Below are 133,992 nucleotides of genomic sequence, written 5' to 3' on the forward strand. Positions count from 1 at the left end.
CCTTCTAGGAATGGGAGATTAGGAGGGAAAGGGCATTTTCGGCATTTTTTTAAAAAATAAAAGGGGCTCAGGGACCGAGAATTAAACTTGGTGGAGATCACTGTCTGTTGATCCGACCTGTACCGGTCGGTTCAGCCCGTACCAGACCGGTACCGACTAGCACCGGTCCGGTACGGGGGTGGAAATCGGTTCCGACCCAATCTGAGTCAGAACCGGTCGATTTTTGGCATGTACCAGTGCGAACTGAGCACCGGTACATGCTCATACCGGTGCGAATCGCTCGATTCAGTTCGCATCGATAGGGGGTGTGGGGGACAGCGCGTGGCCATAGCCACGCGCTAAGTGCTCGTGCTGTGGCACTTTGAAAGTGCCACAGCGCCAAAGAGAGGCACTTTCAAAAGTGCCACAGCGCTGGCCGAAAGTAAAGGGCAGGGCCGACAAGCACTGTGGCACATACGGTGGTGCCACAGTGTCCAGCGTGGTTGTCTTTGCATTTACTTGACTATAAAAGCCGAACGATTAATCAGCCAAAGCCAGAAATAAGGTGAAAGGAAAAGCAAAGACGAAGAAGGAGGAGAAAAAGAAGAGAAAGGCAAAGATAAAGGCGTGAAAAAAATTTAGAAGGGTCAGAGAGCGTCGTTTTTCTCCAAGAAAAATCCAGCAAAAACTAAATAAGGTAAAATTTCTTTCCCCTATATTCTTTTTTAAATATTTCATTTAAATTGCTTAAAAAAATAAATCAAAGATTGCCAAAAAATAGGAAATGATTAAATGATTCCATGTCGTCTTGAATTTTTTATATGTTGTCGATATATGGATGATGTTAATGGTGATATTAACTTTTGTTTTTACAAAATTTATATAATTTATAATTTAATAAAAAAATTTAAAAATTAATTTTTAATTTAAAAAAATTGAAATTTAAAAATCACGTGCGGGCCTACGCCCACCTACATGGCTGTACTTCACCACACCGCCGTGTCATGTCTCCATAACCGGCCAACAGCAGTCAGACGGCACCTTGACTACTCTGGCAGTATCCTGCTGTGACTATTAACGCCCTACTGTTCTTAAGAACGGGTTGTACCACACGTCCCCAGCCTACTTGAGCTGCATGCCATCCGGCTCAAGAGCCATACCCCCTCATGATGGGGACTGACAGCACCTTCGTCACCTGAGCCACTCTACCGAGGCTATAAATAGCTCGGTCAGGTAATTCCTAAGGGACCTTTGGCTGGACTAAATTTATCCACTCTAACTTGATCGTCGGAGGGCCCTAACCGAGAACACCGGTGAGGCTTTTTGCAGGACCACGGCCGTCGCACAGGAGGTGGCTCTCGTCTTCTCTTTTCAAGCACCAGCAGCTCCCTTGGCTCCACTGGCGTGGTCACCTTCGGGCCAGATTTGAACCACAACAAAACGTTAAAACACCCAGCGGATAGTTTAGCATGGAAAGTATTTGATGATAGACATCACGAATTTGCTTCTGATGTTCGTAGTATTAGGCTGGGTTTGGCTATTGATGGATTTAATCCATTTCGATCAATGAGTTCTACATACGGCACTTGGTCAGCTATTTTGGTCCCATATAATTTGCCACCATGGATGTTTATGAACAGTCTTCACTCATTCTGTCGATGGTTATTCCAGGTGATAAAGGCCCAAGTAACGATATAGATATTTTTCTGTAGCTTTTAATAGATGAATTGAAAAAGTTATGGGAGGGTATTGATGCATTTGATGCTTTCACTGGCCGAACATTCAAATTGCGTGCAGCTCTTATCTGGACAATCAATGATTTTTCTGCATATGCTAATTTACCTGGTTGGAGCACTAAGGGCGTATTACATGCCCTTCTTGTGGAGATTCAACCCATTCATATTGGTTAAAACATGGAGGAAAGTTCTGTTATATGGGTTATCATCGATGGTTAGAAGCAAACCATCCATTTCGACATCAGAATAATCAGTTTGATGGTACCATAGAGTTGCGATCTGCCCTTATTCCACCAACTAGAACTGAAGTCCTTAAACAAACTCATGGCACTAACTACATAACCGGTAAGGTCTCCAACAGTTCAAAGAAGCGGGAAAGGGGGGATGTTGGCAGCTCAAATGACATAGGTTTTTGAGGACGCTAACAACTTCGAGAATGATAACAACATTTACGGGCAGGAAAATGATGATGGCACAATCTCGGTATCTACACAGAAGCAGTTATGGAAAAAAAATGATCATTTTTTTTATTTACCTTATTGGGAGTATAATCTTCTTCGATATAATCTTGATGTCATGCATATAGAAAAGAATGTTTGTGATAACTTGATTGGAACATTGTTAAATCTTGAAGAAAAGACTAAAGACAACTTGAAAGCGCATCTTGATTTAAAATATTTTATACCTCCTGCATGTTATACAATGTCTACTCAAGAGAAAGATTTTTTTTCTAACGGTTCTGAAAAATATGAAAGTTCCTGATGGGTATGCATCATACATTTCAAGATGGGTTAACCTTAAAGAGCGAAAACTTTCAAATCTTAAAAGTCACAATGGTCACATTTTGATGCAAGATACTTTCCATTGGCTTTAAGATCATCAGCTCAAAAACAAGTTCTTGCAATTGTGTCTCAGTTATTATCCATTTTTAAGGTATTATATTCCAAAGTTCTTGATCCTAAGGAGCTTGATCAATTGGAGTTTAATGTTGCACTTACACTATGCCATATGGAGAAGATCTTTCCTACTGAATTTTTTATAATTATGGTTCATCTACTCATTCACTTGATTGTGGAAGCTAAACTTGGTGGACCGGTTCACTACCGATGGATGTATCCTATTGAGAGGTGATTTTTCTAAACTCGAAAGTCTATATTTATTATTAATATGGATGTATCCTATTATCTTTTTGATGTTGATATTGAGAATTAAAATTAAATCTTGAAGGTATTTTGTGCGTTTAAAGGAATATGTATGCAATCGAGCATATCCCGAGAGATCGATTGCTGAAGGATATATTGCTGATGAGTGTTTGACATTTTGCTCAAGATATTTTGAAGGTGTTGAAATTGCTTTTAATCAACCATAATGGAATTATGATATTGTACAGAATGCAACTTTGCCAATTAAACTAGCTGCAATCAGATATCTTATTGTGATGTGGGATTTGCACCCCGTCACCAGCACAGCCCGCACGCCAGCCGAGCAGGGAAAGCGACCGCGTCCTCACCGAGGTATTGTCCGCTTTGGGGATCGGGGATCGTGACCGCTCCCGGGGGTCCGCGCTTTGACGGCACCCCGGGTGGAACCACCTATTCCACCCCTCATGGGTTTGCCCTTCAAAAGGCGCCTCGGTGAGAAGAGGTTATTGAGCCCCCCATTTAAGGCACAGACATTTTCGCTGATTAGCCGATGTGGGACTAAATTCGGGGAACCCCCCTGTAACACAGCCCCCCCAGCAGGAAGGTCCTGTGCCCGGGTCGGCTCCTTGCTAGATAGGCGGAGGGCCAGGCCCTCCTTCTAGCGCCATCTGATGCGGGATTTGCACCCCGTCACCAGCACAGCCCACACACCAGCCGAGCAGGGAAAGCGACCGCGTCCTCACCGAGGTATTGTCCGCTTTGGGGATCGGGGATCGTGACCGCTCCCGGGGGTCCGCACTTTGACGGCGCCCCGGGTGGAACCACCCATTTCACCCCTCATGGGTTTGCCCTTCAAAAGGCGCATCGGTGAGAAGAGGTTATTGAGCCCCCCATTTAAGGTACAGACATTTCCGCTGATTAGCCGATGTGGGACTAAATTCGGAAAACCCCCCGTAACATATTGCATCAGCTAGATTAGATTAGCGGACGTGTGCTTACAATCTAGTAGAATGATGGCTGCTCCAAGTGCTCTCCTTCCCTAGAAAAGTGAAATTTCAACCAACGCAGACAAGAGGATGGTCCCTAATTTTGTTACACCAATCAAACTAGCAGAAAAGAGAAGGCACAAGAAGAGAGAAGAATGCAGTGCTAAAACTTGCAATATCCGTTAATTTCAGGCATCATATAAAAATGAAATCAACTAAAATCAATTTAGATTTTCACCTTTGGCAAAGTAGAATGGAGAAGCCACTCGAAAGGCGGCAGTTCGACAAATTTTCACTTTTGGATATAACTTGGGTGGCTAAACCACCCTTTATCACAATTTTTCTTTTTTTTTTTAAAAAAAAAAAAGCACGAGTCCGGCCAAGCTAATGAATTCTAGTTTGAGGTGTCATGGTTGTGACTTGTGAGAGGATTGGGTAATTTTGTCCGATGAGTAATTTTCTGGAGGCACCGTAGCATTGCTCTTTTATACTTTTCCGCGGGATCGTGGATTCCGTGCGCCATTGCATGCTTGGATCCAGACTTCTCTGGGGTTTCTTTTTTTTTTTTTAATAAATCGGATGAACTAATGTATTCGAGTATAAGTTTATTCATGAGAATAAAACAACAAAATACTTAAAAAACTTCTTCGAGCCTTTCTCTAAGACCAACCATCGGTGCTCATTTATATATCAATCGATCTTTCTCCCGGCATGAAAGCATGGTCATCGATCTGTGGAACCACGCCATATGCAACTCAAATTGAGGTGCCACAATTATCCACCAGCAATGCAATGTTATTCCTAGAAGTAAGCTACTCATGCCATGTGGAGGGCTGTGACTTACTTTCCATGTGTATGTATAGATGTTTTTTTAGAAGTAGGTTTTTTCTTTCCTCATCTATTATTGGTTGCAGAAAAGTCAAATTTAACCATATTTACATCTAGCACCCTATATGATGTCAACATTATAGAAAGATAAAATTATATTTAATTGCATAATCAGAACATATTTTGGTTTCAGATTTAGTGATTTTAAAGTCTAATTTACAAGAGTGATATCATTCAGAGAAATTGCTTAAAATTTTTATTATTTATTTCATTTTATAAATAAATTTAAAACTATATATATATATATGTGTGTGTGTGTGTGTGTATAATTTTTCTGAAGAAGCATGGTAGGTTTTTTTTTTCCTTGAATTGCTGCCAGCACCTATTATTGGTTGCAGAAAAGTCAAATTTAACCATATTTACATCTAGCACCCTATATGACATTATAAAAGTACGTGATACGACCACGCCAAGCCCGATTCCAGCTTGGGCTTTCCTTGATGCTGGATTTAGGATTAAGCCTAAAATGCTAAAATTATAGCCTAGAGGCCTATGGTTTTTTTTATAGTTGAGCCCCCACGCCACTCGGGCTGGCCGGGTCCATTAACATCCCTTAGCACCTAATCCAACTGATCCTCTCATCCATCGCCTCTTGCTGCTAAGGCTGCAAGTGGGTCGGGTCGATCCGAGACCCGACCCGGCCCGACCCGCATAGATCCGATCCGACCTAAATTTTAGAATCCGTGGATCCGGATCGAGTTTTAAAATTAGATTCGAATCATTTTCTGGATTGGGTCTGGATTTACTGAGCGGATCCGATCCGATCCGAATGGATCCGAAGAGAAAGAAAGAGAGGGAGAAAAGCAAAAGAAAGTTTTTTTTTTTTTTTTTCAGGCCGTGTAGTCCGTCAAGATTCTCTCTCCATCTATTACACTGTTGATACCTCTGGTGTCTCGGTAGCTGGGTTTTTTTTTTTTTTTTTTTTCCCTTCTGTTTTTTGGTTTCTGTTTTTTTTAGCTTTTGCAGGGAGGAAGTGAACACTGAACTGAATATGGGCCATGTGCCAGTTTTCTGCAATTGAATTGGATTTTGGAAGAAGGTCTAGGATTTTTTTTTTGTCCTCGTGAAAGGGGAGCTGGGAGACCCCAAGTTCCGTCCAATCAGTCACATAGGGTGTGATATGAAGTTTGGCTTGCAGACCGACTTAGTTAAAGTCATGCGTCATCTGTTCTGACTGGAGGTCAACTGCAAGTCTTTCAAGTCATGGGTCGCCCAGCACCTTATAATTACGATATGACCAAATTAGATTTACCCAAATCCTTCCCCAAAAGTGGAGAAGTACAGAAATATGGATCCGATTGGGATCCGGACCCGATCCGAACCCGACTCGGAACCGACCCGACCCAACCTTCAACCGAATCGGATCTGGATCCAAAATTAGAACCCGAACAAAAAACCGGATCGGATCGGGGTCATCCAGAATCCGACCCGATTCGACCCATTTGTACCCCTACTTGCTGCTAATAGCCAAAAAGCATTGTTCCCTTTTTTTTACTTGGATTTCTTATATGGTATAGGAGAGAGAAGGAAGATGTTTCTATAGTTTTGGCTTTGCCTTTGCATATTTCTTGCTATGGCTACAATAAAAAGCTTTGATCCACCGGTGAAATTTTTAGCTTTTTTTAATTGATGAATTTTCTTAGTAAGTTAAATTATTTCATTTCAACCTGAGATTTTCTTCTTTTTTTTTGCGGGGTGGGGGTGAGTAAAAATCTGTGCAAAAGATAAACAAAATTTACATTGCACAACCAAATTTGCCGGCGGTGCCCCAAAAAGCCGACTCCAGTCAAATAATTAAGCAAAGTACGAACAAACTCAGAAGGAAGAAGATCATCTTGATCATGAGCAGCCCTATTTATGAGCAAATTATGTAGATAAACAGTCCCACTGAAGTGCCCTCTTGGATAGCCAATCAGCAGCCCTATTTTTTTCATGAAATACATGAGATGCCACTTATGCTGGGAACAACTGTTTTCAGCCAAGTTATCCTTGAACAAAGGGAGTTCAACCCTAGATTAATGGTTTGATGAAACTCTTTGTTCCGAATCCATGTACAGATGGATGGATATCGATTCGTTCTTTATAGGATGAAGTAATTGCAAATAAAAAAAAAATACCCCAAAAGAGCACATTAATCATATGGGGAGCTCCTTGTACAAAAACCTACATAGGCATAGGGGTGCAAATAGATTGGATCGGGTCGGATCCTGGGTGATCCCGATCCAACCCAGTTTTTTATTCGGATCCTAATTTTGGATCCAGATCCGACCCGGTTGAAGATCGGGTCGGATCCGGGTCCGAGTCGGGTCGGGTTCGGATCTGAATCGAGTCCAATTTTTTTATGCTTTTAGGAAAGAATTTGGGCAAATCTAATTTGGTCATATCATAATTATGAGGTGCTGGGTGACCCATGAATCGAAAGACTTGCAATTAACATCCAGTCAGAACAGATAACCCCTGACTTACTAACTATGTCGGTCAACAAGCCAAATTTCATATCACACTATTGTTTGTCCATATGACTCATTGGACGGAACTTGGTGTCTCCCACCTCCCCTCTCACGAGGACAAAAAAAATCCCAGACCTTCTTCCAAAATCCAATTCCATTGCAGAAAACTGGCACATGACCCATATTCAGTTCAGCGTTTCCTTACTTCCTCTCTGCAAAAGTTAAAAAAAAAACAGAAACCAAAAAACAGAAAGGAAAAAAAAAAAAAAAAAGCCAGCTACCGAGACGCCAGAGGTATCAACAGTGCAATAGATCGAGAGAGGATCCTGATGGACTAATAGTGCCACGACCCACACAAAAAAAAAACTCTCTTTTGCTTTTTCCCCTCTCTCTTTCTCTCTTCGGGTCCATTCGGGTCAGGTCGGGTCCATTCGGTAAATCCAGACCCGACCCAGAAAATGATTCGGATCCAATTTTAGGACCCAACCCGGATCCGCGAGTCCTAAAATTCGGATCGGGTCGGGTCTACACGGGTCAGGCCGGGTCGGGTCTTGGGTCGACCCGACCCATTTGCAGCCTTACATAGACAGAGTCTCAGTTTGCTGTTATTCATGCATGTTGTTCAACCATCTCGCCTACTAAAATTCCACCTTCACAGGAAATCCCATGATTTTGTAATGCATGCTTACACGAGCAAAGTTGCTAGTTTAATTGGTAAAGGAATCATGTGAAGGCATTCAAGCTAGTTTTGAAGAAAAATTGGCTTAAATGGAATTTGAATTCATGACTAACCACCTTAACATCCAACATCTTGTTAGGCTCCATCCTCCCCTTCTGGTTTTGGAAAAAAAAAGAGGAAAAATCCAACAACATCTCTGATGTCCAAACCATTTAAAACTTTATCCTAAAAGATTCCTTGTATCGAAATCTATTGTGATGATGATATATGGTTATCATATATTTTAGTCTAGGCGTGAATTCAGCAACATTGATATTTATAGAAAATTTGAAGTTTAATTGCTATCTGATACACTTAAATTTAAGTGCTTTGATTGGATTAAAAGCATCCTCGAACCCACCTAAGGAGATGGAAGAAAAAGCAAAAAATCTCCTCTTGAATAATTTGCACCTAGAACGGACAGGATGATGGAGGAACATCATCTTATCAAGATGGAATTATCCAAATCTCAAGCCGACACAAAGGAAGAAATGCCAATCCTTCACTGAATATCCAAATGCCATGCAAACATGTATAAGAGTCAGTTGATCAACCTACTTATAATTTAATTGGGAAAGTCTCTACAGTAAAAACCTCAGCTGGCAGGCTTTCGCCGACGCTTCTAAAGCGTCGGTAAGACAGGCTTTCGCGGACGCTTTAAAAGCGTCGGTAAGACAGGCTTTCGCCGATGTGTTTTTGCGTCGACAAAACGGACATACGCCGATACTTTGATAAGCGTCGGTAAATGCTTGGTTTTGCCGACGCTTTCTTTTAGCGTCTGCAAAAAGTTTTTCCACTCGCATACCGCCGACGCTTTTGCAACGCTTTCTCTAGCGTCGGCTGGAATTTTACCGACGCTAATAAGCGTCCGTAAAGGCTATAAAAAATGCTAGTAAAAGTTAATATTTCTGTAGTGATGGTCTAGGTGTACTAGAAGATACTGCAACATAAATTTGTAGAGGCTGACCATAGATAGATTGTCTTGCTTGTGATTAGATTTTAAATGAATTTTGGTTCTGGGTTGGTGTCTCCACTGGTTCGAGAAAAAACTAGAAGATAACATTAGTACATAACATGTAAGCAGAGAACTTGGAAGGCAAACTGGACTATAGGCAACTATAGTCCTTCGGTTGCATATTGATATGATTTATTTAACATAGGGCAAACAAAGCCAGATAGTGACTTTGGAATTTATTATAGTTGCATAACATAGGCTTCTAATTCGAGATCATCTCTCATCATGCATCGGACCAAGTAATCTGAGAGTCCCCAATCTTCGAATCAGGGATCCCGAGAGCCTTCCACACTGCCCTTGATGCATCCACTATATTGTTCGGACATGGCGGCTGGAAATCGTGCTGGGCGTCGCAACTTTTACAGAATCACACTCATCAACAACTTTAGCCAGAACAGAGTTACCATTTGCGTTGATCCTGATGTTTTTGCCGCATCGGCTACCCTGATTGTACCATCCAGTTGAGAGGGCCACAACCCTCTCATTGTCGCTGTGGTATTGACCGTCGCACTCCGAAGGTCCACCACCGTCCCCACCTTTTTTGAAGCTGTTGATGGTCATCCTTGCACTGGTGGCTCCGGTCACCGGCGGCGAGCAAAGGTACTGATCGTACTTCTGTCCAGCCTTACAACACTCGGAGTCGTTCTCGGTGTTGCAGTGGCCAGCCTTGCCTACAAGTTGGCCACTCGGACTGCATGCTTCTGCAAGGGAGGTGAAGGGAAAGCAGCTGCCAAGACCAGAACTTGCTAGCAGCAGTGCTAGAAGAAAAGATGGTATATAGCTCATCACCATCTCTCAACTAAAACGCACAATGGTCTACTATGGTTCTCCCACAATGAGAGAAGTGGATGATGTCCTCAAGGATGTGTGGTGGTTGCTTATATAGATAAAATGCCAGAAGACTAGTGGAACAACTCGAGGCCTAGTAACTTCTGAGTTTGCAGGTACTTACCTGCGTGAAAGAAAGCTATACGAGTAGAAGTCATGACGCGTCCGTGGGGATGGGTTGGAAGATTGCTGTGGTAGGACCTGCGCACGCCAAAAACGACCAAACCCAGGTCACTGTGGCTAAAAGGCAAGTCATCGCACCATTGACGTTGCCGTACGTTCTAATGCTTCTAGAAGCAAGTCTGAACCAGATTTTCTTCGTCGTGATTCTCCTTCTCGCGTTCCCCATCGGTACCTTCATGCGTGATTTCCGCATCCCAGCCTAAACAGACTGGCGCTGACTTCAAAGACTGGCTAGTGGCGAGGGGGAAAACTCGGATATTCACGCCACCAAGCTTGCATGGGCTAGACCTAGATACATACATAAGTGTGACATTAGTGTTGGACTAGTTAAAAAAATGTAGGTCGAAAAAAAAAAAATTAGAAATAGTGCTTGAGATACCATGGTTTTCAAGAACTTTCGCCACCCTCATGCTGTTTGAAGGAGATGGAAATGGATAGAGATGTAGTGTTGAGCTAGAATAGAAAAGTGAGATATTGGACTACGGTAAAGGTATAACATTGGACTATGGTAAGGATGTAGCGCCAAACTACTATAAATAATCTTAGTTACGTCTACTCCTAAAATAAAAGATTTAAAATAAAGATAAAGATAAAAGGTAGTTTGATTGGATTGATTGTCGAAGGGTCTTAATATAAAATACAATTCTAATATTTATACTAGTATATAGTAACTGCCCTCCAACACAATAGTTCCACTCTGGCGATTGCTTTTTCCCCTTCCAATCTCTACTCCTGATGGTTCTGATAACTGCTGTCAATCGTCTTGCTACTATGTACGTACACAAGCACAATCATTCTACAAATATCGGGTCGATAATTATGTCTTATCGGCTTTTAACTTATCCATAGGCTGTATTGGCTCCCTCTTCACTCATTCGGTCTCTAATATAATTCTCTATTCTTGGAAATTTAAGACTGGTGTGATTATGTTGGTTTTCTACCGGCCAACGGTCAAGACTCGATCTTTTGGCCAGCTTATTCACATCATAGCCAAATTCTATCTGTTCGGTTTGAATTTCTGTCCTCAGTATGATTTCACACCAGAATTCTATTCAATCTTAACAAAAGTCATATGATTCTTACCTGCCTGAATTCTATCAAAACATAATCGACATGGTGCTTATTCATGGTCACCAGCTAGATTATTGAGATGAGATGTAAATATTCACCAAAGTTGACCAAGGGAATATGAGTAATATAGCTTTAACAGATGATGCAACACCCAAGAGCATTATTTTGCACTGCAGAAAATAATATATGGCCCTGGACTGTTGCCATGTTATCCGATCACCGAGATGGATGGATATCAAATAGAGTGCAGTATACAGCATGCAAAATGCGCTGTATGGTATCCAACGTTTGGTCTATTTGATAGCCGTCTGTCTCTGTGATTAGATAATGTCACAGTCACTATGATTGCACCAATTTTTGTGGTGCAAATCATGCACCACTTTTTGTGGTGCAAATCATGCACCGTTGGAGCATCCGAACTCAATGGAGGTGGCCATTTTGGAAGTGGTGACAGTTTCCACACATAGTGATAAAGAGATGGCCGTCGGACTACACTCAAGGATGGCAATCAGACAGCATATGCTGGTATTTGCCTGAAGAAGGCTGCGGATCGGTGCCAGTGGCATCACGGCAAGTCCATGCCACCGTCCTGGAAAAACTTTTGTCCTGTTAATGTCAGCGACTTTGACTGGGACTCGCAAGCTCCTGTCCCAGCAACGCCATGGTCGCCTTAGTTTCCTGCCGTGGACGGCGTTGGGGTTCCCAAAGTCAAGGATCGGTGACAATTGTAGTAGACTATGTTCTCAAAAATAAGAAAGAAGAAGATATTAGGCCATGTTAATTGGTGCTTAATTTGTGAGGAACACAGAATATGTGTCGAGCCACAAGTAGATTTATCACACCCTTTGGTAATTACCAAAAAGGTAGATCAATTTGTTATGGATGATGAGCATGTGGCTTGATTTATCGTCGCTCTCATCATCATAAGATTCTAGTATATATATATATATATATATATATATATTGTTAGAGTTTTAATTAAAAAATAATAATTTTTTTCTTATTTTCTAAATTTTAGTTGTTTTAAATGCTTTAAAATATATTTTTTTGTTGTAGTTTTTTTCAAAAAAGTTGCGGCTTTTTGGAAGAAAATGTTGGTTTTCGAAAAAATACGATGTTTTCGAAAAATAATGTATCTTCAGAAACTATCGCGTCTCTTTAGTTATCCAGACAGAGCCTATAAATGGGCTTTGAGTTTAGCATCTTGAAAAACTCAATCCACTCTCTGCTCTCTTCTCTGTTTCCTTTGCATGATGAGAGAGATTGAGAGAGAAAATCTTTTTCTTCTTCTTTTTTGATTTTTTTTCCTATTCTTTTTTCACCATCTGAATGAATCGGTCAAGTCAAGCATCTCCAGCAATCGGACTTGTTAGAGAAAGATCGAGTTACGACGGGTTATTAAAAATTCGTACTTTTCTAATCCTTTATCCTTGGTTTATTCACAAACCTAATAGCACCAAGGTAAGCAAGAATAGATTTAAATCCAAGTCATGGTTGTCTGGATTTTTTTTTTGAAAAAAAAAGGGGCCAAATAGAATGGTAATTTGTCTCATGAACAACCGTGACAGATGGGGTTGACGGATGGTTGTCTGGATTCTTTTTTTCCTATTCTTTTTTCACCATCTGAATGAATCGGTCAAGTCAAGCATCTCCAGCAATCGGACTTGTTAGAGAAAGATCGAGTTACGACGGGTTATTAAAAATTCGTACTTTTCTAATCCTTTATCCTTGGTTTATTCACAAACCTAATAGCACCAAGGTAAGCAAGAATAGATTTAAATCCAAGTCATGGTTGTCTGGATTTTTTTTTTGAAAAAAAAAGGGGCCAAATAGAATGGTAATTTGTCTCATGAACAACCGTGACAGATGGGGTTGACGGATGGTTGTCTGGATTCTTTTCTTGGTGGTGCATATTTAAGGCTTCTTGAATAATTCTGCCCCAGGATCTAAATATAACATGGATGACATACATAAATTTAAAATATCCAATATGTATTTACTATGCCCCCAATACATAAATTTTAAATAACTAGCATGTATTCATTTAAAATACATCATACTTACATATATAGGGCCTAAGTTGTCGAGGATCCTTAAAATGCGCAACACTGCACCAAAAAAAAAAACATAAATCAACTTTGTCCTACAAAATCAATAATTAGATAATTTTTTCCGCAAAATTCATGAATTTTGCAGCATGATTGATAGTAGACTTTGTTTGACTATTGACTAAGTAATTTTTGAGTAATCTGCCACCATCATCCTATGGGATTCAAAGGATTATTTAACATTCTCATAGGGAAATATAATAAAACAATTAAATTTGAGCAACCAATGGTCTAAAGGGGTATTAAACCTATCCATTAAGGAAAATAATTTAATAATTTTGAGTAATTTATTTTTCCTGTCCAAGAGAAATAAAATAATTGTTTTGAGCAAAATTAAATAAAAAAATTAAACAATTTTGCGTAATTTTTACATAAAATGGATTAAATAAAACATTAGGATATTATATGTTGAGAGTGGGATTTGAACCCACGCCCTTTCGGACCAGAACCTTAATCTGGCGCCTTAGACCAACTCGGCCATCTCAACGTTTGCGGACATGGTAACGTTTACACGTATTATGTTAGACCTTTAATTATCTATTTCCTCCTCAAGCCAACTATAAAGTTTCCAGGTACAAGCTCTACCTAGATATGTTATAGGCCATTTATGTTAGGAAAATGCTACCAATCTTTGTTTGATTATATTGTTAGCTTTATATATTGATGTGGTACTAGTGATGTAAGGGTATAGTTTGGATCAGGCTCAACTTGAACCCATCTTGCTCGAACTATTTATTGGGTAGGGTTGGGCTGAAGTTTTACAAATTTAGGTTGGGCTTGGATCAAGAAATTCCAAATTGATCTCAAGTAAGGTTGGATAAAGATTGACTTTGAACTCGATCCTAACCCAGCCCTTACCCAACTTGATCTAACCCAGCTAACTAAATAACTTATATAGATAAAATACTTATCTATCTTTAGTCTTATCACATCATGTTAGTTTATCATCAAAATTGATAAATGGTTGTGGCCTCGATCCACCAAAAATACTCCAAAATGCCCCAAATTTTTCTCTATCCTAAAAAATTTATTTTTTTTCTGAAGGAATCTTAAAAATTTTATTTAATCCAATATAATTTAATTAACATGGTACAACTTAATATGACCAACTCAGCTTGATGTAACTTACCGAAGTTGTAGCCTTATAGTGAGGTACATCATCATCGAACTACAAGTGTTAATATAATCCGGTGATTCAAAAAGATCACCAGATTCAATGTGGAACACTTTAGCTACTATGGTAGGACAAGATAAATTCGGAGCAAGAACTACCACATCAAAAAGTCAAATCATATATCAAACTTTCGGAGGCCATAACTTGATTATAGGATTCTCGATTGATATAATCTTTTTTTTAAAATTGGATAACTTTTTGAGATCTACAATGAAACACCCCATCCTAAAGAAGGAGGCACATCTAGTAATCATGACTAAATTTCATCATTGGATTCTGAAATAGGATGGTCAAACCAATCTTTTTTTAAAAAAAATTAATCGAGCATATATTTCAATCCAGAAAGAATTAGGTCAAGCGATAGAAGACAAACTTTATGTAGAATGTTAGCTTTTTGATGTTTATTTTTATTAGTCATATCTATTTTAGAAAAATTAGGCCCTGTTTGGGGGAGCTGTTAGTAGTAGAGCTTTTAGAAGTAGAACTGTTTGAAGCAGAGCGTTTATAAAAAGCTGTTTGCTGTTTGGTAACTACATTTCTAAAGTATTGTGGCACTTTAACATATGTTTGGTAAACAAACTAAGAAAGTACTTTTATGTGACAAAATGACCATAAAGGATATTACTAGTATTATATAACAGAGCATAAAAAGATATAATATGTATTAATACATAAATATATGATATAGTATAATATTAATGTAATATAATATAATATTATTATAATATAGTAATATAACATTATGTATTATAGAATAATAATTTAATATAATATTAAATTATTTAAATAACATATCAATGTATTATGATATAATGTAATATAATATTATATTTATAGTATAATGCAATAATAAATATATAAAATATTATAATTATTAGTGTAAATTAATTTTTTATCCTTCTAATGACCATTTACCTCGCTAACAAATAGAGAGAAAGGAAGAAGAAGATTGAGAGGGAAAGGGAGAAAAGAAAAGGCAGGATAAGGGTTTTGGAGAAAAAAGTGTGATTTAAATGGAGGTATTTTGATCCCAAAAACAGCTTCCCGACAAAGCTGAAAACAACATTTTCGGAAAGCTCCAAATTGGAGCTTCTCCCCAAAAGCTGTTTCAGCTTTCTAAAATTTAACCAAACACTATTTTTTATCTAAAAGTACTTTTGGAGGGCCAGAAAGTACTTTTTGGCCCTCCGAAAGCGCCCCCAAATAGAGCCTTAGTCCTATTCGAAGTAGAAGAGAAATCCAACCTGAATTATGCAAAGCCAGGTCTCACTATTATAAATATAGGCTATGCATCTTAGTTTATTAACCAATAATGAAAGAAAGAGAGATCCAAACTGTACTTTTGTTAATTTCTCTTTTTTATTTTTTTGTGATATTTCAGTGATCAGGTTGAGAAAATTCTTCCTTCTTTCCGATTAGATCATCTGCACACCTATGCCAACTTGAACCCACAAGCTTATGGGCCAAATGTGGGTCCAATATAAACCTATGCAAGTTTTTGCATCCAAACTTTGGTTTACTATAAGTTCATTTGACATGAACTCAACCAATTAATTGAGCATATGTCATTTTCGGATATAGATTTAATTTTTATGAACCCAATCCAACCTATTACAAGACCTAATTTGGAACTAATATTTTCACCTCCTATTACTTTTATCTTTATATTTGTAATATTATTGTAAAAAAATAGTTATACTTTTAGGGCTATGTAATTAATTAATGGTTATACTAAAGAGATTGGGCTTTCCAAATAACAGTACCTTAATTAAATCTTAGAGTTCGTTATGATCTGTCCAAACTATTTGGACCTAGATATTATCCTTACCTAGTCTAACCTAGAGACCACCCTTAGACCCTAACTCGATCCAATTCTTTCATAGGTAGGATTTAAGTTAATTGTATATTTGCACCCAACGTTGGATCCAACTCTGGTTGAGATGTACTTGAATTCAAGAATCAATGTAAATCACTCGAAAATGCTTTAAGTCAAATCAGTTATATTGGATACATTTGCTAAGTTTGGATCCTTTTGCGGTGCATGTTTTGTACCATAGACAATACATCCCTCAGTTGTCATCCCATTGCAGAGATGAATGACTATCAAATATGGTGTGTCATGCAAAAGATTATAGGGTTTTTGACAGACCACAGCCTTCACGACAGAATAATGTGGTGGCAATCAAGAGCTATATGGCCTTTTGTGGTGCAAAATTGCATTGCTAAGGAATCCTAACTTTGTCTTTGCTAACTGTTCCAGCTTAAAGGGAGATCCTCTATGGTGCATCTTTTGTACTGTAAAGGGTTCTACATGCATTGATTGCTACCATGTCACCCATCTACAAAATAGAGAGTTCTTGGACAATCTCTCAATCAAGCACATTTGGCTAACTATCCACATATTTGGCATCCTGACTTGATGAAGTCAACCACCAAAATGAGTGTGAGCCTTCTATTTCTAAGATGGATGACATGGCAATCCATGCATGCACAGCTCTCTGTGGTGTAAAAAATGCACGGTAGTGGATCCAAACTCATGTTGGCTTTTATCTAGCGAACCGGTATATGTTCTATGAAGGAATTTTCTCTTAGAACCATCATTCTGAGCCGGTTGAGTTGGCTCAAAATATGATTTCTCTACCTTATGTCCTCTACCTCTTCTTTGCCATTGTTTTCTTCTGCCCTTTCCTCTTCTTCCATGGAAGCGGAGAGTCATTCCATTCTTGAGTCTAATCGATGTCATATAGTACAATATCATCATGTGTCTTCTCTCCTATGCCCTGGCTCTAAAACTCATCTAAAAGACGACTCTATTGTCGTTGGCCTCAATGTACTTTGTGCGTTAATAGCCATGGTCAAATGGTGTCGTTGGCCTCATCACATACTTAACAATGGTGTTAGATCTGTAGGTCACAATAGACGTCTATCTTCTTGTTAGGGTTGTGCATGGAGAGGGCGAGTTCGAGAATCCTTTGAGAGGAGTGGTAGGGGGGTAGAGAGGTTGAAAACAAAGGTGAGGTGGAGGAGATGACAAAGGCATAGGGAGGCCATGGCAGAGGTGATAAGAGTGGCAAAGGTGAGGAGGTGAAGCACCGTCTGATCTAGACTGGTTGGGTAGCAAGACTAGTTGCCAATCCACAGAACAGGGATGGATGGGGGAGAAACAAGCATGGAGAACAAGAGTTGGAGGAGCTGAAACTGTGTTCCGACCTAGTTCAACTATCGAGAGAGAAGAAATCATAGAGGATCCAAACTCGAGGCACCCCTGCTATGTATCTTAAACGGAAGGCAAGGAGAGAAAAGAAAAGCAATTTCTAATTGAAGGTGACAAGTCTATTTGTTTTTTTGCCAGAGTTGCAAACTTGCAAGCTTATTTACCTTCTCTCCCTTCTGAAAAAGAAGCAACATATTTGTTATTGCGTATTGGCTTTTCATTTTCATTCGCTTACAAAAAAATCATCTAGTTTTTTTAGAAAGAATGAAGATATATACCATTCAATCACAAGATTTAGTAAGGCCGAAATAACACAAGATACATGCCGCTCAGTCTCGCTGCTTCAACTGTGAAACAAATAGGATCCAAACTAACAGGGAGATGCAGTGCTTCAAGATTATAGACACGCTGATTATGAAGTTCGAAATTGCTACAATGCTTCTTTATAAATTTTTTTATCAAAAATAGAGATTAATCCTGGCCATTGATTGTTAGACCCGGATCGGCCATGAGAGCAGGAAGGAGACCGAGTTGGCCAAGTTGGACTTGTAGAGCGAATGGTCGAGGGAGAGTGCTCATGGAACTCATAGATAAGGAGGTGGTCGATGCTGGAGATGTAGTATCCAAGGATGCGGGTGAGGTGGGTGCGGCCGAGGCGGCCGAGGGTCTCCTTCTCGGCAAGGAACATGCGGAAGCCATGGAAGGTCTTGCAGAGAAAAGCTGCCGTCGGGGATGATGCCGTCAGCAGCGAAGCCCTTCGTAGCAGCGGCGAGCTCTTTGAGGGAGATGCGGTCGAGGGAGGACTCGGAGGCATCCCCGTCGGTGATGGTGGTGAGCTCTTTGAGGGAGATGTGGTCGAGGGAGGGGTCGAAGTAGGTGCTCTCGTCGGCAGCGACGGAGGCAGACAGGGGAGAGTGAAGGGAGAGGGACGGCGCACATGGAGCCAAGGATCGGAGGCGGGATTTGGGGGTGCAGGGCAGAGGAGGAGGAGGATGAGGAAGAAGAAGAGGGAGATGACGAAGAAGGCGGCTGATTGAGGGAGGGGTCGAACGAGGTGCTCTCGTCGGCGGAGATGGAATCGGACGGGACCTGGCGAGGAGGGAGGGGTGGCACAGGCGGAGCCAAGGATCGGAGGCTGGACTTGGGGGCACAGGGGGCAGAAGAGAAGGATGAAGGCCAAGAGGGAAACTTGGAAGGAGGTGGCCAATAATGACCCCTGAAAGCTACGCAAAGTTTATTTATATTCTATTAAACTATATTATTTATTTATAACTATAATAAATAAATAAAAATTTATATTATAAAAAAGAATATATATATATATATATATATAAAGATATAAGATTATATAAACGAATATAAAATAAAGATATATAAAATATTATAATGTTTATTTATATAACATATATATATATATATTATGATATAACTTGTAAGTTATTTTATTATAAATTTATAAATATAAATAAAAAGAACAATATATAATATATATAGTATAAAAATATAAAAATATATATAAGCATTTTTAAAAAAATGATCAAAAAATTAATTTAAATAATGATTCGAAATGGATATTCCAATAATAAAATACCCTACTTCTTTTATTTAGTACGAAAGATTTATTCTCCCAAGCCGGGCCAGGCCCGTATTTATATAGATAAAAATTATCCATGCAATTCTTGAACATTAACTAGTAAATTTTGTCTAAATTACGGTATTACCATCTATACTTAGACTCGCAATTTGTTATAGCCGGTTATCTTTAAACAAATAATCAGATCGTTTGTAATCAATCAAATGATAAATAATATTTTTGAAAGTACCTTAGAAAATTTTGAGCAAGCTATCATGATAACTTGGTTCAAGTAAATAATTTTATAAAGTCTCGTGCCAGCTCAAGAATTAATCGGGTCTAAGGTCTAATTCTGATAAAGACTATAAATGAAGAAATTATATCTTAGATCATATGCATCATACATCGGTACACCATATCAATCATATATGCTCGTCTATATAGGCTTCATCCATGAAGTATTCATCTTGGTAACTGCTATATAAAAATTAGCATATGATTGGCATGGTGCACGACCACACACGATGTAAATATAATTTTTCGGCAGCAGCCAGCTGAGCTCATTGCCTTCCGCGGTATTTAGTAAAAGCCATGGAGCAAATCATATGTTAGTACTCTGACAAACAGGGGGTTGCCCATTAAAATTAAACAGGAAAAAGAGCCACATTAAACCGAGTTGGATTCCAACTCATGGACTACGAAAATTTAATCAGGTCCCGATTGAGATCTCAACAGTATCAGACTTGGATTATATACCTTCTCTCCTAGTCGTGGGAGTCGACACCACGGCAGTGGAAGGCCCGGCAGGGGCGACCTGAGAACACACGGGCACCGTCCGATTGCAGCAATCGAGGGACGAGATTGCGATGAAGGACCCGAGCTCATGTGGTCGCAGGTCGTTCCTGTTGGAACTTCCCCCCAATCTCGTTATCCTCCCTTGCCTTTCTTTCATTTCGCTTTGGATGAATTGGTGTATTACTTGCTTCTATTTATACACTCCAATTCTATTGGGTCCTTTGTACTTTCAGGTCTCCACTTGTACTGAAAGAAAACCGCTAAATAAGAGGGAGTACAGCTTATAGTACCGGTCATTGTTAGCCACTGTACTACTTCTACTACCACCTCTTTGCATGTCAAATAAGAAGGCTATTTTTATTTTGCCATTCACCTCCAGATTGAGAATTTGATGGTGCAGATTGGCTGTGAAAGCAATATCTTACTGGTCCAGATCTATCCACAAGATTCTGTGGCTGTGATTAAGATGCTAGGAGAGAACATGTAGTTGTAGGACTCCCGGTTGACTGTGTTTGATGTTCTCAAAATATAAACTAGCCGTAAATGGTACAACCTACTTTTAGGAATTAAAGAAAAAATACTTACTCTAGGATTGGATTTCTTGCCAACTATGTTTCCGGAGCCCAATAAAAACAAGAAAAATGTTTCGTACCTTGCCTATTATAACTTATCTGATAAAATAAGAAAGTTTCAATAAATTTCGATGAGCTAAATATGATTAGAAAGAGGAGCAACATTTTGAGAGCCAAATTTTACCTTGGTCTGTTTTATGGTATATTTGATTGTGGAATAATTTTAGAAAGAGATAAATGGAATTTATTTACATATTGTTGAAGAGCTAGTACTTATTCCAGGAGATAGAAGGTTTTATTTGTTTGAGGAATGAGTGCATAGGATACCATTCTAAGGATCGTTTGTTTGGACGTAATCTAGCATGGAAAATGAGTTTTATATCAGATTATTATTTTTAGCATGGAAAAAAAAAATGAAATAAATGATAGGTCTTAACATTTATTTTACTGAGAGAGAGAGAGTAAAATAAATATCATTAAAGAGGCAGTATTTTTTTCTACGCTAAATTATGGAGTGAAGGTAGTCTGAATTTATCATTGTTTGATTGAAATGCCCCCATTTTTTATTGAAACTCACAAATGCCCTTTTTTTTTTAATTTAGCCAATCATACTAAGTTCCAACTCAACAAAAAACATAAGCTGAACATTTTAGATAAATCTCTTTTATTAGACAGACCAAGTACTCATATAAATATAGTTCAATATTTGAAATGACCCGACAACCTTCATTTAAGTGGGCCATAAATGCCTAATAAATGGGATGAACAAAAAAAATCATTACTTGAATTATTTATCCAAAAATATTATTGAAAATTATGTAGGATTACTTAGGAATCTTTTCCGGTACCACTTTTTCAAATATTTTTTTCACCAACTAAATGTGTTTAAATTTTTTTTCTCTGCCATTATTTTTCTAGGTAAATAATTCTCAAGAATTGTCTGCTTATCCTATAATTTGACATACCCCTAGCCCAACCAAGTGAACTCAAATTCTTTATCATAAGGATAAAGCTATTCTTACAGTCCAATATACATTTACAGAAAAGATACGGGCACAAAAAGTAATTAGATATGATAATTTTTTCTTATCATGTGATATGAATATTTTTCGACCAACATAGTAATAAATTTATGACGTAGAATGCCCTCTTATCCCCTTAAAATAAGCCTATTCTTGGCGCCGATTTTTAATGTCTTGAAAGATATTCCTTTTTTTTTTTTTTGCTAAAATTGAAAGATATTCCTTCAAGGATTTGTTTGGATATTACTGCAAGAATATGCCATGTTGACCTATCCAATTCCTAATTAAATGTCACCATGGGCTTGTTGGTCTACAAGAAGCAAAAAAATTCCATCTTTTGTTTCTTCCCACAAAATTTGAACTGGGAGCCCAATCCAATTCAATAGAAAATTCAGTCCGATCCCATTGCTCAAAATCCTTATAGAGGGGGACTTGTCCCCAACTCTTCATCATCTTCGAATTGAATAGCTGATAGCCTAACAGCGGCCACCCAATGATGGGCAGATGCTGGCTCAAGTTCTCAGGCACAGAGTTCTCCATGACTTTGTAAACCAACCAAAGGCTACCCACAGTTGTCAACCAAAAAAAAAAAAATGTGGCTTTCTTTTTTTCATTTTTTTGGTCAGGCATATAGGATGATTTCAATGATAGAATTTCCCAAAAAATTGATGAATATATTCAAGTTGACTTATCCATCCTCTTCAAAAACAACAAAATCATCAGATATCACCTATTTCTTTTCTCATGTAAATGATGATAATGCTAATGCAAATCAAATCCATGATCCTTCTAAAATGAGTTTTCATCATGTAGTTTGTGTGAATTCAAAATCAATGGAAGAATAAAGATGAGAGAGATTAAAAAAAGAAAACGGGGTCAAAAACCTGAAAATGTAGCTTTTGATGATCTAGACTTTTTGGGCGGCATTTCGCCTCCCTTACCATCAAAAAAGATGATCTAGAGCTGCCTTAAAGAAACCAAAAGCTATATGCAAAGTAGTTCCTGTAAGTTAGAAGTAGCTCCAAACCCTCCTACATCTAAACCTCAAGGGTCAGCTCCTTGATCTAATTTTCTGAAGCTTATTCCTTCTCAGGCCTCATTGGTTTTAAATAAGACCAATCAATACGAGAATTACTTGATTAAGACATCATAATAAAACTAAAAATGTGTCACCAAATAATATACTAACTGATCCTCTGATATAAACACACTGACCAATTGGAAGTCTAAACAAAAATCATCAATTTCAGTTGCTCATAGTTCATAAAGGAAGGTTACAATGCTGGTCACTCAATGCACCGTGAACAATTGAACATTATGATGTTTAGAAACCTTTGGTACAAGGATTTCCTGTTACCTTGCAAGACCCATTAAGAACTAATAACATCCAACCTCAAACAATTCTACGCTAAAGAATAAACTGATGCAAACATGAAAATTGGCTATGCATAACTCTTGTTCCTAATTTGATCTACTATTGGACTAACAAAATATGCCCACCACAGTCATCTTGGTTTACCGACAGGTTAAGCATGAAACAAAACAGAGGCGGTAGAGGGAAATATATTTGAATGATGGTTAAGAGTACCTAACAAGATACTAACGGAACATCATAAATCAACAGCACTATAAGAGCTAATAACAGTGCAATAAGACCTAAAAACAAGAATTAGTTAATAAAATTTTCTAGAAGCAGGTGTACCTTGAATTACATGGTTAGTCCCATACACATTGACGTGAATGGAAAGTCCCAGTCGAGAGCAGCTGTGTGATGAAGCGTGCAAGCCTCATGGCTCCAGGACCTGGGCTCAAAACATCTGCGCTACCCCAGATCATGCATGGGTCACCATGGCCTTTACCCAGACACCAGCCTCCTGGAACTATCTTGCCGGGATCACGATTCAAGACCTCCTGATCGATGTGGTTAAGAATATGATCATCTTTGGCGAACCTCCTACCAAAGGCTGCACCACTCTGAGTCATATTCTCCAAGTCATTCAGAGTCAGTGCACGGGGTTCCTCTTTTGGGGGCATGTCCCATTTTACATAGCGTAGATTGTGGTTAACAATAGTCCTATTAAATTCAGGGGAGTTGCAGAGGACAGTCTGGAAGTAGTTTGTGTGCGATGAAGGCATGTTTGCATAGTACATAAGAAGAGCACGCGGTAAATTCTCAGTACCCAAGATGCAGTACTCCACAAATTTCCGACTTAAGATTACAGAAGCAGAACCTGCACCAACAGTATGCTGCTTAGCATCTTAGCATCTCCGCTCCATCAGTTTGACAACTAATCAGTATATCACATTCACCAACTTAACACCACCATCCCCCCGCCAACCCACTGGAAAGGAAAAGAATTATACAGTTGACACAAATGAAATGACATAATATTGTATAATACTCCCTTGTAATATAAAACCATAACCATAATCATTTATTCTTATTTTTACTATTTCTTTGCCCACCATTGTTCGAAGGGCTAACTCTGGTGCTAGTATAAGTTTCTTTCAGATCATTTTATAACTCCCATCTGTGTTAGATTAGGCATGCGCAAGCCAGACTGTCATGTCCAGCTTCAAGAATTTATGTCAAATATGTTACATCAGATAATTGACAAATACTTTAATGCTTTACAGATTCTTGGTGCAGCTTTTAGAGAATGCTGGAAAGTTGACCTGTCCCAATAATGAGTTTGCCCCATGATAATGACAGTAGAAGTAAATATTTGTCCTCTTTAAGAATCGGTTTATTATCATTTTTTGTGTATCATAATTAAGAAGTTTCATTGAGCAAATACAAATAATACATTCTAATGTTTTATTTCATATAATATGTTAGAAATAAATGTACAGTTAAAACTATTTTCCCTTCGTGTCAACATACCTCTTTGTCTCATGTTGTCAAGAAAGATGCTTACATACATAGATACGTACATACATATAATTAATATATATATATATATATATATATACACATATCAAGGTCCGCCGTACCGGTCCGGATCGGCGTACCGGTGGCCGGCCGGACCGGTACCGTACCGGCCGTTACCGCGAGCCAGACTTTTTTTTTTTTTAATGTTGTCTCTATTGGATCTTAAATTAAGTGAAAATTGATGTTTTTTTATTACTTTTTTCATGATTTTTGATATTTTCATATTTAAATTTAGGGTTGAAATTTGAAACATATATGATGCATGATTGCATGTTATGTTTTCCTCCCGTTCCAAATGATAAAATCATACACATAAAATATCTTCAAATTAAGATACAATCATTTACATACATTTAAAGTACTCTAGGATATCTAAAATCGGGACGAGTGCCGATGGCTCTCGTAGATATCTGGATCATAAGTATAATCAGGAGGAGGCAAATCAACCCAATCAGAAGGAACGCGCGCCAGGTTATAAGAACTGTCGGATCTCTCGCTCACGCTCTGGCTCTGAGAGGTGTCCTCTGATTGTGTAGGGGCCCATCCAAATATAGCGGAAGCAAAATCCATTGCACCATATTCATATTCGTCAGGCTGAGGCTGTGGATAATAGAATCCGTATCCATATGTTGTCGGATCTGCAGTCGTATCCTGTCTTCCTGAACGACCTCGAGGAGCCCGTCTTCTATATCCAATAATATCCTCACGAAATCTATCAGGTGGTCGACCGTGGTCCGTATCCTGTGTAGCACCCATAAATTGGGACTCACCGGTGAAATAAAGACCACCCTCCGGCTGTGTCTCATGAGTACCATACTGTCCTCCGCTCCCTCCATGGCTAGAAGATCCATCACCACCAGAACCTTCATCGCTGCTAGTCCAAGTCTCTTCCTCGACACTCTCCATTGGGATTCTTTGTTTTTCTTTCCTGGCCCTCTCTGTCTGGCTCCCCTGTGCCTGCGGCTGATCAGCTCTGGGAGTGCGTGGAATATTGCGCTCAGCCCATTGCTCTGGATCGACCCCAGCTTCGGTGGCTATGAAGGTAGCTGGTCGTGGAGGCGATCCTGGCTCGTCAAGCTCGGGCTCCTGCTGCTGGCCTACAAGCCAGCCGAGTAGTGGATCATCGTCATCAGCGGTGAAAGACCCGTAAATCGGATCTGTATACTTGAGCTCCACTTCCTCCTGGATGCACTTTAGCCTCAACCGCAAATTGTAATGCACATAAACAAGGTCGTTGAGGCGCTTTTGCGTCAAACGGTTTCTTTGTTTGCTGTGGATAAGGGCAAAGGTGGACCAATTGCGCTCACATCCACTAGAGGAGACTGTTTGGGAGAGGATCCGGATAGCTATCCGCTTTAGATTTCTCGCGGATCCGCCAAAATGCACCCACCATTCAGCTGCAAAAATATTTATGAAAATTACATATATGATAGTTCCATAATAGTAACTAAGTAACACCAGGTGAATGTTTTCCTGATGTGTCACGTACCTGGATTCATATTGTGTTTGCTGACGACAGCCGCTCGTTGGCCAAAACTGTAGCTGCCCTCTCTAAATAATTTGCTCTGTGAAAAATAAGCATAAGAAAACCATGTTAATAATTGAAGATGCTGATATACTTACACATGCTGGTAATTACTAAATCATAATTACCTCTTCAAGACATAGGGCCGCTTTTTCTGGATCTGCCTCCATCTTGTAAATCACATTACGCAAAGCATCCAGAAGTGTTTCATCCATACCAATTCCATCTATGCTGTACTGAAACCGGGGGTTTAGGTAGTATGCTGCACATATACGAGACTATCTTAGCATAATTATATAATTATATCCATCACTATAATTGTCACTATAATTATATCTTAGTTTACCTGCTAAATGTAATTTCGTACCCATTTGCGCTCCCCACCGTTGCTCAATGATGTTGATGTATGACCGGCCATGTGCTGGATCTGCCTCCATAATCTGATCCTTTGCCTTGACCATCATGTGATACAAAAACCCCATCTGGGGGTAGATCTCGCTATCTACGGCCCGCAGCACTTCATATAATGGTTTGATAGCCTTGACTATTGTAGTAGCCCACTGCCAGAATGGCTGTCTCGTCACCAAGTCTTCTATCTTGCCCCCTTCAGTGACGGCATAAGAATATCTACTATCATACCACTCGGGACTGGCAAACATCTGACGTAGGGCTCCTCTCTTCTCGAGTATGCTATCAAGTGCGATGAAGTTGGTAGCAAACCGTGTGACTCCTGGTCTCAGAATCTCTCCCCCTGCATACTTTCTCATCAATGAAAGAACCCAGTTATGGTTATAAATATACCTCGTAATGCGTTGGGCTGTCTCCACCGTTTATTGCACCCTACGAATCTTTCCAATGTCCATCAACATAAGATCGATACAATGTGCAGCACATGGGGTCCAGAAAATATGTGGCCGCCGCTCCATCAAGACCTGCCCGGCAGCCTTATATTGCGGCCCATTATCAGTGACGACCTGCACGACATTCTCCTCTCCTACCAGATCAATCACATCCTCCATAAGTTTTAGCATGTACGAGGTGTTGTGCACATAAGCCGAAGCATCAATCGACTTGTGGAAGAAGGTCTTAGCATCACAGTATGTCAGGAAGTTGATGATGCTCCGCCTGGTCGGACCGGTCCAACCATCGCACATGATGGTTAGTCCATATATGGGCCACTTGCTCTTGTAGGAGTCAATCCAATTCTCCAGCTCCTCCTTATTGTTGTCAAGAAGCTCACCGTATATATCCTTCGGGCCTGGAGGAGCTACACCGGGACCGGCAGCTTGTATGGCGGCAATGGCAGACCTGTAGTATGTATTGTCTGCCACATTCGCTGGGATGTGGCTGAAGTGAAACCAGGATCCAATAGCTCGCCACATAGTTTTTTTCTTATCCTTCATCCACATTGTGTCTACCCTCTGCTGCCTTGAATCTCTACTGGGGAGAGCATGCGGATCTACATCATGAATTGTCGCTCCTTCTGGAATTCCTCTAGATGACTTCTTTCGGCTACCAAAACTACCCAGCATAGATGCAATCCGGCCACGTTCTTTGCCGACGCCCTTCCTTACTGAAGTTGTCCTCAAAAACTCTGGATCTTGTCTAGTGCTTCGAGAACCGCCGCCCGACTCGTATGCAGAGGGCCCAAATCGAGCCCTATGCCTGGCCACCTCCTCCTGCTGCCACTGATCATCCAGGCTTGCATGCATGGCCGCCTGAATATCTGCCTCCTCCTCATCTAGATCCTCGACCTCCTCTGGCTCCCTAGAGTGATAGGAAGGTGGCTCTGCCGCTTGGCGATCGACCTCCGCCCTCTTCTTGGAAGCCATCTCCTTCGCTTCTTTGGCCTCAGCGAGATTCTGCCTCATCAGCACACGAATCTCGTTAGGACAATTTCGGCACGTAGCAACCTCACCGAAATTTTCGGCTAAGTGTTGCTTCAACCTGGTTACCCCTCCTCCCTTGAAAACCTTGTCGCAAAACTTGCATTGAAACTGGTGTCGTTGCCCCTCACTTCCAAGTCTTCGCCCATAAGACCAGCCAATATCACGCTTTGCAGGGTTCGTTTTTCTTGATGGCTCCATTTCTATCATAAAAGGACAACTTATCAAAAAATTAAGCTAATAAAGTAAATTTTTGCATTATCTTATTATTTAAGTAATTTATAAACTATTTTTTTTAAGTAAATTATTAACAAAATTAATGAAATAATATAGGATAAAAAAACCGCACCTTAAATAGTCTCCGCTGGATTTTTTGGGCAGGACCTCCTCCTCAATTTGTGGGCTATCTCTCAAATCTTTCCGTCTCTGATTACTCTTTAGAGACTCACTCCTGGATTTTAGAACCTCAATTTGTTTGGAGTCTGGACAGAGCCTCGTTCGGTTTTTATAACCGAACGAGAGGCTTAAGAAGTGGCCGAGACTCTCGGCCACTTCGTGCTGTTAATCCAAGATTAACAGAAAAGAAGTGGCCTTTCGGCCACTTCTTTCGTTGATTTGATGGGAAAGAAGTGGCCGGAGGCCACTTCCTTTGTTTTTTTATGGGAAGGAGTGGCCGGAGGCCACTTCCTTTCCCATTAAAAAAAAAAAAAAGCTGTGGCCTGTCGGCCACAGCATCTTTTTTTTTTTTTTGAAAGAAGTGGCCCGTTGGCCACTTCCTTCTTAAAACCACGCGCGGCGCGTGTTTATTGAAACCACGCGCCACGCGGTGGTTTTAGGAACCACAGCGTGAGGCGCTGGGGTTCCCAAAAAAAAAAAAAAAAACATTTTTTTTTGGAAAGAAGTGGCCCGTGGGCCACTTCTCCCTTAAAACCACGCGCGGCGGTTTTAAAAGCCACAGCGCTTCGCGCTGTGGTTTCTTAAAAAAAAAAAACCGTACCGGTGCGAACCGGCCGGTACGGGGTCCGAACCGGCCGGTACGAGGTCCGTACCGGCCGGTTCGCACCGGTTTTCATCTGTTTTCGGTACCGGTCAAGGATCGGACCGGTTTGTACCGGCCCGTACCGGCCGTTTCGGGCCGGTACGGCATTCCTTGATACATATATATATATGTATGTATGTATGTATGTATGTATGTATGTATGCATATGAATATACGCATGTGTGTGTATGTATGTATTTATGTATATAATCTGAGCCTTTCTATCTTGCCAAAAAATTATCACAAATTCAAGCACCCCTTCTAATTAGGATCTTCTTAGATCTTCAACATATATGCCAATATGACCTTAATCAAGGTATAAAAAATCGATGTTTGTTTCGATTTCGGCTGGCTCCATGACGTTTCAATTTCAGCAGTTTCAGAAGTTTCCCTCGAAGTTTTAGAATTTTGGTCAAGAAAATAAAATTCAAAAAATTAAAAGAATTAAAGAAAAATCAAAGAAACTAAGAAAAGTTATACACAATAATCTAGAGTATGTTATATAGTTCTTTGAAGTTTTGACACTTTTAGGCTAACATTGATATTGCACATTGGTGAATATAGTCAATGTCATGCATATCGGTATTTCATACTATGCATATTATATATATTATTTATTTCTTGAATGTTGTTATTTAAAAATTCATTGTATTTAGCAATTATGAAACTTTTTAATGCCCAGTGCATTCAAATATTTTTCCTTCATTTTCTAGTAGAAATCACAAACAAATTTAATTCTGGCATTGTTTTATCATTGTTTAGAACTAATTGGCTATGTAATCAAATACATGTAGTTATAGAATGTTAAATGTAGGTAATTATGTTAAGTTTATTATGTAATACAATTTGTGTATGCACGCCCAATAAAAATAGGGGAACTCTATTCCATTTCATTGTTCAAGAACAACTGAAAATGAACGTTAGACAAGTATGGCATCTACTAAAATACTGAATATAGTAATGCCACCGATTGTACCAACTTACATATGTCTCTCCTTAACAATTTGTATTAGTGAAAGAAATTCAAATTTCCGTACTTGTCTGATGATAAATGCAAAACAAAAATAAAAAAAGAAATAAGGATCCCCATTGAGGATTAGATCTTGCTACCTGTCCCCCCTTTCACAGAAAGTTTTATATGAAAAAAGATATTATTCCTATAAAATGTCTCATAGTTGTTCAAGTAAGTCCTTATAAAGTGTAAGGCTCATTTTGCAGTTCTTGGCTCATTAAACATCATGTTTATAATCTACTCTTACTTCTACTCAAGAAAAAGAAATCAAATCCATCAAAAATTAATATTATATGCAAACAGATAAAAAAATGATAGTAAATACTAAGAAACATAAAAGAGCATTTATGATTAGTTTCAGTCAGTTTGTCCGAAACCATTGAAACAGGACTAAAATCGAAATTTGCAGAAACCCGAAACTGGGATTCAATTTCGATTTGGTCTTGGCTGAAATCAATTAGTTATGGCTGAAACATATCGGCTTTGGCCGAAACTTAAAACCATGACCTTAACTAGCTCTCTATCATTGTGTCCTCGACTATTGCAACCCCCACAACTCTTTTCATATATATGAAGACTTCACCTTTAAATCTATTTTCTCTCCAGCAATATGCTTACAAACCTTCTTGAAACCTAGGATATTCGAACAGTAAACAAATCTTTTTCAAGCATATCTAACTCAAATCCATGATCAGAACCACTAGTTGCAACTCGGATTATCCTATCCAATCACCTTAATTTCCAAACTTCCTGGTTGATCCTAGTGTCAAATTTTTCCTATTTCCAGAAATGAATTATACAAGATTTTGAACTCCAAATAACCACCTAACATTAAATGTTCCACTTTAGTAGTCAACATGGATACTGTAGAAATATCCAGGTGCATTGCCCACCTTGCACTCAGCCATTACTAGTGGTATATAACATTAAATGAAGTGTACTGGCACTTTTACTAAAGTGTAAACAACTGTCTTTTCTTTTACTTTGATATCAAGGGAGATGAAATATTTCCTTTCCAATCATAAGCAATGCTAAAGGTCAACTTAATCTAGAGACCAACATCCTAAAATACTAATATTCATTTATATATTTATAATTTTTTGGCGGTATAGGAAAGTCTTTGTTTTAGGTTCTTAAAAATGTCAGACATTTTCATGTATTCAGACAAATGGGACACATTGCCTTAGTCATCAAACAAAAAATTATAAAACCAGTCAGTATAACAAGTAGGATCTACAAGACTGGTCAAGCAGATGAAAATAAATATTAGAAAAGTCAAAGCTAAGCTTAAGAAACCAAAGTGCCTTTGCTGAGAGAATAACGAAAAACTAGTTGCTTTCTTGTTAATTTGGAAGAGAATATATGCTCATGCTAGCCTTTTGCCCCCTAGTTATTAACTATTTCACTCTGATGCTCATCAACCTGCAACTGTCAACCACATTCTTCCACAATAGTTACCTTCTATCAGATTCAACATAAGAGAAAGGAAGAAATATCTACATTCAAGCATATAAACCCTATAAAAAGAAGCTTAATTAGATAGAATAAAAGACCCTACCATACTTAATGGCACTGGCTTCAGATCATACAGGGATCTAACCTATATACAGTTGTTATGATAAGAAAGGAGCTCAGAAATAATGTAACAAATAATCTATATTGGCATTGAAACTCTTTTGCTTCAGTCAAGGGGTTACTCTTCAAGTTTCTTCTAGACCTTAAATAATTTCTATTATTCGATGATCCCATCTTCCCTCTTCCTATTACTTTGGTGATGTTGATTTTTATTATACAATGGAAAACATAAGGTTTATTTGCAAGACTGAGGGTGGATAGAAAAAACTCTTCTACTTCATCAGTATAGCAGCTTTGTCTTCTATGAGGGAAACCTTGTTGAATTGTTGAACTCTATTCCTTATTCTTACTACTCTATTCTCTTCGACTGGTTTCTTGCCTCTCCATTTCTTCTGTAGGCATGGACTTTCATAAAGGCCAAGGATTACAATAGTTATGGTGTTTCACTTGCATATCATTTCTTTTGTTGCCTTGTATATCATTTCTTTTGTTGCCCCTCCACATCAATTTAATATGGTCTTTGTTTTCACAACCCTCTTCTGTCTAATTTACTGCTAGCCTTTGCCAATTCAAAGTTCATGGAAATCAATCTATTGGAGAAAACAGCCACAACATTCAAGCAAATACTTTAAAATTGTCATTCTTAACCCATACTACAATGGACAACTATTTTGCTATCAGAAATGCATGATATCATCAGGTAAAACATAATCAGTACAAATGTTAGAAACATTGCATAATTTTCTTGGCAGAACTCGAATTAAATGTTTATAACTGTCAGAAGAAAATTCAAGAGTTTTAAATTACATATCTATTTGCACCAATATTTTTAATATGAAAACTGAGCACTTTGAAAATTTTTGATCTTAGCTAACTTAAAATAAATTGGAAAACCAATTTTTCAAATGGTCTGCCATGGAGGAAAACATACTCATTGCTGACTGTTAGAGTTTTCTTTTAAAAAAACTTTGTGAAACTACAACATATTGACTACAGACTGCTAACAAAATACTTTATAGCGGTTAGAATGTATCGAGCTAATTAAATCTCTCTTTTTTCACAAATAATTCATCGCCTTCATATTATTAATATGAAAAAAGTGGTGCATATCTAATATCTTAGTTCTATTTGTGTAAACTGAAATTTATCCACATCACTATGACATGAATTCTGCCAATAAATTTTAAAGTGATAGAGTCACGTACAATTGCAAAGATTAGGCATCGGATGCTTCCAGATAAAATTGCATGCTTAACAAAAAAAATATAGTTAACATATCAAGTGTAATAAACCAATAACAACCTGTGAATAACCTGTAGGCATTTGGCAAATCACGCTTCTGTGTAGCATAAAACACATCAGTTCTGGCTGAGAGATAAAGACCAGGATCAACAATAATTGGTTTTATTCGTCGCAACCTATTATACGAAGCACTTGTTAAGCTAATGATAACAAATTAAAATCATGCAGAATGCTTGATATTGGAAGAGAGGGGAAAAGGACAAAGTAAGATTCAAATGACCATACTCTTTCCAACCAATATAACTCGAATGCTGAACAAAGCTGAGATCCTTGGGTAAGAAAGAGAAAACATGAAGAAGATCTGCAAAATAATAAACACCGGGTCAAATATTTTAAAAAAAAATCTGGTCAAATAGCCCAACCGCCTGAGTGGCAGATATACGTGTTTAGAGATACTTTAGATATTGCAGGTTATGAACTTAGTAGATCTTCCTTCTAAACAAACAATTCTTTAAAAAAGTTGGCTAACTGACTAATTACAAACCATATGTCACCATATGGCAAGTGCAAGTGACATAGCTGTTTCAACATTAAGGGCCTGTTTGTAATCCTGCAGCAATGGGCCTGTTGGCCCACCCTGCCTAAAATCTTTTAGAGGCCCGTTGAAGTCCCAGCCTGTGGGCTTGTTAGCCTGCAAGAAGAAAAAATAACCCATGGAGGTCCTTTTTACCTTTTCCATGCTCAAACGGGCTTCCCAGTCGGCAAATCCAGCAGGAAATTCAGCCCAAATCCTGTTGGATTATCCAAACAGGTGCTAAGAAGTTTTTCCTGTCTTTGAATGCCCTACTGCCTTTCCACAAGGCAAAGTAGGAGGGATTGGAGAGGCCATTGATCCTGCCATCCCAAAATTTCCAAAATTCAAAAAATACTATCTATAGATTTGTATGTGGCATAAACTTGTGTGGTTCAAATTTCAATTACACAAGCATACAGATAATCCCCCAATGTACCATTGCAAGTGTATTTTCCTCCACATTCACGATATCCATATCAGAGACACCATAGATGGACATCCCTAATGGGTCATTGTATCACCAATCTAAAAGATGAAGAAGATTTAAAAGAAGAAGAGAAATAATCGCAAAATAAAATCAGCATCAACATAACTTCTTGCTCAAAAGAGAAACAATTAACATTGGTGCATAGAGCTTCTTTCAGCGATCCGTTTTTTCCCCTCCTCAAGTCCAACAAAAGGTAGTATTATTCAAAGGTAAAGAACCGGAAACTTTAACAGACACAACCATTATCACATTTCCATTTCACCAAAAGAAAATTGTACCAATGGAGTTGTTTCAGTGACCTAGCACTCCACCCAAGAATTGAACTCTCAGTCCACAAACTCCCCATCAAAATATGATCTTGATTTGAAAAATTCGATCGTTTTGCAGCTAAAAAACAACTCCAATTCTATGGAAGGAAGCATAGGTAGACGGATGTTACCATCCTGAGTGACGAGAGGGTAATCGGAGGCATCGAGATTGATGAACCAGTCCCAATTAGGTGCGAGGCGGAGCAGAATGGCGGCGCCGTGGAGGATGGCGGCGAGAGCGGAGGAGCCGCGGGTATTGGCGAAGTCGGCCTTGCCGATGACGTGAACGTTGCGGGTGGATCGGAAGGCCGGGGCGGCCCGGACAGCGCGGGCAAGGCGGTCGCGCTGGGCCTGGGGGGCAGCGCCGTCGAGGTGGAGCAGGTAGAGGTTCCTGGGGTGGTAGGCGGCGCGGAGGAGGCGGAGGAGGCGGTCGGAGTCGCCGGCGGTGCCGGAGAGGAGGTAGGCGAGGGAGGGAGGAGGCGAGGAGGAGGATAGGAGCGCGGCGGAGGATCGGAGCTGGGGGGCGGGGGAGGAGGAGGAGTAGGTGAGGACGAGGAGGAGGGCGAGGAGGGCGATGACGAGAACACAAAAGCGGTGACGGGACTCCTTGGGGGCCGGCGGAGGAGCCGACTGCATTTTTTTTTCCCTTCCCTCTTTTATCTCCGCTCCTTTCGGCAGGAAGTGTTCAAGTGCACTTACGGTGGCTTCTTTTTCTGTGCGTTCGTCGCTCGTCTAGCAAGTGAAGCTAGCATTCGAAATGGGTGGTAGTCGTGATTGGCAAATTGCAGCCGTCCATCCTTTTTGTTTGATTGTTTCCGGTAGGAGATTGAGGAGATTAAAATCCAAGTAGTTGGGAGCGTGTCTTATGTGGGTGTAAATGTCGGTGCCTTTATGTCTCTGTGTTTTTTTAAAAATATATATATCGGAATTGGTAACTTACTCTTTATTATCGTAGATTATCAATCTACCTATTTTTTATTGGACAAAAAATACCCTTACTTTTTATAACTCTTAAGAATATTTTATGTTTTTTTATAACCTCACATTAACTCATCCTCTTAACCCCCCAATTAATGTTTCATCCTCTTTCTCTCTCTCATACACACACACACATATATATATATATATATATATATACACATGCATATAGATGTATCTATATGTATATACATACATATAGATATATGTATATATAGATAGATATATGTATGTATATATACGTACGTATATGCATGTATATATATATATGTATATGTATACATACATACAGACATACACACACATATAAATATATACCCGATAGAGAAAGAAAGAGAGAGAGAGAGTATTATTTGGGGGGTTGAGAGGGTGAGTTAATGTGGAATTGTAAAAAAACATAAAATACCCTTAAGAATTATAAAAAGTAAGGCCATTTTTTGTCCAATGAAAAATGGGTAGATTGATAACCTTAAGAGAGTAGGTTATCAATCTCCATGGTAGGTTATCAATCTACCCATTTTTCATTGGACAAAAAATGGCCTTATTTTTTATAACTCTTAAAGGTATTTTATGTCTTTTTACCATATTAACTCACCCTCTCAACCCCCTAATTAATGGTCTCTCTCTCATATACATACATATAGATGTATATGTATGTATATACATATTTAGATGTATATATATGTACATATACATATACATATACATATAGATGTATGTATATATATAGATAGGGTTTTTTTTGTCTAAGAAAAAATAGGTAGATTGATAACCTACTGTTGCTGGTGGTCCAAACCGAGAACGATTGGCACAGCGATGTGAACGGGGTTCCCTTTGAGTTGCTTTGGTTGCGCTCCGCCCTCCGCCGTGAAACCTGCAAGCAAGCCTCGCACCACCACCGGGGTAGTGGGGGCCCTCCGACGATCAAGTCAGAGGAGATCGAAGGAGAAGGAGAAGGAGAAGGTAGCAGGTGAGATGATACTCTGGAAGATATATCTTACCCTCCCCCTTCCCCCCCAGCCTCATATATATCAGGCTGGGGGGTTTTTCCGGGGATTCGTCATCGTGTGGCACGATGGGGCTGCCACTGACATGGCCGTTACAGGGCGTCGTGGGGCAGCGCTGGCTACAGCCATGGCAGGGCATAGTGGAGCTCCGCTTTGTACGGCTGTTACAGGGGATCGTGGGGCAGCGCCGGATACGGCCGTTGCAGGGAGTAGTGGAGCAGGGGGCCGCGGCGTGCCTCAGAGGAACAGTCTGTTGTTGTCGAGAGATTGCCGACTCGGGGTCGGATTGCTGGATCAAGGGGCAGCCGACTCGGGGTCGGGCTGCGGAGCCGAAGATATCCGACCCGAGGTCGGATTGCTGGATCAAGGGGCAGCCGACTCGGGGTCGGGCTGCGGAGCCGAAGATATCCGACCCGAGGTCGGATTGCTGGATCAAGGGGCAGCCGTAGTCTTCCTGGGCGCGCGTGCCGGTCACGTGAGGCATGGTGGCTAAGTTCCCCCGTAACAGTAGCCCCCCACTCCCGAGCCTGGAACCAGGAGGAGAACGGGTGAAGGGAGTGATGCTTCGAGATTGCCGCCATCCCTCGGAAAGGCGCGCGCGCTCCGAGCTTCCCGCCTTCTTTATGGCGTATGGCAGTTGTCGGTGATCTGGCGGTCTGCGGATTTCGGCGGACATCCTTCCTTAATGGCGTCGATTCGCCTTTGGGGCGCGAACAAACTTTCGGCAGCCAGGCGTCCTCTGGCGTCACCGAGGCGTCACCCGCCTCTCCGCCTATTTAACCGGGGGCCCTCCCCCGTCCGCCTTTCTCTTCACAGGCATCTTCAAGTTTCTCCCTTGTGCCGCTGCCGTTGCCGCCGAACTGTTCGTTCGCTCCTCCTTTGACGCTCTCGGAGCCGTTCTTCCTTCCTTTCCGGTGAGTTGCCCCACTCTTCAATTTAGGGCTCTCCGTACTTTCTCCTTTCGTGTTAGTGTACTCCAGTCGTTCCGGTGCCTTCCCCCTCTTGACCCCGTCCTGACCGTAGGTTCACTGGCCATTAGGGATGGACGAAGTAAGGGCGGACCGCATTCAGTCGGAGCTGGTCCCTGAAGACCTAGATAGGTTCGTGGCCCGGTACCACCTTCCCGAAGCCTGCAACATTACGCTCCCGGGGCCTGAGGAGAGGATGTCCCATCCTCCTCCAGGGAAGGTCGCCATCAATGAGGACATCCTTCGGGCTGGGTTCCGCTTTCCCCCCTCGGACTTAGTCGTGCAGGTGCTTCGGGGTTTAAGAGTGGCGCCGACGCAACTGGTGCCGAACTCATGGCGCACCCTGACAGCCTTCCAGGTTCTCTGCTGCATGCATGAGGTTTCCGCCACCCTGAATGTCTTTTGGGAATGCTACGGCCTGAACGGCCACCCCCGGGACAGAGGGTGGTGGTGCTTCGCGGCGCGGCGAGGGTGCGGCCTCGTCAAGGATGCTCCTTCCTCCATTCACGGCTGGAAGGAGCGTTTCTTTTTCATTGACGTAGATCCCTCTTGGGGAATCGGGACAACCTGGGAGACGCCGATGAAGTCCCCGATCGGCTTATCGAGGTTGTCGAGGGAGGAGTCCGATGGCGTTGCCGTCTTGAGGGGGCTGGTTGCCGAGGGCCGGCTTCCCCCGGTGGCCCGCCTTATTTCCGAGGATGCCTTGGTGAACGTCGGTCTGAGCTCGGTCCCCGCCGACCGTGAGCCCGCCACCACTTCTTTTTTAGCTCTTTTCTCCTCTTTCGTTTCTTCTTTCCATCAGTTTCTCAGTCTCCGACCATCTCGTCCTTTTTGCAGAAATCGACGACGTCATGCGGTCGGACAAGGCGATGGCTGTCAGTAGGGCGTCCCTACTGGAAGCGGTCCGGAGGAAGAAACGGACTCCTCCGAGCGGGGTCCCACCGGCGAAGAAGTCCCGCCAGCAGGCGACTCCGACGCCGACAGACGGGTCCGGTCCCACCGATCAGGGGGACGCCGCGGGCTCGGACCGACAGTTGACGCCGTATCAGCCCTCCGGTGATGAGACTACCGCTTTTCCGGAGGCGTCACCCGGGCGCGCCCGAGACGGCCGGGTCGGACGCGATCGGTCCCCAGCCCGGCCTTCGACTCGGTCGGCTTCGGATGATACGAGAAGGAGCGCGCCGAGGCCCCGGCCGAGCGGGACCCTGTCGATTTCTGGAGCGGCCCCCGCCCCGAGCACGGTCAGCATGACTCTCCCCCAAGCAATGGGTAAGGGTAAGGCCGCAGAACCACCGTCCGGCTCCGGGGCGAAGTCGGGGTCAGCCTTCACTTTCGCCGGCGCCCGAAACCTCATCGAGACGGTGCTGCTGGAGAGTGACCGTAGGCGGGTCCGGCAGATGGGGATCCCTGACGTCGGAGCTGCCAGCTGCGTCTGTCTCATGTCGGTGAGTGTTCTTCTGGCCGCTTTTGTCATTTATAGGCTCTATTGATCCCCGCCTGACGCCCTCATTTTTCCTATCTCTTAGCTCGCCCAGTACATGATCCGTCTGGAGGAGAGCCACGAGGAACAGGCGAGGCTTCTGGCGAGGGCCGAGAGCCGACTGAAAGCTGTAGAGGAGGGAGGCCAGGCTGCGGCGGGGAGGACGACCAGGGACCTCGAGACGAGGCTCCAGGTGACCGAAGAGCGGGTACTCGGCTTCGCCGCCCTCGAAAGGCAACTGTTGGAGACTCAGGAGCAACTCAAGGTTGCCTCGGGTCTCGAAGGCGAGATCAGGAAGGCGGAGGAGCGGGCCGAAGAGCAGTCCCGGAAGGCTGCCGACTTCCGGGAGAGGTGGGAGAAGGCCCAGCAGTCAGCCGACAACGCCCGCAACCGAGCCCGATCTCTTGAAGCCAAGCTGGCCGAATTGGAATCGGCCTTGGAGGAGTCCCGCGCGAGCAACCAGGAGCTTCATTCGCGCCTGGAGGAGGCTGAGGCTGCTCGCGTTGCTGCCGAGGCGAAGCACATGGAGGCTCGGGCCGATCTGCTGAGGGTCTCCTCCGAGGCGGACGACCGGATTGTGGCGAAGGTGATGGAGGCGAAAGCTCAGATTACGGAGCGAGCGGAGGCGGCGCTGGCCGAGAAGAGCGCAGAAATCGGGCGTCAGGCGGTACAGGCCTATCGTCAGTCCGCCGAGTTCATCCGTGACATGTCGGACGCGGGGTCCGACTCCTTTGTCTTAGGCTTCGATGAAGGCCTGGCGAGGGTGTCCGCTAGATACCCCGAAATTGACCTGAGTGGGGTCTCCCTCCTCGACTCCCCTTCGATGCCATTGCCTGCTGATTCTCCAACTGTCTCCCTACCCCTTGCGGGTGTGCTCGCCGTTCCCGACCCAGGGGTTCCTCCAAGCTGACCCTCTGTACTTTTCTTTGTTCTTTTCTTTGTATGTTGGCGTTTTGCCATGTTGTATGGGTCTCGGCCCTGGTGCAACGAAAGTTAATGCGAACAGAGTGTTTCCTCATTTCACTTTCATCCTTCCTCTTTTTAACTCTCGGTAGCGCCTCGCCGACTCCTGACTCTTGAAGTTTCTCCGGCGCTAGGCCAGGCATCCGAGGGTTAGGCCTCAGGAAATTCATCCGGCGTTAGGCCAGGCATCCGAGGGTTAGGCCTCAGGAAATTCTTCCGGCGCTAGGCCAGGCATCCGAGGGTTAGGCCTCAGGAAATTCATCCGGCGCTAGGCCAGGCATCCGAGGGTTAGGCCTCAGGAAATTCTTCCGGCGCTAGGCCAGGCATCCGAGGGTTAGGCCTCAGAAAATTCATCCGGCACTAGGCCAGGCATCCGAGGGTTAGGCCTCAGGAAATTCTTCCGGCACTAGGCCAGGCATCCGAGGATTAGGCCTCAGGAAATTCTTCCGGCACTAGGCCAGGCATCCGAGGGTTAGGCCTCAGGAAATTTTTCCGGCGCTAGGCCAGGCATCCGAGGGTTAGGCCTCAGGAAATTCATCCGGCGCTAGGCCAGGCATCCGAGGGTTAGGCCTCAGGAAATTCTTCCGGCGCTAGGCCAGGCATCCGAGGGTTAGGCCTCAGGAAATTCATCCGGCACTAGGCCAGGCATCCGAGGGTTAGGCCTCAGAAAATTCTTCCGGCACTAGGCCAGGCATCCGAGGGTTAGGCCTCAGGAAATTCCGCTCGTTGGTCGGCCAAGGCTGGCGCAAGCCGAGGCGACCGGTCGGGGCTTCAGGCTAGTCTGCTCCCGGGATGATCATCGGGTTAGCCTGGCATCCGAGGGCCGAGCCTCGGGGAATTCCGCTCATTGGTCGGCCAAGGCTGGCGCAAGCCGAGGCGACCGGTCGGGGCTTCAGGCTAGTCTGCTCCCGGGATGATCATCGGGTTAGCCTGGCATCCGAGGGCCGAGCCTCGAGAAATTCCGCTCGTTGGTCGGCCAAGACTGGCGCAAGCCGAGGCGACCGGTCGGGGCTTCAGGCTAGTCTGCTCCCGGGATGATCATCGAGTTAGCCGGGCATCCGAGGGCCGAGCCTCGGGAAATTCCGCTCGTTGGTCGGCCAAGGCTGGCGCAAGCCGAGGCGACCGGTCGGGGCTTCAGGCTAGTCTGCTCCCGGGATGATCATCGGGTTAGCCCGGCATCCGAGGGCCGAGCCTCGGGAAATTCCGCTCGTTGGTCGGCCAAGGCTGGCGCAAGCCGAGGCGACCGGTCGGGGCTTCAGGCTAGTCTGCTCCCGGGATGATCATCGGGTTAGCCTGGCATCCGAGGGCCGAGCCTCGGAAAATTCCGCTCGTTGGTCGGCCAAGGCTGGCGCAAGCCGAGGCGACCGGTCGGGGCTTCAGGCTAGTCTGTTCCCGAGATGATCATCGGGTTAGCCTGGCATCCGAGGGCCGAGCCTCGGGGAATTCCGCTCGTTGGTCGGCCAAGGCTGGCGCAAGCCGAGGCGACCGGTCGGGGCTTCAGGCTAGTCTGCTCCCGGGATGATCATCGAGTTAGCCTGGCATCCGAGGACCGAGCCTCGGAGAATTCCGCTCGTTGGTCGGCCAAGGCTGGCGCAAGCCGAGGCGACCGGTCGGGGCTTCAGACTAGTTTGCTCCCGGGATGATCATCGGGTTAGCCTGGCATCCGAGGACCGAGCCTCGGGGAATTCCGCTCGTTGGTCGGCCAAGGCTGGCGCAAGCCGAGGCGACCGGTCGGGGCTTCAGGCTAGTCTGCTCCCGGGATGATCATCGGGTTAGCCTGGCATCCGAGGACCGAGCCTCGGAGAATTCCGCTCGTTGGTCGGCCAAGGCTGGCGCAAGCCGAGGCAATCGGTCGGGGCTTCAGGCTAGTCTGCTCCCGGGATGATCATCGGGTTAGCCTGGCATCCGAGGACTGAGCCTCGGGGAATTCCGCTCGTTGGTCGCGCGCCTATCACTTGCCGCTCGACGGGGTTTCTCCGTGGCCAGCTGCGATCGTATTTCTCCTCCTCTCGACGCGTCGCCTGGGGAACACCAGAAGGCTATTAAATGCTAATTGAGGCGTTACCTGGGAAATCGGATCGGCCAGTTGCTACTTGCGAGGAGTGCCAGTTAAGCGGCCGCGATACGCGCGTTCTTCGAGGCGGATGCGGCCTGGGCGCGTGCGGAGATGCGTGTGCCGTGGGATACACGCCGTCCGGAGTGTCCTGCATAAAGAATGCAATTAAGGAGAACGACGCTTAGGAGATCGTGGGAGGATATGCCTCGAGAGCTGGAACGGCTCCGGATTCGATGCGCCCGCATTTATTGGAGCCACCCGCATCGGAACGACCGGGGGGCCACAGTTTGGCTATAAATATAAGCGCAGGTGCGGTGGAGCCTGCCAAGCCGGAGCTGTTCAGGTTGCCATGGATCGTGGACCTCCTCTCCGGTGCGTGGCTGGGAAGCCCCTGCCGGAAGAACGGGAGGTGCGCCCCTCGCGACTTCCGCCAACTAGCCGTTTCATCTGGGATCAACGGGGAGATTCTCCCCGGTGGAACTCCGCCCTAGGCGTTTCATCCGGGATCACATCCCCCCTCTTTTCCGTCCCACCTCCCGATTGAGCTTTGTGCCAGACGCTTCATCCGGGATCGCGCCTCCTCGCGCTCTTCTCCCTTGTATTCCTTCCCTCCCCTTCTCTTGGGGAGGGCCGGAATATCCTTTGGAGGTGGCGTTCCTCTAGGAGCAGTATGAACTCCTTCTTCGTCCACTTCTTCTTCGTCCGCGCCGGCTCTTCGTCTTTTGCGTGAGGCGTCGATGGCGCCTCCGGGGAGAAGCACCCACGCCCGGTGGGATTGCAGCTGCTTCGGGTGGAGGGTTCGGGATCCCGGATCTTCAACTCTACGGAGTCTCCATCTCTTCCTTGTTTTCTTTACTCCCCAATTCCCCTCTGGAAATTCTTTGTAATCACACGAGCACACCGTTGTAACCAGGAATTATTGAAATGAAAAGAATTGTACATTTTTCGAACTGTCTTCCTGGCTTTGTCGTTCTACTGGTAATACGCCCGCAGGTTAGCGGAATTCCAGCTCCTCGGAATTTCTCGACCATCTAGGGCCTCCAACTGGTAGGAGCCAGGTCGGTTTACCCAACGAACCCTATACGGGCCTTCCCAATTTGGCGCCAGCTTCCCACCTTCCGCGGGTTGAGATGCTTTGGCTCGCCTTAGCACCAGATCTCCGATTCTGAAAAGTTTCGGTCGGACCTTGGAGTTATAATGTCGGGCCACCCTCCGCTGATACATCGCCATCCGAACCTGCGCCATTTCTCTTGCTTCTTCCAAGAGGTCCAGGTTCCCTCGGAGTTGCTCCGAATTTATTTGTAACAACCCAGGACCTCACCCAAAATGGCTAGCCAGAAGTTATTATTTGGGTTCCTTGATCCTGTATAAGTACCCAAGATCTACCCAGCGAATAACCGATGTGGGACTAAACACACGCCCGCACGGATCCTCACATACTCCCCCCGTTCAAGCCCTGACGTCCTCGTCAGGCTAAGGGTTCATATCTATTCAAATCTAATCACAGACACCACGATTGGCCCGTGGTCAGCCCCAATAGATCCGTGCTGCAGTGTCCCCTAGTCCACATAGGTTATGAGCCGGGTCCGCTCTGATACCATTTGTAACAACCCAGGACCTCACCCAAAATGGCTAGCCAGAAGTTATTATTTGGGTTCCTTGATCCTGTATAAGTACCCAAGATCTACCCAGCGAATAACCGATGTGGGACTAAACACACGCCCGCACGGATCCTCACATATCTGTCACGCCCCGAGCCCGAGGCGCGGCAGACGCCGCACGCCCGCACGGCGGGCCGCACAGGCGTGCAAGGCAGCAGATCATATCAAAGCAGATACAGATGTTCAAAACTGGCATAATTATTTAAATTGTTCAAAAGCAGACTTACAAAATTTCAAAATAGCATATGCCAACATAATTCAAATGTCCAAACTAAACTAACTAAAATGTCAATAACTGAAGGAATCGTCGGAAAATCTAACGCACTCCCCAATCCCGTGTGATCAAGCCTCTGGATCTGAAAAATGAAGAAAACAGAATAATGAGCTACACTAGCCCAGTAAACAACAAAATACCCCAGAGTGGGGTCAGAGCATATCAGATCAAAATACAGGATAATGTCTGGAATAAATCATAAATAACATCATTTGTTGTTTTCAAAACTTATTATCATTTTTCCAAAAACTCTTATACCAGAATCTCAACATAATAGGCTACGGCCACGTAACCCAGTGGCATGGGTTGCACAAGGTGCCAAACACCACTATTATTATGCACCGGTGGTACGGTGTCCAAATACCACTATTCTAATCACCGGTGGTACGGTGTCCAAATACCACTATTCTAATCACCGGTGGTACGGTGTCGAAACCGGTTCCTCACAGATTACAAGTCGACAGGGCCAACGTATAATCCCCATTGGCGGGGCCAGAACAGAACAGAACAGATCATAGCCATGCTGAGAATACATATATATAAAAACAGATTTCATAAATTTTTCAATCATAGTTTACGGATTTCAAAGCATAACTTTCAGAAATTTAACATGCCAGACCCATTTTACTAAATACAAAACACATTTCAGAATTTAATCTATTAATCAAATAATTTAGAAATCACACTCGAAGTATTAAGTTACTTACCTCTTCTCGCTTAATTCCTAATTCAGGCAGGCGGATCAGGTTCACCTGTTAACATTTAATTAATTTCATTATTAATTTCGGAGCTAAGCAAAACTAAAAATAATATTATTGGACACGGCCTAACAGGGCCCAGAGTTGGCCCATAATGGGCATGGCCCAATAGGGCCCACATCGAACACGGGCCAATGGGCCCGCATACCCCGACCCAATAAGGCCCCCAAGGTTGGAATCTAATTGGTTCATTTATGCAATAAAAATTCATTGTAGAGACTAATACTTAATTACGGGGTACTATTCTATAATAAAACTTGAGTGAAGGGACTAAATAATATATTTTAGGACCTTTACGCAATAAATCTTTCTTATAGGGATCAAACATAAATTACAGAATACTCTTTTTTGAAATAATATACTGTCAAGGGCTTATCTGCAAAATTTCATTTATTGGCTAAACGGGTTCGGGTTTCGGGTCTGAACTGGATTTCGGATTTCGGGTCTAGACTGGGTTTCATCCTTTTTCTTTTTCTTTTTTTTTTTTCAACCGGGCCCAAGTTGGGCCCACAGTGAACCGGGCCCAGGTCGGGCCCACAGGGCCCATGCTTGGCCCTGTTCGGCCCGTAGGGCCTTCTTCCTCCCCAACCCCCCCCACGGCAGGGAAAGACCGAGAGGGAGAGCGGAAGAGGAAGGGGGCGGCGGGATGGCCGGAGGCCACCCCTCGGTCGACGGCCAGCCGGCTGCGGGGACGGTCAGTGGCCGCTGCGGCAGCTAACGGGGAAGAAAAAGACCGAGAGAGATCTCGGTTTGGGGTCGAAACAGAGAGGGAAGTGGGGCTGTTCGGCATGGAATCAAGGGCAAAAGAGGAGGGAGGCTCACCGGCGGTCGACGGAGAGGCAGATCCCGGCCACGGCTGCTCGATCCGGTGGACAAGCGGCGGCGGTAGCAGTGCTTGGAACCGAGATGGATCTCGGAACAGAGGCAGGCCACGAGGGAGTCCGGGCGGCGCACGATCGGGAAGAGGATCCGGTAACCAAGGAGAGGAGGAGGAGGGAAGAGAGGAAGAGGAGGTGGAGTTTGGAGGTGCCCTAGGAAGGAGGGCTTGGGGGGTTTTATAACCCCATTTCAACAGCTCTCCGCCGCGAAAATCGCGGCGGTGGGGCGAAATCAACGGCCGCTCGTGCGGCCGTGGGGTGGCCGCGGAATGACCGCGGGGCTGCCGCGTAACGCCCGCGGCGCCCCGCCCTCGCTGCGCCCGAAGAAGCCGGAGGGGATCGCGTCTGCGATCCCCTGCTCTGGCTCCTTCCAAAAAAAGGAAAACGGGGCTGAAGTCGGCTGGGGCTGCCGACTTCAGCCCGTATCTCACATTCTCTCCCCCTTAAAAAAATTTCGTCCTCGAAATTTAAGAGATCTAGGCCTTTCAGATGCTCAGCCCATTGAGTAATATAAATCCAAGATCTCATTCTCCTCGATCAAAATCAGTGTGATAGATAGCTTTGGATCAACTATCAAAAATTCATAAGACTCGCAAGATTAACACTAGATAAGTGATTGACTAAAATCTCATATTGAAATTATCATCTTGATGCATGTTCACTCGAGATTGGATCAGGATCGATTCACAACAGGATTGATTAAAATTAGTTGTGTTTGGGATAGAACTTGAAATGAAATAGATCTCATACACTTATCATGGTAGTGTGCTGATCCCTCAAAGGATAATGACCATCCTTAGAGTCAAATCATTAGATAGCTAAGAATGTAATTCACAAAATGAACATGTACTGATGATCATTAGATAGCAACAGTCTATCTCAAAAATAATTTGCATCAAATCACAAGAGCAGGTCTGAGAAGGCAAAGTATTGATACCATGATTCAAAATGCCACAAAGCTTTTAACTTAAACTTATAAATCATAAGATGAGAGCAGATAATGCATGGTTTATTCAGATACTTAACAAATTAGACCATATTTGGTCAACAATCAACTAACCCGAGTCATGATACGCTCAATTATTATTATTATTATTTTCTTAGCATATCCAAAAATAGCAAATTCTATCCAAGAGATAACATAATCATATCATGATTGACCTGAGAATCAATAGTATACACCTTCCCTTATTAACAAAATCTTTCATTATTGAACAATATAGTCTTTCATAATAATATGTTACCAAAACATAGTCAATATTTTTGACCAGTTTAAATTGACTCAGTCCATCATACTTTCGCTGCGCAACTCTGATTAATATTCTCCAAAATTTCTTAATGATCCCAGATCATCAACAATTTTTTTTTTTTTTTTAATATCCAAGCAAAATTTTATCCTTGCTTTCCAAGTACACTAGGTCATGATTAACCCTTGCGATAGTTGTCGTATTTGTACCATCATATAATCAAGTAATCATATTCTAGATCCAAATTTGAACTAAGCCAATTCTAGTTTTTCTTGACAATTCCATTATACAAGTTAATATTTATTCTAAGCTTTGATAATTAAAAGATTCTAGATTAACTTACTTAGGAGCTTACTCAATCATCCCGAATCTTTTCTTTTAGGCTAAACTTATTTGGGCCTCTCATGAAATCCCACTTGCATTTCTCATATGGTGAGACAAAATCCATAATCAACTCATGGCCTTGATTTATAAATATTTAATTCATAAGAATCTAATAATCTAGTTCAAAGATTTACAAAAAATTTCCACCAAGATATAAGCTCTATGATTTTACATTAAGATCAACTCCTCAAATAAGTAAAATATTTTTATTTTCAGTACTGCAAACATTTGGGGATCTTGTAAATCTACTAGACTTAGAGAATCTACTAATAACACAATGATATCCATATCGATCAAAATCAAAAAAAACTATACTTTCCAATGATCTTTTTTTTTTATATTTTTTTTTAACAAGGAAAAGCATCAAGAACTTTTCCAAATCAAACAAGTCCTATTTTCGACCAACCCAAAAACATTTTAATCCACCAATATTCTCAAGATTTATTAATTGACTTTCCATCAAAATATCAATCTTAATTGTTTCAAGTCTCAAGTAGAGCCAAATAAGAACTCTTAAGTCTCATCCCCAAGTATATTTTCCTTCTATATACGAGCTCCATGCATGATCCACATACAGATTTCAATGAATATTTTCTAGTCCGAGCTTTAAACATTTTTTTTATAGATGAATCTTAATTTGCCACCAAAATAATTAACTTCAACTAGAAGCAATATCCACAGTGCCTGATATCAAGTTAAACTTCCAAAATAATTACATTGCACGATAATATCTCATGATTAATATTCCTTCACTTAATTTAGTCAAAATCTAATTAATCATAACTTGAAATACAAATTGCTCTACCAAGAAAACTATCAGAATAACTTATTCACACTTTGGTTACAACCATAATTAGGTTGCATTCTAATTTTAGCATTTCAAAATTCTGATAAAATAATATAAATTTATCAATAGCAAAAGCAAATAAATATCTTCGTCTAATGGCCTAATGTCCACCCATCTCTCAAACTTTCCGACGAATCCTAAAGATCCTAAACTTAAGCTCCGTCTGACTATTTCAAACACAATCCCTAGGAATCTGAAACCTGAGCTCTGATACCACCAAATCTGTCATACCACCAAATCTGTCACGCCCCGAGCCCGAGGCGCGGCAGACGCCGCACGCCCGCACGGCGGACCGCACAGGCGTGCAAGGCAGCAGATCATGTCAAAGCAGATACAGCTATTCAAAGATGACATAATTATTTAAATTGTTCAAAAGCGGACTTACAAAATTTCAAAATAGCATATGCCAACATGATTCAAATGTTCAGACTAATCTAAAATGCTAATAACTGAAGGAATAATAGCGTAAATCTAACGCACTCCCCAATCCCGTGCGATCAAGCCTCTGGATCTGAAAAATGAAGAAAACAGAATAATGAGCTACACTAGCCCAGTAAGCAACAAAATACCCCAAAGTGGGGTCAGAGCATATCAGATCAAAATACAGGATAATGTCTGGAATAAATCATAAATAACATCGTTTTGTTGTTTTCAAAACTTATTATCATTTTTCTAAAAATATGATATCAGAATCTCAACATGATAGGCTACGGCCACGTAACCCAGTGGCATGGGTTGCACAAAGTGCCAAATCCACTATTTTTATCCACCGATGGCGGCCGGTGTTGCACAAAAGTGCCAAATCCACTATATTTACCCACCGATGGCAGCCGGTGTCCAGAAACCACTATTCTAATCACCGGTGGCGCGGTGTCGAAACCGGTTCCTCACAGATTACAAGTCGACAGGTCCAACGTATAATCCCCATTGGCGGGGCCAGAACAGAACAGAACAGATCATAGCCATGCTGAGAATACATATATATAAAAACAGATTTCATAAATTTTCCAGTCATAGTTTCGGGTCGGTGCGCGGCCACCCGGGGCGAGGGGAGTTCGAGCTCCACGGGAACAACCGCTTCCGTGCCATAGGTTAGGCTGAAAGGTGTCTCCCCGGTAGGGGTCCGATGCGTGGTCCGATACGCCCAAAGGACATTCTCGAGTTCTTCGACCCAAGCTTGCCCCGTCCGACCGATTCGCGCCTTAATTCCTTGGAGGATTGTCCGATTTGTGACCTCGGCCTCACCGTTGGTTTGGGGATGCGACACAGATGTGAACCGATGCTCGATCCCGAACTCCTCGCAGAAGTCACGGAAATGCTTGTTGTCGAACTGTCGACCATTATCCGAGATGAGGACTCGGGGTACCCCAAATCGGACAATGATGTTTTTCTTCACGAACTTCCGGACTTGCGCCTCCGTGATAGTGGCCAGCGGCTCTGCCTCCACCCACTTGGTGAAGTAGTCGATTGCAACAATCAAGAATTTCCGCTTGGCTGAAGCGACGGGGAATGGTCCGAGGATATCCATTCCCCACTGTGCGAAGGGCCAGGGTGCGATAATTGGTGCCAAGGGGACAGAAGGGACTCTCTGGACGTTGGCGTGGCGCTGGCAGGCGTCGCATTTCCGTACATGATCCTTTGAGTCCTCCAACAAGGTAGGCCAATAATAGCCTTGCCTCATGATCTTGTGCGCCAAGGACCTAGCCCCCAAGTGCGATCCGCAAACGCCCTCGTGGACTTCGCCGAGGACGTAGGCCGCCTCCGAGGGGCGGAGGCACCTTAAGAGGGGGGCGGTAAACGAGGTCCGATACAGCCTCCCTTCATAGAGTACGTAGTGGGCGGACTTCTTGACAAGTCGCCGAGCTTGATCTTCGTCTTCAGGGAGGATCCCTTCGGCGAGGTAGGCGACGAGCGGGTCCATCCAAGACGGCTCCGGATCAATCGCCATCACCGCTCCAGCCTCGCCGATGCTCGGGGCCTCCAGGGTCTCCAGGTAGATTGCCCTCGACAAGTTGTGCGCCTCTGCGCTCACCAAGCGGGACAACCTGTCGGCCCTAGCATTTTCGCTTCTGGGGACCTGCTGGATGTCGACACTGCCGAGATCGGGAATGAGTGCTTGCACCTTCCGGACGTAGTTCTGCATGGTCGGGCTCCGGGCCTCGAACTCCCCACGGACCTGCCCGACCACCAGCTGGGAGTCGGTGAAGACCTTCAAATGCCGGATGCCGAGCTCCCTGGTGAGTTTGAGTCCCGTGACTAGGGCCTCGTACTCCGCCTCGTTGTTGGTCACTGGAAATCCAAATCTCAAGGCATACTCGGCTATCACTCCATCAGGACTGGTAAGGACCAGCCCGTCTCCTCCACCCTCGGGGTTCGACGACCCATCGATGTGAAGCGTCCAGGTCGGGAGGTCGAGGCTGGGCGTTTCCGGCGGTCTAGGTTCCGCTCCTGCACCGTGCACTCAGCGAGGAAGTCCGCGAGCACCTGGGCCTTGATGGCGGGTCGAGGCTGGTAGCGGATGTCGAACTCACCGAGTTCTACTGCCCACTTCACCAGTCGTCCCGCATTCTCGGGGTTGCTGAGGATCTGCCGTAGTGGTTGATCGGTTAAGAGGGTGACCGAATGAGCCTGGAAATAGGGGCGAAGCCTCCTGGTCGCGGTCAGCAGCGCGAAGGCAATCTTTTCAGCCTTCGTGTACCGCGTCTCGGCATCCCGTAGGACCCGGCTGATGTAGTACACAGGCTTCTGGAGCTTTGCCTCTTCCCGAACCAGCACCGCACTGACCGCGGTTGGGGAGACCGCCAGATAGAGGTAGAGCATCTCCCCTTCTTGCGGCTTGGACAGTAGGGGAGGAGACGCCAGGTATTCCTTGAGCTGGTCGAATGCTGCTTGACATTCGGCCGTCCAGAGGAAGTCTTTCGGACGTTTTAACACCTTGAAGAATGGTTGGCAGCGTTCGGCCGATTTTGCCACAAATCGTCCAAGCGCGGTGACCCTTCCAGCGAGCTCCTGAACCTCCTTTACTTTGGTCGGAGGGGACATACCTTGGATGGCCTTGATTTTGTCCGGGTTGGCTTCGATACCCCGCTGGTTGACAATGAAACCGAGGAACCTCCCGGCCGAAGCGCCAAAGGCGCACTTCGCTGGGTTCAGCTTCATGCGAAACTTCCACAAGGTGGTGAAAGTCTCCTCCAAATCCGCGATGTGCTGGTCTGCATGGCGGCTCTTCACCAGCATATCGTCCACGTACACCTCCATGTTCCGGCCGATTTGCTCTTTGAAGATTTTGTTGACGAGGCGCTGGTAAGTGGCGCCAGTATTCTTCAGACCGAAGGGCATTACCTTGTAGCAGTACAGCCCCCGGTCTGTTATAAAGGCAGTTTTCTCCTCGTCCTGTGGGGCCATCATTATCTGGTTGTAACCGGAGAAGGCGTCCATGAAAGACAGCAGCTGATATCCGGAAGTCGCGTCGACCAGTTGGTCTATTCGCGGAAGCGGAAAGCTATCCTTAGGGCACGCCTTGTTCAGGTCGGTATAGTCGACGCACATCCTCCACTTCCCGCTCGCCTTCCGGACAAGTACAATATTTGCCAGCCACTCGGGGTAGCTTACCTCCCTTATGAATCCTGCCTCCAAGAGCTTGTCTACCTCCTGGTCGACCACCCGGATCCGATCCGGGGCACAGTGTCTCTTCTTCTGCTTTATTGCTCGGTGGGTCGGGTCGACGTTGAGGGCGTGAGAAATGACCTCCGGGTCGATCCCAGGTACATCGGCCGCCGACCAGGCAAATACATCGGCATTGGCTCGGAGGAATTCCACTAACCGGGCCCGAGCTCTCGGGTCGAGATTGGCGCCGACCCGGACCGCCCGGTCGGGGCGGCCTTCCTCAAGGGGGACTTCGACCACACCCTCGGCCGGCTCCCCCTGCCGCAAGGCCACCTCGTCTCTGGCATCAAGGGACTCGACGCTTAGGGCTTCCACGGGCTTCTTCCCTTTGAGGGTTGCTAGAAAACATTGCCGTGCGGTCGGTTGGTCACCTCGGACCTCTCCGATCCCGACCGCCGTGGGGAACCGCATGAGCAAGTGGTACGTGGAGACCACCGCGCGAAGGGCGTTCAGCCCGGGTCGCCCGAGGATAGCGTTGTAGGCCGAGGGAACACGGACGACCAAGAACCCGAGTCGCACCGTGGCTTCTGCGGGTGCGACGCCCGCAGTCACAGGCAGCTCAACGACACCTTCCGCCGGGACAGCGTCACTGGTGAATCCTACGAGGGGGGTGGACATTTTGTGCAACAACTGTCTGGACAAGCTCATCTTTTGGAAGGCCTCGTAAAACAAAATATCAGCTGAGCTTCCACTATCCACAAGAACACGCCTTACATCATAGTTTGCCATAGTGAGGGAGATCACCATGGCGTCATCGTGGGGAGTCTGAACCCCCTTTACATCCTCATCAGAAAAGGTGATTACATTGCCGACCCTCTGCCTCTTTACGACGGCCGTCCCTGACGCTTCCGTCGAGCCCCCTGCGTTCCTCACGGGCCGAGAGCAGCCCCCAGTGATAGTGTGGATCACGCCCGCAACGGGTCGATTCTGCTCCCGAGGCTCCGGAGGAGCCGGGTCGGCCGGACGCGGGTCTGCGGGGGGACGTCGGTCGCTCACATATCGACCGAGACGCCCCCGACGGATAAGAGCCTCGATCTCGTCCCGAAGTTGGAAGCAGTCCTCTGTGTCGTGGCCGTGGTCTCGGTGGTACTCACAGTACGCCCGGGAGGGCCTCTTTCCAGGGATCCTTCGTATCTGTCTCGGGGCCGGGAGGTCCTCCCGCCCCTTGATCTCCATAAGGATCTGGGCCCGGGGAGTCAGGAGAGGGGTGTACCGGTTGAAACGTCGGGGCGGAGAACGAGGGCGTGGGGCGCCGTGGTTCTTCGCCGGCGACGGGCTTCTGCGCCGACGCTGGGGCGTCGGGCTCCTCCTCTGGCGTGCCTCTTTCCGCCTTTTCTTCCCAAGCTTTTGTGGGATCTCGGCGGCCTCCTTGCTCCGGTGGGCGGCCGCCTCCTCGGCGTCCGCATACTGGTTCGCCCGGGACAACAGCTCTGGGAAGCTCCGCGGCAGGCGTTTGTCCAGGGAGAAGGTGAGTCTGCCCTTCCGGAAACCACGCTTCAGGGATGAAAGAGCTACCTCCTGACTCAGGTTCCGGACCTCCAGCGTAGCCCTGTTGAAGCGGGTAAGATAATCCCGCAGGCTTTCTCCCTCGTTTTGCCGGACATCAAAGAGGGAGTCGGAGACCAGTCGCCGCCGGCTACTGACGGCGAAATGAGTGATGAAGAGGCGAGTGAACTGGTCGAAGGACCGGATTGAGTCAGCCTCCAGCCCGGCGAACCATGCCCTCGCCGGGCCACGGAGGGTTGCCGGGAAAGCCTTGCAGAGAAGGGGATCTGATGCTCCGTGGAGGAGCATAAGGGTCCTGAAACTCTCGACGTGATCCCGCGGGTCCACCGCCCCGTCATAGGGCTCGATCGCCGGCATTTTGAACCCCGGCGGATTCGGGGTCCGCAGGATCCTCGAGGCGAGCGCCGGCTGGGAGGAGATCTCTAAGTCGGCGAAGGGATCTTTGGAATGGCCCTTCAGGACCTGGAGTTGTCGGTGGAGATCGTCCACCCGCCGGTCCAGGGAACGCGACCGGTGGGTGGGAGACAAGGAGCGGCGAGAGGGGGACCGATTGGAGCGCGGGTTCCTCGAGGACTGGGGGGTCTGGGAACGCGCCCGGGCCCGCCTCTCGTACCCCGCGCAGCTCCGGTGGGAAGGTCCCGGCAGAATGGAGCGTGCTCGAGAATCCTCCTCGCGCCGGCGCACCTCCCCATGGGAGAGGAAGGAACGCGGGTTGAGGAGGACAGGCGAACGCTCAGGCAGCGGCGGCTCCTGAGCCTGCTGCGGCGCCCGGGACATCGCACCCTGCAGATTCTGCACCGCCTCCGCGAGGGTGCGAACCTGCTGGGTTAGCTGGTCGAACTGGGCGGCTTCGACCATCTGAATGGGCGGTGGGGCGGTGGAGTGTTGCTGAGAGCGTGTTGGGGATGCAGCGGCCTCCCGGCCAGTGGCGCGAGAGGCCCCGCGACCGGAAGCATTGGAAGCTCCACGACCACCTCGCCGTGCCATTACGATCGCTCTGAGATCCGGGCCCTTCCTCTAGCGCCAACTGTTGCTGGTGGTCCAAACCGAGAACGATTGGCACAGCGGTGTGAACGGGGTTCCCTTTGAGTTGCTTTGGTTGCGCTCCGCCCTCCGCCGTGAAACCTGCAAGCAAGCCTCGCACCACCACCGGGGTAGTGGGGGCCCTCCGACGATCAAGTCAGAGGAGATCGAAGGAGAAGGAGAAGGAGAAGGTAGCAGGTGAGATGATACTCTGGAAGATATATCTTACCCTCCCCCTTCCCCCCCAGCCTCATATATATCAGGCTGGGGGGTTTTTCCGGGGATTCGTCATCGTGTGGCACGATGGGGCTGCCACTGACATGGCCGTTACAGGGCGTCGTGGGGCAGCGCTGGGTACAGCCATGGCAGGGCATAGTGGAGCTCCGCTTTGTACGACTGTTACAGGGGATCGTGGGGCAGCGCCGGATACGGCCGTTGCAGGGAGTAGTGGAGCAGGGGGCCGCGGCGTGCCTCAGAGGAACAGTCTGTTGTTGTCGAGAGATTGCCGACTCGGGGTCGGATTGCTGGATCAAGGGGCAGCCGACTCGGGGTCGGGCTGCGGAGCCGAAGATATCCGACCCGAGGTCGGATTGCTGGATCAAGGGGCAGCCGACTCGGGGTCGGGCTGCGGAGCCGAAGATATCCGACCCGAGGTCGGATTGCTGGATCAAGGGGCAGCCGTAGTCTTCCTGGGCGCGCGTGCCGGTCACGTGGGGCATGGTGGCTAAGTTCCCCCGTAACACCTACCATAACAGAAAGTAGGTTAATTCCATGTATATATCTTTTGTGCGTAGAAAGATACCCGGCACACTCTGTTTGATTTTTTTGAATATATTTGTATCTGACATATATGATACATCCGCTTCAGTAAAAAAAAAAATAATCTTACAACGAGTCCGCCGTTGAATTATGCGATCGTCAATTTAGAATATATACAAACAACTGAAAGAATATAAAATGCTTTGAAACCTATGCAAGATATTATTCAATAATGGTAAAACAATCTATCATTCTTTCAAATATAAGATATAACCTGAATCTGCTACCGTCTCTTCATTAAATGGTGTTTTTTTTAAAATATTTCTCACATATATTGTTATAAACATGAGATATTGCATATTTATATCTCAAAAATCACTATACATCTCATCCATTTTTGCGAAGACATCCTTCTTCTTAGATTTTATTAGACTTGCATCATCATTTCTGAAAATTTATGCAAAATATAACTCTTTATAACATCAATCAATATCGAAAATTTTCAAGTTGTTAACACAAAAGTTAGTAGAATCATTTTATACATAAAATGGATACTTTTAAACATCTTCAACCAAAAATCCAATGGAAGAGATAATGTTGCAAAAATAAAATTAGTTAAAGAATATATGTGCAAATAATAATTTCAGAAGAATAAATATGCAAAATCCAAGTTTGTAGGGTTATATATACAGTCTCTCTTTCTTATTCATTCTCTAAGACTATCAAGTTCCCATATGTACATGGAAAGTCTTCTTAACCAACGACCATAAGGCACAATTAATTCGCGCAACTCCAAAAATTAGTATTATATATCAAGGATGGCTGAACGTTGGGCTACCATGTTAACTTTAGCCGTCCAAAGAACCTTTCATGTGGATGAAACTGATGTTCCAAAGAATTTTATATATTGTTTATTATTTGTGCCACAATCTTTAATAATCTTAAATCTCAAACTCTGATGCCACTTATGTCATAATTTTTAGTGGTCCTTAAGCTCTAATACCATTCTCACCTAAGCATACTTAACTGCAAAGTTTTGATGAGATCCGGTGCATTAGAGTTTGTTTTAGAAAATATGCGGCCGTATCATGTAGCCGATCTGGGTTCGAAGCATGACAATTTGAGTGGATTTTCTTTTGGTTTAGAAAACTTTGCTGGAAATCATACTAATGGAGTTAATTATTGTGATCCTTGGAGGATTGGAACGTTGGTGCCGTGACTCTGATAATCATATTATAATTTAGTTTTCTTCAAAAAATTGTTTGAATATCGGCATAGAAGGTTTAATTTACTCCGGAGTATAGTGCCAAGGCCAACATTAACAAAGCTCAACCATGTAATAAGATATGATAGATTATAATAATCGTATAATCCTTTTTATGCTTTGCCGACTAGCCCTAACTCAGCTTGTTGGCATCTCTCCATTTAAAACTTGGAAGAGGTGCAAGATTCAAACTCTGGCATCTTGTTCACCTCAGTAAATGGGCTATGCAAATTTTGAAAGGATTTATCATGCTCTATCAAAGAACTAACGCTTATAATGATGCCTTTTACCTTAGAACTTATCTCACATAGCTAAAAGTTCTCACTAGCTTTGTCCATCCTATTTAATGATTTGCCTCGAAGGGACTGATCATTTATTTGGTGAATTGTCTTGTACACAGGCCAACGAACACTGCATTCGGCTTCTCGAACGCTTGAAGCAGTGGTCGAGTGCTGAATAGGTAGCAATAGAAACAACCAGTTCTTGTGCACTTGTATAGCAAATTGAATGCATTTCTAGGGTTTCACATGTCATGGCCTCGTTGCTTAGTGTTGTTTCACATGATTAATTCCACCAGCCATGGATGCTCCAATGTGGTCCATTACCATTCGCTCTCTTCTTAGGGGTTGTGACTTGTGGGTCATACTCATGGCATCCATGCGATGCCCGATTTTTCTACTAATGTTATGTTTATTACCTCCATCGTACGTACTTCATTTAGCACTCATAAATGTACGGTTCGAGTCCTTCTCCTTGATCCATTATCATTGCGATGCATAATCTAGATGATGATTGATTTTTTTAAAAAAATATGGGAGATGAATTTCTCACTTGCAATGGTTGATGGAATTTATGTAAGGGGAACTTAATTTGAATGATGGCTAATACAGATCACAGCAAAATTATCAAACAATCGCTCATGAATAAAAATTCATATAGTATAATTCCTTAACCACTTATTCTCTTCATTTGTCTTGTTAAATGTTGTACTGCATTTTGTCTGTCTATTGTTGTATGGAGCTACAGTGTGTTAGCAGTCTACAAAAACAACTTATTTTTGATTAATTTAGTTGTTATTCTTGAAAGGAAAAAAGAAAGATCATGTGCAAGCATGATGCACCTTGTTACGATATTTGCAAAAAAAAAAAAAAAAAAAAAAAGAGAAAAAAAATTAATTTTATTTCTCTATTCCCTCACATTCGGTATAACTTAAGAGTTACAAATATTCGTATACAGACTCCATATAATTAAAATAATATAGGCTGATATAAGATCTTGCTATACTTGCCGATACAAGTTATTATGTGATCCCTAAAATTACTCTAACAAGATCAAACTAAAAAAATATGAATTGATACAAGTTATTACATGACCTTTTAAATTATTTTAATATACATATATTGTTGTGATGCACATAGAAATACGCATTAAAGGCCGGTCTTTGTTTCCTATTATTGTTACTCTATTAGCAAAAACTTGATTTTTGTGTCACTTCCAAGTTCCATCATGTCTCCATAAAGTTTATAAGCCAAACTTTTGTGAATCCCTCCATTTCATTCACTAATTATCAAAGCATAAAATCTGATGTGATTTGTTAACACAAAGATAGAAGTCTGCCCCAAATATACAGAGGATTTGATGCCAGCATAATGATCTTTTTCTGTCATAAAATATGTTATCATATACTTCTTTCATTCTTAATGTGGAATACTTAGGCACTAACGTGGTTTGGCAACAGGGATTTGTCATTGCTGTATTCTCCAACATTCTCCACATTTTTCACCTTGCTGTAACATGATAAGTGTTCTGAAATCTTCTCTGGGCTGTTTCAGAGTGCTTTTGACCATCCAGGGTATCAATTATTTGAACATGGCTCAGTTGTCCAACCAAGAGGAGATTCCAAATATGCATGCAGTTACTGAGAGAAATGACATATGAAACAGTAAATTCCTTGTATTTTAACCGTTTCTGAGAAATGTACTGATTTTTCAGCAAAAGGAAAAAGAAGTACTGACCGAAGAATTCAAGATTTCTCTCCATGACGTAGTTTTCAGATTGATTGGGAGGGGTGCAATACAGTGTCAATACATACAAGCTTCTATGCATAAATAGTCTCTTGTACCCAAAAAACATTAATAGTCCTGTTGGACAGCAAAGAAAAGGGTGATTCCAAAATGTCATTTGTCAGGCTTGCATCAGGGAGTACTTGTTCGGTAGGTTAGCCAACACAGTCACATAATGGCCTACGTTTGGCCCAAATTTAATTAACAGTAGGTCTTCATGTGGCCAACTTTAGCTTTGAAGCATGAAGGGGATGGAAGCGGGTCGGAGGGTTGGATCAGACTGTACAGCTTGGATGCAACATATATCAAAAATTTATTGGTTCGAACCCAACCTTCTAACCAAATGGATCAAAAATTTAGATTTAAATTTGACCTTTAATTAAAAAAATAATCTAAACAGATCTATAATAGATTGGATCCAATTAAACGAACTAGTAAAGATTTGATTGCCGTCATGAGATATAGGAAGGTTAAGGGAGATAGGTCTAGGGCCTGATTTTTTTTGAGCTTCGAGCTGGACTTAAGCTCGAAAATTTTTGGATGATGAAGGTCCGAACCCAAATTATCCGTGTGGGGCTAAAATAGGTCCAGCCCAAATTCGGTTGAAGTTTAATATTTTATAATATTGCTTCACAAGTAAATGAATTAGTTAAAAATTGGACTCTCTTCTGTAACACAAGTAAATGATACATGATACATTATTTTTAACTAAATTCTTTTCAATTTGCCTTTTACTTCCTCATTATTCTCTCTAAATAACGTACAAAAACAAATTGATTTGGGCATGTATTCGGGCTACGTTTTGGACCTTGTTCGGGCTTGGGGTCGAGTCGGGACAATAACATATCCGACTCTGCCCTGAAAAATAAATGGACTCTATATTTAAGCCCAAACCCGGCATTAACTCTTTCAGGCCTAGCTCGAAGCCCAGCCCGATGGGACTCGGGCCGGCCCGAGCCTATTTCCAACCCTAGATAGATCAAGTATAGACTTAAAATTTTAAATTATATTACATCAAAAATTAAACAAAGAATACTAGAATTGTCATCTCTCTTTTCTTTTTCTTTTTTTCCTTTTTTTTTTTTTGGGTACAAAAGGGCGACCGCCCTAGGACAAGCTAGAAAGAAAGAAAGAAGATGAATTGATAATTGTAGACGAAATAACCGGAATCCGGTAATATCAGCCATAACCAGGTTTTTGATATGACCAGGAAGATTCGAAAAGGACTGAAAGACAACATTGGCAGCCATTCTTGCTAAGACATCAGCTGGCTGATTGCATTCCCAATAAGCATAAAAAACGATTAAGAATTCCAGAGATGCAGAGCACTGAACAATATCAGCAAGAATGCAATGAAGTCTTTTAAGAACCATGCTGAAAAAACTCTCTTGGCATGACAAATCCAATTGATAATGGTTAAAGAATCACCTTCAAATCACTCCTCAACTCAACGATGGGATGCCTATTTTTAAGGTCAAGTATCCAAAATCACCTCATGGCAATGATCTTTGGCTGAAACTTGCATACAAAAATACCTCTTAATCCAACAGAAAAAATTTGCATATCAATGTACCATTAATATATTATATCGATAATATATTATATACTACATTATATTAATATTATATATTATATTTCTGATATATATTATATTATAATATATTATTAATTATATTATTGTCATATTGTTATTCAATGATAATTTTAAATTATAGTTGAAATAGATATTTATATAATGAAATCATTTAATATATTACTTCTATTTATCTTATTTTTTAATCAAAATAAATATTAGTATTAAAAATAATATATTTTAAAATAAATAAAAATATTAATTTTATAATAATAATTAATATATCTTTATAGGATTAATAATTTATAAGACTAATAAAAATATTTCATAAAATATATCAATATATTAATATTTTATTCTAATGTATGTTATATGATTAATAAAAATAGTTTTATAGAATATATCAGAAATAATTTTGGTATAAAATGCTCAATAATTTTATATTTTTATGGAATGCCAAACATATTACTCGTAGATAGTCGAAAATATTTAATCACCGAAACATAGCACACTAAACATGATGATCTTAAATCATTGGAATCAAATTACTTCGGGATAAGAATTACCAGTGATCTAAAATCAACTTGGTGATCCCATTTGGATCGCCAAACACCACCTAAGAGTAATATTTGACAACAAATATGTCCTACCGAGGTGAGCTTAGTTTAAACTACCTTCAAAAAGGAAATACATGCATCACACGCATCTTTATGCGAGCTAACAGCCGATGTTATCTCTTGGAATGTAAAACCTAACATATGCGTTGCATTCAATGCATACCTAATAATACAACCGCCATGCAAGACCGGAAGGTAGCCTAATTAAAATGATGCATGCTCTCCCTCTCTCAAGTAAATGCCATTTCTTTGGTCAACAGAGACCAAGTCCGACTCAAACATAGCCCAAAGCCTATCCAAATTAAGCTTGGTGGACAGAATGGAGCCAATTGGGGGACATTATTCCCTGCACTACATGCACCACGTGGATGCGCGCATCCCCAATCTCAATCACTTGTTTTTATAGACCCTATTCATCAATCACGATGTATTGGTATAGCAACAAGCGGTTGTGATTGACGGTGTGCACGACCATATGGTGCATATAGTGCACGAAATAATTTCTCGCAAATTGGTACGCACGAACATGCCAGAATCCATGCTTATGTCTGCAATTGGATCTGGTCTCCTTACTCAAATCCATACTGCCGTCCACGCGTGCACATTGGTTGATATTTATATCCTCAATCATGCTAGCTTATTATAGAAAACTAAATATAAAATCTCAGAAAATTAAAATAACAATCACTTGGCCCACATAACGAAAACAATCCAAACTAAGACGAAAAAGAAGACAACGGGCATGTTTCAAATATTTGAAAAACTATGAGTAACGTTTCCCTTCCCCATAAGGCACCATCCCATGTATGTATGACCATTCCATTCATCCCTCACCCTAGTCAACAGCGGGACCTTAAAAAAAAGAGTACAATTTCTTTTTTCCACAAAACAAAAGTGACAAGAAGAAGCTGGGTGGTAGGATAACAAGGAAAACCTAGCACCAACGGTTCTGATCACCCTATCACCTGAACGCACTCTTTTGACTCCTTCCCTCGTTGCCATCATCCCAACCCCTCTCCAACGGTGCTAATATTCTCTGTTTTTTTTTTAATCGTATAAGAAATAAATGAACAAATAAACACCATTTAAGCTAACCCTTTTATTCTCCCTCAAATTTAGAAAAAAGCCTACTAATAAAGGACAAAAAGAAGCGAGTTTTCGAAAATAAGGAAATATGGATTAAAAAAGAGGCCATTTCCCAAGGGTTTTCCGGGTTGGGTTACAACGCCGGCCGAGAAACGGGAGTTGCCGGACGGGGCCGGCCGCGGGTGAGGTTTTGGCAGCGCATCTCCATGATGCGTCGGTGGGAGTTGGAGTGGATGGCGGCGGAGAAGGTCGGGCTGGCGGCCGGTCGGTACTCTGGTACCAGCCTCCCGGACTTGTACCGCACCCCGCACGCGTTGCACAGCGTTTTCGGTCCCTCCGGCCCCGCCCTCCACTGCGGCGTATCCTCCGCCTCGCAGTGCCGGCACCGCCGCCTGTCCTTCGCCTCCCTCGCCACCGGCGCCGGCGACACCCTGGCCAGGACCCTCCGTCGCCGCCCCTTGCTCCTCGGCCGCCCCGGCACCCTGAACGGCGCCGCCGCGGCCAGGACCGATACTGGGCTCGTTCTCCCCGCAACAGCCCCGGAGGAGGCGCCGCCGCTGCTCCCGGTCCCGCCGCTGCCGCTGCTCCGCAAGTGGGTGGGGATTTCAAAAGACGTCTCCAGCGCCGGAAACGCGTCCTTGTTTAACAGCCACTCCAGCTCCTCCTCCTCTTGACCTCCTCCTCCTCCTCCTCCCTCCGCCGCCAGGCCCTATAGAACCCCCAGAAAAGGAAATAAAAATCAAACCTTTACCGTACAAAGCAGAAAAAAATCGGATTTTGGCATGCTTAACCGGAAGGCCGTCGACGGCGGGGATGTCCGCGGAATCTTCGAGGATATCAAGGAGGGACTGGTCCTGAAGCCCTCCGGCGGTGGACGGGGGCATGGGGCTAGGGTTCCGGCGGTGTGGGGGAGGGTTGAGCTCGATGTCGGAGGGGAAGTCAAGGAGAAGGAGGTCGGCGGCGGCGAGGCCACCCTCCGGCGCCTCTTCGAGGGGATCCACCATCACTATCTCCAAGACAACCCAGTGCCCTCTCTCGTCTCCTACTCCGCTTGCTACTAACCTCACCGTGGGAGAAACGAGAGGATAAAGGTGCAAAGAAGAGTTTTTCTTGTTTTCTTTTTCTATTTTTTAACAAACCTTCTTCCCTTTGTTATTTTTCCCTTTCCTGTTTCCTTCTTTCTCCTCTCTGCTTCTAGTTTTTTAACTCCAAACTTCTAGCGTTCCCCGAAGAAATGGCGTTGGGGTTTTTACCGGGCTGACGAGGGTTCTTAGTTTGTGGGAGGGGACCGAACCCTCTGTTGGTTAAATTACCAAAAAGTCTATATAGTAACATAGAATTGTGTGGATCCCGTGCATTCTGGTGGTTCGGAAAATGCTACATTACTTTGAAGGATTTTTATGTCTTTTCAGATGTGATCGATCTTTAACCATGCCATTCAACTTGGTTGTAGTCATCTGGCCCACCATCTCTGTATTTCGAAGGATTTTGACTCTGGTTCAATCCACATGAAGAAATATTGATGATAAATATATACGGCTGGAAGAAAGATTTTTTTTTTTTGGTTAAGAAGCTCACCCATGAAAGTTGTAGGGCGTTCATCTGTTTTTTTTTTTTTTTTTTTTTTTTTTTCAATTCTGAAAGTTGTAGAACAAACTTGTTTTTTTCTTTTCTTTTTGGTGTAACTCCATCAACCTCTTTGATTAGAGTAGATAAGAAGGAAGCAGCAGACTTATTTTTTGATTTTTTTTGTATATTTGTACCCGACATGCATGAGACATTTGCTAAAAGCAGCAGCAGCGGAAAAAAAAAGAATAAAAGAAGAAGGAAGCAACATATATTAATAGGCTAGGTTCTTCGAGTTCAGTGGAAAAGTGGGGATGGAGGGGGGAGTATTCAACTGAATGGTCAATTTTTACTGTTGCCAGAGGCATGTTTATTTATGTCGCATCCACTGTGATCTAGTGCTAACCGAGGAGGAAAAGAAGAAAACAATTTTCTACCATCCTCATATTTATCAGATGTAAAAATGAAACGCAAAAAATTTCAGTTTATTGGAGCGCAAAGAAGGAAACATTGAAATGCTATCAATGTGGAAGAACAAGGTTTTATCCATTGATGGTAGATTGGTACTTGTCTTGGATTAATTCCAGTTTATTTGATGTCATCGATCCTCATACCAGCTTTAGTCATTAAAAAATAGAGAAAACGTCGAGAATTTTTCTTTTGGAGAGGGAGCAAAACCTGCCAAGGGTGCCACTACCTTGTCTTCTGCCCAAGCAGGTGGGAGGATTGGGAATTATTAATCTCAAAACATGTAATAAGTGCCTTCTAGTCAAGCGTTCGTAGAGATATGTGAAGATCTGTATGAGCATGTATTTAGTTTCACATCGGTTATTTACTGGGCAGATCATGAATACTTATATAGAATTAAGAAATCCAAATAATATATTCTCATTAGTCTTTTTAGGTAAGGTTCTGGATTGTTACAAATGATATCGAAGCGAATCCAACTCATAGCCTATGTGGGATAGGGGATACTGCAGCACGGATCTATTGGGATTGACCACGAGCTGATTATGGTATTTGTGATTAAATTTAAATGAATTTAAAGAACATGTTAAAACTTGAAGAAAGCCGGTAAAGACAGTATACTACACGGAAGAGACTCCCTAATCGGACAACATCCAAAAGTACAATATTTGCACCAACCACCACTTGGAGGAGTGTGAAGAAGGTTAGAAGGCTTTTCGCCGAATGCTCATGGATCAAAGTTGGAAATGGCAACCAAACTGCCTTCTAGCAGGATGCGTGGGCAGATCAAACACCACTCAAAGATCTATTTCATCACAGTACAGAGTGCTGCTTTCGGATTGGCAGATATAGGACAAATCTTCTACATGCCCCTTGACTCAAAGAGGTGAAGAATCCCTTCAGAAAATGCTTCATCTAATCAGCACAGCGAGCCTTGCTTCCTCAACGAACATGCCGGTTAGGAGATGGTCAGCAGACCGAAACTTTTTCCGGCCGGCAACTGTTACAGCTTCCTCTGCCATGGGGGCATTGAATCTGCATTCGAAAAGATTAATGGGAAGCTTCAAATGCCTGCTGAACGTGTGAAGCTTTTCAATTGGCTTGTAAACCAAAACAAAATCCTAACTGCAGCCAACCTACGGAAAAGAAACATCCACTATGCATCTCCGAAGAAGAGATACTCTGCAAGTGCTCTTTAAGGCAAAAATATTCAGACGCTCAGTATTCCGCACGTCCCAAACTCCGTGGAGAGCTTGTGGAGGGTATGGAGGAAAGATATACCCAAAAAAATCATGAAACCTGCATGGGACTGCATGGCTATGGCACTGAGTTAGAGCCTATGGAAGGAACGAAATGGAAGAAGATTTCGCTTCCAGAGTATCGATGCAAAACATCTTCCTGTTGGAATCTTGGTACCACGCCTCGAGCCCAGAGCGCAACAAACGGTGCGTTCCTGCAGGGTGGACTGCGCAAGCATGTAAGACTACATATCAAGTTATAATAATCACAAAGCAATGGTAATAAAAATTCTTCGATTTTCGATAATTGATTTAATCAAGATCTAAACAAAATCATTCTCATAATCAATTATTCGAAAGTAACATAAACCAAAACTAATCAAAATCAAATAAATTGTTTTAACTAAAGTAGTCTCAACTAGAAGTCTAATAATTACGAATATCTACAAAAGATCTAGCGCACTGCCTCAAGTCCCAAATAATCATGATTCAGAATTTGAAAAATAGAAAAAAAAAATAATGAGATACATTAGCTTAGTAAGCAACATAATACCCAAAATTAAGGTCTAAGCATGCTAAATAAATAAATAGCAAATAAATTAATTTTTGAATAATACATATATCTCTTTTGAAATTAACTAATATTTTCATAAACTGATACTAGAAATCCAGCATCAAGCTATGGCCACATAACCCAATAGCATGGATCAGATACAGAATGCACAAAGTGCCAAATATCACTATTCTAATAGCAGGTGGTTCGATGTCCAAATACCGCTACTCTAATCACCGGTGGTTTGGTGTTGAAACTAATTTCTCAGATACAAATCAACAAGGCCAACAAACAATTTCTATTGGCGGGGTTAGATTATAGCCGTGATGAGAATACACACACACACATATATATATAACAAATTTTATAATTTGTCCACTTATATTTTTTAAATTTTATAGCATAACACATAACATAACATCTTTTAAAATAATTATTATTGTAACAATAATATGCCTGACCTATTTAACCAAGTATAAAATAAATATCATAATCAAATTTAATAAGCTAATTATCATTTTACCAAAAATTTGAAAACATACTTTGAAGTATTTTGTTACTTACCTCATATCACTTCAAATTCCACTCCAGTTAAACGGGTTAGGTTCGCCTGCTTTAATATCATTAAAATATAATTAATTTTTATTAATATCTTAAAAGCCAAGCAAAGTCAAAAACTAAAATATTATTAGAGATACGACCTCATACCCAAATCTGAACGAAAGAAAAGCAAGATCGATCATGGGATAATACCCGACTACCTAGGTAGGTCTGAGCAAGGTGAACTGGATTGGTTAAGATGAGCTATAATTTAAGTGGCTCAATAAAGATTAAGGGTAATCAAGTTTTAGGGGGTACCTGACAAAGCTGAGGTTATGCTGCCCGGGTACTGGGCTAGTGCAGGGCGTCCACCTCGGGGGTCCACTTGGATATAAGTGAAGGGAGTTAAGGCTTTTGAACTTAGATCCCTGGGTCTGCCTAGAGAGAGAAAGGAGAAGAGAGAGAGCGATCTCAGTCCAAGTTTTGGTCTAATCCTGATCACGAGCTCGGTCCGAGTGGTTCGGGTCGACCATTAGGGGAAAGGTCTAAATCTAGTCGAAATATGGGCTTGATCTAGAGAGATAAGATCACATCAGGATATATATACATATATAGATAGAAGAAGAAGACGGAAAGAAAGAGAGGCCAGGGAAGAGAGGCGGTGGTTGATGGCCAGCCGACGACACCATCAGTGGTCAGCAGCAGCTGCGAGGGCCGGCGAAAAGGGAGAAGCCGAGGACGTTTTCGATTGCCCGAAATAGAGGAGATAACTCAAGAAAGAATAGAGGAGGGAGGTGAAACTTACTGGTGTGTGGCGGAGATGGTGGATCTTGGCCAAGGGCAGCTTGATCCGATTGTCAAGCGGCGGCTTGCGATGGGCAAAGTGGATCTCAGAATAGGGAAAAAATAGAGTAACCAAGATCCAAAGAAAAGGAAGTGAATTTGGAGGTGGCGGAGCTCGGTTGTGGTGATACATCGGCTGCTAGAGGGAGGGAAGAAGAAGAGGAAGCTCAATGGAGATCAATTGCGATGAATGAAGGGAGATATAAAGAAAACTTTGGAAAGGAATAGGCTCGATGTCATTTCCCCCGTCTGTGATTCTGGTGGCGGTTGTGTACGACCAACGGCCGGCGGCCATTCGAACGGCCACGCGGAAAATCCCAGCAACCATGATTATGGTGGCTTAGCAGGTCAACTGATGGGGAGAAGCAGAGAATCACGATCACGATCCTTTGTTTCGATCGCACTTTGGATCAAAGGCTAAAGTCCGTTGGCCTACCGACTTTAGTCCAAGATAGACTTAATTGGGCTGGGTCTCACACTTGGACTCCTGTCCACTAATGCAACCGATCACAGAGGTCATAGAAAAGATTAGAAGGGTAGTCACAAGTTCGGATGGTGCCCAGAGACGCCGGCAAACTAGGAACGAAGAATAGCTTGCCGAGTGATAGGGTCATGAACTTCTGGACGTAACCTCAAAGGCTCTCCAAATGCATCTGTAACTTTTTGCCTCCCCACGTAGGTTGGTTAAGCGGACGACTGCTTTATCTCAAAGCAAGTAAAATATTATAAAAGGATCGACCATAATTTCTAAATTTCTTCCCGGTTTTCTAAAATGTTGTCCTTCCCTAGATCCTTAGATCAGTTTACTAAAATATTACACATTTTGTCCGCTTATTCGCATTGTTTAAACATGCACCTACTTTTTGCAAACCCGAAATTCTGTTCTTTTCTAGATTGCATTTCAGTCATCACCATAACAATCCTAGCTTCATGCAAGAATTTTTGGGGATAATAAATTGTGATAGAGAACAATGTTTTTCGTTTGGCTTAAGAGAAGTTTATCATATAAAAGATAAGGAAGAAAACATATAACAAAGTATTTTTACATCCTCATGGCCATCCTGCCTATTCGCATCGAATATTTTCTGATGGAAGAAAGCCCAATGGAAAGAAAGTACTACTAAATTTACGGGCTGTTGGCATGCTGCAAGTCGATCGTGTCATAAATCTAGTTACGGGGCAGGCCAACCCTACTATTTGGATAGCTACAATTGGACCTACGGTTGATCCATGGTGCCCCCTCGGCAAGCCAGGCATATTTTGCTGCAGGCTGTTTGAATGAATCTAAAATTCTCAATAATAATAATAAAATTATTAATCTATCAAAAATATTTTAATATGAGTTGAATAATTTTTTGAGGGGATGTGAAGAAAAAATTCTTTATTGTTATATAAAGTTTCGTCTCTTGTAACGGCTATCGGTAAGAGTACCATACTACGTTTCAAGGCATGTATGGCACCGCTCTAACACTCGTAGCAATAGTTTCTTGCCTCAAACATTTGTAAGAACAATTTCGACTTGCCTCTATTAAATTATATTATAGAAATATACCTAAACACACAGAAACTGCTTTTTTTCCGAAAATAAATTAGCAATACTAGAAAAACCCTTTTGAATATATATATATATATATACAGAAAAAATACATTCAAATACTAGTAACAAAATTGCCCGAGCTCAAGGACCCGTGCAACTGTGCTAGCATATGTTTAGTTCTACATTTATTATGCATTGAAGAGATATTGGTACTTATACAGAAAAAAACTCAACTAATATACAGCATTTTAGATGAGGTTTGGAGCAAATCTAATTCATATTCTATGGAGACTAGGAGGCATAGACTATGGTACAATCATAGTATTTGTAATTCATTTTAGTTGGATTTCGTTTTTCAGCCTAGCAAAAATGCCATTCAAGGAGCGTGGAAGGACTCATGTGGGCATATTTAGTCACATAGATTATGGACTATGAATATCATAGATATTTTTACAGAATTAAAGAATCAAAATAATATCTTCCAACTATACTAGCATCATATAAAATGTGACTCAATCCAAACTCTATCGATGATACAAGAAGACTAATAGCAGCAGAAAGTAGAGAAAGTAATGCAGTATACCTTAGAATCTTTTAGATCTTTTGCATATATATATATATATATATATATATATATATATATATATATATATATATATATATATATATATATATATATATATATATATATATATATATATATATATATATATATATATATATATATATATATATGTATGTATGTATGTGTATGTACATATATACATATACATATACATACATATATACATACATACATACATATATATATATATATATATATATATATATATATATATATATATATATATATATATATATATATATATACACGCGCGCGCGCACACATATATATATATATATATATATATACACACACACATATATATATATACCCACCTCAATATACAAAATTACATGAATACCCTTATAATTTTAGGTGATATACAATTAAGTTATCATATATATATATATATATATATATATATATATATATATATATATATATATATATATATATATATATATATATATATATATATATATATATATATATATATCATATTAAAGTGATGACCCATATCAGACTATCAGTTCAACACCTTTCATCAAAAATCCTAAGGAAGAAGAAAATCCATGAAGATTTTTTTTTTTTCCTTTCTTACCGCAAGCCAGGCTCATAGATGAGATTTAGACTAAAATTAGGACACACCTTTAGAACACTATGGGCTGGACAAACCAATAGAACCAATTTCTACAGAAAATCCAGCTTAATCCTGCCGGATTTCCTAAATAATTTTTTTTAAAAAAAATTCATAAAGCTTGATTTCTAAAATTAACTTGTCAAAGTTAAAATTGTTTTATAAAGTTTGTCATTTAGTTGGGAAAACTTTAGAAATAGTCAAAAAAACAAAAGAACAAGGAACCCAAAAGAAGATTTTCAATGGCCACGATTTTATTGCTCAAAAAAATAAAAGAAAAAAGAACCAAACGAAGTGAAGGAAAATGAGAAGGCAGGTGAAGAGCTGGGCTTGGAGGGAGAAGGGTTTGCAGATGAGGAAGAATGAAGCCGATGAAGGAGATGAGACGACGAATTGGAGATGAAATGGCACGGAGAGGAGATAAGGTGAAAGTTGAACCCGAAAGTTAAAGAGGAATGCAGATTTGATTTCTAAAAATATAGTAATTGAGATCATTAGAGAAAAAGAATTAAAAAAATGAGAAAGGCATGCATGAATGTTCCATAAAACTCAATTTTGGATTTTATTGGATTGTTGTCCCAGTAAAACTCTGTTTGAGTACTTTATTTCACACATAAATCAATAAAGACTGACAAAATCAGATTTATAAAGTCCTTTCTCTTCCCCTAAAATCCAGCAAACAACATAATTCCCTAGTTACAAAGACAAAAGTACCTGATAGGATTTGGCGTACATAGCATTACACAAAATAATATCTAAATAGCAAACCTACCTTAAATTCAATGTGCAAAATCATGGGAAAAGATTTCATCGACTCCTATGAAAAATAATCAGAGCATATAACCAATAATAACGTAATCTTCAAACCGTGGCCTGGGTATAAGCTCCACTTGAAATTTAGTTAGTCAATCTGTTGCTGAAATTTAGAAACTGAAATACGTACAGAATTGTCAAACATTTCTATCTTTACTCATTAAAGATATTACTGGAAAAATAAGTCTTGTACAACAGTTCTGTTTATTTCCACAATAACTAATTTTAATATGTTAAGCATGTTGGCTCTATCCTTGAACTTTTGATTTTCAAAATAGATTCTGAAGTAAATCTAAACTTTGCGGTTAAAAAAATAAATAAAGATTCTCTGCTTAGAAGAGAGAATTGCAGAGGTAAAATCAAAGTTAATCAAGATAAAGAGTGGGAAGCATTTCTTAACTAGTTAATGTAATGAGTTCCATATGTCAAACAAACCCACTTGCACAAATTACATTCTGATATTCTTAATGTCAGAACACACCACTTTCACGGAAACAACTCATCATGCGCTCTCTCCTGAAAACCAACCTCCTACAGCCCATCAGTGAATCCTCGCAGAATCCACCAGATTCACAACTTGATTATTTATTTGTTCTAACGAAGGTCTATTTTTCAAAATTAGTTTGTGGGCTCGGTTCAGCTGATTTACTAGCTGCTCACCTCACAAACTACTTACCTAGAGCTCAACAGTGTGAGATAAGTTCTGGGAAGATGTATAATCTGCTACCATGAGGTGATGAGGGGCAACACCTTAATTTTCTGCTCCCCTTTCCCATAGAGCTGAATTGCAATACCAATATTAGAATTATATAATCCAGAAACAAAAACTAGTAGATGATACATAATTTCATGTACGAGTGCATAAAGATCCAGAATCAAATTGCCAAGGCCAATTACTAGGTATATGCATATAGTAAGAATCATTTGAACAGAAGAAACCATAACTTTTGAAATTATAAAGAATTCAAATGCAGGAAAGACAAGGGGCACTCCAACTTCTGAAAAATCCGTTGAATTTTTCCATTCGTATTTTAATTTAAACAAATCCAGCTATTACAAGAACAAGAAAGTGCATAAAATGAAGAAACCAATAATCTGACTCTAATTTCTCTTTTGCAGTGGAATGACATGGCCCACGATATAATACGACAACAAGATGACACAGAATGATACAAGAGGCACTGATGTTAGAATTTGTTTTGCGAAGGCATAAAATGACAGTTTATGGGTGCCTACAGGAAAAGAAAGAGAATCAGGTACAGCCAAAACATCTCCTTACAGGGCCAAGAATGGGATCGATGAAACCTGATGTTGGTGGAGTTTGAGGCGGCAATTCTTGAGGAAGATGTTTAAAAAATGCTCTCACTGCTCCAGTCACGCCATCCTCTGATTCCATGGCCTTCGCCAGTTCAACAGCCCGTTCCTTCACCTGAAAATTTATAAAAAGAAAAATACATTCACTCAGTCTGTTTACTTCTTTCTGTTAAAGCAATCCCACCTGAAAGTGAAAGATGAAAAAGACAACTCAGGCTTTCGATTCTCACATAACTTGCTTATATTTGTTTTTTTTGTTTTTTTTTTTTTTTTTGTTGGGGAGGGGGGGGGGGGATCATTGATTCCATTGGGAAGAGATAAATGCTATCACAACCACTTTTACATCTACTCCCTAAATATATTGCAATTCTATCATTTCCAAAAGCAGTTTCTGCTAACATAACATTAGCCACCCTCCATACAGAATGAAGATCTTGCTATGTTTGTAAAGTGACATCATTATTTGATGTTCCATAAAGACTTCACTGACCTCTTCTATAATATGAATCGACTACCCTATATATCTCTGTCCAGGACATTTATTGTGATAATGGCCTGTATTCCAAGGGAAGTCTTCATATTTATTGTTTTCTTTTCTTTTCAGAGATTTCAGTATCACATCAATATTGCTTCCTTGCATATATGCACCGGTATACGTACACACAAGGTCTGCCGAACCGGTACCAAGTCACGTACCGGTCAACGGTCGATTCAGTACGGTATTGGTTTGGTACCATACCGACACGCGGTACGCAATGGCATGCTAGTTCCGAACCGCCATGCCATTTTTTTTCAATGTTCTTAAGTTTGAATTAATGGTAATCAATTTTTTTTTCAATTTTTTCAATGATTTAAGTATAATTTGAAGTTTCTTCCTCCTCGTCATCAATTTCTTTTATTTTTTTAATAATTTGAAGTATAATTTGATGTTTTCTCCTCCTCTTCCTTCGAGCCGAACAGGCCCGAACCGATACACAAATATATAGAGTAGAGCTAACATATACGCGTCCACATAATAACCCAAATAAGGTCAGTCAATCCTAATTGGACGATTAGGAGCCCAACACCGAAGATCTGAGTTGTGTGATAAATACTATCTCCAGACTAGTTATTTTCAAAAATCATATAATTTGGAGAACCCTAGCCTATGCATTTTTTGCACATCCGTTGGTAAAAAATAGCCAATTTAAATGGCACAACCAATGCAATTTTTTTGACCGGTGGATGTATAAGATTGGGATCTCTAAACCACAATTTTTTAATGATAAAAAGTTAATAGATAACATATTACATCCAATGGCGTGGATCATCGATGTCGGCCCCACAGTTTTCTAGCTAGAACCAACCTTTCTTAGGCTGTTGCATGGGCACCCACATATTAGCACTACTATTCTAACATATATATTCTTGCAATAATAACATCTCACCTTTAGTTCATACTTAACCTGCATTGGGATCTTTTCTCAAAAATATTTGCAAATAGATCAATCTCTCTTCTTTTCACTCTGAAAGATCTGATCAGTTTGAAACCAAACATGAAAACAAAATTTTGATTGATGAAATGTGAACATTCCAGATAAAAAGAAAATCATGTGGACAAATGCACAAGAAGCATGCCTAAGCACGAGCACATGCATTTACGCACAGCCACAATGATTGGATTTTGAAGGCTTCATTTTCCTTTTCCTCTCTAAATCATTAATCAACTAGCAACAACATTTCTTCTAATACTTTTCATTGCAAAAATAATATCTCACCATCAATTCATCCTTAACCTTGATCTGAGAACTCTTTCTTCTTCAGTCTTCAGACCTAACCTGTTCTAAAACTAGCTAGGGTTTATCAAGAGTTGTCTTACTCTCACAAGATTGCAATAACATGATGCATGTAGGATGGTCAAACACAGGTGAGAAGTAGGAGAGTATTATAAAAATTTTGTATCAATACTTGAAAGTTGACTCACAAGTCACAACTTTGTAAACATGTTAAGGTGATCCAGTAATCCAGTAGATCATCTCTTCCCACCCACCATGCCTTCTCCTCCTCCTACTGTTAAAAAACATAACTTCTAAACAAAATAAATCCTCTAAGCAAGTGCATTCATTAGTTAATGACATCATTGGCCAAAGAATTTTCAAATTTGTTCACCACTTTTAGCACCAGATTTTCTTGGTCACCAACAAGTTTGGATTATCTCCAGTTCGTGCTTGCACTGGACAGGTACAGCACACTGGACCTGTTCAGTGACTGGAGAAGATCTGATCTCATCACCACTGATAGCCACTCTGGTCTCCTGTAACTTTAAGACCTAGTCGCAGCAACAGAACATTTATTATCGTAAGATTAACCAAAACTCTTCTCCCTATCACATTTCCATATCTTGAACTTGATGCTAATAGCATCATAAGAAATTTAGAATCAATCCTAGAACCTAAGTTTTATGCCAGATACTAAACTGACAAAATACTCTTAAATCAAAGATCTAAGAATTGAAAAACTTATATCAAAAAGGTAATAACATGCAGGATGACAACCAGCCTTTATCTCAGCTGGTTGGCATTCCTCTCCCCACAGGATGGTCCACGGTTCAAACAATGATGGTGGCAACTCCACCACATTTCTAAAAAAAAGGAAAAAGCAGGACCTATAGGGTTTGGCAACATTATTTAACCTTCGTAAGGGAGAATTAGAGAGTTTTCCACATATTTGGGAAAAAATAGAAGTTTGAAGATTAAGGGCTTTCCTTATGGTCTCAGCTCACTCCATTACAAACCAACCCCCAACCACCACTACCAACCCACATGCCAAACAACACGATGCAATAGCATAACAGTATCTCTTATTGTGCACCAAGGGAGAATGTAATAGCTCAAAATCAGCTTACGAGGTGTTCGGATCAAGTTTTTACATGATGGGGGGCTTCGAGTGATTAATCGAGAGAAAGAGTTTCAGGCATGGTATGCCATACCGGCCTGAACCGAACAGTACGGTAGAGCGCACTGTACCGTACCGGTGGCGTACCGATTCTCGGTATACCAAAAAATTCCGTACCATACCGCACCGTACTAACACTGTGCTACTGTGGCACTGGTACGGAATCCGGTACCGAGACGATGGACTTTCGTTTCAGACTTTTAGAATTATATCATTCATGGTCGGCGAAACCGTCCCGAACCGCCTAGTTCGGAGCGTCTCGAGCCAGCGGCTTACCGAGACGGTTCCGGCAACCAAACCGAGACGCCGTCATCAGGTGAAGGCTAGGGAGAGCGGAAGCGGGGCTCCACCTCTGGTCTCTTATTTCGCTCGAAACAAGGGCCCAAAAGGAGCCCTTTTTATTTTTTGCAGATTTTAAGTTGAAGTCGGCAAACTCATTGCCAACTTCACTTAATTGTTTTTAATTTTTTTTTAATTTCGTGATATTTAAGTAAAGTCGGCAAACGATTTGCCAACTTCACTTAAAAATCGCAAAATTTTTTAGCGGTCCGACCCCTGTTTCGAACGAAACAGGGACTGATCGAGGCCGCCGCCTCCTGCCCGCGTACTAGCCTCCGCCGGCCTCCTCTCTTTTTCTCTCTTCCGATCGCTCTCTCCCCTGCCTCCTCTACTGTGTCGGTATAGGCCTGGCACAACGCGGGCCCGTACCGACTCGTGCCGCCGAGCAACCGTTACGGTGCCAGGTACCGGCACAGCAGACCGTGATATCATTCGTTCCAGCGAATCAAGAAGAACTGCAACCAATAGTGCATTTCATTGTCATTTGTTGATGTTGGGTCCTAGTATGTCTCGAGGTAGATTAGCAGTCAATAAAAGATTTTTTTTTACTTTGCTTTATGCAGCCCTTTCCTCTATTTTTAGATTACTTGTTACTTGATGGCATAGAGAACTAAAACAGTAAAAGGGCTGTTATTGCTCACACATTGCTGTACCATGAACACTAATGCCACAATGATGGGCTTAGCTACGAGTCCTATAATTATTTAATTAATTGGCCAGCTGGCTACGTATGACATGATACATATTTCTTCTCTTTTACTGCACTTATCACAACTTCTTCTTTATAAGTATCCATATTGGACCAATCGATAAGTTTCAGCCAGACAGCATTGGCCTATCATAAAGGCTTGTGCAGTCCTGCATTTGGTCCTGGATGTTTAAGCCTTATTTGCCTTTGCATGTCACATGCAAAACCATCTCTCTATCAGGCTTACATGATACAGAAAATGGTATGCCCCAACCTTCTTGAAATATAAGGTCATATAGAAAAAGGTCAAGGCAACTTAAACAAGCTTTTCTTCCCCTCTTCATCATCCTCCCCAATTGTGTGGTTGCATAGCAACAAGCAAAACAGCTGCTGCTTGCTGCCCCGCCCTCCAACCACCACATAACATGTCTTCTCGGCTTCCAACTGATGCATCTGCGGAGCCCTTGCCAGAAACATTGGCTACCAAGTTCATGCCAGATTTTGATGAAGCCTAGATCAAAAAAATGATTTGCGTAAGAAAGAAAGGAATCATGGATAATTGTTGCTTCACAAGATTCCATGGCAGGCCTGGCACCAGCAGGTCCAATGATCTAATACTGAGCCATTAGATCGATAAGAATCAAGACCAAGCAATCATCCCAACACTTCCTATATCATTTTGTTTCATTTTAATTTCCAGATCTGAGAGAGGGGATTTGATGGTCACAAGGATCGAATCAAGTTGTTCTTGGCTTTGATGCCAATGACAGCAAATGTCAGCGATCAGGCACTCCAAAAACACAAACCACATAGGCAGCAGAGGATCCACGTGGAGCACTAGCATGATCCCAGGCAACAACAAGACAAAGCCAAGGGTACTTCGTCTGTGGTTGGCACCTTTTTACATGAGAAGCAAGGTATACAAATTTACCGCTAAGACCCCTTTGTACGACAATGGCACTAGCAGGGAGTAGCAATAGAGAATGTGAGCTATATACCTGCCTCCATCCATCTGGCCCATACATACAGATACATTTATGTTCAACAAGAGTCATATCACAATAGGGGTTCCAATCCAAGTCAAGAAAGATACCCGTTAAGATCTAGATCCTGATCTCCTAATAGATGATCAAAGTAACTCACCTATTATGGGCATATGCAGCCTATTTGAGCAAAGGCTTTCATATTCGGCCGAGATACTGGTCTGTACCAATATTGGGCATCCACTGATTTGCTATATTAAAAAGTGTCAACACATTTATACTGAGTTATATCTTGATATAATGGCCAATATAAAATATTGGCCAACATATCTTAATCATATTAAATTGTATTAAGAATTATCTTTTAGGCTTCAGTTCTCCATCAGACGATTGGTGGGGGCTGGAGAGACGATATGAGGTGCTCACTACGACTCATTATAGATATCATGGACAAGTTGGATCTCATTGGGCTAGATAGAGATGTCTATGGCTTGCAAAAGTTCAGTGGTTGACGTACTTGAAGAGATCACAGGGTACGCATTCACTCATCCTTGGAGGGTGGCAACGACAAAGTTGTAGAAGCCAAGGTCATTTTTTTTAATTCCGGGCATCTTTCAAATTAAACGCTAAAAGAATAGCTTCAAATAGAAAAGTAATTTTGCTCAACAAAACTGATTTTCACAGAATAGCTACTGTACCACTGACACCATCTGCTCCTAGAGACCTAGTCTCCCATCAATGTTCCAGGACATAGAATATAAGTTTGTTAGGGAGATGGGTAGAAATAGAAAGATGGTGAGGAAAGGGAAGTGGATTGTTAATCACAATTTTCTACATATAGGTTGATTCTTAATCATGTTTTGCTAAATCAGCTGATATTCGGAAATCTTGTTGCCCTGGATAAATTGATATCACCTTTCAATATTGGCCACTCACAATCATCGAGATAACTGTGATATCGAACATTAAAAAGCTAGCTCAAACAATTAATCCTTGAGTCATTCATAAATTCATAACAACTTTCTTGCTGTCCTGTTCTGAGATTTAGGCAGCAATCGTCCAATTTCATTGGAACCCTAATCTAGTCTATCCAAAGGGCTCTCGTGCATTTCAGGCCATCACTAAATAGTCCTTATTAACGTGCATGTATGTGATTCTGTTTTGAATATATTAATGCATAAATAGATACATATAGACATATCTAGGTATATATGTTACACTAGATAGGTAACTTTGTCCGCCTAAATGACTTCATAGACTCCTAAGATTTTAACTTTCAAGATGTTGTGGTCCCTTTTTTAGCATTTCATGTTGAGTGGAAAGAACTAGAGTACTAGATTTTATGATCTACAACTTCAAGAGGAATGATTTGCAAAAGAGGAGGGCAAAAAGTTTTTTTTTTACTATTGTTTTTTCCTTGAAGTTTTTGTGTTTCTTTCTCATTTTTGGATGCTAAGGGTGGGGGGATAAAATCAGCCTAGAGATTGCCACAAAAGATCTAAGAACTGAGAAGGCTTAGATAGAGGTCCAGGCAAGATCCGCCGAACCAGTACCGAGATCCGTACCAGCCGGCGCCCGGTACAGTTCAATACCATACTGAACTGGTATAGATAAGGCATGCCGGTTCACAAACCAACATGCCCAATTTTTTTTTAGAGTTTTCAAAAAAATTTATCTGGTAATCACTCTTTTTGAACTTTTTCAATGAGTTTAAGTCTCATTTGATATTTTTTTGATTTTTTTTGATAATTTTTGATGTTTCGATGATCCCGATGTAACTTAAACGATGCATCTTATTGTTTTAAAATGATACAAACCATAAAATGAACAGAAAATATCTCCAAATCAAGTAGTAACATGAAAATTAAAAAATAATACAATCAATTACATACATTTAAAGTCCAACATACATACTAATATCCAAAATCAGGTCGAGTGACGATACCTCTCGTAGAAATCCAGATCATCAGCGTAGTCAGAAGGCACATCAACCCACCTCCTTAACCAAGCGGTTTTTATACGTTCATCCCATTAGGAACGCGCACCGGGTTATAAGTAATCTCAGATCTCTCACTGAAGCTCTGGCACTGAGATGTCCTCTGGCTGATAATGCGGCTGTGGAGAGGTTTATCTAAATATGTCGGCAGCAAAATCCAATTCGTAAGATGCTCCGGACTGCGTAGAGTAGTAGCCACCGGAAGATGCCTCAGGCGCACCATATCCATATTGGTATCCATATGGGTCATAGGCTGCCTATGGCTGCGGATAATAGATCCGGTATACGACTCAGAATCTGATACATCTATGGATCCTACTCCACGTGCGAAGTCATCTGCAGCTGCATCGTATCCTCCTAAATGGCCTTGAGGAGCTCGTCTTCTATATGCAATCGTATCCTTGCAGACTGTAGCAGATTGTGCACTGTGGTCCCTATCTTGTGCAGTATGCGTAAACTAAGATTCACCAGTAAATCGAAGACCACCCCGCGACTATGTCTCATAAACAATGGTCTTATGTACTCCACTCCCTCCTGGTCGGCAGATCCACATCGCTGCTGCTTCGGCCTTTCCAACAGGTGACATGATGCTTTTAAAAAGCATCAAGCGAAGTGCTACAATGCTACATGCCAGAATGTTTGAAACCGGATTGACTCGATGCGAATTGGCCGGTTCGCACCGAGTCTGCACCGAACCGACTGGTTCGAGCACTTGCTAGCCGGTTCCGATCGGTTCTATATGGGTTTCAGCCAATTCTATATGGGTTTTGGTCGGTACGGAGCCAGAACCAAATGTAACAGGCGAACCGACCTGGTGTCGCACCAGGTAGGTTCAACACGCCCAAACCCGACAGTTCAGGCTAGTTCGACATTCCTTGGGTTCGGATATATGGCCCTATACGAGATTCGCATAAATTGCCGATATACTAGAATATTCTAATGGTTACTACTTTAATCGACTAACAAGAATATCAATCAGTATTGGAAATGAAGGATGACCAAAGATCTAATTATATTTAAGGCAAAATATCTGCACCAACAGTATAATGGTATCTCACAAAATCTTTTTACATTACTAAAAATGATGAAGAACAGAACTAAATATCTGAGTTGGTCAACAGCCTACGGAAAAATTACCAGGTGAAATGGATATACGATATGAGTTAGCACCCTAGGTTATTTCTACTGCTTGTGCATGTGCTTTCACCATTCTACCACAATATCTCAAATGAATATAAACAATATATGCTGCACCCCCAACAACACCGGTGCGCGCCCGCGGACCCCCTCCCCTCCCCCACCCACCCCACCCGTGCGGCGCCTTCCAAAGAAAAAAAATCTTAAGAGAAGGCAAAAAACACTATAAGATCCAGAATGAACTAAAATAAAAGAGCAATAAGATAGCAGCAATATTTACCTCTTGATCCAACATGAATTTTATTGCGTCAACCAACTTTGGCAGTGTGAATTGATCCACAGGAATAGGTGGGGGGCCTAACCCTCTAGCATGTACCCGCTCACCCCAGAAAGGCTGATCACCAAAGAAAGGTACAATAGCAGTTGGACACTGCACATCATAGAACATCAGTGTTTGAGGAGTAATTATGTTTCAATATTGTTAGTAAAGGGGACCCAGAAAAAAAAGAGAAGGCAGATACCGCAGCCTTTAGGCCAGCAGCTGTCGTTCCAGCACCTCCATGATGCACCTGAGTTGAAAAAAAACAGCTAAATTATGATCTGTGGTTTAGAATAAGAGATCTCCGACTTTAAACCAACCATTACTTATAATAATAAGAATGCTTAGTTTAGGAAATAAATGAAATAGTTGCAGATATTGATGATTTAGATACAAATATGTCAAGAAAAATTTACACAGCAAGTTTCCAAAGCAAAAGATGTGTTAGTATTGAACATGATCCATACTTCAGACATACGTGGAGCTCGCTAGATTTCAAAATCTATAGTCAAATGCATCAGAGTCCATAATCTTGCATGAACCAGTGACCAAGGAAATGCTTAGAACAAGATATAATAGTTCTGAGCAAAGTTTATTGCACAAAGATTGTTGAAGAATGTCAATATTAATGATGTCTGGTTCCCATATCTTGAATTCATGCTGACATATCACTACTAGTAACTGAAAAATTCAGATTCTCTCAACCTGCTGCCGAAGTAGCTTACTCAGGACATCTGTCAATAAAATATCTGCCATGCAAATTTAGAGGATTTATTATGTAAAGTTCCCCTTCCCTCAATACAGAGGCACCGGTCCAAGCCCGCTCATATTTTGTTCAGCCAATTTCGTGAAATCTTCCAGCCTGTTTATCATGAGCCACAATGCTCATGAATATGTCAGACTCAATAGCTGGTTTAACCCAAAGCAATAATAAGGGCCTATCTGTTTGGTTGTATCTCAATTCATCTGCAAATCCAGATGCAAGCAGTAGGGAACCAAGCATGTCTGGTTGGCTGCAGGTCAGTGAGCCACGGCAACTCAAGTTACAAATCAGGCTCAAATGCAGCATTTCAACCTGCAGTCTAAATGACAGCAAGACAAGAGCAGCACCTCATGAAATGGGTCAGACCTCTTCTGACCTCATTCAAGCATCTCACTCCTCTCCCTTCCCACTCCTGAAGGACCTGATCTGAGCTATCTTCCCATGCTCTCCAATGCTCTCATTGGTCGTCGACCACTTCAGCAACACTCCAACTATCAGAATGATTGTCTCAGCAATTCAATTTGCCACTTCGGCGCTCCAATCGGCCATCCCAGTGCCCTAATTGACCAATTCAGTGCTCCATTCCTCCACCCCAATAATCCAATAAGCCATTCCAGCAACTATGATCAACTACTCTGGCACTTCTTTCCTTTGCCCAGAACTCTGATTGGCCACTAATGAAGAAGAGGAGAAGTAGTCTTCAATTTTCTTGAATATTGTTGATCCCCTACAATAATGTAATTCAAGGATGGAGGCTTGCCGACCAATTGAGAAAGCCTAGAAAATGTTCTACAATATGGTAAACAAGGACCTCTTGATAGATCTTCAATCCATTTGATTTAGGTCATCTATAAGATGGGTTGGACTGATGCCTTCTAGGTGTCTGATAAAATGGTAAGGAAAGGATAGTACCTCTTAGTTGCCGTCTTCCAAACAACAAACAATAGTTACAACCAAGGTTCACCGGACCGACCGTACCGACCGCACCGACGTACCGATGGGCACCAGTACTAGTACGGTACCCATTCAGTACCGGTTTCACCGGTACCTAACCGGAGGCGCACGGGGACGCGATGTGCGAACGCGGAAAAAAAAAACTGCATGCGTCGCGTCCACGAGGAAAAAAAATCTATACGTCCGCGCGCGGACGCGAAAAAAAACTACGCATCCGCGTGCGGATGCGTTGTGCAATTACATGGCCCATGCGGGCTGGCGCGGGCTGCCAGCCTACGTGGGCGCGCTACCATGCGCAGGGAACCGCGCACGGGCGCGATTCCCTGTTGGGGAATTGGCCGCGGGAGCGGTTCCCAGCGCGGAGAATCGCATGCGGGTGCGTGATTCCCCGTTCGCGTGTCCGCACGCAGACGAGGAAAAAAAAACTACACGTTCGCGCATGTCCACGTGCAGACGCGTTAAATGCCACAAAGTTGCATTAAATGCCACTCTATGGTATTAATGGCCCACGAGGGCTGCTAGCCCGCATGGGTGCGCTGCCCTGCACAGGAAACCGCGCGCGGGTGAGTTTCCAGCACGGAGAATCATGCGCAGATGCATTTCCAACACGGGGAATCCTGCACGGGCGCAGTTTCCAGCGCAGGAAACCGCTCCCGGTTCCCAGCTCGCGCACGCACGAGCGCTCTTCCCCAAACACGGTTCAAGTACGGAACCAATCGGTTCAAGTACAGAACCGAATTTATATGTTGTACCATATCGGTGCCTGTCGGCACCGGTTTGGTACGAGTTGAACCGAGCGGTTCCGGTCAATTGAGCATACCTTGGTTACAACATCTATTACTGATCCAACCAAACAGAAATATTTCAATCACAGACATGTCTACCTGCTGCAAAGTCAGCTGCTGCAACCTCATTTACAATGCACCTTCACTCACAACAAACCAAATAGTGTATCATGCCGTGTAACATAATAGTGCTGAAGATTTCTTAAGCATTAAAAAGTACATTGAAATCATTAAATTTTGATCCAACAACAATGTTTTAGTCAGTTGATAGAAATTTTCAGCAAAGTCAAGTTCCACAAGTGTTCGTGTTCAAAAACTCTGAAGGTACCATAAAAATCCACCTGTTACCTACATCCTTCGATTTAGCCTGAAGTACCTGAACCTGCACTTAAATATGGATATTAGTATACAGTTGGTCATGACTCGGCATAAAGAAACTTCTAAGGGGCTGTATTGTTCCTTGTGAGTGAACGTGGGTGCTGCAAATGAAGCTGCATAGAACTCTTCAGATGGATGTATTAACATCTGCTGTAGCAATTGTTATGTTGTTTGGAAGCCAACAGCTCAAAACTACTAACCTTTAACCATCTCCAAACATATATGATTTTCTTGTAAATGCATGCATGCATATACGCACACATTATATATATACATATGTACAGATACGTACATGCGTACATTATATACCTATGTACATCCTTACGTATGGACGTACATACATTATATATATACCTACATACATAATATACAAACATACATACATTACATATAGACGCGTGCGCGCGCACACACACATATGTATATATATGTATGTATGTATGTATGTATGTATGTATATATATATGTGTGTGTGTGTGTGTGCGCGCGTGCGTGTGTAATGTGTACATATATATATGTGTGTATGCATGTGTACATATATATATGTGTGTATGCATGTGTATATATATATATATATATATATATATATATATATATATATGCATATATATTATGTACATAAATATATATATATATATCTATATACATATCATAAATATGTACACACATTCATATTGTATATATATGTACATGTACAGCAGGAATGGAGCCAGGATTCAACTCTTGAGGAGCCAAATTACTCTAAAAATATTAAAGTTTTATTTGATAATAATATTAATTGTTTGATCTCACAATACATCACAACATGTTCAATAAAATAATATATTTGTTGAACCTATGTCCAACATTCTTTCATGCAGTCTAATTCATCTCATATTTAAATTAAAAATAAAGTATTAGAATTTTGCATGCACAAGAAAAATTAGGGAATAGCAAGAGACATGTTTACTAATAAAAAACTAGGATTTTAGTATTATCTTTTTCATATTCATGTGAAACTAAAATAGTTCAAAAAATAATTAAAATGTATACGATGTAATAGTAGAGCTACACAAACACTTACTTTTCCTCAAGTCAAGAAATCAACAAATCTGTAAATAATGAACCATAATCATCCTCTAACACCATAAGGATTGAGACTTGCACCGTTGAGAATCAGAGTCTGACAAAGAGATCCTTAGGAAGAAAATTCATCCAAAATAGAAAACTTAGGTAGAAGAGAGAGGGCTCAGACGGTTAAAGAAAGAGGTAGCTAAGTGGAAAGCTTTGTTGTACCGATCAATACCATATCATACCAAGCATACTGTACTAAACTGATATACAGTCTCATATCATACCGACACTCCGTACGCCTCGCCATCTCGTATTATACAGTATACTGATACTGTAATAGAATGGTACCAGACAGTCCGGAGTCCAGTACCAAGACGGCGAACCTTGAGTTGGATAGTAATAGTTGTGATTTTCTAAAATTGTCAACTGATTATGATATTTCGGGTAGGGTTGGCGGAACTGTCCAGAACCGGGCAGTTTCGATCGTACCGAGCCGTCCCGATGGCAGACTGGGACGATTCTGGCAACAAAAATGAAATCTGTTGCCAGAGGAGGAGAAGAAGGAAAGAGGAAAAGAGAGCGAGCAGGGGAGGGAGGGAGAGAAGGGTGGCGGAGGCCGGCGCCTGGGTAGGAGGCAAAGGCCGCGTCCGAATCCCTTGTTTCGTTCAAAACAGGGGTCCGACCGCTTTTTAATTTCGTGATTTTTAAGTGAAGTTGGCAAGTCGACCGCTTTTAAATTTCGTGATTTTTAAGCATGGAATGCGGAACCGTCTGAAAAGCATGGAATGCGGAACCGTCTGGGAAGCATGGAATGTGGAATCGTCTTGAACCGGACGGTTTCGCCCGTTCGGAGCCGTATTGGTGGCTCACCGATACAATTCCGGCTTTAAAACAAGCTCGCTGCCCAAGCCAGAGAAGAAGAGAAAGAGAGCGAGCAAAGAGGGAGGGAGGAGCAGCGGCGGACGCCAGCTAAGGCCGACACGGCTGCAGCTAAAAAATTTGAAAATTTTCAAGTGAAGTCGGCAAATCGCTTGCCAAGTTCACTTGAAAATTCTCAAATTTTTTAGCCACAGCCACATCCCCTGTTTCTCCCCGCGGCCTCCGCCGCCGCTCCTCCCTCCCTCCCCTGCTCGCTCTCTTTCTCTTCTCCGAAGATATCCTCTATTGGTACAGAGCCGACACGGTCCGTACCGACTTGTTTAGTCGAAAAACCGGTACGATGCCTGATACTGGTTTCTCCGACCTTAATTTTGAGTGAAGTCAGCAAGTAGGCTGCTTTTTAATTTTGCGATTTTTAATCGGCAAGTGATTTGCCGAGTTCACTTAAAAATTGCAAAATTAAAAAGCGGCCAGACCCCTGTTTTGTTACCGAGTTCACTTAAAAATCGCAAAATTAAAAAGCAGCCGGACCCCTGTTTCGAACGAAATAGGAGACGGCGGCGGCCTCGGCCTCGTGCCCGGGGCGGCAGCCGTCCGCCTCCTGCCCAGGGCGTCGGCCCTCCGCCAGCCTCCTCTCTCCTTCCCTCCTCTCTTTTCCTCTCTCCCATTCGCCCTCTCCCCCGCCTCCTCTACTATGTCGATACAGGCACGGCACGACGCAAGTCCGTACCAACCGATGCCGCCAAACAACCAATCTGATGCCCGATACCAGGATAGCAGACCATGATTTCGAGCTTTTATGAAACATGAATTAAGGGGCATGATGATATTCTACCAAGACTGGGCACTATGATGTGCCATAATCTACATGGTATCCTGATAGTTTATGGAAACCAAAAGACCCATCTAAAACTATGGGGGTGATGTAAGTTAAGATGCAATCCAACTTGAAAGAGTCCATCCATACGGGACTAATAAATTTTGTAGCAAAGACCTCGGAGCAGTAATGCTTGCTTCCCAACCATCACGCCAGAAGAGAACGAGAATGCTAGGTTGGGATCTACATGCATATCTATATGCATGTTAAACCACGAAATCAAAGTTAACGCTAAGAAACCTTTTTCATCAGGCGATTATGAGGAGAGGATGCCATTTTGAAAAATTATAAGGTATTCAGTATATGCTATAGTCATTTGTGCCTTCACAAAAAAAGAGGAAAATCCAAGGAGAACTGTAAATTGGGCCATAAATGTTGACAGCATATAAATGTCGGAGATAAAGATCACAAGACTCAATACAAAGACGAAAACACTGATGTCGAAGGGTGGTATAACCAGAAGAGGAAAGGCTAAAAGATCTGTTCATCACGAAGAGGTAGTCCATATTAAGATGAAATATTTAAATAACAATATGAAACCATGGAAACAAAGTTATCTTGAAACAACTGAAAGACAAATAGGAGATAGACAAAATTAAAAAAGAGGAGTTAAGACTTGATGAATCCCGGATTATACAAAGGTTGTAATCTTATAAGTTGAAACAGCAAAGCTGGGTAAAGGAGAAAGGAAATCATGGTGCATGGCTTGATATTTGTGGTTAAGATCCTAGTTTAGCTGGGCTCTCTCGTTCTTCCAGTTTCCTTCGATTCTATAAATGAGTCATCTGGGGGTAATATAAAATACTGAATTTTGCATTATAAAATAACTGCAACACAGCTTTTATTGTCTTCTTCCCTAACTTGTCAAAATTGAAATATTCACAATGATTTTTGAAAGCCAAATATTTTTTTCCCTATTATTCAGGGATGCGTGTCTAATAAGCAGACAAACAACCTAAAGGATGTAAATAACCTAGTGAGATATTTCCATTTATAAATCATACAAAACATTCATAACCATAAAAGGCAGCATATCTTAAACTACCAAAACAAAGAGCAACTTATTATTCTGAAAAGCAATAGCAGGTTTTATTCTCTACTGAAATATTCTAAGTTTCTACTTCACAGAACAGGCTTCTTAGTAAAACGAGAGGAAGGGTGCTGACTATAGATGGATTGCCACTTATCGAAATTTTTTTAGCATATCAAAAGAAGGTATTTGAAAAACTTACCACTGCCTTACACTGCAAGAACAGCCAATCATGGGGAACATTATCCAGTAGATAAACAAATTCCTTAGGCTCTGGCACTGGAAAATATAATGTTACTTGTCACAAAGATTTGGCAAGAGGTTAAGCATTTATAAGATACAAAATATGCATAAAATGCTACAAATAATTTGGTCAGGAAACAGGACAAGAAACTTACAGTTCCCAAGGCCACCCCAACCCTTGTTAATGATACCTCTCTGGCCAGTTATTTCCAGTGCCTCCACAATAATACTAGTCATTTTTTCTGGTTCTTGGACAGGCTATGATATCACCAAAAGAGTTAAAAGCAAGAAAGTCAACAATTGTGAAGTGCAAAGGAAAGTATTATAGAAGCGATGAGTATATTAAACAATTAGAAAAGTTGAACAAAACACATTTACCTACACGGTAATTTAGTAAGCAAACTGCAAAAGCAATAGCAGACATCTACATCTATCAGAACCTTTTTTTCCCATTACATCATGTAGCATAACTGATTCCATGACAGATCTATAGATTACGGGTTCTGAACCTAAGGTTACAACAAAAAGTACTTATTTTATTAATTTTCTTAATTCCTTTCTCAAACAAATATATGTGTGTATATGTAATTCATCCAAGAATAAAATATTCAAATTCATAATTTCTGAAGACTTATGCCGGTCAAGTAGCTAAAAAGAAAAATTTCTGAGGGCTGAAATGCAGCATCATTGCCAAGATTATCATGCTTAAATACGCTTGCATTGGAAGAGTTTGGGATATTATTTGACATCCTGAAAAAACTGCACACCGGCTCTGAGTCATTCCAATACTAGTGATAGTAAAAAAGTATCCAGGTTAATACTTTTTCGTACATAATTTAAACAGAGAACATGATCACCACCAGGCTGAGGAAAATAGCCCTGATGGCTCCTACAAGTGCCCCATTGTTGATACAAAGCCTTCAATAGTTCAATGATTTAACTATACCCTTCTTTCCCTCAGTTCTATTCTCAATTTTGTCATCAATAAACCAAAGGTAACTTATGTAGGTTGTTAGTGCACTACAGCAAAGGTGAATTGGCAATGTGCCACTTGAATACCAACTTTAGCGATTAACACTTGCCTAGACTGATGGTTAGCTCTCATCAGCACATTTTATATCTTCTACTAACTGGAAGAATGAGAGCTCATCATAGATCCATCTGGTTTATGAGAACATAGGTCAAAATGAGCTATTTTGGCGTACACATTTCAAGTTCTAGCTTCAGAGCTTCACAAATCAGAACCCACGGAGTTCCTAGTCAATCTCGGATAGTGGATAACTTATGTTGGCAATCTACTCTACAACAAATCTGTATAATAATAACTACTGTGCGAACAAAGAATTGTTCTGAAGTCTAAATGAATGGGCCAGCGAAAAGGCAAAGAAACCAATGCAGGATGACAAGAGACAGACACCCAATTAATAATAAACCAAATACAGCAACCAACAGTTCGAACTTTTCAAGAAAGAGCTCATAGAAAAGTGTTGGACTGAAGATTGCATTCAGTACAGGTGTTCAAGACTGTAAAATTAGTCAGTAGATCGAAGAAATAAATTTACAATAGTGGAAGCATACTCAAAAATCTGCTCTTAGTGGTCAACCAGATTAGTTAATCAGAATGGGCTTATTAATAAACAATTACCTTCACTTCCTCCAAAAAGAGCATTTTTAGAAGGAGGTCATGAGTAGAAGACCTTATTAACTATAATTTTTCATAGTAGTATAGCCTGGAAACATGCCAATAGCCCCCAGATTGCGAAGATTGTCAAACATTATACACCAACAAAACATTACTCCTAAATTTCTTGGGCAAGATGGTAAGATGGCATTGGACTGATGATGTCAACATTGTCAAGCACTAAACAGATCTGGATATCCCAATGGATACAGCTAATCTTTTGTAGTTCTGTAAATGGCAGCATGGTTTGCGTTGGCTAACAGGAAGCCTCAGAAAAGTGAAAAATAACTAGTGTTATATTAGTATAGAGTAAACAGTCTAGTATGACAGAAATAATAGTGCATGAATTAGGCAGTGAAGGAATAAAAAGAAGTTGCATTTATCTCTTGAATATTTAAAGTTAACCATTATTTATAGAAAATGAAGATAAATAGCCACTTTGGGCAGTGACAGGCTTCAGAAGAAAATCAGCAACAAATTCCATACCGATGATACTAGACAAACATGTGATTGCTTTGAAGGAAAGAACAAAACATAAAATTTCATTGAAGTTGCACCTTTTAGACAGATATTTTCCATAAAACACATAAAACATGTGATAGCAGAAAATTGAACTCACAAGGCTGCCAAATCCAATATAAATAGGCTTTTCACCACTTTCAAGCCATTTCACAAGTGATTCTGGAGGTTCATAGTTTGATGCAAGGTCAAGAAAGCAAAATCCAACTACATCAATCTTAGGTCCCCAGTCTGCAAATCAAAAATTAAGATAGGATTTGTCAGAACATCATAAAAAAAGCAATGATCCACCAATGCAGAAAATGCATGCTTTCCATCCTAAAAGGCTTAAGTCGCATAAGAAACAACTATACGATAGGTCATGGTATGTTGTACCGACCCGAACAGGGTGGTACAAGGCTTACCGTACTGTACCGGTATCCGGTACGGATGGCATACTGCTCGTACCGTACCATACCGACACTATGCTAACGTAGCACCAGTACGGGGTCCGGTATCGAGACAGCGAATCTTGCAATAAGTACATGATAAAACAAGGTTCGAAGGCTCAATACCAGGTCCTGGTACCATATTGGTCAATGTTGGTACGTCCTATATAAGATCGGTTTGGCGTATCGATACTCGGTACCCACCCCCCCCCCCAAACGTACCCGGTATCGATTCAGTACTGCTATGGTTCAGTATGCTCGGTATGAAACGGTGACATAAAATTTTAGCATTTATGATTTATTAAAACTAGAAAGCATGAATAGAAGAGTTGATTAACTTATTTTTTGAGTCGCGTCAATTCAAATAAAAGAGAGATCAGTGAGAACAAAAAAGGTTTCTCTTCTATCATAAAGACCTAAGTTGAATATTAGTCCAATTGTAATTCCATGCTGAACCATGCACTGCCTGTGTTGGTTTATCCTCTCCTGGTGTATCAATTTAGCTATTTATATTATCTAGTGAATTTCAACCTCTAATTATAGTCTCCGAGTCAATATGTACTTGACCTTTTGGTTTGGGGACAAGATGAGGACTCCATATATAACCATGAGGAATGTCGGAAGCAGAACCCTGGGCTCCACTAAGATATGTTACAGGTCGCAGCTTCAACTTTCTTTTCCTAAAATCATTTATCATGTCTCGTATTCCAAGCCAGATCATAGAATCAACAATTTGGTATGAAAGCTGCAAAAGGAATACAAAATAATAACCAAGTAATTATCAAAACCACATAGAAGAATGAACTGACATAAATATAGCAAAGGAGGAATTCTTATTGAAATACAAAATCAGATGAAAGGACTCAAGAATTCTAATATTACATAAATCTTAGGTCCTAAAATCTATGTCCTTACACAGTATAAAATGAAAAAAAGGAAAAGAAAAGTGAAACATTGCCGAAAAAGAAAGAATAAGAGAACAATCAAAGGGCACCATAGTAATAGAGCTATACATGACTAATAATGCTTAGCAGTACTTTATTAAACCACTCCTACAATGTGAGTTTATACACCAATTTTCATCAGTATGGCCCTTCCCCAATAAAAAGGGCACAAGTTCCTCGGTATGTGTTATAAAGAACATGAAACTTCTTATCCAAGATTATGTAACACCAGGATATTATATTGGCTTATGCAAGCAAGGAATGCGGAACCGAGCTGAACTGGCCAGTTCCGAGCTGTACCAGTAGCTCACCGATACAGTTCAGCCATTGAAAATGGCTCGCTGCCAGAGCCAGAGAAGAAGAAGAGAAAGAAAGAGAGAGCGGGGGAGAAAGGGTGAACGAGCAGCGGCGGACGACAGTGGAGGGCTGCAGGGGGCAGCGGAGGCCGAGGCTGGCACCCCGCGGCCCTCCACCGGCATCCGTCGTCGCTCGTTCTCCCTCCCTCCCCCACTCTCTTTTTCTCTTCTCCTTCTCTGGCTCCGGCATTTTTCTCTATCGGCACGGGCCCGGCATGGCTCGTGCCAACTCGTACTGCCGGAGAATCGGTACGGTACCCAGTACCGGTTCCTCCGACCTTGCATGCAAGTGAAGAGGAAATGGTGTCAGATATGTGCATTCGAGCACAGGAGAGGGCATCCGTATGATAAAGCTACAAAGTGATCAATATCAAGTTACACGCTTAAGCTAAGATAGCAATGCAATGGCATAGGACCAGCTAGGCAACATGGGCGAAGGAGCTGGTGAAATGCAACAATGGATACACAAACCTCATGAGAAATTACAGTCAACTACCATAGGTGACCACTCAAAAAAGTATGAAAATGCCCATCTTTGTGATAGTAAACACAAATACACTGAGCAGAAGGATCACGACAAAAACAAATGAAAGACAAGAGTCTCACACAAGATGACCAGGCATATTAGCCCAAGGATTCAGCTAGGTTGAGCTTCGTGCATTCACTAAGTAGAAATCTAGAAACAATTTCAATGAGAGATGCAAAAAAGACCAACTAGTAGATGTTATGGGTGTGGAACTAATAAAAAGTAAATAAGATGAGTGGTAATACAGTAGACAAGAACTTTGACCAAGAACCCACACACGATTGAGCAAAGAACAAGTAGTTTCAAGAAGAAAAGCAAGTACTCTTTATAGTACGCACTATAATCAGATGTATAAGGACATCGCAGATAAGGAATGAATGATAGACATAAAAGACATCACAAATATCAACGAGAGTCTGGTTTATAAACCATGATAAAGAAAATAACGCTTTAATGAGTTTGACAAGCTTGATGTAAGCATCAAAACAAAAAGGGAATGCAACAAGCACCTGAACAAATACAATTAGGTCGGCATAGTTTACTACTTACAGCAATTCATACAAGATAAAGGGTAAAAACAAATGCACAAAGGGAAAATGCCTTAGAGACTTCGTGCCATTAATAGGAAAAGAGAGTGCCAACTGTCAAGCCAACCTCCAGCCCATAAGAAGACAAATGGTTACGCTACAAACTAACAAAAAAAAATCAGGCCTCAGCAGGCCTCATATTGGGGGACATTTCTCACCCTAAATATAGGGAATCAAAAATTGTAATACATGTGATACAAATTTGTGGGAAAGATGCGAGGAAATGACATGTAAATTTTTGAAATGATCAAATGGGAAACTAAAAAAAAGAATTTTGAATAAAAAAAGAAGAGGACGACATTAACATAGTAAAACCAAAACAAATATGTAAAGAAGAACATTTAGACTATGAATAAGGGTGGCAGATGGCATAGAGTTCAGGCAATATGAAGAAATTGTTCACCTAGAGTTTTGTTTGCATTTTTATTTTCTACAATATTTAAAAATTTAAACCATTCAAAGTTCAAACTAATAAGATGATTTCCATTAACAAAGAAATTGATATCTAAAAGTTCCATTTAACCACATAAAGAAAATAAAGAGTACGATGAAAGCTAGCAACATGCTAGAAATGAGATTGTTCCAATACAGTGATGAGGAAGAACTAAATCCATCAAGCAATTTTTGTTATTTCTGAATCACTAGGCACTTCTTTTTTCCGATTCTGTTGGCTGCACTCACACCCGTCGTGTGTGAGCCGCCATTGTACCAAAAAAAAGAAAAAATCACAAGGCATAAGTGCTGCAGAAAAGATGGGCAGAAAATGATAACCACAGAACGGGGTTCAGGTGCAGGCACAAGGGAGCGAATCTTTAAAAACACATAAGGAAATGCACAAGGTGGAGTACGAGTTTCCACAGAGATGTCGAAGTGGGTGTAGTACCCTAAGTAGAAGTTTTCTGCCATACGAATAGTCACTATTGTATCCAGTTGCTCACACTAGCATGATAGATACCATGCATATACTGCATGGCTTTCTCATATAATGTTAAGATTAATATTAGTCAGGCATGATGTGGGCGGCAACTGCTTAATAGGAGTCAGTACCAATGACATGGGTCCAAATCTCACCTACACCTGGGTGGGAAATTACAACCTCCCCTTAATAAAAAATATTAGTCTTTAATAGTGTATGCAATATTACCACTATTGACTATGATGACAAATATAATTTTACTTGGCATGCAGCACGGAGGCAAGGAGAATTACCTCATGATATTGCCTCTGTTTTTGTTATTTGTATACATCAATGTATCATGGAAGGATGATTCCCATGTTGATCCATACTAGCATTTTGAAGTTGCAATGTAAGCTTCTTGTTTTTACATTGTAACTTTGACCAAAATGATTTGACCCAATTTGATCTGATTCATCTGAATGTACATGGTTTGGATTTTCAAATACAGTGCAATACAATGGGTTGAGTTATGTTCATCAGCATCAGCAAACTTGTTTAATTTAGGATACAAGAGATATCCTAACATGCAACTTATATTAATTCATAATCCAATACATGATACGGTACCACCATGTGGCACACATACTATGCAATCTCTCTACATACATATGGAACTTCCAACCCACACAAACCCAAAAATTACTCCATGTAACTAGAGCCCCATTGAAAACAAAAACTGCAATCTTCACACTTAGAAGCTTACAAACTGAAATGCTTGTCTGCAGGTTATGCAATCAATTTTAAGCCTGATATACATTCTTGACCCTCTTCCTGTCAACTTACATTTTTTAGGTTCAGTTGGTTATTCAACATGGTATTAGAGTTCAGGTTTGTTGGAGGTCTGGAATTTAAATCCCCTCCAAACTAGTCATTTATTTAACTAATCCAGTTATTATCTTGACCCCAAGGTCGGCGGAACCGGTACCGGGCACCGTACCGGTTCCCCGACGGCACAAGTACAGGCCGTGTCAGGCCTGTACCGACAGAAGAGAGGGCACTATACCGTGGAAGAGAGAAAAAGAGAAAGAAGGGGGAGGGAGGCCGTGGGAGGCGAGGCCACAACCGGTTCCCCTGTTTCGAACGAAACAGAGGTCCGGTCGCACCTCTCGCGGCCTCCATCGGCATCCCGCCCTCTCCCTCCAGCTCGCTCTCTCTTTCCTTCTCCTTCTCCAGTTTCGACAATGGGTTTCGTTTTCATTGCCCGAACTGTATTGATGAGCCACCAGTACGGCTCAAAACGGCGAGAACCGCTCGGTTCGGAATGGTTCTGCCGTTCTTGCTTGACCCATTCCAATCATTATGTTTGCTTTACTGATTTTAGTAACTATGATCCCTCTATGCACAGCGTGGGGGGGAGGGGAGGGGGGGGTAGTCCCTATCGGCTTAAGTTTTTAGGTCAATTAGCTATTTAACAATAAATGCATTGACCATAAGCTACTCAATGAAGAAAGCCATGTGAGACGCCGTTGCACCAAAAAAAAAAAAAAAAAATGAAGAAAGCCACTATAGACCTGCAAGAACCATGGCTACTCGTTATATAGTTCTTGACATATTTGAAGGTAGTAGGGATTAGGGACAAATGCGCAACATTATTTATACTACCAATAAAGAATTGCTCCTACTGAGATTTGTAAGTAAAAAATCTGTACTGTAATATAAAAAAGGAAGTTTTAAATGTTGGAATATTTCCCTAGGATTCAATTTGAAATGCTTGTCTACAGGTTATGCAATAAACTGTAAGCCTGATATGCATTCTTGACCCTCTTCGTATCAGCTTACATTTTTTTTGGTTCAGTTGGTTATTAACTATGGCTCCTCGACGTGCCGCGCGCGCGTGCAGGCAGGCGGTTGGGCGCAGCACGGAGGGGGGGGGGGGTTCAGTCCCTATCAGTTTAAGTTTTTAGGTCAATTAGCTATTTAACAATAAATGCATTGACTATAAGCTACTCAATGAAGAAAGCCGCTATAGACCTACAAGAACCATGGCTACTCGTTATATAGTTCTTGACATATTTGAAGGTCGTAGGGACTAGAGACAAATGCGCAACATTATTTATACTACCAATAAAGAACTGCTCCTACTGAGATTTGTAAGGAAAAAATCTGTACTGTAATATAAAAAAGGGAGTTTTGAATGTTGGAATATTCCCTTAGGTTCAATTTGTCAATATTCTTATCAAGATGTCCTCCTCTTATTTCTAAAATACCTAGCACTCCCCATCCTGGATAGGAAAGCATCTTTCTATTTTTCTCTTTCCCCTTTTAATTTATCTCTTCCGCTATCCCGCCAAATTTGACCATATTGTGGTCAGATCTCTTCCCCCTCCCTTCTGTCTTCCCAATCCACCCATTCAAGATGATCTGGTATCATCTCAAAATCCTGTCATGTTTGGACGTCCTTGTCCTTTTACTTTAATGCCTCATCAGATTTTGGATAAAAATCAAAGAGACCAATCATAGAAGAATTGAACATGGATAACTGTCATTTTGTTTTATATATTCTGTTCATATTTATTTATTTATTTTCTTTCTACTATAATAAATTATTTATTTTCTTATTTTTATTTCATATGATGATTTTTTTTAATTTGCATTCATATTTTTTACTATTTTTTCTGTAGCACATAATGCAGATGTGCAGTTACCAGTAAAAAGAAAAGCTCAGGTAAAATATGCCTTCAGAATATAGTCCACAAAATAGCTTACCGGTCCTCAGACTATCCCATTATAAATTAAAAGTGTATCTTAGGGATAAAAGCTCATAAAATGATTGAATAATATTACAAGATGAAATACAATGTGTATAATCATGAATAAATCACTTCGCCATGCATTAGGATGTGATGAAAAGATCCGTTGTATAAGATCAAGATTAAACTCAGATGTGAATTAAAATACAAATTTAACATCAGAAGATGAAGTACCAAAGCTCACACAGCTTGGGTCGACCATGTCACAAGATGATTGAAAACTTGTTGAGTGGTTTTCCAAAGTGACCAGATCCATTCAAGCATCCATTTAATCATTTAATCTAACTGAGAAATAGTAAATTAAACAAATTAACTAGCAACTAAAGTGGCTGCTGAGGACAGGCTTGAACTGTCTTACTCTATATCCAGCTGGTTGCTTGACACGAGAAAGAGGATGGGGAAATTCACTAGTTGGCCTGATTAGGGAGAAACAAACATATTAGACTAATTTAGTAGCAGATTATAGATATGCATAGTTTTCCTGAATAAGAAGGGAAAAGAAAGCACATAGTAGACTAATTTAGTAGCAGATTTATGATGGATATGTCTATGTCTATATGACTTTACTTTGAAGGAGATGCCTAGTGTCACCTAAATCTATCCCGCTCTAAAGAACAATCAATCCATAAAGGACAGGGAAAGAACTCACGTCCATGGCATTGTGAAAAATATGTGAATTGGAACCTTTAACGCCTCTGCCACATGTGTATGCCCTGAACAAGCAGCCGTCCAGGTCAGCAGTCGGATTCAAACTTCCAATTGTGCATAAAACAAAAAAAAAATATTAATTCCCTGGATCAAAAAAAACAAGAAATATCGAAACCAACACAGGTTCCCCAAATGGATCAAGAACAGAAGGCAATCCAAATCAGGAGTGTTAGAACCAGTTACAAGACTGAAAACTCAATAACTACAGTTCACAAATTAGTGGTCCAGAAAATGATCCCCCATTCATCATATTAACGTTAAGAGTGCTAGCCATTTGGTGGAACTGATAGATGAGAAAACTAACGATTAAAGTGTCAGCAATACCGGTCAGCATGAACCGGCACGTAACACCAGAAAATGCCAACCACTGACAACGCACTAGCATGTAGCATTTAAAAATCTTGGATGAAACAAACTAGGGAAATTCAGATAAAAGAGAGCCATATAAATGCAGCTAATGAATCACAAAAGATTAATTTATATATGAACTTAAATTCTGCCCAAAGATTAATCAGAATATGTTCACATGGAAAAATGACTACCAATGATTCATATTGTAATCTGGACCAAATATAACTGCTCAATCAAAAAGAATAGCTGAAAAAGAAGAAAATCATAGATGCTTTACAATATCTAATAAGACTCACAGTTAGGATCTTCTGCCTATAGATTCAACTAAGAAAGCGTTTGCAAAGCATGAATTAAACAAAGTTATACAGACTAACATTAGGAAAAAATTACATTTCTTTTCTTTCTCAGATTAGGAGGGACCCCATCTGGAGAGTACAGCACTACAGCCTGTTTAGTACCTGGGCTGGCCTGAGACTCAAACCCAGGATTTTTCAGCTGATCCCTGGAATTAGTTGGCGTTGAAATCTTGAGGGATAACACCACTCAAGACTCAAACCCCTGTCCCCATGCTTCCAAGCAAGGGCCGTGACCACTGAGCTACCGCCAAGGTCACAAAAGTTGCATTTCATAATAATTACCAGAACTAGTGATATAATGCAAAGAACTAGTGGTGTCCAACAAAAATGACCAAATTATGTAATCAACAGAATTAGTGATATAATGCAAGCCTTAGATATCAATTAACAAATAAACTGACAGAGTTATTGGTTATTAGACTCACTACCAAAAAGAAACAACTGAAAATAGAAGATCAACCTCTTTTACAAGAATGTAGTTACAAAAAAGAGCTAGAACACATTATTTTCTTTAAATTGAGAAATGTTTAATGATGAATAATTGCATATATCCAACAAAAAATTTCAAATATTGTTATAAATTTGGGTTGGTGATTACTAAAAATCACTCGAATTATATAGAGCAACAACATAGCTGGATACACTGTATGGAACGTTGGATATGCTAACCCCCAAGAAAACAATCATGAGTAAGGTTTGCCATATTGGTCGGTACCATACCATACCGGGCATAGTATACTATATCAGTACCAAATTAATACATAGTACCGTACCATACTGACACTCGATATGCTGAACCTTCCATACCACATACCAATAATGTAATAGGATGGTACCAGTACGGGATCCGGTACCGAGATGGTGAACCTTGGTCATAGATTAGCAACGTTGCTTAATATATCGGTAGGGGAAAAAGTTAATTACGAGCACTATCAAGCAAGCTTAGGATGTACATTTGAAAGAGAAAAAAGTGCTAAAGAGATGTTTGAATTGCTATAGCCATGTGCAGCAAAGACTATATGAAGACCTTAGCTAGCATACACAAAAAGTACAAAAGACCAAAGAAAATCTGGTGTAGAAACTCTAAACATGATTTTGTTACTGAATAGCGGCATAAGCAAGCAACATGTAAACAACATTGATTCCTGTATATGCTAACGACAAAAAGTAATTCAAGCTGAAAGCTTTGAAAAGGAAAAATTGCAAGAAAATCTCTAAAGGTTGTCATTTCTCACGAATGGTCTTTTGGGGATGTACCATTCACATTCAGCATCCAATGTCGATTTTTCCCTTTGATCTAAGGCTACAGGTAGGTGGTACAATTTTTATCTGCTTGACCACGTGCAAGGAGATGTCTACACTCAGCAATGTCAGTGATGAGTATCGGCCAAAAGGACCCACATCTCTATGTTGGCAAGAAGGATAATGCCATGTTCACTCAAGAAAAAAAAAATAAAACACCAAGGAGATCAAAGACCACCTTCTCCCACCATTGTCACTACCCTGAGAAGGAGATATCACCAATCAAGGTGTGGCAGACCGTGATGACAACAAATGACCCCACACTCCCCATGTGGATGCTAAGGATGTGGTTCCTAGGGATCGTGTCATGCTCATTGATACCGTTCTTCAATCAATTCTTCACCTATTGGATGGAGTCGCTCATCATCACCCACATCACCATCTAGGTGGCATTGCCACCAGTAGGCCACTTAAGGTGCTGCCAATTTCAAAGTTTTGGCCGCTAGGAGTTGGAGATCAATAGTTCAATGTAAAGCCAACGCTATTCAACATGAAGGAAATGGGCCGAAAAAAGATGCAATCTTCGGGAATGTTGGGTATAGATAGGTTCAAAACAAGTCAACATAAGCTGTGGGGATCATGATCATCATCCAGGCCTTCCACAAGAGGGCCATCTCCTTCATCACTAACCAGATTCTCATCATCACCACTCAAGTTAGCAGTAGGTGCAGTTCATCACCTTGCATTATCATTTTTTCCTTTCATTTAGAGTTGAGTTTAGGCTGATGCTAGCATGCATCGATAGAGGGGGTTAATGGGATGGTGCTGACATGAGTGAAGATGGGTGGATGAGTTAATAAAGATGCACATGTGGTAACCAAGCACCCTCGTGCAATAGGCCCAACACCAAGAGAAGAAGGTTGTGGCCAGGCTATTAATGATGGGTGGAGCAAGAGAGTTGAGCAGCACCAAAGCATTCCAAGTGATGGGTCGAGGCTCAGGGATCTCAATGGCAAGTTATCGCACTCTATTGACATCATGGACAGCCAAAGGGATCACATTGGGGCTTCGATCATGTTGCATTTGGGCCCCTTCATTTTTTTATTCTTTTTTTCTTGAGTGAAAAAAGTATTACCCTTATCATCATCATCACATTTAGGGGGGCAGTCAGAAGCGGAGCTGGACCAGTCTGGGTCTAGACATGGCAGAAAGGAGCAGAGGCCGAGGACGTGGAGGATAAAGTGAGCAATCTCCTTGAGGATGGAGACAATGAGGGCAGTGTTCAACATAGCTGCAATTAGATTTAATTCCTTGATGTCATCCAAATCTAAGGACCCATTTGGTATTGTTGTAGGTAATATAACTTTTGCCTATAGAGCTTTCAATAATAGAACTTCTTCTAGTAAAGCTTTTAAGTTTTAATAAAATGTTGTCTGCTATTTGATAACTATATTTCTGAAGCGCTATAAACTTCAAAATCTATTTGGTAACGACACTGAGAAAGTACTTCTAATATCACAAAATGACAATAAAGGACATTGCATAATGCTTTCAATTATCTAACTATTTGTACTATCAAAAAATATTCTATTTATTTTGATATTTTAATCTAAATAATATAGTAAATAATGATATTTTATATTTATTATAAAAATATAGTAATATTTCATAAGGAATACTTAGGAGAGAATCTATACATGCAGATCTAATCTATTTCATAAGGAATACTTAGGAGATCATTGGAGATAAGAAATTTAAAGAATAAGAAGAAAATGAAGGAAAAATATTGGAAGAAATAGAAGAACGAAGATAAAAGAAGACAAGAAATCATGGACAAAGTTAGAAGCAAATTTCCTCTACTCTGATTATCTAAATACTGTCCATCTATGGGTACCTGAATTATCAAAATGAACTAAGGAGGTGGTCATTAATCAATTTATATATACCAGGAGTAGAGTCAATTACAAGAGTCGCATGTAAGCTAAGTTACCTTATTTATATTACCAAACAATAATTCATAATCTCCGTCTAAGATAGAGCATAAATTTCAAATTTTCCAATTATGGCATGGCATTCCAAAGATTGTCATTTTGATGGAGCTTTGGTGCACATAATCCATTTAATTTTGAGATCAAACTTATGATGTTAGTTCCTTTTCTTCCCTCAATTTTCTCAAGGATGACATGGCAGTCTGCGTAGATGTGTTTTGTTTCATGGAAGACAGAATTAGCAACAACATGAACTACCATAAGAATATCAATAAAGCTTTGATACTTCATTGGTTCCATTTGTGGAAACTTCATCTCCAATAAAATACACTTCAGCCAGAGTATATATGAAATAGCTTGATAATACACCTGAATGCTAAAACTTAGCTGCCAGCCTACCACATTTTGAGTTTCTCCTTACATGTAAACTTAGCTACTGCCAGCACTTTAGTCCATCCAATGCACTACGCCACTACCCATGCCAGCTCATGTTGCTGTGCAATAGCTTGTATTGGTGCGTATGCATATAAAACCATCCCTGACACACAAAGTGGGGTGAGCATCTTGAGATGTGGCAGATTCATACAAGGGTGTTGTTGTTATGTGTATCATTGTTCCTTATTGTAGCATGTGCACATGTTACTTAAGCTTAACATCAAGTAATATCTTTTTCCTTGGTTATGTCTACCTATGTTGTTTACCATGAATTTTGAGCATTTTGCCATGAATAATAGTCTATGGCTATGGTCGGCGGAACCATCCTGAACTGCCAAGTTCGGGGGATCCCGAGTCGTACCAACAGTGGATCGGGACGGTTCCAACAACGAAACCGAGACCGACGATAGAGGAAGAGAAAAGAAGAAAAAAGAGAGAGAAAGAGGGAGAGGAAGGAAGAGAGAGGCCGGCCGGCGAAGGCCGGGGAGCCGTGGAGGTGGGGCTCCGCCTTCGGTCCCCTGTTTCATTCGAAACAGGCGCCCAGAGGGGGGCCCTTCACTTAATTCTCAAAAACAAAAAGGGCCCCTCTGGGCCCCTATTTCGAACAACATAGGGGACTGGAGGTGGAACCCTGCCTCCGCCTCCTTTGCATGGCGGCTCCCCAACGGCGCTTCGCTGGCTCTCCGCCAGCCTCCCTCGGCGGCCTCCTCCTTTCTCTTTCCTCTCTCCTGTTCTTCATCTCCCTTGCCTCTATTGTGTCGGTACAGGGCCGGCACGGCATAGTTTGGGGCCGCACCGACCTGTGCTGCCGGGCAACCGGTCCAGGGCTTGGTATCGGCATTGCAGACGTTGGTCTATGCATTGTCATATTGATATTTGGTGATATTTGCATGACAAATAACTTGAATTTGTGCAATGAACATGATCCAAGAGGCATCTAACTGTGGATCAATCATGCTACTTCAGATAAGTCTGGACAAGCTTTAAGAGCAAGATTTGCCATATCCAGAACTCAAATAAATCCCATCCTTTTTGGGCAGGACTTCACTAGCATCAAAAAAAGAAAGTTTTTATCCTCTTCTAATTAGAAAAGGAATCCGGCTCAAATAAAGAGAGTTGACCACATAGTAGAGAATTTGCAGCTTCTCTCTTCTTCTTTTTTTTCTTTTTTTTTTTGCTAGAAGAAGAAATAGAATCAAGTTAGGAGGACCTCACTAATAAAAATAGAGGGCATATGCCATGATTTTGGAGAAGGGAAAAGATGGAGTAAAGCAAAGAGCATAAACTTTATTTTCACCCATTAGAACCCCAACAAACGGAGTGAACATGAAGAGCATGGACTCTACTTTCTATCTGTAATATATACCAAAATTCACGGATCATGAAAAATTAATGGAAGTAGAAGCCTAGAGTCTCGCTTTCTAAAATTCTCTTGTTAATTATTTTATTCGAGAGATTTGAGTTGACTAGGTCCAAGGAAATCTTTCTTTCTCACCGATCGGATTATAACCAATCATCCATATATAGTCTTTGCCTAATACATTAAAAACCTTTTTGTGATATTCTTCCAGAAGTGTTTCTGATTGTGGAAGACCAGAAGTTATTAGTCCTGTTCGCGCAACTCCAAATGACAAGATATGGTCTAAGCAGACATCATCAGTCACTTGATGGTAGAGTACTCTATTTCTATGGTTTGGGGGAGAAAGGAGGGGGGGTGGGGATGCACTTTTAATTTTGTTTCCAGACCTAATTCTGATAATCTTTTAAAATGAATGGAACAAAGCTTTTTCACAACACCCAGCAAAAACATTTAATTTAGATTAAGATAAACATGTGACAAATCATTATGCATTAAAAAATGTACAATGTAAGTTTTGCAATAATACAATATAAAAAGGGCATCACCTTGATCAGTTATAGCAATTTCATTGGTAGTTAAAAGGTTAATCTTAGAATTAGTATATGTGAGATTTCTAATTTGTCTAAACTATAGAAGTGAGCAAAGAAGAGGTAGATGTTCTATATAAAATTATAAAAAATAACATAAAATCTCACCATATGCTGGTGGATTTGCGATTATTGCATCTGCTTTGAAAGGAATGCCTGTATCAACATCTGGATCCTTGCAGGCTGGAAGCAATGAAACTATAATTTCCTTGATCTGTTTTCGTTGAATAGGTATCTCTGAAGGTGCTGAAGGTAAGAACCCTTTATTCTTGACCATGTCTGTTCAAATTACAAACCGAGTAGGCAAGTACTATCAAGTATCATTCATTTTTTATTTTCCTTACATTCTTAACAAGTAATAAACAACAGATGCATGTAATCTACATACATTCAGCAAGAACTTTTGGATCTCCCCCTAAAGGATAAAACTCCAGTCCAGCAGTCAATACAAACTCCTTGAAGTTCGCATGAGTTGCTAGTCTAACACGATGACCATAGTCCTGCAAGAAGTCATCATCTCAGGTTATCTCATCAATCCTTTCTGTTTAATTAAATAATGTATGAAGAATATGAGAAGATACTAGTACAATAATAGGGGAGGATATTGTAACCACTAATTGCAAACACTTCAATGAAGATCAAATTAACTGTACCTAATATTTTATCACAAGAAGGAATGTTAGAAATGGCATTTACTAGTTGCACAATAAATTCCAAATTCACAGCCTAATTAATGTACATAAAATAAATTTATAAAAAGTGATGGCAGAACTCCAACAAAAAAAAAAAGAGTGTGAATCAGCCAAACAAAATGCAAGAGCATCAGTATGAATTAACAAATCAATGGACAAGGAAAAAAATGTATTTGTTGTATCAACACATAGTTGAATGATTAATGCACTCAGAGGTGATGCTTATAAGACAACTACTTATACTACTAATAATAATAATAATTATTAAATCAAGCAACCATGTTTCACCTATCTGTCCAGAGAGCATTCATTTAAAATAGAGCCTATAGTTTAAAAAAGATAATCAACCTCATGTTCCATCTTGCAGGTATGTTTACATATACAGAACAAATAACATTATATTCCAGAGTTGCCATATATGAAAAATCCTAATAGTTTGTTTTTTGATAATTTTCTTCTAATTCATGCAAATTCTTGAGTTGTTTATTCTCCTTAGACAAATTCAAATGAATTGCCAACACTGTGCACTCACATTGTCGGTTAATGAAAATGCAAAGATGGTGCATAATATAGGGAAAAATAAATGGATGATAGATGCTCTTTACATGATCTAATAAGCATCCAACTAAACTCCTCCAGATGTACAAATTCCAAAGTATATTTTCTTTGTGCTTTTTGTTTCTATCCAAATAAGCTAGATTTTTAAGTACAGATACTATAACTTTGTCAATAATAAAAACGTAGTTACGATTTATTTCAACTCACAACAGTCAAATGCTCCATTTGCATTGATGATGTCAAAAATGAGATAAGCATTCGCTAAAATTTGATAAGCTAAAATGACCGCAACATATTTTGCTGTCAATTACCTAATTATCAGACACTTAGCAAGTGCTTCCATAAGTTAATTTTGGAGGAAAAAAGAGGTTAGATATGATGTAAGCTATGTATAACTTTCAGGATGATGAGAAAACTAACAAACGAGTTATTTACAACCAGAAACAAAGCTAACCTGTAGACGTTTACCAATAGCGACAAATGGCTGCACATCTCCTCGTGTACCAACAATAAGAATGACTATTTGCATAGGTGGTCTATACTGAAAGTCCATTGAGTCTAGTGTTTCTTCATCAACTGGTTCAGCAGCAACATCCTCAGACCCAAGATCAAGTGATGCAGGTTCAAGATTGCTTGGAACGTCAACTACTACAGTTCCATCATCTTTCACTGTAGCTATTCGATTTAACATCTTCAGCTGCAGCATTTACAAAATAAAAAATCAAGAAAAGAACAAAAGAAAGTTTTCAATTTCTCTCATAAATTGCACAGCTGCTAAAAAATTGTGTATACAGCAAGAGATTGATGCAAGACTTTTAACATAATGAATGGGTTTGTGAGGAAGTTTGTGGATGTATACACAATTATATGATATGATAGCCAATAATAAGAGAATCAGATTTATAACATCCACAGAAGACATGTTTGTTAAGGATCAGCACTGGACACAGTGTGAGCTGAAAGTGGTAGAAAACAGCATCAGAAGTGCTAAATTGAAGAAGGCATAGGCATGACTCCAAAATATCCACAAGTAATAACTAGTCTGTGAAGCATCTGGAAAGGTACATGTTTCATGAACATTCAGAACAACAGAGATTGTTTTAACTATATGAAACTTAGCAACTCAATCTCATCCAAGTGTCTGAAATCTAACTAAGCAAGGAATTCATTAAAATAGAAAAAACAATGACAAACACAAAAATGAGATTAAATTTTAGGCTGGCATGTTAACACTGGACTAGAAAGTTGTTAGGTTAATCAGTTAGCAGATATAGTAGCACGGGATTGTAAAAGATATGTGCTAAAGCATCTTTGCACCATAATCAAGTCAAAAGTACTTCCAAGGACTTGAAGTTGCAAGAGTAGAACAGAAACTGAGATGCTTGGATTCAAATGTTCGAACATCTCCTGGGCCTTCTGAGGAAAGCTTATAACTGATCCAGACAATTTTTCTAATGATCTTAACATAATAAAAAAGACATAAAAGTGCTTACTTCCCAAAAAATTACTATCCACTAACATCTCATCTGTTGTAACTTGTAAGTGATGTTAATTAATTCATGCATTCTCTTGATAACTTAAAAAAAAAGAAAGAATTTTTTGAGACTTAGAAGTTGCATAAAGTCAAGGTATCATTTACAAGCAAATGATCTGTCTCAAAAGATATTGAGTTAATGAATTCAGCCAATATAGTGGCTCAAGCACTATACAAATGTACACATATATAGCGATCATAAAGATTTGCGATCATAAAGATTTGGCATTGAAATATTAAAAAATATGTGGTAACTTTGCACGAAAATCAAGTTAATATGACTTCCTAGGACTTGAAGTTGAAAGGTGAGAACAGAAACTGAGATGCATGGATTTGAATGTTGGAACATCGTTTGGGCCTTCTGAACAAAGCTTGTAACTGATCAAACAGAACCTCTTGATAGTCATGACATGATGCAAAAAAGAGAGACAATAAAGCTAATCTCATTTGTTATAACTTACAAGCAATGCTAGCTAATTCAAGCATGTCCTTGACAATATAGAAAAACTATACAGGAATTTTTTGATACTATAGAAGTTGCATCAGGTCAAGGTATCTTCTACATGCAAAATAGCCATCCATGGATGGAAGACTTTTATAATGACAATAAGCAAAGCTTCCCTATAGATTAAAGGGAAAGAAGAGGATATTTTATGCTTGTTTAGTGGAACCATGCGAACAGAAAGAGGACTGATGCATTAGAATCCAGTGCAAAGGCAAACTATAAAACCATGGCAGACATTATGCAAACTCTTATGGTTAAAGTCACTTCTCTCGGAAGTGAAGCTCTTTCTGCAGCATCCAATAAAGGTGTATTGTCACAACCAGGCTGCAAAGCATACAGTTGACAATGCAATGTCCTAAATTGCGAAACCTGGTAAAGGTGAACAGTAATTTCACAAGATTGTTCTATATTTAAAAAGTTCATTTAATTATATATTTTGGTGGATGTTTGGTTATATACTAATTGTGGATGTAGGTTTTAACATTTTGGCATAAAATATCAAGATGTAGCAAGAACCGCAGCTGGTCCCCTAAGCAAACAGGTACATTGTGCCCTTTAGTAATAAAGCAAGAGGGGTGCATGGTCTGCATTTTTCTTCTCTTATACTCTCCTCTTTCCTTCTGACCATTATTCTTATCTTTGGGAGCTATAACTTTAACATGTATTCCACAGGACAGCATCCTTATGTTGGACTACCCTGTGATGGGATCACCGGTTTGATTTTTCACCATACTTTGAGAAATTGCAAACTGATTTGCAAATAAGCTATGATTCCCGAGAAGAATAAGGAAATAAGCTATGATTGTTTTGCAAATAAGCTATGATTCCCGAGAAGAATAAGGAAAAAACACGTCAAATGTATGTTAAATATACAAAGTTAAAAACTGCTATATTTAAAAACTGCTAGGATATATAAGTTTGTTTTAGCAGGTACACCAGCTACTCAGACATTATCCACATGGTTGGTCATTTATCATTCACAAATAAAAGAGAAAAAGAAGCACAATGTGCAGGTTGCTGAGAAGCTGATGCACTGCTTGGTTTATCATCCTAAGTCAAAGAGCAGCCCAGAACCAGCAATGGCACATCATGATATCCGTAAGTTTGCATCAGGTAGATCAGAAAGTCAGTTGATACTCCAAGTTATTCAAGATGAGAAATCAGAATGTGCTAACAACCAAGCAATCAAAATGTTTTCGGTACAGAGACAAGATATATCATACAAGATCTTGTCATATACCAAAATATAATCACCAAATACATAAGGGCATGGAATGGGTCCATACCTTCTTTTTAACAGAAATCTTATCATCAAATAGTTGGGCTGCTGGGTCATCTCGTGGATTACTTTGCCTACGTCTCTCAGTTTGTGACCTTTCCAAATTTGGCTGACCCGAGGATGTCTCTGATTTTTCAGCATTCTTCGTCCCACCAGGCATAGTATTCGCCCTGGGTAGATTCCTGTCACTGGTCCCTGAATAAAAGAGATTCAGAAGTTGCACCAACAATAATACAATGATAGATACAAAAAATAATAAATAGATAAATCCAACAATAATATAATCAACCCAACACCTCTAAATCTAAATTTTTGCGCTTTTTCAACCTTTAATCTGGTAATCGAGCAACTACAAGTGTCATTCAATAAAAACGAATATAAGGCTGGGCACAGATCTAGAAATTTAACTGGAAGTGGAACAAAAATGAAACAAAATAAAAAAGGATAGCATACTTCAGAGACAATTTAAACTTTAAAGGAACTTCCAACATTAATTCTGAAGTAAAAAATAGGTAATGCACAATTATCAAAGCATGGTATCAAAGTTTGCTGCACAATGGAATCCAGTGAATCACTAGCAATTGTGAGTTTGGCAACTATTGGGGAAAAAGCTGGAACTGAGATGGCTCATACTTGCAATTTAAGATATATGATCAAAGTAAATTAGATTTCAGTAGACTAAAATGTTCTTACCGCAGAAATTTTGGCACACCTCCAAATTGCATACAAAACCTAAAAGCTAAAACCAAAAAATAGAGAAGCAGTTGCATAGCTGCTCACGAGCTTTATGTAAATAAAACTTATTCCTAAATATCATCCAAATGTTCAGAGCAAAGGTATCAACCATTTAAAAATGGAGAAAGGGAGCAACTACACCTAAACTTGTTCCAAGTTCAATTCTAAACATATTTTCTAAACAAATGAAAGTGCTACAGTTGTATTGAGTCCATATCAATATCACTTAATAGACTGATAGCTAACGTCAAGAAAGAAAGAAAAAAAAGTGAAAGTAGATTTTAGGAAGATAACAAAGAAAGGAAGTGCTGATGTGCTCAGCTACACACCCAGGTTGAAATACCTGTATCTTATTTAGTTAGGAAAACAATAATCAAGTGGTCAGAAAACCGAAATAACCTTGCCAATCTGGTCAGTGAATTCTGTTTTATTGGATCTATATTAGTCAGTCCAAAACCAAATGATTGAGGCCAAGTTACCTAAAGCAACTAAGATAGTGACTATTAAACCCCTTAGGAACAGGCATTGTGAAGATTTATTTGTACCTTAAGATGGATGGGCAATGCTTCGTTCTTTGCTAGTTAAATTCCTCTTGGATTTTCCTAGTACCAATTTGGCATGCATGGAACTCTTGTCCCATTCTCATATTGCATGTGCAGTAGAGAAGTTTGAATAAATTCACCATGAATAAAGAGCAAAGCTTATACACTTGCTCGCTTGTGTGTATATTTGACTAGCAAGATGGAATTATTGATAGCAAAACTGGATACATCTTTTCCTACTTACAATCCTGTCAATGTCAAAGGAGAGTAAGATGTACAAAGTTCAACCTCACCTGGAACAGTGCTTGCACACATTAAAACAACAAAGCATGGATGCAATGATGAATACCATCCACTACGAAAGACGAGCATGCCTATGTTGCTTCCACATACAAGCTGGATGCTGGATAGGCATCCTGCCTAGGCTTCGATGGCCGAAATAGGCAGCCCAGCCTCCAGCAAGCACTCACAGAAAATCTAGTGCCTTAGGTATCTTTGCGGCAAGTCTAAATAGGTCAACCAATGCCCTAACCCTCCCGAAGGCAAGAGAGAAACGGCAGTTAGGTGTGGTAGATTTTTTTCCTTTTTTCTCTCTCTTCTTTTCCTCTCCCCCAATCTTTACTATTTTTGTTTCTCGGGTTTGTATCTCTGGTGGTGGTGGGGCTGCTGCGGAAAATGGCAGCAGCTGCTGCTGGGTATGCTGCTGATAACAGAAGCAGCTGCTTCTGAGACTACCGTCCGTAGAAACTGCGTTTTACTGGCAATGTTTGCCCTGGCATTGGCAGCCTCAGCCACCTAATGCCTGAGTGCTGGGCAACCCCAGGTTGTCCAATTCCCCTTAGTTTTTCAAAAACCATGGTTTTCCCATCACATCTCCGAAAATAATAGGAGAACATGTCTAAGATATCTATAGAACAGCTCCTTATGGCGCTTAGTCAAGGTTTTAACACATTGACAATCTCATATGTGAGAGCAAATAATCTATGCTAATCAAGGATTAAAGTGCTGGCCATACCAATCCATGCCCCTCAAGATGTCCATACCAGTGCTAGATGAAAATGGAACACCCCTGTGTATTGGCGCATGCATCTCAGTGTGTGCCAACCACTGCTCAATATGTCCTGCATTGGACACTGTGCTAGTGATACATTGGCATGGCCCTGGCATGCTGCACCTAAACTTTGACTCCAATATTTTTAGACTAAATTGCAACCTTTTTGATTATATTTCCACGTGATGCCATCCAAAGATTGAGGTACTGCTGCCAATCACTGGTTGGCACAGGAGTGTCATCTGCATGCAGTGCTTACGCACATGTTGTGGCATGGACATTTTTTGATGGGCATCAGACAAGGTGGACTAGGTTTGGGTTTTTTTTGTGAAAAAATGATGTTTTAAACATGTTTTTAGGTTAGATAGGACAGTTTTGTGTTAAAATTTTATTTTAATCTTGTATGTAGCCCTTAGATAGGACAGTTTTGTTTTAAAAATTTATTTTAATCTTGTACATGGCCCTGATCAATGAAACATGTTAAGGCAAATGTCCTTGTTAGATTCAGATATTAATCGTCCCATTGTAATGTAGTTATTCTTTAGAACTTTTGCAAGTGGCATCAATTGGGTTTGGACAAGTCAGTCGAGCTCTATTTTGGGTAAGCGTCATCAAAAGGATCCCCAACAAATTACCAGCTTTCTGTCTCCTGCAATGGATCTCTATTTGTCTTGCACCACCACTAAATATATTTGATCAAGTTCCCTTCAACTACCACTGAGGGATCACTGCCTTCATGGTAAACAATCGACATCAGAAACTCATTCCTTGCTGTAGGTCCCGCTAATGTTCTCCGCAAGCTTTGAGTTATCTCACACTTTTGATGTAATGGAAGTTCTTGAAAGCTTCATGATCAAGTCAGACAATCAAGTTTCTGAGCAACTACGTTGCAATGCAAGACGATTCATCAAAATTCATAACCGGGGAAAAAGGGTTCAATTTGTCTTAATCTAAACTTCAAAGTTCAGTATCAATATAGCTTGGCCATTGAACCCCCTTACGAAAGATCCATGTCCGGGTTCAGATCCCAATTCCCAAACACCAAACTAACGGCAACTTACCAACTCCATATCACCCGAGATTCGATATCCCAATCATTCATATCAATCTCCAAGTAAAACACTTCTCGTTCAAAATTTCCCATCAGTCATCGCAAGAAACCTAAAAAGCCCCCAATCTAACCAATCCATGAAACCAGACCAGCAGAAATACTACAAAAACAACCAGAAACCTCGAGATTCCGAGCCCACCAAAACAAAACAAGCGAATAGAAGAAAAGCTCTGGAACCTAGAGATTCCAAGCCTCGCGTTCAAATCCAACCAAAATAGAACCAACCAAGAACGAACAAAGAAGAGAGCAGAGAGAGAAACGAAAAGACTGATCAGGGGGGAGAGAGAGAGAGAGAGAGAGAGAGAGAGAGAGAGAGACTGACCAGAGGGCGACAAGCTCGACCCATTGCCGTTGCTTGCGTCCATGTCGCCACTGCTCTCGGCCATCTTTTCTTTGCGTACTCCTCTCTTAGAGAGGGAGAGAGAGGGAGAGAGGGGGAGGATGCTGGGAGAAAGAATCCGATCCAGAAGAAGCCCGAAAAGAAGAAGAAAAAGAATGACGCCAGGTCCGACGGTTGTGCGTAAGGTCGGACCCCTCCTGCTTTCGCCGCTGTCCGACCCCAGACACGTGTCGTTCTCTGGAGACGCCACCGCAGCCCACTACAAGGCATTATTTAAATCATCGATATTCCTCCCTCCACTCTGTTATAATAGCAGCCGCGTGGCGGGACGACGGCAATGATAATGCGGAAGATTCTTGTGGTCGCAGATAAATATTATGCCTGCATACGAATAGGAGACCCGCTGCTTCGTCGGGGACCCCCTAAACGAACGGACCGGATGGCTTCAGAGGCTTAACGCTGGCGGCAGATGAAGTCCTCGCACAGTGACTTTTTATACGGGTGTCCAAAGGAGAGCAACTTGCCGTCTCCATCAACGAGCGTGTCTCGGAACTTGTTCCGTTCACGATGATGCAATATGGACCGTCCATTTGTTGAGCATCAAGCAGACACCCAACCGCCCCTAGAGGCTGGAACCACCTGGTCCACCCCAAGGTGTGATAAATACCCTACTAAAAATTTAAATTTACGTAAATATTTTTTAAAAACTTATATTTAGTTTTTTATCTTTTTATTTTTGCACAAAAAATTCTTCCAGCATCATTGATACAAACCATATTTATTTACATTAAAAATAAAATAAAATTTTAAAATTACTTTTTTTTTCCAATCATGATCATCTTATAAATGTTTTTTTTAATCTATCCATTAAAAATATTATAGTCATTTTAATTTAAATTTTTTAATGACATTAATAACATAGGTATATATATGCAAAAATAAAAAAATAAAAAATATTAGAATGACAAAATAAGTGTTTTATAAGGATATATATAAAAAAATATTTATGTAAAATTTGATATTTATGAGAATATTCATATAAAAAACTTTTTTATTTTTTTAATGAATAAAATCTTAGATAAGGTCGGAAGCAATTTATTGGAGATTCGCTGCAAATAGCGATGGACGGTTTTCCTTTATTGGAGGAATAAAATAATTTGAAAGAGGCATGTAACATGTGGTTGCTAAGACTCTTAAAGATCTTGTTCTGTAGCCATCATTAACAATTAACAAGTTGCTGTTCTGCCGTCCTCTCAAGCGGTCCACATCTTTTGGGATAACATGAGTCCAACCTGGCCGCCAATTTTTATATTCCATGATGCGGTTTAGCATGTTGAAATTGGTCGTCGTTATAAAATTATTTGCCAGCTCGCATAAGGTCTACTTGCAAGTCAAAATTCCTACAAAGGAGCTGCAGCTAATAATTTTACATCTCTTTGTGGATCTGTCAACCAATTCTATTTGCAGCCACATCTCAATTATGGTCTGATTGGTGTCGCCATGCCCGTTGCTTGAAGACCTTAGTGTCCTCTCTAAAACGTTACATGGTCCCATCATCCCTCAAGCCTCACCTTGCTTGGGGTAAACAAATGGAAGAATTATAACTTGAAATGTGGCATTTCCATGTGAATTTTAACTTAACCGCTAGCAACTTGAATCATAGCTAAACCAAATGCTCCTTCTGTTCAAGAGAAAGTAGATCTTCTTGTTAAAAATATTCCTGTTAATTGATAGCTTGAGAACAAAGTTTTTTTTCTCTATTTTTCTTTTTGAGATTAAGAGGGACTAATCCCCACCTTCTATCTTATATACCCATCCAACCCCTCGATGATAGCCGGAATCAAACTATCGAGGCAGTAAGGGAGGATATTGCCCAAGCAAGCTCAATGATAGCTTAAAGATATAGTTACCTAGGACTCTATAAACTATATGATACAATTGCCCATGATAATCCTAACCAACCATCACCAGTATTGTAAACTGTAATCTTTTTTTAACCAAGGGTGATTGTACAATACATGCAATCTTGAAAAATAAGAGACATCTCTTTGCACTACTAATTCTACTCAAGGGTACAATATATCTAACTATCAATATATATATATATATATATATATATATATCAATATATATATCTCTTCTTTGGTACAAAAGATAGCGAGTTGGTTGAGTCCAATGTACATTTTCGTGTATTTTCGAACAAGTATACACAAGGGATGCTCAAATATTCTTTTCTGACCGATCCAAGTCTTCAAATGCTATTGTATTTATTTATATATATAACCCCCATGTTAGCTTGGTGTAGGGGGAGTAAGGCTGATCTTCTTGAAAAATTCTGTTTTCGGTTAATTCTAGTGAAAAAACTTGTTAATTCTTGTTCTATAAATAAATGCACCATTCATCTAGCATGCATGTTACTTTTTTCTGGAAGTTCACCAGCTACGGGCTAAGAGACAATAAGGAAGGGAAATTTTTTTAGAAAAAAAAAAAACCTCTAATTGTTTGTTTCCTAGGGTCTGTGAATTCAACTGTATGAAACAAGGGGCCGGTGTTCCTTTTCCTCCTGTTTCTTCCGGAAGTGGACGTACTCCTGGCACGATCCAAACTCCCCATTTACATTTCCAAAAAGAAGAGCAATAAATAGATGGGCCCCAAGGCCCAAGGAGCTCCATACACGGATACTTCCGGACGCGCACATACCAGTAGTGTCGGCCCGTGCGAATGAAGCGTCCAAACAACGGTTACATGGCCCACTCCACAGATGGTTTTATGGACGGGTTCGGCTTGTATGTTTTGTTAGAAAGAAGGGTTCACCTTTCTTCGTGCAATAGCTGCTTTGAGATTTGTGCAGCTGGATGAATGAAGGAGCTTGGAGTATGAAGTGATATCCAATGGTTGACATCATGAAAGATCAATTGATTTTTCTCATGAAAGATACAACCCGAACCGTTTTTGGATGCATGCATTATCTAACAGAAAAAAAGCTCAAAGGCTCGTTGGGTTCGCGAAAAGTATTTTTCCTCCTAGGAACATAATTTCTGAAAAGCAGATTTCTAAAAATAGGATGCTTGAAAAAGTATTTTAGCATGTTTGGTTGACCATGGGAAAATGACAGATTTCCAGAATGCTTATGTTTGGTTGACCATCTACTTTTCTACAAAAGTTATGTATAATTTCTATTATACCCTTAATAAAAATTAGGTATTTAGTATCTTTTTAATGCTGAAGGGCCTTTTTGGGGAAAAAAATAAAAATGGAGTGATTTCTAGCTCGTGAAAAAGTAACTTTTTTATGTTTCTTATGAAAAATATTTTTTTATGAAATGTGCCAATCATATTTTCATGAAAATATAACTTTTTCAATTTTTTTTTTGAAAACTTCAACTAAATAAGAGACTTTTTTTTTTTTTTTTTTTTTTCCGTGAATCAAACTGCCCCAAAGTTACCTTGTGTTTCATGGTAAGACGCACTTGAACCTCGTGGGACAGTGAGATGCCATGCAGCCGGATCTTGACAAGTCTAGTCCTACTTAAATTAGCTTGCACGCATGCAGCTCTTAAAGCTCTCAAAGGCAACCGTGTCACGACACACGAGGCCCGCCAGCTAGCCCACATGCTCCACCTTGTGGGAAATGGGCACCGGCACCAATAGTCTATCTATTTTTCCTTGGGGATTTCTCTTGGAAAATGCAAACGATGGGGATGACACGAGATACACGTGAGATCCGGCGGGCAATTTTAGGTTGATGATCCTATGCTTCTTCTTCCCCCTTCAATTGAGTAGATAAGCCGCATTAACAGCGGCTGCAATGATTTCCGTGTCGCCATTCGAATAGCCACCACCCATTGGGTCTCACTCATCCACCACCGAGATTGCAGGCGGGTGCAATGGCCACAAGCCTATTTCCATCCCCAAATCTCTATAAATTTTTCTCATCTTCTTCAATTGATCCACCGACGAACCTCTATTTCTTTGTTCCCCACCTTCGGGGCCATTGTATCACCGAATTTGAGCTCCGTCACTCCAAGATCCTCTCCATTTCTCTCTAGCTCCCTCATCGACTCTGTTTTTTTTTCTCTCTTCCTCTCCCTATTTCGAGCGTCGCCGCCACTTCACCACCGGATCGAGTTGCCCTCGGCCGAAATCCTCCATCTTCGTTGCACATCGGTGAGTTTTCCCCTTTCTTATTTATACTTTCTTGAGTTATCTCCTTTGTTTCAGGCAACCGAGAACATACTCAGCTTCTCCCTTCTCACCGGCCGCTATAGCTATCGTCACCTAGCCGTCAACTCCCTGCCACCAAAGCCTGGTCGCTGCCGGACCTTTTTCCCTCTACCCTTTTCCTTCTCTTTCCTCTCCTCTCTTCTCTTCTCTTTCTTTCCCTCTTTTCCTTCAGCTCTCATTTTCTTTCCAGTTTAGTTCATTTATTTATTTATTTATATATATATATATATATATATATATAATCCCCTAATGTGATCTTATCACTTAAGATCATGCCCAATCCAACTAGATTTAGACCTTTCCCTTAATGGTTGACCCGGACCACTTAGACCGGACTGGTGATCAAGATTAGTCTAAGACTTAAACTGAGATTCTCTCTTTTCTTTCTCTTTCTCCCTCTAGACAAACTCAGGAATCTTAGTTCAAGCCCTAACTTTCTTTACTCAGATCCAAGTTGAACCCCAAGGTGGATGCCCTGCACCGCCTCGATACCTAGGCAGTCAGACACTGCCACTTGACCAATCTGATTTAAGGGCATGAGGCTATATCTCCAATGATATTTTAATTTTTGACTTTGCTTGGTTTCTAAGATGATGATGAAATTAATTATATTTTTAATGATATTTAAACAAGTGAACATGAACCGCCTATCTGAAGCAGGTTTTAAAGCGAGAAGATATAACTAATCTAGTGCTTCAATATGTGTTTTCTCGAATTTTGGTAAAAGGATAATTAGTTTATTGAATATGATTAATATATCTGTTTTATAGTTTGTCAAATGGGTCGAGCATGTTATTATAGTAAATTTTTTTATTTTAAATATGTTATATGTTATGTAAATTGAAAATATAACTTAGTAAATTATAAAATTTGTTTTATTTGTATATATTCTCAGCACGACTATAATCTAGCCCCGCTAATAGAAATTATTCGCTAGCTCTAAAGATTTATAATATGAAAAACTAATTTTGACACCGAACCATCGGTGATTAAAAAACCAATATTTAGATACCGAACCACCGATGTTAGAATAGTGATATTTGGACACCGAACCACCGATGATTATAATAGTGGTACTTGGCACTTTAAGCATTCTGACCTATGACATTAGGTTACATGGCCATAGCCTAGTGTTGATTTTCTAGTATCAATTTATAAAAATAATAGCAAACTTCAAAAGAAATACATATATTATTCAAAAATTAATTTATTTCCAATCAATATCTTATTTTTTAACTAATTATTTATTTGTCATACTTAGACCCTACTTTGGGATGTTATGTTGCTTATTGTGTTAATGTAGCTTTTTTTTCTATTTTTCAGATCCAGATTTATGATTGTTTGGGACTTGGGAGAGCGTGCTAGATCTTCTGAAGATATTCTCAATGATTGGAGTTCTAGTTAGACTATTTAAACTAGTTAGAACATCTTATTTGATTTGAATAACTAGTTAGCATATATTGACTTATGTCACTTTAGAATAATTAATTGTAGAAATTATTCGTATAAGATTTGATTAAATTAATTTTCAAGAATTATTATTACTTTGATATGATCTGTAGCTTTGCATACTTATATGGTCTGCCTGTTAGATGTATGCCCTAGAAGCCAATTTTGGCTGACACATTATTAATTCTAGTACATAATTTGTACTTGACTTTATTATTATTGAATAAATGAAAAACATCTTTTTCCTTCATATTATTATTGTGTCTATGAATCGTCCAAGGAATTAATAAGATGATGATGCATATTCTCAAGAGTTGAGAATTTGAGCCATGTATCATTAGTGATTAATTTCTAAATGCTCCTGATCGATGGATCATCACGAGGACGGTGATCGATCCGATGAGATCAGTGCACACATTACTTTCCCTATGGATGGACGAGACTCGAGTCCACGGTATAGGGACACTGAAGTAATAGTGCAGGTGCTTGTTAGAGAACAAGGGTACTGAGCGTGACCAATACAAGAAGTCACTTGGATGTGTATCCACTCATCAGTGACTTGCTTGATGTTGCAGTAGTGAGACTGGTCCTTTGACCTACAATGCTTCGGCTACTCACAGTGAGGTTATTGTAGTTTGACTGCACACATACATGGTCTCTAGCCATATGGGTCCATGCAGTATAGATTGGCTGCAGTAGGTTCACTGTAGGAGTAGGGTATGCACCTATAAGGAATCTATCGACCTTGATAGATAAGGAGAGATCCTATGTGATTTATAAGACTGAGTTCGTAAGACCTCGGCCGGGGCAGATTGCACAGTAGAGAAAGAGTTCTCCGCTCTCGAACTTAAGTCAAATAAATCTTGACATATGACAGACGAAGGGGTTTGACGAGTTATCCATGACCTCCGTCTTGTAGGGATCCACGATAGAAGGACTGTATCACATGATAACTGCACTTAGAGGTTCACCATTCTATTCTGCTGGGTAGCCACTACATGCTGCTAGGTGTCACTGGTGGATGGTGGGACTCACAGGGATTATCTCGATGATCGATTAACCCTAATGAGTAGAGTTGGAATCGTTCCAATCCATTGAAAGAAGTTTTCAATGATATTGTGATAGAGATCACAATATATCTCACTACCAGTCAGAATAGAACCTATGGGGTCACACACACTACAAGTATTGACCGATCCGATGGTTGGAAAGTGATTATGAATCACGAATAATCAATTCGATTGATAATAAGTTGAAGAAGGAATGGAAATTGATTAATTAGACTTAAAACACGAATCCTACTTCGAGTAGGATTCCTAGAGTCCTAATTGGATTAGGACTAGAAATCCTAATTGGAGTAGGACTGGGATTCCTACTTGGAGTAGAATTCCTACAATCCTAATTAGATTAGGAGATTTGAATTAAAATTGGATTCCTACTTGGAATAGGATTCCTAGAGTCCTAATCGAATTAGGACTTCGGATTCAAATTAGAGTCCTAGTTGGATTAGGACTAAAATTAAATAAGTCCTAATTGGATTAGGATTTCTTAAGTTCTAATTAATTATTAATCTAATGAATCAACATGACTCCTAATTGGGTTAGGATTGAAGAGTTCAATTGAGTCATGGTTCATTTAAGTTCTAATTGGATTAGGACTAGTATGGATTGAACCCAATTGATTCATGATTTGGTTAATCCTAATTAGATTAGGACTAAACCATGAGAAGGACACCTAATCCTCCTTGGAGGAGGATTAGGTTAACCAAGTAAGAGGGGCATAAGCCCCTCTCCTCTTGGTTGGTGCGGCATGAAGAGAGGAAGCCGGCGCCCCCTCTTGGAAATAAGTCAAGGGCTCCTAACTTGTAGGAGCCCTTCATGACTTTAAAAAGGGAGGTGGGCGGTTGACCTAGGGCATCATTAGAAGCCCTCCTCCTCTCCAATTCGTGGCCACCCTTCTCTCCTCTTGGATCAGCCGCAAGCAAGAAGGAAAAGGGCCTTGATAGTCTTCTTCTTCCTCCTTCGTTTGGGATTCAACACAAGGAAAAGGAAAGGCTGCATCTAGCCTTTTGGATCTTCTCCCTTGATCCCTTCATCTTCTTCCTCCTCCCTCTATCATTCAAGAGTTGAAGTAAAGGAAGATGATCAGCCATTAAAGCAATCTCTGCAAGGGAGCTAGCACCCCGGGGAGATAGAGAGCTTGGATTGGTCATCTGCTTCGTGTGGATACCCGTAGAGGCCGGGCACTTGAACAGCTTCAAGCGAACCTTCATCCAAAATCACGATCATCAGTTTGCGGTAATCATCTACCCGCACAAGATGAAGATCTGATCTTCCTAAAGGTTCTAAAAGTTTTAATTCTTATCTATCTACGAACGGTTTCTTGAAACACGTTCATGCGATGAACGTCGATCCCGCTTATGCCGATTCCGCTGCCATCTGAATTTTTTTGAATTTTCTGCGGCATGGGCGGGTTCCCAACACTGCCATGCAAGTATGCGGGATCTGTTACATTTTGCATTCGGGGCGTGACAGTATATGCAAGTATTTGTACCATTCATGACTTCATGTGGCAACTCAATTTAACCATGAGTTGACTCTAAGTCATATGATCCTATTTAAATTGATGTTGATTAGTTTCTATGCATGTAACTTGGTGCCTTGAAGCATGCATGTACCTCTATCTACATGTACAATACATGTTGCATTTCAACATGTATTGTCACACCCCGATCCGAAATTACGAGACAGAGTTGCGACAACCACCACATATTTATAAGAAACTTTTTCCGCAAATATGAAAGGCATCGCATCATGATATCATAATATAAGTAGCAGAATTAAATAATCATTTAGATAAATTTAAAATTTAAATAACTAAACTTAAAACTTTAATATCTCGTAAAATCCAACTATATTCAAAATAAGATCAAACTAAAATTAGAACTTACATCAAACTTTATTGACATTCTAATCCAAAATAAGAGACCAAAATTCTACTTCTAATCACTCTCGAAACATATCCCCATGCTAGCCCAATTCTTATGATTCTCACAACGAAGTCATTCGGGACCGTATATCTTCTTGCAGTATGACAAACATCTTTTTGCGGCATAAACCCTTCAAGACTAGCTAAATATCAACATATAACCCCCACTAGTAGGGTCCTTAACATAATTAGACCAAGAGTCCAAATCCATCTTAAAATTAAAGCTCTTTTTCACCAAACATGTTTTATGCTCCAAATCAACAAAAATACATATAATCATGTGATATTGAAATCAATCAAGCACAATCCATAACAAGATCAATACCATCAATCGTGCATCATCATAATATTTTAAAATAAGACATATTCAACAATAAAATACTGTCATCAATTTCATGCATCATGAAATAGTACGATTTAGAATTTATTAATATACCAATCTTATAATTTGCTAATAAATTAAGAAAAGTGAAGCATTACTTATCTTAAGTATACTGACAAATCCAAATAATTTCAAAAAAAAATTCACCTCAAAATTCTCAATTATAAATCATCTTCTTATACAGAAAAATTTACCTCTACATGGATTCAACTCCAACAACAAGCAACATTGATGGAAAATCAAGACAATGATGAGAAAGTACGAAGAAAAGGCAGAGGAGGGATGGGCTACAGGTCACTCCGATTCAGGCAGTTCAATTGGTCAAATCATAGAATAAGAGTTAGGCTGCGGTAAAGAAAATGCAACATGGATTGATGAAGCGGAGTTCAACAGTATACGACAAGGGATGGGATATGGGCTGATGCACTACATGACAAAGGCTCTTTTACTGAGTTTGCCCACTGAGGTTGCCCAACTTGCAAGGAAGGGACCTTCCCCAAAATTAGTGACGAAAGAGACAGGAAGAGAGATAATTTGTCTTTCTTTCTTTCCTTTTTTATTATTTTCCTTGCTTTCTTCGGCAAAAACAGGGGAGACTGGGCCCTTCCCTTCTTATCTGAAAGAGTGGAGAAGGAAGCCTGGGTGATGGCAGCCTTCCACGAGGGATATCCGTCGTCTGGCGACGGCGAAAACGGCAGCCGGCGGTCGGGTGACACTTGAAAAGGAAGAAAAATAGGGGCCTAAACCGGTGGGAGGCCTAAAAATTCCTTCTAACCGGCGGCAAAGCCCAGGAAAAGGCTTAGTGTGGCTGTGGATCGGTGGCCGGAACCAATCTGAATCACAAATCTCCGACGAACCACTCAAAATAAGGGAGCCCAAAAATCAAAATAGAGCACCATATTGAGATGAAGTCCGGTGAGTAACCAGCCGAAAATCCGAGCAGAGCAGCTCAATAGAGAACGGGAAAGACTATGGAAGAAAATAGAAGAGATTAGGGGGATTCATACCTCGTCTCCGGTGAGGATTTGCCGTGGCCATAACAACGGTGGTGGACGGTGGCGGTGGCGAAGCTCGAAGAAAGCGAAAGGAGAGTAAGGAGGATAGTTGTGAGTGCGGCCGCACGAGGGTTAGCGAGGCCCGGATCTAGATGGTGGAGTATGACTATTACCAGATGGTGGCAAGTGAGGAGAGGGGATGGGAGGATCACGGCGACCAAGGCGGCGGAGGTTGGCTGCGGAGCTTGAGGGCAGGGCGGTGGAAGACCCAAGGAAGATGACGAAGAAGGAAGAGAGGGGCTGGCTTTGGGGCTTCGGCGGGCGTATTATAGCCGGGAAGATCCCGGTTTCCTCTAGAACAGGCCTTTGGACTTCCTTGGCACCAGGCTGGGCCACAAAGGCTGGACCTTGCCCCGGTCAAGCGGACCAGGCCCCGCTCATCCTGAGGCCCAATATGGGCTGGGTTTTACGCATGCACTCTATTTTTTTTAAAAAAAAATAGATATTTTATATATTACAAATACGGATACATCCAATAAAATTAGAAAACAACAAGTTACAGAGTATTGCAGGCAACTCCCTATCTTCGATTCATAGAGTGTCCTCAGAGTGGCAGGCCATATAAGCAGCCACTCAGTCCGCGACTTCGTTGGCTTTCCTAAATACATGCTTGATCTGAAAGATCACTCCGTCTCTCATACATGCACTCTATTGGCAACAGTCTGAAATCTTGAAGCGTTGGCCTAAGAATAAAACTTATGACCTTCTTTTTGTTCGTCCAAGTTTCACTAAAATAAATTTGTATAACACTTAGTTGACCCTGTTATACCATCGATCCATGTTGTTTTATGTAAAAGAGAGCAGCTTAATATATTCAATGTGTATCTCGTACCATACTTCCAGGGGATGAAGTAGCAACTCAAACTCTCAAACTAGTTGAATCGTTCCCAATCGTAAACATCAATCACGTATAAGAATCATATTCAGAAATGGGCAGTGAAATGTGTGTGGATAGTAAATGAATCATGAAGCCAAGTTGCCATTGACTGCTAAAAATTTGCAGGTCAGAGTTGCTGGTGAAATCAGACAACTAGCCATGCGGTATAAAAAGACTGAAGAATATTGAAAGGGAGGTCCACCTACCGAGTGACTGAAGAGGGGGATAACTTGATAGGTGTTGCAGGGCCTGCACAATTTACAACACAATGGATTTGGGTGGCAGCCGCGTTCGTATGCCTGTCCAGCGATCCAAACCCACAAGATCTGGTACCTACCATACACTAAGGGCTCGTTTGGTTCGTGGAAAAAAAAGAGAAAAGTATGATCAACAGAAAAACAATAAGATGCCTCTTGTTTGGTTGGAGTTTTCAAAAAAGAGAGACGGAAAAGTTATATTCCCATGAAAATATAATTTCCACATTTCATGAAAAAGTCTTTCCCACGATAAACATGGAAAAGTTACTTTCCTATGAGACGGAAATCACTCTATTTTTATTTTTTTCCAAAAAGGCTCTTTAACATTAAATAAACATTAAAGAGGTATTGAAGACCTAATTTTTATTAGGGGTATAATATAAATTATACATAACTTTTCTAGAAAAGTGGATGGTCAACCAAATATAAATACTTTGAAAATTTGTCACTTTCCAATTGTCAATCAAACACGCCAAAAGTACTTTCCTAGGTATTTGTTGCCCAGATAGACAACCCAAGAGGGGGGGTGAATTGGGTTTTAAAATAATTTGGGTATTTAAAACGATGTGGATAAGTAATTAAAACTAGTGTAAGTTATTTAATTAATTACTATGTGCTGTGAGTGATATGAAAGGAAGAAGAATAGAGACACGCAATCACAAACACCAAGTTTTATAGTGGTTCGGAGCTAACCCTTGCTCCTACGTCCACTCCCCAAGTCTCACTTGGGAATTCACTATAACCCCCTTGGATTACAGCCGGTTGTTTTCCAAGCTCACAACCAAACTTGTTGTTTTACGAGCTCACAACGAACTCGGTCGGTTTTTCCAGGCTCACCGACTAGAACCACCCCGATTGTTTTCTCGGGATCACAATCGAACCCTTACACACGTTGGTTTTACACTCGGCTCACCAACCAACCTCAATCCCCTTGATTCAATCCCCCGATTGAACCAAGCAAATACAATGTGTAAATAAAAAGAAGAAACAGAAAAATACAGCTTCTCAAAAGTAGATAAAAGACAATATGAACAATAAATGAAGTTAAGAAGCCTCAAACGCTTTTAGGTTGGAGAAGAGGAATGGCTTCTTAAACTTCTGGTCTCCTCTTGAGTGAGTAGTCGACTTGAATGCAGGAGGAGAAGGCTTTAATTGCTGGGAAGATGTAGGTGGATGCAGTAAATGCAGATCTTCCTCTTTTTCGTTGAAGAACACGTTGCAGAGCTTGAATGCTTGATTAGTTGGAGTGGAATGGTTCTTTTCTGCCTTGCTACAGTCTTCTGTAGCTATTTAAACCAACCCCCACGGAAACTAGCCGTTAGAGAGCTTTTTCTGCCCGTTCTGCACACTCTGCGCAGCCTGACAATGTGTCCGTTGGTGGGTTAGAGTCGACTCGCGCGATCAGGAGTCGACTCGGCTGTAGCGGGAGTCGACTCAAGCTTTTTCGGAGTCGACTCGGCAACTGTTCCAAATTTGAATTAAAGTTGCCTTCACGACTGGGAGTCGACTCGTCTTGACCTGGAGTCGACTCGCCAACTTCTGGAGCTGACTTGGCAATTTCGGAGTCGGCTCATCCACTGAAGTCCGTGGATCCAATTTTGAATTTGATCCACCCGAGTCGACTCGACTATCCTGGGAGTCGACTCGAATCTCAGAGCCCGAACTCCCGATTCTCTGTCTTTTGGCTCGTCCAGTCTTGGAGTCGACTCGAACTTCCTCGGAGTCGACTCGGCTCTCAGTTTCCGAAACTTGGTCTTCTGCCTTTTTGATGTGAAGCTGTCTTGGAGTCGACTCGAGCTGTCTGGGAGTCGACTCGAATCTCAGAGGCAGTAACTTGGTCTTCTGTCTGTTGATGGTCGCGGAGTCTTGGAGTCGACTCGCATATTGCGGGAGTCGACTCGAATCTCAGAGTCCGAAAATTGCTCTCTGACTTTTTCTTGTGTTCCTCTGAGAGTCGACTCGGTGAACATCGGAGTCGACTCGCGCACTTTGGGAGTCGACTCGTTGACAGGTTCTGAGTTGAAGCTTTCTGTTCTTCTGTCTGTTCTCAGTCGGAGTCGACTCGTACTGATCTGGAGTCGACTCGAGCCCGTGCCAGTGAACTTGATACGCTTGGAGTCGACTCGTGATACTCAGGAGTCGACTCGAGTCTCAGACTTTGGTTCAGGCTGACTTCTTAACTTATCCAAAATACTATGAACCAAGTCTAGAGACACGTAGACAGGATTTTCACTGAAACACTTAATTGAATTCATTAGTAAACAAGAATTATACTCAAATGCTTTGAGCTCATCAAAATCAAATGGGGTTTTAATCAATCACTCCACAATCTCCCCCTTTTTGATGATGACAAAACATTGAGTATATGTAAAGTGAATTGCACAATAAACAATGAAATAAAATCCATAAATGAATTCAAATGTCTGGTAATTCAATTTATCCAAGCTTGAAAGGAGTGAAACAATAAATTTCGGAGTTAAAGCTCCCCCTTTCATTTGGAATTATATAAGCCTTCATATCATGCAATCAATTGTTTGGCTTATATATATTTAATAATTTAGCTTGCTTAAAATTCAGATTCTCCCCCTCAACATATGCATTCTACTATGTTTTGATTCTCTGAATTTTCTTTTAATGCTTTGAAGTTTATGAACTGAAATTTTTAGTTTTTAGAGGGAAAATCTGTCAATTTGTTCTTGAGTAGGATTGAGCTAATCTCCGAATATCCCTTGAATAGATTCTGGAGATTACTCCATTAGGAGCCCCAAAAGAGAGATAATGAGCCTCGAGGTACCGAATCCACTAAGAACAAATTTGTGTGTTTTAAGAGTTTATCTTTTTATTGATTTCCATTGATTCCTTTTACATATTTTATGCATATTTCTCCCCCTTTTACATATTTTATACATATTTCTCCCCCTTTTTGTCATCATATCAAAAAGGAGGTAATCAAAACACACAATCAAACACAAATCAAAAGGCACAGTATTGAAGAAAAATGCGGCTACTCATTGTATTAATTTGTATGTAAGTACATTTCAGAATACAATAAGTAACGTAAAGCAATACATGTCAAAGCAAAATACAAAAAGTAGCTACGGTCTCCTCGAGGATGTAGCTCCTCCTCTCGAGGATGTGGCTCCTCCTCTCGAGGATGTGGCTCCTCCATGAGGAGGGTGACCGCATCTGTAAGATGCCCGAGCTGAGTGATGATGGATGAGGTGGCCCTGCTGTGTGTAGTGGAGAGCTCAGTCACCGACGTCTGAAGTGTATCCAGCTTGTCGATGAGCACATTCGACAAGCGCTCGGCCCCCTGGGTGGTGGTGTTCATGTCCTGTCGGATGTTATCGCGCATCTTCCGAGTGGTGCTCGAGACTTCGCTCATGCTATGGAACTGGGCTTGGACCAGGAACCGTACATTGTCGATCTCTTCCCGCACATGGGCCGTCATGTCAGTTACGGCTGTCAAGGAAGGGACCAACGCTGACGAAGGTGCAGGAGTGGGAGCAGGCACTGAACCCCGGAGCTCCCGAAGTAGATCATCCCGCAGGTCTCTAACTATCTCCTGGCGCAACTCCCGGAGCTGCTCAGGAGCGATCCGGACCTCCATGGGCTGAGGAGCTGAGGAGGAGGGTCCGGCTGAGGTGGTAGGAGCTGAGGAGGAGGGTCCGGCGGAGGTAGTAGGAGCAGGAGGAGTGGATGGAAGGTCTGGATGGTCTGGAAGGTCTGGGTAGTCTGAATCGGGCTCAGGACTGGGGGAAGGTCTGGTGGTCTGTGAGGTGAGGGACGACTTCCTAACCCAGATCCCCTCTCTCTTCCGAAACCCCATCCTGTGTAGGGTCCCTGCACGCGTGCGATCAGTCCATCGCAATGCGCGAAAGGGCTCCCCCTCAGGAATGGGAATCTCGTACTCCCTAAACAGAAGGGTGAATATCATGCCGTATGGGAGGGTAAGCCTAGGTCTATCTAGGGGCTCACACATATACCTATAGATGAGTTTGGGGAAGTTGATCGGGGTGTCCTGAAGAATATAAAACATAAGAGCTAGGTCTCTCTCATTTACAAAATCAAATCTCCCTGTCTTAGGAAAGATGGACCTAGACAGTATACTCAAAAGGATTCTCACCTCAATCGGAAGTGAGCTAGCAGAAACCACGTCTAGAGGTGACTGGGGTGGATGCCCTAGAACGGCCGTAAGGGCCTCAACCCTGTCCTCAGGGTGTGTGGGAGCCACCCCTACTAATGGAAGGTGGAGGATGTGGGCAATAAGATCCTCCGTAACAAACAGAGGGACACCGGCTACTGTGCCCTCGATACCCCCATCTCCCCGATGGACGGTACCATAGAACTCTCTAACAAGGCCAGGGTAAGTGGGGAGATCTAAAGTGAGGAAGTACTCTAATCCCTGTGTCCTAAGCCTATCACCTATGGTGAACCCTTCCCGGGAGAGATAGTCGAAGTCGACATATCTCCCGGTGGTGACGGCCTTCCCGGCCAATGGCCTCGCGGGAACCGCCCTAGGCGGGGAACGAGCCGGAGGTGGTTGCCTCGCGGGATCGTGCCGCGCCTTGGAGCGCCGCTCGGGACCGGCCTCGGGTCGAGACCTCTTCCGGACAACGGTCTTACGCGGCATTATGACCTAGACGGAATGAAAAACCTAAAGGACGGAGAAAGGTCGACGGAGGAGGCTTGGGACCGACCGGGGGCGACCTAGGAAGGGATGAAAAACCGAAGAACCGGTGAAAGATCGACGGAAAAAGGGGTTAGAGACGATCGGGGACGACCTAGGAGTCGGCTCTAGGGCTTTGGAACAGTGGCGGCTTGAGAGAAAAGTGTTTTCGAAACGACAAATCTAGGGTTAAAAAGTCGGATCCCAACTGCGAGTCGACTCCACTGAGTCGCGAGTCGACTCGACCTCGAGTCGACTCCAGAATATGCGCGAGTCGACTCTCCTTATGCGCCTGTAGACTTCGAGTCGACTCCCGACTATATGCGAGTCGACTCCCCCTCTGCTGCCATCTTTGCGAGTCGACTCCCGCAAATGCGCGAGTCGACTCCCCCTTAGGAGCCGACTCTGAAACTTACTCGAGTCGTCTCTAACCTTGACACGCACCTAAAAATCAGGCTATAATCGTGCCAAATGAGGGAAAAACACTAAAGTATGATCTGATTTGATGATTATTGAAAAGAAACTCTATTTTAACCACAATCTAGTCATCAAAATCAATGGATCTAGTGGAAACCACCACTAGGATGGATCAATCACTCCTAATCCCCTCCTAAGCACACTAAACCTCTCTTCACTTAGGGGTTTTGTAAAAATGTCTGCTAATTGATTATCAGTACAAACAAATTGGAGTGTCACATCACCATTCAATACATGATCTCTTATGAAGTGATGTCTTATCTCAATGTGTTTAGTTCTTGAATGTTGAATTGGATTTTTAGTTAGATTAATGGCACTTGTATTATCACAATTAATGGGAATTTTATCTTGTTTAATGCCATAATCTTCTAATTGTTGTTTAATCCACAAGATTTGAGCACAACAACTTCCGGCTGCAACATATTCAGCTTCAGCAGTAGATAATGCAACCGAGTTTTGTTTTTTGCTAAACCATGAGATAAGATTTTCTCCTAGAAATTGACACGACCCACTGGTACTTTTTCTATCAAGCTTACATCCAGCGAAGTCTGAATCTGTGTATCCTATTAAGTTTAGGCTAGATTCTTTAGAGTACCATAGCCCTATGTTCTTAGTTCCTATTAAGTATTTAAAAATTCTCTTAACTGCAGCTAGATGTGATTCTTTAGGATTAGCCTGATATCTAGCACACATGCAAACACTAAACATAATATCAGGTCTACTTGCAGTAAGATACAATAAGGATCCTATCATACCTCTATAAAGTTTTTGATCTACAGATTTACCTGATTCATCTTGATCTAATTTGCATGATGAGCTCATGGGGGTGCTGATTGACTTGTTTTCCTCCATATCAAACTTCTTGAGCATCTCCTTGATATACTTGGCTTGATTGATGAAGATGCCTCCTTCAGACTGTTTGATTTGAAGCCCGAGGAAGTAGTTCAGCTCTCCCATCATGCTCATCTCAAACTCACTCTGCATCAAATCAGCAAATTCTTCGCAGAGGCGATTGTTAGTAGCACCGAAAATGATATCATCAACATAAATATGTACTAATAACATATCTTTGTTTTGCTTTTTCAGAAATAGGGTTGTATCTACATTTCCCCTAGAGAATTCATGTTCTAATAGGAATTTGCTAAGTCTCTCATACCATGCTCTAGGTGCTTGTTTTAAACCATAAAGTGCTTTGTTCAGTTTATATACATGATTAGGGTATTGATGATTTTCAAAATCAGGAGGTTGTTCTACATATACCTCCTCATTAATATACCCATTTAAAAATGCACTTTTTACATCCATTTGAAAAAGTTTGAAGTCCTTAGAGCATGCATATGCTAATAATAGTCTAATAGCCTCAAGTCTAGCTACAGGAGCAAAGGTTTCATCAAAATCTATACCTTCTTCTTGATTATAACCCTTTGCTACTAGTCTAGCCTTATTCCTTATAACAATTCCATTTTCATCAAGTTTATTTTTATAAATCCATTTCGTGCCTATAATAGGATATTCAGAAGGTCTCTCTATTAGATTCCATACCTTGTTTCTAGTAAATTGGTTTAATTCTTCTTGCATTGCATTTATCCAATTTACATCATTTTCGGCCTCTTCTATGTGTTTGGGCTCAAAGTGTGAGACAAAAGCTAGATGGTTATTTAAATTTCTAAGGGATGCTCTAGTCCTAACCGGTTGAGATGGATCATCTAGAATTAGTTCCTTAGGATGCCCGTGAGCATACCTCCAAGCTTTAGTTAGCCCATGATCCACAATAGCCTCTTGGCTTGATGGTGCTCCTTCACTCAACTTTTGATTATCATCTTGTAATGCCATCTCATCTATCTTTTCTTCAAGAATTTCAACATCATTATCAAAATTAACTTTCTTACTAGAGGAGATGTCACTAGAGTCATCAAATACAACATGTATAGATTCTTCTATAACTAAGGTTCTTTTATTAAAGACTCTATAGGCTTTACTAGTTGTAGAGTAACCTAAGAATATTCCTTCATCCGATTTAGAGTCAAATTTACCTAGATTATCTTTCCCATTATTATGAACAAAACACCTACATCCAAAAACATGAAAGTAATTAACTTTTGGTTTTCTGTTTTTCCACAGTTCATAAGGTGTTTTCTTTATGATGGGTCTTAATAAAACTCTATTTAATATATGGCAAGAAGTATTAATGGCTTCTCCCCAAAAGTACTTAGGGAGGTTACTTTCACATAACATAGTTCTAGCCATTTCCTCTAGAGTCCTATTTTTCTTTTCCACAACTCCATTTTGTTGTGGTGTCCTAGGTGCAGAAAAATTATGGGTTATCCCCTTTTTACTACAAAATTCCTCAAATGACTGATTTTCGAATTCAGTTCCATGGTCACTTCTAATGGCTATGACTGAAGACTCTCTAGCATTTGTTACTTCCTTATGGAACTTCTTAAAAACAGAAAATGCTTGATCCTTATGTGCTAGGAACATGACCCATGTGTACCTAGAGTAATCATCTACAATAACTAGACCATATTTATTTCCACCTAGGCTTGTTGTTCTAGTTGGTCTGAATAGGTCCATGTGTAATAATTCTAGAGGCCTAGAGGTAGAGACACATTTTATGGATTTAAATGAGTTCCTAGATTGTTTGCCAAATTGACATGCTTCACATATTTTGTTCTTTTCAAATTTTAATTTTGGCAAACCTATCACGGAATCTCTTTTAACTAGTTTAGTTATTGTGTCCATGCTTGCATGACCTAACTTACGGTGCCATAACCAACTAGCATCATTATCTTTAGTTTCATTAACAACTAAACATTGGTTATGTTTTGCAAGATCTTCTAGGTCAACAACATATACATTTCCACGTCTAATCCCTTTAAAAACTAAACTATTGTCATTAGGGTTTGTTATAATGCATAGTGATGGTTTAAACATAACATCATATCCTTTATCACATAATTGACTAATGCTTAACAAGTTATGCTTAAGACCATCAACATATCTAACATTATCTATAAAAGTTGAAGGGGTGATTTGAACTTTACCAATACCAATGATGTGACCTTGGTTGTTGTCTCCAAAAGTCACAGCACCTCCCTTCTTAGCTTCAAGGGTGAAAAATTGATCCTTATCACCCGTCATGTGCCTTGAGCAGCCACTATCCAAATACCAGCAGTTTTTGTTGACCTTGGCTGCAAGACACTCCTACACAAGCAAATCATGTCAACTTAGGTACCCAAGTTTTCTTGGGTCCTTCATGGTTAGTCAAGTTGGTTCCTTTTGGAACCCATACCCTTTTAATTTTTCTTCTTGATTTACCTTTCCTAAAATTACACACATTTGTTTTATGACCTATAGTTCCACAACAAAAGCAGGTTATTTTCTTAGTTTTAGTTTTTCCAGCTTTAACAAAGAAGTTACTAAGAAGTTTTTGTTTATTTCTTAGTTTATATCCTAAACCCGCTTTATTAAATACTGCCCGTTGACTATTGAGTATCATATTTAACTTTTCAGAACTATATGTAAATTTTTCAACTAAGGGTTTGTATTTGTTAAGTTCTTTAGTTAGTGTTTGATTTTCTGTTTTTAGATCATTTAGTTTGTTTGTTAGATCCTTGTTTAGATTTGTTTATGGTTTTTAAATTCTGAAAATTCCTTAGTTAGTTTTTCATTATCTTTAGTTAAGGTATTAGTCTTTTGAGTTAAAAGTTGGTTGCTTGTCTTAAGTTCTATATTTTCTTTGGTGATTAAATCCTTATCCTTAACTAATTTATCGTATTTATGTAGGTATGATTGATTAGTTATTTTTAGTTCTTTATTCTTAAGATTTATTGCCTTATATTCTATCATTAATTCATTAAAAGCATCATAAAGTTCATCAAATGTAAAATCAAGCTGTGTTTCGGAAGTTACCTCATTTTCATTGGCCATGAAGCAGAAATTGGCCTTCTCTTCTTGTTCTTCATCCGATGATGAAGATGATGTGTCGGAGTCCGATAGGGTGGTAACAAGGGCTTTCTTCTTCTTGTACTTGCTGCCCTTCTTTAGTAAGGGACACTCAGCTCTGATGTGTCCCGGCTTTTTGCACTCATAGCACCCAATCCCCTCATTTTCCCTTTCCTTACCTTTGTCCTTGCGGTAGGAATTTAAGGGGCCTCTCCTTTGATGATAAGCCTTCTTGTGGTTGATGGATTTTTTGAACTTGCGCACAAGAAGTGCCTCACCATCATCTTCCTCATGTTCTTCTCCTTCACTGCTGCTACTGCAAGATAATTCTTTGTTAGATGAAGTAGATTTTAGAGCTATTACCTTTTTCTTGTGGGAGGACTCTTCCTCGTTGTGTTGCTTCATGGTTAGCTCGTGCGTCATTAAGGATCCAAGAAGCTCCTCGAGTGGTAATTTGTTCAAGTCCTTGGCTTCTTGGATTGCCGTCACTTTAGCTTCCCACGACCTTGGTAGACACCGAAGGATTTTCCTGACAAGCTCACTGTTAGTATAGTTCTTGCCAAGGCTTTTTAGGCCATTGACAATGTCAGTAAACCTAGTGAACATGCTAGTGATTGTCTCATTAGAATCCATTTTAAATAGTTCATACTTATGAACCAATATATTAATTTTGGATTCTTTAACTTGATTTGTGCCCTCATGGGTCACTTCAAGTCTATCCCAGATCTCTTTTGCAGAGTTGCAAGTAGAGACCCTATTGAATTCATTTCTGTCTAAGGCACAGTAAAACACATTCATAGCTTTAGAATTTAGTTGTGCCTTTCTCATGTCATGTTCATCCCAATCCTTTTCTAATTTGGGTACCATGATACCCTCTACATATGTGGATGGGATGTATGGGCCATTTACTACAATGGTCCACATCTCATAGTCTTGGGCTTGGATGAATATTCTCATCCTAGCCTTCCAGTATGAGTAGTCGGATCCATTAAAGAAAGGGGGTCTTTGGGTGGACTGACCCTCAATGTGGGAAGATCCAAATGGGGTTGTCATTTTGATCTTTTAACTCTTGGGTGGAAGAGTTTAGGCTCTGATACCACTTGTTGCCCAGATAGACAACCCAAGAGGGGGGGTGAATTGGGTTTTAAAATAATTTGGGTATTTAAAACGATGTGGATAAGTAATTAAAACTAGTGTAAGTTATTTAATTAATTACTATGTGCTGTGAGTGATATGAAAGGAAGAAGAATAGAGACACGCAATCACAAACACCAAGTTTTATAGTGGTTCGGAGCTAACCCTTGCTCCTACGTCCACTCCCCAAGTCTCACTTGGGAATTCACTATAACCCCCTTGGATTACAGCCGGTTGTTTTCCAAGCTCACAACCAAACTTGTTGTTTTACGAGCTCACAACGAACTCGGTCGGTTTTCCCAGGCTCACCGACTAGAACCACCCCGATTGTTTTCTCGGGATCACAATCGAACCCTTACACACGTTGGTTTTACACTCGGCTCACCAACCAACCTCAATCCCCTTGATTCAATCCCCCGATTGAACCAAGCAAATACAATGTGTAAATAAAAAGAAGAAACAGAAAAATACAGCTTCTCAAAAGTAGATAAAAGACAATATGAACAATAAATGAAGTTAAGAAGCCTCAAACGCTTTTAGGTTGGAGAAGAGGAATGGCTTCTTAAACTTCTGGTCTCCTCTTGAGTGAGTAGTCGACTTGAATGCAGGAGGAGAAGGCTTTAATTGCTGGGAAGATGTAGGTGGATGCAGTAAATGCAGATCTTCCTCTTTTTCGTTGAAGAACACGTTGCAGAGCTTGAATGCTTGATTAGTTGGAGTGGAATGGTTCTTTTCTGCCTTGCTACAGTCTTCTGTAGCTATTTAAACCAACCCCCACGGAAACTAGCGGTTAGAGAGCTTTTTCTGCCCGTTCTGCACACTCTGCGCAGCCTGACAATGTGTCCGTTGGTGGGTTAGAGTCGACTCGCGCGATCAGGAGTCGACTCGGCTGTAGCGGGAGTCGACTCAAGCTTTTCCGGAGTCGACTCGGCAACTGTTCCAAATTTGAATTAAAGTTGCCTTCACGACTGGGAGTCGACTCGTCTTGACCTGGAGTCGACTCGCCAACTTCTGGAGCTGACTTGGCAATTTCGGAGTCGGCTCATCCACTGAAGTCCATGGATCCAATTTTGAATTTGATCCACCCGAGTCGACTCGACTGTCCTGGGAGTCGACTCGAATCTCAGAGCCCGAACTCCCGATTCTCTGTCTTTTGGCTCGTCCAGTCTTGGAGTCGACTCGAACTTCCTCGGAGTCGACTCGGCTCTCAGTTTCCGAAACTTGGTCTTCTGCCTTTTTGATGTGAAGCTGTCTTGGAGTCGACTCGAGCTGTCTGGGAGTCGACTCGAATCTCAGAGGCAGTAACTTGGTCTTCTGTCTGTTGATGGTCGCGGAGTCTTGGAGTCGACTCGCATATTGCGGAAGTCGACTCGAATCTCAGAGTCCGAAAATTGCTCTCTGACTTTTTCTTGTGTTCCTCTGAGAGTCGACTCTTACTATCCTGGAGTCGACTCGGTGAACATCGGAGTCGACTCGCGCACTTTGGGAGTCGACTCGTTGACAGGTTCTGAGTTGAAGCTTTTTGTTTTTCTGTCTGTTCTCAGTCGGAGTCGACTCGTACTGATCTGGAGTCGACTCGAGCCCGTACCAGTGAACTTGATACGCTTGGAGTCGACTCGTGATACTCAGGAGTCGACTCGAGTCTCAGACTTTGGTTCAGGCTGACTTCTTAACTTATCCAAAATACTATGAACCAAGTCTAGAGACACGTAGACAGGATTTTCACTGAAACACTTAATTGAATTCATTAGTAAACAAGAATTATACTCAAATGCTTTGAGCTCATCAAAATCAAATGGGGTTTTAATCAATCACTCAATCTCCAAGATCTCTCACAAGAAATTTATATT

The 133,992-nt window shown here is 41.2% G+C and overlaps 3 protein-coding genes, 1 non-coding gene and 1 pseudogene across 5 annotated transcripts; all 5 read right to left on the reverse strand.

Moving 5' to 3' along the window:
• Positions 1–8,992: 8,992 nt before the first annotated feature.
• On the reverse strand, positions 8,993–20,046 carry LOC113460947 (annotated as a pseudogene).
• TRNAL-AAG lies at positions 13,511–13,591 on the reverse strand. Its single transcript has one exon. It is a non-coding gene; the product is annotated as a tRNA-Leu (tRNA).
• Positions 20,047–22,987: 2,941 nt separating the features above from the next.
• Positions 22,988–34,743, reverse strand: LOC103717931 (beta-glucuronosyltransferase GlcAT14A-like). The gene is made up of 4 exons (XM_008806516.3): positions 34,166–34,743; positions 32,951–33,026; positions 32,726–32,841; positions 22,988–23,685 (listed from the first exon to the last, which is right to left on the reverse strand). The coding sequence occupies exons 1-4, from the start codon at positions 34,668–34,670 to the stop codon at positions 23,171–23,173; spliced, it is 1,212 nt and encodes a 403-aa protein (XP_008804738.2). The 5' UTR covers positions 34,671–34,743; the 3' UTR covers positions 22,988–23,170.
• Positions 34,744–61,009: 26,266 nt separating this feature from the next.
• LOC103723297 (GATA transcription factor 1-like) lies at positions 61,010–62,330 on the reverse strand. Its single transcript, XM_008814177.3, has 2 exons — positions 61,884–62,330; positions 61,010–61,801 (listed from the first exon to the last, which is right to left on the reverse strand). Exons 1-2 carry the CDS (start codon positions 62,094–62,096, stop codon positions 61,226–61,228), a joined length of 789 nt encoding a protein of 262 aa, XP_008812399.2. The 5' UTR covers positions 62,097–62,330; the 3' UTR covers positions 61,010–61,225.
• An 8,530-nt stretch (positions 62,331–70,860) lies between these two features.
• On the reverse strand, positions 70,861–121,033 carry LOC120106722 (sterol 3-beta-glucosyltransferase UGT80A2-like). Of its 2 annotated transcripts, none has more exons than XM_039119766.1 (15): positions 120,736–121,033; positions 106,915–107,102; positions 104,044–104,286; positions 102,728–102,839; positions 102,448–102,618; positions 95,962–96,025; positions 95,671–95,728; positions 89,759–89,936; positions 88,864–88,994; positions 86,719–86,821; positions 86,523–86,599; positions 79,804–79,851; positions 79,563–79,712; positions 71,197–71,320; positions 70,861–71,123 (listed from the first exon to the last, which is right to left on the reverse strand). In XM_039119766.1, the coding sequence occupies exons 1-15, from the start codon at positions 120,764–120,766 to the stop codon at positions 70,993–70,995; spliced, it is 1,809 nt and encodes a 602-aa protein (XP_038975694.1). In that variant the 5' UTR covers positions 120,767–121,033; the 3' UTR covers positions 70,861–70,992. The 2 variants fall into 2 exon arrangements, with proteins under 2 accessions (XP_038975694.1, XP_038975693.1); XM_039119765.1 differs by lacking the exon at positions 120,736–121,033 and adding an exon at positions 110,669–110,906.
• Positions 121,034–133,992: the final 12,959 nt, after the last annotated feature.

This window comes from Phoenix dactylifera, unplaced genomic scaffold, assembly GCF_009389715.1.
Source record: "Phoenix dactylifera cultivar Barhee BC4 unplaced genomic scaffold, palm_55x_up_171113_PBpolish2nd_filt_p 000611F, whole genome shotgun sequence".
NCBI classification, from domain to species: Eukaryota; Viridiplantae; Streptophyta; class Magnoliopsida; order Arecales; family Arecaceae; genus Phoenix; species Phoenix dactylifera.

Excerpts from the sequence above, each read along its gene's own strand:
- LOC103717931 (XM_008806516.3), bottom strand. The coding sequence starts at position 34,670 with ATGCAGTCGGCTCCTCCGCCGGCCCCCAAGGAGTCCCGTCACCGCTTT. Across the intron at positions 33,027-34,165 it reads CCCTCTCGTCACTCAGGATG|ATCTTCTTCATGTTTTCTCT; the intron begins GTAACATCCGTC and ends ATTATTTTGCAG. Across the intron at positions 32,842-32,950 it reads AGTTATATTGGTTGGAAAGA|GTTGCGACGAATAAAACCAA; the intron begins GTATGGTCATTT and ends TTCGTATAATAG.
- LOC103723297 (XM_008814177.3), bottom strand. The coding sequence starts at position 62,096 with ATGGTGGATCCCCTCGAAGAGGCGCCGGAGGGTGGCCTCGCCGCCGCC. Across the intron at positions 61,802-61,883 it reads CCGCCGTCGACGGCCTTCCG|GGCCTGGCGGCGGAGGGAGG; the intron begins GTTAAGCATGCC and ends GGGGTTCTATAG.
- LOC120106722 (XM_039119765.1), bottom strand. The coding sequence starts at position 110,732 with ATGGCCGAGAGCAGTGGCGACATGGACGCAAGCAACGGCAATGGGTCG. Across the intron at positions 102,840-104,043 it reads CTATTGGTAAACGTCTACAG|GACTATGGTCATCGTGTTAG; the intron begins GTTAGCTTTGTT and ends GACTTCTTGCAG. Across the intron at positions 95,729-95,961 it reads TTTTTCACAATGCCATGGAC|GCCAACTAGTGAATTTCCCC; the intron begins GTGAGTTCTTTC and ends CTCCCTAATCAG.